At 38.9% G+C, this 140403-nt stretch overlaps 12 protein-coding genes and 2 long non-coding RNA genes across 28 annotated transcripts in view; 2 read left to right on the top strand and 12 right to left on the bottom strand.

The window, feature by feature from the left end:
- Positions 1–2112, bottom strand: part of LOC148425433 (uncharacterized) — a 2301-nt gene extending 189 nt beyond the window's left edge. The window contains exons 1-2 of the long non-coding RNA XR_015865059.1: positions 1892–2112; positions 45–114 (exon numbers count right to left, since the gene is read on the bottom strand). This is a non-coding gene — a long non-coding RNA (uncharacterized LOC148425433). The remainder of the gene's footprint in view (positions 1–44; positions 115–1891) is intronic.
- The window catches only part of LOC148425432 (oxysterol-binding protein-related protein 3-like), a 35778-nt gene extending 23785 nt beyond the window's left edge, over positions 1–11993 (top strand). The window contains exons 10-23 of one of the 3 annotated variants that reach the window (XM_088410391.1): positions 1–45; positions 956–1086; positions 2515–2616; positions 4110–4235; positions 5789–5882; positions 6184–6428; positions 7461–7598; positions 7733–7796; positions 7867–7945; positions 8025–8169; positions 9683–9824; positions 9894–10020; positions 10880–11002; positions 11233–11993. The exon at positions 1–45 is cut by the window's left edge and continues 112 nt beyond it. In XM_088410391.1, the coding sequence (XP_088266517.1) occupies positions 1–45; positions 956–1086; positions 2515–2616; positions 4110–4235; positions 5789–5882; positions 6184–6428; positions 7461–7598; positions 7733–7796; positions 7867–7945; positions 8025–8169; positions 9683–9824; positions 9894–10020; positions 10880–11002; positions 11233–11329 (1658 nt within the window). In that variant the 3' untranslated portion in view covers positions 11330–11993. Of the gene's footprint in view, positions 46–955; positions 1087–2514; positions 2617–4103; positions 4236–5788; positions 5883–6183; positions 6429–7460; positions 7599–7732; positions 7797–7866; positions 7946–8024; positions 8170–9682; positions 9825–9893; positions 10021–10879; positions 11003–11232 lie in introns of all 3 variants that reach the window. The other 2 variants (XM_088410390.1, XM_088410392.1) reach the window with 2 other exon arrangements.
- On the bottom strand, positions 5551–13361 carry LOC148425431 (uncharacterized). Of its 4 annotated transcripts, XR_015865057.1 has the most exons (4): positions 13063–13361; positions 10824–10908; positions 9934–10109; positions 9336–9813 (listed from the first exon to the last, which is right to left on the bottom strand). It is a non-coding gene; the product is annotated as an uncharacterized LOC148425431 (long non-coding RNA). The 4 variants fall into 4 exon arrangements; XR_015865056.1 differs by lacking the exons at positions 9336–9813; positions 9934–10109 and adding an exon at positions 5551–8147; XR_015865058.1 differs by lacking the exon at positions 9934–10109.
- A 1606-nt stretch (positions 13362–14967) lies between these two features.
- On the top strand, positions 14968–22081 carry LOC148425430 (gasdermin-E-like). Of its 2 annotated transcripts, none has more exons than XM_088410640.1 (10): positions 14968–15025; positions 15280–15507; positions 15701–15893; positions 16473–16644; positions 17525–17645; positions 17961–18080; positions 19293–19420; positions 19492–19669; positions 20462–20535; positions 20614–22081. In XM_088410640.1, exons 2-10 carry the CDS (start codon positions 15303–15305, stop codon positions 20848–20850), a joined length of 1428 nt encoding a protein of 475 aa, XP_088266766.1. In that variant the 5' UTR covers positions 14968–15025; positions 15280–15302; the 3' UTR covers positions 20851–22081. The 2 variants fall into 2 exon arrangements, with proteins under 2 accessions (XP_088266766.1, XP_088266767.1); XM_088410641.1 differs by lacking the exon at positions 14968–15025 and adding an exon at positions 15060–15226.
- Positions 22082–22383: 302 nt separating this feature from the next.
- Positions 22384–39459, bottom strand: LOC148425429 (protein PALS2-like). The gene is made up of 14 exons (XM_088411922.1): positions 39309–39459; positions 36181–36251; positions 35757–35882; positions 35303–35421; positions 32409–32561; positions 29886–30035; positions 29241–29468; positions 27612–27743; positions 26466–26568; positions 26331–26402; positions 26079–26240; positions 24617–24819; positions 24425–24553; positions 22384–23222 (listed from the first exon to the last, which is right to left on the bottom strand). Exons 3-14 carry the CDS (start codon positions 35785–35787, stop codon positions 23046–23048), a joined length of 1659 nt encoding a protein of 552 aa, XP_088268048.1. The 5' UTR covers positions 35788–35882; positions 36181–36251; positions 39309–39459; the 3' UTR covers positions 22384–23045.
- Positions 39460–40783: 1324 nt separating this feature from the next.
- LOC148425428 (peptide YY-like) lies at positions 40784–42641 on the bottom strand. The gene is made up of 4 exons (XM_088410434.1): positions 42533–42641; positions 42210–42387; positions 42029–42118; positions 40784–40974 (listed from the first exon to the last, which is right to left on the bottom strand). The coding sequence occupies exons 2-4, from the start codon at positions 42371–42373 to the stop codon at positions 40950–40952; spliced, it is 279 nt and encodes a 92-aa protein (XP_088266560.1). The 5' UTR covers positions 42374–42387; positions 42533–42641; the 3' UTR covers positions 40784–40949.
- A 4718-nt stretch (positions 42642–47359) lies between these two features.
- Positions 47360–49526, bottom strand: LOC148425427 (mitochondrial assembly of ribosomal large subunit protein 1-like). Its single transcript, XM_088410993.1, has 4 exons — positions 49130–49526; positions 47946–48121; positions 47774–47855; positions 47360–47664 (listed from the first exon to the last, which is right to left on the bottom strand). The coding sequence occupies exons 1-4, from the start codon at positions 49440–49442 to the stop codon at positions 47510–47512; spliced, it is 726 nt and encodes a 241-aa protein (XP_088267119.1). The 5' UTR covers positions 49443–49526; the 3' UTR covers positions 47360–47509.
- A 911-nt stretch (positions 49527–50437) lies between these two features.
- On the bottom strand, positions 50438–57931 carry LOC148425426 (sphingomyelin phosphodiesterase 5-like). Of its 2 annotated transcripts, none has more exons than XM_088410983.1 (8): positions 56869–57931; positions 53859–54981; positions 52190–52265; positions 51988–52128; positions 51817–51906; positions 51671–51734; positions 51440–51599; positions 50438–51293 (listed from the first exon to the last, which is right to left on the bottom strand). In XM_088410983.1, exons 2-8 carry the CDS (start codon positions 54903–54905, stop codon positions 51201–51203), a joined length of 1671 nt encoding a protein of 556 aa, XP_088267109.1. In that variant the 5' UTR covers positions 54906–54981; positions 56869–57931; the 3' UTR covers positions 50438–51200. The 2 variants fall into 2 exon arrangements, with proteins under 2 accessions (XP_088267109.1, XP_088267110.1); XM_088410984.1 differs by lacking the exon at positions 56869–57931 and adding an exon at positions 55540–55660.
- A 158-nt stretch (positions 57932–58089) lies between these two features.
- Positions 58090–60807, bottom strand: LOC148425425 (protein lifeguard 1-like). The gene is made up of 6 exons (XM_088410985.1): positions 60522–60807; positions 60346–60452; positions 59233–59433; positions 58945–59073; positions 58719–58862; positions 58090–58465 (listed from the first exon to the last, which is right to left on the bottom strand). The coding sequence occupies exons 1-6, from the start codon at positions 60739–60741 to the stop codon at positions 58313–58315; spliced, it is 954 nt and encodes a 317-aa protein (XP_088267111.1). The 5' UTR covers positions 60742–60807; the 3' UTR covers positions 58090–58312.
- A 1471-nt stretch (positions 60808–62278) lies between these two features.
- On the bottom strand, positions 62279–71078 carry LOC148425424 (RNA-binding protein 24-like). Its single transcript, XM_088411987.1, has 4 exons — positions 70490–71078; positions 69204–69327; positions 68695–68749; positions 62279–63788 (listed from the first exon to the last, which is right to left on the bottom strand). The coding sequence occupies exons 1-4, from the start codon at positions 70655–70657 to the stop codon at positions 63413–63415; spliced, it is 723 nt and encodes a 240-aa protein (XP_088268113.1). The 5' UTR covers positions 70658–71078; the 3' UTR covers positions 62279–63412.
- Positions 71079–72518: 1440 nt separating this feature from the next.
- Positions 72519–119105, bottom strand: LOC148425423 (kinesin-like protein KIF13A). 6 transcript variants are annotated; one of them, XM_088410181.1, is made up of 40 exons: positions 118754–119105; positions 118490–118580; positions 103358–103373; positions 100243–100303; positions 98645–98737; positions 97457–97637; positions 93642–93729; positions 92518–92652; positions 92327–92439; positions 91659–91770; positions 91372–91584; positions 91181–91291; positions 90976–91110; positions 89283–89413; positions 89003–89089; positions 88761–88936; positions 87067–87286; positions 85550–85712; positions 85326–85469; positions 85104–85253; positions 84844–85008; positions 84137–84310; positions 83791–83942; positions 83578–83710; positions 83323–83469; positions 82809–82841; positions 81459–81558; positions 80284–80410; positions 80150–80205; positions 79775–79899; positions 78599–78775; positions 78422–78514; positions 78187–78339; positions 77762–77839; positions 77610–77669; positions 77387–77468; positions 76938–77089; positions 76483–76635; positions 75022–76060; positions 72519–74319 (listed from the first exon to the last, which is right to left on the bottom strand). In XM_088410181.1, exons 1-40 carry the CDS (start codon positions 118806–118808, stop codon positions 74186–74188), a joined length of 5808 nt encoding a protein of 1935 aa, XP_088266307.1. In that variant the 5' UTR covers positions 118809–119105; the 3' UTR covers positions 72519–74185. The 6 variants fall into 6 exon arrangements, with proteins under 6 accessions (XP_088266307.1, XP_088266308.1, XP_088266305.1 ...); XM_088410182.1 differs by having other exon boundaries at positions 77771–77839; XM_088410179.1 differs by having other exon boundaries at positions 85104–85469.
- A 1536-nt stretch (positions 119106–120641) lies between these two features.
- On the bottom strand, positions 120642–122724 carry LOC148425422 (E3 ubiquitin-protein ligase NHLRC1-like). Its single transcript, XM_088410185.1, has one exon. It carries the CDS (start codon positions 122579–122581, stop codon positions 121385–121387), a length of 1197 nt encoding a protein of 398 aa, XP_088266311.1. The 5' UTR covers positions 122582–122724; the 3' UTR covers positions 120642–121384.
- A 1426-nt stretch (positions 122725–124150) lies between these two features.
- LOC148425421 (phosphatidylserine synthase 1) lies at positions 124151–134537 on the bottom strand. Its single transcript, XM_088411677.1, has 13 exons — positions 134117–134537; positions 133049–133140; positions 132712–132756; positions 132509–132633; positions 132239–132397; positions 132016–132167; positions 130761–130902; positions 129354–129466; positions 129200–129265; positions 128845–128944; positions 127622–127690; positions 126904–126970; positions 124151–125664 (listed from the first exon to the last, which is right to left on the bottom strand). Exons 1-13 carry the CDS (start codon positions 134299–134301, stop codon positions 125570–125572), a joined length of 1410 nt encoding a protein of 469 aa, XP_088267803.1. The 5' UTR covers positions 134302–134537; the 3' UTR covers positions 124151–125569.
- Positions 134538–135648: 1111 nt separating this feature from the next.
- LOC148425420 (uncharacterized) lies at positions 135649–138828 on the bottom strand. 3 transcript variants are annotated; one of them, XM_088411386.1, is made up of 7 exons: positions 138632–138828; positions 138297–138462; positions 136440–136535; positions 136291–136347; positions 136093–136203; positions 135854–135970; positions 135649–135778 (listed from the first exon to the last, which is right to left on the bottom strand). In XM_088411386.1, the coding sequence occupies exons 2-7, from the start codon at positions 138453–138455 to the stop codon at positions 135749–135751; spliced, it is 570 nt and encodes a 189-aa protein (XP_088267512.1). In that variant the 5' UTR covers positions 138456–138462; positions 138632–138828; the 3' UTR covers positions 135649–135748. The 3 variants fall into 3 exon arrangements, with proteins under 3 accessions (XP_088267512.1, XP_088267513.1, XP_088267511.1); XM_088411387.1 differs by having other exon boundaries at positions 138297–138459; XM_088411385.1 differs by having other exon boundaries at positions 138297–138828.
- Between the last annotated feature and the right edge of the window lie 1575 nt (positions 138829–140403).

The raw sequence follows: 140403 nt of genomic DNA, 5'->3' as shown, positions 1-140403 counted from the left end.
ATGCGGCTAAGCTGCAAGAGGACTTTTGCCGTGTTGCCACTAACCGTGAGTGACCCGCTCGCAGGGGCTCCTTTTTAATTAGGGCTGAAACCAGTCCTCAAGTAATTCAAGTACCTGGAGTAAAAAAAAAATTCCTGAGACATACTTGTTTGCCCGGGGGCTGCTAAATTTGCTGTTAAAGAGAAGTAAAAACAAACAAACAAATAAATAAATCATCAGCAAAGATGTGTGTGTTAGTGCCAAGCGTTATCATTTGAAAGATTGAGTTCCTTCCATTCTAGGTACTATCTGTGTTGTAAGTGTGAAAACACTGCCATCCAATGTTTACAGTTTTCACTGCAGTGCTCAATTGGCTTAAGCACTAGTCAGGGGTGTCAGCTACCCTCCATAAAAAAACGTATTTGACGAGAATAAAATTCTTATTTATTATTGTTATTACCGTTTTAAAAGATGAGAATTCTTGTCCGTGGCACTGAAAGATATGTTTTTTTGTTTTTTTTTTCATATCTGAAAACAGTACTTGATATTCGATTAGAATTTCCTGCGGGGTATCCAAATCCCAGAAATACAATGGATTACATTTTTTTGATAGCATAAAAAGCCTTAGTTTTCAGCGGTAACCCGAGGACTCTACATTATCATACAGACATTTTGTATGATCATTATAGCACGTGTAGAGCAACAAATGTAATGGATTTTGCATGTTATTGTATCTCACATCATAGTGCTTCGAGACACAGCCCTTCCTAGCTGTTAAATCAATTATCAAATGTTTTCCCTAGTTGCTACTAAGTGAAAAGTTTGCGTTCGCTCTAGCAGGAAATATTGTAGTAATTAGAAAAGTGCCCCCTTTGGGTCCTATTATTCTTCTGTCAGAGTAGCACTCATGCTAAGTCTTTGTTGTTGTGAAAAGGCTTCCAAATTGCAATCCCAGCTTGTTTCCTGCTCCCTTCAGTGCACACCACCATGAAGTCTGCCCTCGGTTCGCTCACGTTGGAGCGGGAGAGATTAAAGCAATGTGCGGACCAAGACACCTGTCCCCCAACCTCCCCGCAAGTGGTCGGTTTGAAGAACGCGCTGACGACGGTACGTGGGCTCTGGTACCGCGCGCTCACGGACGCACTTTACACTCGCCTCAAGTCTCCTTGAAGGCACCCGCCCACTTGATGACGACTCAGGGCATCGGTGTTTCCCGCTCAGGCGTTTCCCTCTCTTTCTAAAGTTAACTTTGATCGTCACACTGACACTGTGAGCACTAATAGCCTGCTGTCTGTTAGCCCCTAATGACTCAGTCTACCTACGCGACCACGCAGCGCCCAAATAATGGACCAGTGATCTTTTCCGTTGTACATTGTGGGATTCCTGTCTCCAATGATAACATTTAGAAAATGATTGCAATGCTGTCTGTGTACAACATAATGAATTTCACCGGAACGGGGCTCGGTAGAGCACTTCATGGATAATTAGTTTCTGCTTGTGAATCGGTGTTGTCGTTAAGATTAATTTATTATTCAGTGCAAAATCAGGAGGAGCACCCAATATTACTACCAACATTAGAAATTTATAATGGTAGACCACCAGTTTAGTGAGGATGATGTAACTCCTGCCTGACTCATTCAATTAATGTCATAGTGAATCAAAAAATGTCATTCTTCTTTAATTGAGTCAGTATTTCCCAACATATATTGCAAAAAAGGTCAAGCTTTTATACAAGAAATAAAACGTCACAAAAAGAGGAACGCATGTCACATGTCGACATGTTTGTCATAGACTTCTAGTAAATCAGGAGCCATTCTTGAGCTATTGCACAAATGATATATTAGTCAGAATTCTTTGTCTATCCTAGTGCATAGAATAAATTATTGTAAAAAAAACTTGTGGGTTGACTTACCCTTCTCAAAAACGTTTCCTGTTGTGTCTAATCAAACGGCTTTTCTCTGTCCAAGATTTTTACAGGAAATGAAACAAGCTGTGATCCTAATACAAGTTTTCCCCCTCCATTTTCACTTCCAATCTCAGCGGAGACTGTGACATATCTGGGTCACGTTGACGTCTCATGACTTGACGATTTTACAGGAGTCTTAAATTGAATTTGCGCAGTTCTGGGGTGTTAGCTGGTGATTTTTTTTTTTTGGTTTGACATAAAATGTGTTTTTAATCTTGTTAGTCGCAGAAGCTTTTAATGATATTTTTGATTACAGGAGGTGAAATTCTGAAATGCCATGCATTTACTTTATGCAATAGGAGATGTTATTACACACTCCATTGCATTACTGTTAGTCATTACGCATAGTTAATAAGTCATGTAACATACAGTAAATATTAATTACTTTGATATTTAACACATTCTTTGGACTACCCTAGTTTTCTCTGGTTAAAAAGGTAATAACTTCCCAAAAATGTTTAGTTTCGGACTGTAAGGAAAAATATTTGGCAACTCATTTCAAATCAAATCAGGCCGTGATTTTTAGGGTGTGTATTTAAATCACGTCTATACTGGTTATTATTTTCCAGGCTTTAGCCCAGAACTCAGAGCTGCGAGAGCGCCTCTGCAAGATTCACGCAGACTCTCACATCGTAGAACCCACACTACTCAATCTTACTGCCCCCGCGCAGGTGGGTGTGCGGGAATGCAACGAAGCCCCCCTACCCCCAATCGCCACCAGCATGATGATTATTCTGATGATTACTTCCCTCCTTATTTGCCTCCCACATCCTGAATGAGCTGTCGTGTCTTTCGTTCTCATCAGCATGCAGTCGTGTTGCCTTCCTTTTGCCCCCTCACTAATGACTGCGAGACGCCATAAAAAAAGAAGAGGACCGCATCGCGGGTCTCGGCATTGTGAATCATTTGCATGCCGCCGCGTGTTTGCTGTGATCACACGACAGGCTGGCACATAGAGGCTTTTGGCTCATCTGCTGATCGGATTTACTGTTAGCTGATCGTGCTAATTGTGTCCCAGGAAATTTGTAAAATACACACAGGGCACCCTTTGAGGATATCTCTTTGGAAAGTAGTCTGTAATTGCTTGGATGCAGCTGTTAATTCAATGTTTTTATTTTATTATTTATTAAATATTGTCATTTATTATTATTTTAGAGCATCTGAACCACTTCCAGACCGACATGTTCGATCTAGGCATGGGGCGATATCAGAACCTGATATGGTAACCTTGAGAAAAAATATCACGATATCGTGGTATCACGTTATTGAAAATATAGCTCTAAAAGATATGAATAAATAAAAAATCTGTATCCATTTTTCTATACTATATTTTGTACTTTTATTTAACAAACATTTACCATGCACAGTTATATTACAAAAAATAGATATAAATGCACAATATTTTGAGAAATTAATTATTTTAAACCAATTACCGACGATACCTCGAGTGATCACATAAAATGCTTCATAAAAGTAGCATAAACATGTTAGCCGCGGTAGTTAGCTACAGCAGCTAACTGACAAACAAACAAACCAGGAAGTGGAATGAAATGTATGAGCCACATCGAGAGCAGGCTCCCGCTGCAGGCTGCAAATTGCCCGTTAAGGCAGACGGTGCGGGAAGGGGGAAAAAAATGTTTTTGTCAGATTTGGAAGGTTTTAAATAACCGTGACTTTTAAAATCGTGACGTATTGCCATTACAGTTATTGGCCCATGCCTAGTTCAATGTCATATTTAAAATGGAGCCCCGATGCCATCTACTGGCAACTGTGCATCAGCAAGATTGTTTTCAAGATTGAAACTTAAAAATATATAAATAATATACACATCAATGGTAGTGAATGAGTTAAAATGAGGTTCATCAATATTCTGGTAGTCATTTCCTGCTGATTTCATACATAAAACAAAACAGAGGTTCGCAAAACTTCACTCTTAGCAGATGTACAGCCGGATATTAAAATGAAAAGTGCTGTGATGCGCCTCGTCATCTGCGCGCTTCATTAGTGTTATCAAGCTTGGAATACTTATTACTACGTGCACCCACCACAGTGCCATTATCGTCATAGAATGATTATACCGTGTTGTGACAAAGACTGCCGCCCACCCTCCCCTTTGTTTTTGTACAGTATTTAAACAAGCGGATGTTGTTTCTCCTAGAAACAGGAGGAGTCTGCGTCCGAAGCACGCTCTTTGGTGCATCAAGAGTCCAATGAAAGCAGAGCCGAGTCGCTTTCTGAGTTCTTTGACGCGCAGGAGGTTCTGCTGTCCAACAGTTCCTCTGAAAATGAGGTAAGTTGCAGGGGAAATTCAAAATATCAACGCCTCACACACAATAAGAATATATCACAATTTCTAATAGATTCTAGAACGTAGTCAGTATTTGGTTAGGGCCATCCTTACACACTTTACTTTTGCCGTGTGAAGTGTAATTGCATAATCACGGCACAAGGTGGTGCAGTGGTGCTCTCATTGTCAGTCTGCGGGAGTTAAACATTTTGAATTGCTGGCAACAACGTTGTTTTTTTCTAAATCACATTAATAATTAAGGTGATTTAGAAAGAAATAAGCATAATCTTTTATACCATTTTCTTCAGGTTAAATTTTTCAGATATTGGTACCCCTGCTTTTTACATGTACTGTATTGGTCAAAAATGTTTATCGTTGAAAAAAGAAAAAAAAGTAAGACTTCAAGCCACATTTTAAAACAGCCGAAGTAAGAATAACCCCAAGGTCAGGGTTTTCAAGTAGGTTAGTGTTTAGATGTAGGGATTCAAAATCGAGTTTTACTGTGGTGTTAGGGTTTTACAATAGAGGTTTTGTTTTCATGTTTCTGTACATATTAACACTAAGCAAACAACCCTAAAAAAAATCATCCAATTATTTCAGATTTTTCTCTCTGTTGTAAATTATAATGCTAAACAACTATTTGAACAAAGTATTGTCAAACTGTCAAAATAATCTGTGTGTAGTTTATATTATAATTATTATATTTTTCAATTAATCGGTTGATTAATCGGCTTTCAAAATTTCATGATGTTGAATATCAGAACTGAGCTTTACTGTCGTCCTAATCGCCGAAATCTAATAATAATTCAATAGTGTTTTCTTCGACTGTACACGTATACTGTATTGCTTTATGGCTTACTTCCAGGAATTGTAACATTTTTCACAGTAAACAAACACACAAAAATCACTAAAAATAGGACTCAAGGTAATAATGTTTCATAGGAAAATGAATGTTTTCCATTACTTACGTCCTAAAGCTAGGTATTTAAGTATTGATTACTTTAACATTTGTATTTCTGTCAATTTATGAGAGCAATCGTAGTTGTAGTAGAAGGGTCAATAAAGGCAATTAAAGTTGCATTAAGCCATGTGTATTCAACTGGCATTCAGCCTGGAGCTGCATAAGGCTGCCTGATGAAATCCGTATTACGATTAAATTGTCTAGTTTTCAGTACAATGTTTTCAAACTTATTTTGACAGTTTAATGTCACATGGTGGGACACGTTTGTAATTCACCATTTTTGTGCTGTAGGCTTTTGGAAGCTTTTTTTTCATTTCACTGTCATGAAATAAGGCTGCACTCTGACTGTACCTCGTTCTTTTTTTCCTCTTTATTGTCATGTGGCTGGTCAGACAGCAGCATGAGCGGAGGAGGTGTAAAAATGGAAGTTAATTACTTTCATCTAAAAATACACCTATATTGTAGCTCATAAGAGACATCTTCAAATATAATGTGACAGCATGTTGAAAGAAACCTGGCCTGTCTTTTATCACAGGCGTTCTTCACATTCCTCCCAGCACAATTGCTAAAAGTTTGGATTTTTTTTTTTTTTTAGGTATCAGAAGATGACTCATACATCAGCGACGTAAGTGACAACAATTCCATGGACAACTTTAACAATGAGACAGAAAATGGTCGACAAAATTCAGGTAATCTATTTGAGGAAAATTCTTGAATCAGGCATGTCCAAGGTCCAGCCAGGGGCCTAAATGCGGCCCTCGTGGCTATTTCCTCCGGCCTGCAGCGCCTTGCATAAAATTAATAATGTATGGCCTGTCCGAATTGTGGAAAATACAGTGGAAAATACGCATGTATAAATATATTTTCACTGGATTTGGGAAATATATTTTCATCAGAAGATGGCACTGGAACTGCGGTCTCGCCATAATTTATAACATAATGTCACAAGTGTTAAACACAACAGCTATGCCATGTTTTCGCTTTTGTCAGGTTCCGTAGAGAGCGGCGCCATCCTCTGCCGGCGTAGATCTCGTCTTCCTTCACCTTGCCCCAGCAGCAGCGCCATCAGCTTGTGGAACATCCTCAGGAACAACATTGGCAAAGACCTGTCCAAAGTGGCCATGCCCGTGCATCTCAACGAGCCGCTCAACACCCTGCAGAGGCTGTGCGAGGAGCTGGAGTACAGCGAGCTGCTGGATCAGGCCGCCGGCACGCAGGATCCCTTTGAGCGCATGGTGAGGGAACAGCTCGAATACATTGGACCATAGTGAACTAACTTCATCTAAGGTTAGGGCTTCAAAGTAGGGTTTTAAACTTGGGTTTGGGTTTCCAAGTAGGGTTTTAAACTAAATTAGATTTTCAAAGTAGGGATTTAATCTAGGTTTAGGGTTTCAAAGTTAGGTTTTAAACTCGGGTTTGGGTTTCAACGTAGGATTTCGAAAGGAGGTCATCACACGTTGCCACAAGGTTGCCCGACAGTGCTCTTGTTGCAAAGGACTCTTAAACGTAATTTCCATTGACATGAGCTACATCTGGAAACCTCTGGCGACTCCTGGTGACCTTGAAAAAACCCTGGAGTGCCACCTATGCGAAAATTCGCCGACTCACTTCAGATCCCTGAGCAATGAAAAGATTAATTGTTCCTTATTTCTGCCTAAAATAGTGGTTCTCAATCTTTATCAATGATGTACCCCCATGTGAAATATTTTTTCAGCCAAATACTTCCTAATCAGCGCAACACATTTTTATATGGAAAAAAAAAACAACAACAACGTAGAATGCTGTCCAATTCGTGTTTGATTTAATAAACTTTGGAGTTACATTTGTAATGGTATCTCTGGGAGTATTTTGTATAAGTGTTCTTGAAGATAGATCATTTAACATGCTTTATTTCTTGCTCGTCTGCTGGAAAATTGTGTCACTAATGACAATGCGCATTCGTATAAAACCTAACAACTTGGCATACCACATTTTGCAAAGGCGTCACTATAACACCATTTAGCAAAATGTTGCTTCATGTTCCATTTCATTTGCTCTTAAGTTGAAGAGAAAGATGTACTGCTCCTGTCACGGAACTGTATTCGTTTTAGTAGCACCTGGAGAAGTCCTGTCACTTTTAGCAGATCATCTGGCAATGTGAAGGTGGCTTAACTCTGTTCGTCATGTTAAATATGAAATACCTATCACAACTGGGCATTTCCAAATCTCCCAACTATAAACTATGTCAGCCAGTCATGACTTTTAGCATTTTTTTTGTGTGTCTCTAGGTATTCATCGCTACATTTGTAGTATCGGGTTACGCATCCAGCTACTACAGAACTGGCGGGAAACCTTTCAATCCCATCCTGGGAGAGACTTATGAATGTGACCGCCCAGATAAAGGTTTTCAGTTCATTGCAGAACAGGTATGGTTTATTGAGGACATGCTGTTTGGTTGAAATTACGGCAATTTTGTCAAGCCTGATCTTATTAAATGTGCTTGAGGTCTAAATTTGGGTTGGAGTGGAATCTTGTTTTTTAAAGCTGTTATCTTCACCAGGTCAGCCATCATCCACCAGTCTCTGCTTGCCATGCGGAGTCCCAAAATTTTATCTTCTGGCAAGGTGCGTTTGGGGAGATATATTTTTGTTTGGTTCTAAAGTTTCGATTGTAAAAGATTCGTTGATTTTACAGACGTGAGATGTAAGAACAAGTTTTGGGGGAAGTCAATGGAGATTGTTCCTGTCGGCAGCACACATGTAACTCTGCCCGGGTGAGCTTAACGCATCCAAAAGCAGCACAGCTGTCACACAGCAAATATTTTTCAATCATATTTGTTGTGACTGCTGCAGGTCTGGAGACCACTATGAGTGGAACAAGGTGACGTCGTGCATTCACAATATCCTGAGCGGGCAACGCTGGATCGAGCACTACGGCGAGATCTTCATCAGAAACACCAACAGCGAAGCCTGCCACTGCAAGATCACATTTGTTAAAGTGAGTCAAAACTCAAATAAATAAACATGTAAGTAATGGAATGTAAGTCGATAGTTCAAACAGTGTTTCTGGAATCACAGAGGGTTGATCTGGGGAAAGATGGTAAATACAGTACGGAAAATACAGTAGTCAGTCTTTTATCTACATTTAGCAGCAGCTTCCATCTTCAAAATAAACACAACAAATAATACATGGATGATAATGTAAACCGTACTAAGCTCTTATTCTGAATTTGCCTTTTGTAGCTGTAGTTGTGGAGTGGTTCATTAGAGTTCTGGCGACTCCGTTTTTATTGCAATCGCATTACGTCTCTACCAACACCAAGGTGAAAACTTGAAAAAATCCTATTAAATTGTGGATTAAAGGTGCTAAGAAACTTCTAGCCCAGTTTCATACCCCAGTACATGTCTTCGCCGCAAGCTCGAGCTAGAGTAGCACATGATGCATTCAAAAGCTGCCGGACTTTTTCAACAGATAGAAAAAAGTCCATCAATGGATTTCAACAATAACTACAAATATCTAAGCCCTGTGGGCTTTTAGAAAAGCTGACATATTGTAGATCTAGACGAGTGATGGGCTCAAATCTTTTGATGTTTTTTTATTTCAATAAATGTTCCATTTTAAAAATTAATTTGATATTTTACTTACTGCATTGGAGGACCTCATCTCAAAAAAGCATTGAACAAAATAATGTACTATCAAGTACTCTCAATCTTAACGTATATGGAATTACAGTATGCAAATGAATACGACTACACATCAGCAAATATGATGATGTTCTACCGCCAAGCAATATTGCTAGCACCAGTGCTACTGGTGCAAAAGTTAGTGTAGAGCCCCGATATAAGTTTCGTGCCGCTAAGTATATGAACGTGCTTTTGCATGCTCATTTGCATGATTCTAGCGTTTCACACATCGAATAAATCCCACTTTTGTTTGCATGTCAAGCTCTCTAGAATGCCTGTCCACGCAATTGAAAAAAAAAATTCTAGAGTGTATTTTCACGCTGTAGTAAATACTACAGAGTCTATAAATGTGCCAAAGCTATATCACATCTACCAACATATTTTTTGTTGCCATTTGTGAAATGTTTTTATTGGTACCCTTCCAAACCCAGAGCACTAAAAGCTCAAATGCTTATGATATAAATGCGAATGACTCCGTAGTGTATTCAGGCTTTTATTACTCAATGACCTTTACTCACAGTTGGTGTTTTTCCCCTGCATGCAACTAAGAAGCCGATATGATATTTTTGAGGTTTGATGTATGGAAGCCTTGGCTGAGCTGAGAAGGTTAATTGCTTTAGCTTTTCTCATTTGAAAGGTCCCCTAAAGGTAGGTTAGTCAAGGAAATAGGGTGATTTATTCATTCTCAGCTCCCATTAAATACAACAGGCACGCAATAGAAGCCATGGTAAAAGACCAAAAGAAGACATTAGCACGAGGTCTTGGATGATGGAGCGTTGAAAGTACGTAATTGCCTTCCCCATGACGAATGTTCTTCTTTGTTACAGGCTCGATGGAACTCAAGCGTGAACGAGGTGGAAGGAAGCATCACGGATCAGAAGGGGAACGTGGTCCACCGGCTCTTTGGGAAGTGGCACGAAGCGGTTTACTGCGGCGACCCGCCCTCTGCCACATGCATCTGGAGAGCAAGTATGACCATTTGCTTTTACCCAAAAGGCAATCAGTCAATATTAATGCAGGGAATGCTTGAATATGCAGATGCCATGCCGATAGATCACGAGCAGTACTACGGTTTTACCAAATTTGCCATCGAGCTGAATGAACTGGACGCCTCCCTGAAACCGCTGCTGCCACCCACTGACACCAGACTGCGTGTGGACCAAAGGTGAGGGACAAAAACACACCCCGGGAGCTTTCATTTTCCTTGTTATGTCATGGTTTGATTATATTCAAAAGACGTATCTCGAACTCCTGCTTTTAATAAAAAAGAGATCCGATTCCATTAAAACCTGCTGGAAAGGAGGCAGTTCAAATACAAGCAGGTTGGCTATTGCTAAGAAGTGCATGACTATTTTTTTTTTCTCAAGCAAGGTCATACAAACATGAACATGTTCTGCCTTATCCATCTGCTGTCTACTCTACTATCCATTTTGTAAATGCAAATAACTCAAATTGCTAACAGACAGTAGCATATCTCATCAGGTGAACTCAATTATGTGTTCTTCACAGATGCAAGTCAAAGTTGTCATCAACACATCACAAAAAATAAAAATAAAATCTGCCCCATTCACTTCTGTGCACATCTTTGAATTTTTATTTTAGCTCACATTGTGTGTTTTACAAATGAATAGTGGAAATGTAGGGCATTTTAAAATAGCACAGGAGCTTTATGCTTTGTTGACAGCTCAATCTTGAGGAAACATGAAAATGTGAATGATTAAGAGAGCTGGAACTGAGATTTGAACCCTAAACCTCATAAATCTTAGTCAAACATGTGAACCATGTGGTTCCTGTGCTACCAAAGTGAAAATAATATTTAAAATAAATAATTGCTCACACTTCTGGTGGTATTGTTTCAATGAACAGCACCCAAATGATCCACAGTAAAAAAAAATTAACGTGAGTGACCAGAGCACTTTGTATGTAAGTTAAATGTTAAAAAATACATTTTAATGCGCTTGCATTTACCAGGTGTTCTTGTCCATATTCGCATGCTAAATATGTTGGCGTTGCATTATTTTCAGACTCCTGGAGGAGGGCAAGCTCGAGGCTGCTGAGGAGCAGAAGCAAAGGATTGAACAGCTGCAGAGAGAAAGACGACGAGACCTTGAGGAGAGCAACAGCTCACATCAGCCAAAATTTTTCAGGTACCCGTGATCTCTAGCCAGAATATTTAAACTAGATCAGTGGTTTCCATCCATTTTCCAATTATGTACTCCCTATGAAATATTTTTTTCAGCAAAGTACATAAGCAATATGTTGCTTCATTTTCCAAATAATTTGCTCTTAATTTGAAATGAAACTATTACTGTTCTAGTCACTGAATTGAAAATCATTCAATCTGATTTCCTGGTTGTCTTTCTTCATTCATGCTCAGGAAATCAAAGGATGACACATGGGTGAGCAACAACACATACTGGGAGTTACGAAAGGATCCTGGCTTTGCTCACATAGATTTTCCGACGTTGTGGTGACCTGAACTGGAACACATTCGCAGCCAGAATTTCAATGGAAACATCCACAATCAGCACCAATCTTCTTTTGTATTATTGCCTTAAAAACAAGTGCTTATCTAAGTTGTGTAAACATGTTATGCACCCTGAGAATGTTGATTAAAAAAATAGAGTGAGTACAAGTTGGAGAAGTGTGAAAAGGATGACTCGTCCACCTCATTACAAGCGCCCACTCATTTTGAAGGTACTAATGAACTGGTACTGCGTTGAAAGTATTGAGTGGGACATCATCCTGCCGTTTAGACAATCTCTACCTCAGAGATACAGTAGCCTTGTTATGCCATTGAGTAACATTAACATCCAATATTTATTCTACACATGCCGTATGCCTTATTGGTTGGTGGAATTGTAATTTTTATTTGTCTGTGTTTTTGATGTTTTAAAAGTTGTATAGTTTGTAAGGTGCTCTGAAAGTGAAACATAAAACAGCGCTAATTATTTGTAATGACTGTGTTGAATCTGTGAATGATGCAGACTGGAGGAGCTGTAGCAAAAATGACCATACGCTCATTAATTTTTTTCCACCTCATCCAATGCGCCTTTTGGTTACACCTGCAATGTGGTGCCGTCCGAAGAAGCGGAGTGTTCAAACTGTGCTGCGTCAACTCAAATAAATGCTGCGATGCTTCCCTCTTGTGGACTCCTGAGTGTGCTCACGTCATTGTAAAGATCCGTTTTACTCGTCGTTCTTGGGCTGTTTAAACGTAATCCCTTGCTTGAAGGATGTGTTTTGCATCACACTAGTGCATCAAATGCCGTGAACGCTGTGTATTTGCGATACGATACGATATACTTTATTGTCCCTCTTGGGGAAATTTGTCTTGGACTCAGCAGCTGCAGCAAACATGAGATAACAAATATACAGGACAGCAAGCAATATACGCAGACAACAATTTGCTCCTCAGTATTGCACATGTATTACAAATATTGCACAAGCAGGATCCGCACATAATAAAAACTGTAATGGAGGTGTCGGAATAGCGCCCAAACTTGTGACCTCCTTGAAAGGACTGTATTTGATTGATTCAGAGGATCCTCAATCTTATCAGGTTGTCCGGCCAGAACATAAAGATGATGCACACTCTCATGCCACTCTTTATTTGTATATAATGTTCTATTTATTTATCTGGGTTGGTGTGTGTGAGGGTGTGTAGGTGTTTTCTATGTGTGATTGTTGTAATGTGATTGATTGATTGTTTGTGATTGTATGTGTGTGTGGTCTCTGCAAAGGAGAGCAGAGAACATTCACTAAACAATAACTAACATAACTAAAATTGTACAATATGTTACATCATATTCTCACATTACTCTATATTAGCATAGAATAACATAAACAATACAGGCAAACATACCGTACAATGATGGGAAGAATTAATTAAACCCAATCGTTCCAAATGTGCATTAGGTAGGAAAGGGTTAATGGAGATGAATAGGTGGGCGGTGACGTCACTCCCTTACTAGTAAGAATCACGTCGGCACACACGGCAAACGTTCGACAAATACGCACATTTGGGGATGTAACTTTGACATGAATACTAAAAGTGAAGTATGAAAAGTACGGTATATTTGCCTTTAGCAATTATACCAAACTTAAATGCAATAACAACTTAGACGTTAATGGACAAAGTGAAGCACTGCAAACGTAAACATGTATCCAAACCCACGAACAGACAACATATTCACACTGTACTTACATTCTCATGGACGCACGGAATAATGATGAAAGGAATGTGATAATCCACCGAATAATTGAAAGCAGAAAATGACTGTCCGTTACAACGATACCTGCCGACTGACCGTTGAAAGAGCAAAACAACCTATGATAATGTAAACGGAGTCCTGATTGGTAGTGGAGGAATGAAAAACAACTTGTGATTGGTTGCTAGGCGGTTGCTACGAAGATCACATGACCACAGGAGAAACATGTCCAGGCGTGAATAGTAATAACAGAACAATACAAACACGAAATCGTTAAGTATAATCAGAAACTTCTTAACAAAAACAAATGCTAAAACATATAAAACCATATTAAACATGCTAAAAGCAAGTAAAATGATCGCACTATATGCTAAAAGCACGTAAAAAGACGTGGCAAAAGCCTCCCGAATAAATCGAAATGATTGCACACACTTAAGAAAAACTATTTCACTCATCAAACGTGCAAGGGGCGGACTTACTGTACATAGTTTCCAGGGGTGACCATGACCACCCTACGTCCTGGGAAATCTTGATATCAGGGAATTTTGGGTAATTTTTACATGCATGCAATATTCTTAAGACCCCTTGAGATCTGCAACATAGTTATTAACTGCATGTTTGAGTTTACAGTATATAATAAATGCAATGATATTTCATCAAACCCAATAGAGGTAGTAGTTCTCGAAAACATTTCACACGTTGATGGGAATATTTTTGTAGTGGTTTTCATGTCACTCGTTCCCAGCGTCCAGTTTTGTTTCGCTTTGCCATTAAAGTTTAGCCAAGTGCACAGTGCAAACAATTTTATGACATCATATAAGTACTGTACAACTATTTTATGACAAAAGAGTAAATTTTTTTATTTAACAATTGTATCTAATGTGTGAGCCCTTGAGCCAGGGTATGAGAAAAAAAATAAAATATGTTCCCTGGGTTTAGTAATCTTGTACCCTCAGTTTAATACTATTGCCTGAATTTACTAATCTGTTCCCTCGCTTTACTCATCTGACTACAGCATAGGTGTTGAACTCTAGTCCTGCATGTTTTCCGGTTTTCTCTCTCCCAACATGACTGACTCAAATGATTATCTTGTTAGCCAGCTCTGCAGGAGCTTGAAAATGATCGTGATCATTTGAATCAGGAGTGATTGAGAGAGAAGGTTTGAAAATATGCAGGGTACTGCCCCTCGAGGACTGGAGTTTGACACCTATGGAAGGGGTCATGGGCAATGGGAAGCCCCCGAGTATCACATGAGTAGTTTACAAATGATAGAACATTGTGATTTTCTAGGAATTTTACTAACAATTATTCATATAAGACTACATTACATATTACACTTGATTTACATATTCACTACAGCTGTTTCTTAATTATTATGAGAACTCAATAACATGACCAGGGTCTTCACATAAACTGGTAGTAGTTCTCGATTTCAAAAAGTTTGGTGATCCCTGACCTATGGACTTCACTACAGGTTGCTATCAATCCTTCGCCCACAAGTAGCCTGCTGTAGCATTTCAAACCCAATTTTCATTTGTATATTATTTCCATTATTTTTTATTGATATTATTCATTGTTGTATCAGACATTTTGTCAACAGTACGGTATTTTTTAATTGACATAATCTTGTAACAATTCACAACAACAATCCCTTCTCAATACAACACTAAAACAACAAAACATAAAACAACAAAAATTTGTACAATCATATAATTGACAGTTCAGTTAAATTAGTAGAAATGCCCAGAATCATTTTCTCTTTCCTATTATCTACAAACTTAAGAGATTCAAAATTAAGATCAATATCAGTTTTTAAAACATGGAGTGCAATTAAAACCGTACATATTTTTGATAATTACAAAATAATTACGTAAAAACTCTCGCTGTCTGCTTCCGGAATGGGCGTGGCCTAAGTGTGTCTATTGTGACAAAAATCTTCACGTTGAGCTCTCTTTCTTGGTGAGTCTTTGCGTCCGTAGCGGCTTTTTTTTTTTTTTTGCAAAAAGTATCGTGACTGCTTCGTCGACTTAGTTTTGACCTGTTGGAAACGTTAACTTAATATGCCAATCCTTACGTTTCGTACGACTTTTGGTTTATAAAAATCTTCGTTGTTGGTAATGCTAGCTGATCGTCTTTGTCCTTATCCACAGACGATTCATTGTAAGAAATCATTCCACTTAGTGTATATTTTAACTTTTTTTTTGGCATCTAAGGAAGGACCGATCGAGCCGTCCCGATGTTTGCCACAGCTACCAGGAATTTTGTGGAGGAGGTGGACCCCGGAGGTTTGCTGATCCCGGTGAGAAGCCTCAACGATTCCATCGCACTGCTCACCGTGGTGGTGAGCCAGAAACGCTTCTGGTTCTGGCAGAAGCCCAAACATCTGCCCACTGACTTTACCCTCAATGACATCCTCGCAGGAGACACGCCCATTACGCCAGGTAAACAAACAAGCAACATGTCAAATCATGACAAATTTATCACAACAAAGAACAAGCACTGACCTAGCTCACAACTCCATAAAATTGGGTCACTTATTACCAATTTTTATTATGGTTTGGCAGCGTGTCTTTGGTTTCCAAAATGAAACTGATCGATGCTGTCAATGTAACTGACGTGAGTCTCCGCCTGCAGTTTTGACAGAGACAGACTTCATCAAATATAATGGGACGTATGGTGACAACATACAAGGGACAACGGATGCCACATTCATCCATTCCAACTTGAACGTGGAGGGAAAAGACTCTTCCAAACTCCAGTTGTCATTTGGCAGTTTGAAGAAAGACGAAGTAGATGTGCGCAACCTGCTGCGCGACTCAAAAAACAGGTAAGCTTCCCTGATTGTGTCCTCCTCAACATTGTTTCATTCAGAATCCACTGCATAAACATCAGTTAAAAAGTAAACATACAAACTGTGTATGTTAAAGGTCTCTAAACACCGTGAATGTTCTTCATCGGATCACAAACTTACACTACAAATCTCACGCGCATCTGCATTAATCATGAAAAAAAATTTAAAATTTGAATTTTGGCTTCAACACAGGATTGGATTTGAACTCCGGTCCCTGAACTGTGAGGCAGACGTGCTTAGCATTACGCCATCAAGCCGCCCTATAAAATCAGCAGAAATACTGAAATAAAAAAATTGTTTAAAATGGTTGAAAAATGTTATACAAACACTAATATATCAGAACTGTAGGGAGGACAGTAATCAAGTCAAATTTATTTGTATTGCTCTGAATCCTCACAGTCTCAATGGGGATGTAAGACATTTGCGTATACTGTAGAACATACTAGCTATGGAGGACCCTTAAATGCATTTTCAGGTAGACATTTTGGAAGAACCGTCGCTGAATAATTGTCACGATTTTATGGCACTGCATTTGACGATCAAATGTCCCACCAGGGTGCTGGACATGTCCCACTCTCTGATTCAGCAGACCAAGAAGAAGCGTCAGGTGTTCGGTGTCGTCAAGGAGCGCATCGTGACCAGCCAGCCATGTAGTGTCATCGAGGAGGTGCAGCAGACTGGACAGTGTACAGGGACGCTCAGCCTCTGCGGGCCCAAGAATCCAAAGGTCACATTGGAATGACTCACAAACACCTTTACTATTCCATTATATCTAATCTTTCCTCATGTTTTACTGCATGCGCAGGTTAGATGGTTAGAATTGCTTGTACTTCAATTTGGGCTACAACCAAAATATCCACCCATTTTTCGTTTTGTATCGGCATAATCAGATATGTTATTTGTTGTGACTAGGGGTGGAAAATTAACACCTAAATTACGATCAAGTAGTTATACTCATTGGTAAAGTGTTTTTTTTTTTTTTTTTTATGTAACTTTATGCTTTCTGTATACTGATTACAGTCATTTTAATGCATCAGGTTCTTGTGCTTGAGTTTTTGGGGGATGGAAAATCCTACATTTTAGAATTGAATCCAAAGAATATTCTTTGTTACATTTTGGCAATAATATCAACAAAATTTTACAGGTATTCACATCACTTTTTTCTTGAAAGCTGATGTATAGCTGGATTTCTTAGAAGAATTCATAAAGTTTTCCATTTTGCTTGCACAAAATTTAATTCCTCTTTGTTCTGTAGGGAATCTCACAATCACAACAGCGGGAAACAAGTATTTACACTGTAGACACAATCGACAATCACAGGGCGCTGCCCATTACTGTAATTGTTGTCAAGCCAATTTTTCATGTTGCAATTTTTCTCGAATATCATCTTTGTTTACATGGAAAAATACGGTAGTTCTTTTATCTATGATTTGCTGGCGAAGGTTACATTTTGTGCAATGCCTCTCGGGAATTTTTGTCACACAGTTAAGAATATTATGTAAAAGTTTGCATCAGCTGTTCCCACAACATTTTTCATCACTACTGTTGATCTACTTGAATCAATTTATCGGCTTTGAAAACGCCGTTGTACGCATGTGTGCGCGCAGGTGTCATTGAAAGACAACGGGAGCCTTAGCAAAGACAGCAACGTTACCATGGAGATTCCGACTAACACCACCCTGGCCTATGCCCTCGTTGACCTTGAGGTGAAGCAGGACGGTCGCTTTGGTGAGAAGATATCATTTATATGGAAAATAGGGCTTATGTTTGATTTAATTCCATAAAATTCTATTTGGGCAGTTCAATTGCAAACAGTGAAAAACCCTTGCATTGTGCTCAGAAGTTTATGAAGGCAATTGTAAATAGATTCAGAAGATCCAGAGGAAAATATTTCATGATTTTTCACTAAACTGATTATTGCTTAAAGCTAGCTAAAAATGCTTTATAAATAGTTGAGTGGAGAAAACTCAAAATGACTTAAATGGTTTATGATATTATAGTGTGTCAAGCCGCACATGTACCAAACGTACTGTATTTGCACAGAGCTGTGTCTGATGTCAAACAAGGGGGGATTCGAGGTGGATAGCCCCACACCGAGAAGTCTGGCGGGTGTGACTGGAGCTCCTCTGCAGAGTAATCCTGACGTCAGCCATCTTAGACAAGGTCCATTTTTGCCAGACTTTCACATTCTACCTCTGCATTCACATGCCACGCAGAAGTCTTGTTTCGTGCGTCCATTTACTGTTACTAGTCTGTTTCAAAGCGCTCACAATTTATGAGTCATTTCCCCCCAAATATTTGGAATTGCTTTTTTTTTTTTTAACTGATGTACTTTGAATCTTGGTAGCCATGATTCATGTGTTAAAAGGACCTCACAAGAGGTCAAAGGACCTCACAAGATCCTATCAAACTTGTGTTAAGATAACTCGACTGGGATCCTATACAAAAACGTCTCCCATACTTAATGTTTAACTTAAACATATCAATAAACACAGGCCACAAATTAATATGTATTACAATAAGAAATGCATTTTTTACTTAAATGTTTTGGATGTATTCGATGAGTCTAACATGAAAATAAATGCAAGTGAATCAATTATTATGAAAGACAGTAAATGATGCGACTTTCTTACTCAACAGTTTCACTTGTAGTTTTTTTAAGTATTCACTATGACAACTTCACAATATTCTACCAAACAAGGGTGGAGTAAAGCCAGTGAGTCATCAGAATACAACACTAATGCAAAAAATCTCTGCCTTTGTCTTTGCCTTATTCATGTTGCAATATCCAAAAATGTGGAGTGCATACAAATGCCATAAACCATTGTAGTCCCCTACCGGGAAAAAAAACAACAACAAAAAACATTTTCTTAATTCAAAAAACAAAATAGCCCTCTATAATTGTGTGCTCCCCAAAAATATAAACAGTAGTTATATAAATAAATAGAATGTAAAGATTTGAACTTTTTTTTTGGACATTGTGCTGCTCCTTCTTGTGTGTATGCCTTAACCACATATTATACAGACATTAGTATCTGGGTGAAAGTTAGCAGTAAGCCGCGGTAATATGTATAAGTTGGTCTGTCACAATCTTTTTTTTTTTTTTTTAAATCAATTGTCCTATTGATTATTTCATGGAATAATCATATCCAGTAAGGATGAAGTGAGTGGATATAATTACTCATTCTTTGTTATTGTGAGAAATACTCAATTTTTCGTCTGGAATATTTTTTCCTACTAATTGCTATGGACATTTAAAAGATGAATGTGCCAAAACTTTAAACTAGGGATTTCAATTTTTTGAGCTACCACCAAGGATTTCAACTTGGCAAGATTCAAATTGCTATAATTCTATCAATTTTATGGCATTTGCAGAATTGGAGAAGCTGCATTCTCATTTCCAGCAGCTGGCAGCTCTACCAGCCTCCAGTAGGTCTTCTCTACTCAAGAACATCACAGCACTCATGCAAGACAGAGCAGCTCTCACCGCTCTTCAGAGTGTGGTAAGATGCATCAGAAGCGTTGATTGCTTGATTTTTATGATCACTTGGGACCTCCCTCGTTTCCATGTCAGCTGGACCAGATGCTCATGGAAAAAGGCGCTAACATGGCCGAGGTTTCGGAGGCGCACAAACAAAGCATCCAGCCTGTTCTGGAAGTGCTGAAAGAGGCAGAATGCGTGTCAGCTGCACGGACGGAACACGCCATGTCGATTCTCAGTGCACTTCACCTCCTTACTAGTGCTTTGGATGGTGAGCATCACTTCCCCTTGTTTAATCTTAACCCTCTTGTTTAATCTTAACCCTTGTGCACACAATTTGGTAACTTTTTGGTAAGATTTTTATATTTATATTCCTTCAACCACTCAAATTGTTCAGTGGCATCAGTTCGATCCATACATATAATAATTTCAGGTAAATGTATTAACACCCACAAAAAAATTGAAAAGTGGTATGGTCTGTCTTTGTAGCCTGTGAAGTGATGATGATACTTTAAGATATAGCCATTAACTGGTCTCTACCGCCACCTACTGTTTTGAGGTGGAACACAAGTCAACAATGAATTTTCTGTTTGCTGACATAATTTGACCGTCTCTCAACGAAATGTTGCAAAAATCGGAGGAAAATCACTGTCATAAATCCTATTAATACTCATCTCAAAAATTGTAGTCATAATTGTTTTAAATGGTCCAAAATTTGGACAATGATTATGTTTGCACACAAAATCTCGCACGTCCAGCTGCAATCACATAGAAATGTCAGAATCTTTGCAATTTGAAATTTTACATGTTTTAATCATCTACTGGAAATTTCAGCTCCCAATTTTTTTCACATTGATTCTTAAAAAAAAAAAAAAATCAAAGGAATTTCCATAATTTGCAATATAATGCCACACAGGTTAATGTTATTATGTAATTAAATATTACTGTTAATGTGTATTTTCTCTCAACTGTTTTAACAATTGTTAATTTTTGACACCTCCAGAGTATTTTGTGTCCTTTCTCATATCTTAACTTCATGTTTTCTTCTTTACTTTCCTTCCAGAACTGACTTGTGATAGTCTCGCTGCACTGAATATCTGCAGCAATCCGGACGCCTTAAAAATCATGGAGCTTCTGGTTTGTATAGAGAATTACATCCACACTCAAATGTGCATAACCTTTTTTTCATTTCATTTTCCCTCCTATCTGTTGTAGGTACAATGCTTGTCTGGTAGCGGGCAGTCACCGGCGAGCGGCGCCGCCAACATTGCCGCTCTGCCAGAGGATGTCTTGTCTGCCATGGAACATCTGTTCGCTTCTTCTGGTGTGAGTCTGCACAGAGATGGTGACGCAGCGAGGAGCCAAATAAAGCAGCTGCAGCAAGCAGGAAATCGACCTCTCATCATGTCAATCGCTCTCAGAGGCCTTCACTCACTGGCCCGCTGTGTTTAACTTAACCCCCACTAACAATACTTTTTAATAAGAGCTTTTACTATGAAGAGCAATCAAAAAAATGTGTCGCCGCTGAAAAGCACCCAATTAGCTCATTAAAGGACTTTTAAATTGTAATAATGTGCAATTTGCTTTTAATGTGAAAAGTATGGGGAGAGAAAAAGTTCACTCAAATACAGCCATAATTTTCTTGTGTTTTTTAGAATTACAAATATTTGTGCGATTTTCGTGTTTATTTGTTCTGTGTGTTCTGTTTTTGATTTTCGGCTGTACACCAGTGGATCAGTGGTCAGGCTCCTTTCTGTTTGAGGCAAACTGTTATCAAGATATTTGTTTTCACACAGTCACATACACACACGTCTCAGATGTGTTGACAGGCCATGCCTGCTTGGAGGCACTTGCTATAGCCATAGAATAAGAAAGATCCCTCTTCCATTTTTCACTTTATTAGTTGTCTTTTTTTCTGGGTGAAAAACAACTTTTTTTTTTGTGTCGCCATTTTGTTTATGGTAAAAAAAAGCCTACCTAGAAAGCTTTTTTTTATAATATAGAAAAAAAAGGGTAAAACCATCCTACCGTTAGTTTTTGGTAAACGCGTACACATTGTCAAAAAAACAGTTTTCCACTACATGGTCCTATTTAAAAAAAAAAAAAAAAAAAAAAAATCCATTGTATGGTTATTTAACAAAAAACCCCACACCTTATTTTACGTTTTTCATGTATAATAGGGCCTTTCTTTGTATTTGTTTTTACCCATAGTTTTTTTTAAATGACTTAAATTATCGTTTTTTCCCATAAGAAAAATAAAACTTGACTTTTTCAATGCTTTGAACTGTGCAAGGTGTTTTTAGTAGATTCCTTTATATAATGCTTTATTTTTTAATGCTCTGCTGTACTGTACGTTATTACTGTGGTATTTTTTTAACCATCTTCCTGTGGCACATTTTTAACACCTTAATGTTTGTTTTTTCACTTCTGGCAGAAAAAAAATCCTCATATTTTAAGGTTGTTGTTTTTTTTAAAAGCTTTGCTATACCTGGTCGGGATTTATTGTTTTTATTTTATTGTTTTTAAAAAAAAAAAAAACTTGTTGCATCCGCAGAACACCCTCTCCATACAACCACCAAGTACAGAAAACATTGCCCAATAAAAAAGCTTCACTAAGTCATGTTTAAAGAGAAATATTGAAAGAAAATAAAGCTTAATACAAAAACAAAAAAACACCATACTATGAATGTGTTCCATGGTCTTTTTTTTCTAACTGAACATTTTCTTTTTTTTGGAGGGCTGTCACGTATTCATAGATGGTCATTTTTTTTAAACCCTGAAACAATATCAGATATTAATGTGGTTAAAACTAAGCTTCATGTTGGCACATTCAATACCTGCTATTATTCAATGTAGATCATGGAAACTGTTTTTTCTAAAGCTCAACACGCTATCCTTTTTGCTTTAGAAAAATAGTATACAACTGATACACTAAAAAAAGGAAGCTTTTTGTCTTTTTTAAAGTCTCAAAAACCAGCAGCGTAGTTCATTACAAAAAACATTTATTTAAAATTTGAAAATACATCTTATCTGAAATAAGTAAAATACGCTTTTTTTCTTCAGTAAATGTTAACGGTTTAAGTGGGATCACATCAAAAGGGACGGTTTACTGAGACACAGCACCCTGTTTAATTTAAAGGTCTAATGTAAGTCAAATTCAGCACCACAGAGCGAGAGAAACATGTCAACGGCGTTCACAGTTATGTATCTTGTGCTTGGCATACTACGGAAAATAGTTGAAGGGCACAATAAGCCTTCATTTCAACCCAATTCCAGAAATGAAGGCAGCCTCAAGAGGGGTGTTGACAACTAGCACAACCATAGTACAAATAGTGGCAAAATGAGATGACAAAAGTGTAAACACGAGGTGAGGTATCATTAAAAAGCAAGCCCTCTATTATTTTTGGCACAATAAATAGACAACTTACAAGTGTAATATTAAATATGTTTTCTATTTTTAAAAAAATCCTGACGCAACACGACACCCAATCCATTACATGATTACATTAAAAGAGTTTGCCAATAAATAAGTACACTTTCTGTGTGCTGTGACTTGCATAGTGTGCAGTGCAGTGTCTCTGTTCACATGGCAGGCGTAGCAGCTCAAAACAGCTCAGTGGCCAGTCGGATGGAAGGGGCAGCCGGGGTCAGTAGACCCAGCTGACCGGGACCCACTGCGGCTCCACAAATAGTCTCTCTACCGCCTCCTGCAGCTGCTCGAAGGCCTTGTCCAGGTTGTCGTTGTAAATGGTCAAGTCGAAGAAGTGGCTGTAGGCGCGGCGGATCCTGGCGCTCTCCTCTACCGTTTTCTTTAAGTCGTTCTCCTGTGGTGACGTGGCAGGACATACCGAGGTTAAGGTTGAAAGGAAAAACTGACGTAGTTCCCCAAATATAAGACGGCAAAAGTATGGGTGCGTCTTAAAAAAAATAAATAAATGTCACACCATTCGAGTAAGATTGACCCGTCTGCCACATAAGCAGAAATGTGCATTTTTATATTGGCCGTATTCTTACTTACAATAATTACCGTGATGGGACAAGCTGAGGGTAGACGTCAGTTGGCTTTTAGCACCCAGTGCCTATTGTAGCTAACAGCAGCTTGTGTTAGGTGAGATTGTTAAAGCATTATTGTCAAGAAAAGAAGAGAGCAGACTGAACCAACGTCCGAGCCCATCCTTGTTCACATACAGATATATTACTAAAACAGAGAGGATCAAGTAAAAGGTTTGACGTCTCCAAAGGTATTCCATTTGACTCGTTTATTAACTCTTTTTGTGCCAAGTGTTATCAGAAAAGGAAACTTCTAGAGGGCCAGTATATTTACCATTTTCACTCATTTTTCAAGGCAAACAGAATATTGTGTGCTACGTTTATGTAAATATGGGTGGCATCATAGAACGATTGATTTACATTCCTTATTTTGAATTGCATGTAGGCAAAAGCGGTGTTGTATGTGTGGAAAGACTGCCATCCAACGGTCAGTTATCACTACAGTGCTCAATTGGCTTGTATTAGGTAAGCATTAGTCAAGGGTGTCAGCTACTCTCCATAAAAAAAAACGTATTTGATGATAATGAATTAGATATTGTGTGATTACTATTTTAAAAGATAAGAATTCTTGTCCATGGCACTGAAAGAGTTAATTGTGGTCATTTTGGCGTATACACAAACAATAATAAACTTGGTTGAACACGCAACTTCTTTTTTATTCATGTAAAAAAAAAAAAAAAACTTGAGCCCCATCACAAGGAAAAGGAAAAGCAACTGATTCGAATGTATTCAATGTTACACTGGCGAGGCGTTTGCGGACCGCTTACAATGTGGGAAATCTGAAACTTACTTAACCCGCAACAAATCTATAACTTACAGATAAGAACACAAAAAAATATGAAGAATTTACATGGAGAAGATTTATTTACATAGAAAATACTAAAATTTGACCCTCAAAATTAAGGATGCGTCCTATATTTGGGGAATTGCGGTATTAGGTCAACTGGACAAAGGATGAAATTGGTATCAAACCCACAGTAAGTAGTTTGGTCGTAAGCCCGGCATCCACCACAGCTTTGTGCATAGCTCTCAAGGTGTCCAGCTCAGGCGCGGCGATGAAGACCACGAAGGGCATGAACTCAGCCGTCTTCAGCACTTTCAAAGCCTGAGCGCAATTTCAACAAAAGTCATAAAACGCGACCGGTCCACGCGGCTCACAAGCGCTCACCTGCGGGTTGACGTCGAGGATGCAGGTGCGGCCGGCCGCCACCACTTGGTGGATGGAGTCGATCCTGGTACCGTAGAGGTTGCCGTCGTACTCGCCGTGCTCCAGGAAGCGGCTGTCCTTGATGTCCCGCTCCATCTGACTCCGGCTCACGAAACAGTAGTTCTGGCCGTCTCGCTCCTCTTCTCGGGGGCTGCGCGACGTGACTGAAGTCGAGCAACAACACTAATAAAACACCAACATTCTTCCTACGGTGAGCGTGAGCGGGTGCTTATTTTCAAGGAGCTTACTCAACTGCAACGAGCAGTAAAATACATTTAAAAAAAATACATGGATAAATAAGTAGATTAAAAAAAAAGAACATCATATATACATACACACATATATATACATACACACACACACACACACACACATATATATATATATATATATATATATATATATATATATATATATATATATATATATATATACACATACATACACACACATACACACAGTATATACACAGTACACACAATGAAAAATGTTTTCAGAACGTTTCAAAACATCCGCAATACATTATTTGTAGTGAATGATATTCCATATAAAGAATATTACTATATATGAATGGAATTATTTGTATTGAATGATATTCCATTAAAAGAATATTACTATATATATATATAAATGAAATTGTTCAGTGCACCATATGGCAAAAAATACTTATATTGTAATAACAATCATATTTTACAACGGTATAACTGTTTTCACTGAAGATGTACAAATAAAAATAGCAATTACTGTTCTAGTGAACTTTTGATGTTTATTTCAACAATTTATTGGTTTCTTCCAATTGAGTTTGTAAAGGATACTTTTAATAACAAAATATTCTTAATTGTAACTGCAAAAATATTTTTAGAAATATATATAAACCGCCTTTGCCATTTATAAACTTATGAGAAATACAGTACATTTGTTTTTGAGTATATACAAAAAATATGAAAAAACAACACAAATGCATTTTTTTTCTTAATACACCATTACTTAATTTACTAAGTTTTAATCAAAAAGTGTTAATAAAATAATTTTCAAATTATGTCATGTATTGAAAATGTTGCATCATGTATCACCAAGAATTTGAAACTATTGGAGTGGTTAAAGTGATGTCACACTGTTTTAGTCATGTTTACAGTAATGTGCAGTCGTGAAAATAAAAACCACAAATTTCAAATGAATACTGGTCAAGATGAAGGTTTAAGTCCAATTGTGACAAATAGGGGCCAGCAATTATTACTCAACACTTTTCAGAGATTGATAGAAGACTCAAAAGTCCACTACCAGTAGAACTTTAACTTTAACTTTCATCTGCACATTAGTAAAATTCTATTAAAAAAAAAATCACTGAGATATAAATTGCAAAGATATAAACCCCCGGATACGACTACAGTCATAAGATTTTCCTTGGCTAAGAGTCACTCACAGGGCACAGTGCTTCCATATCGCAGAGGATTCATGACGATGAGTCTGTTTTTCAGGCTCCGCCTCCCAACCCCCTGCGCGCCAATCAGAACCAACGTTTTCCTCTGAAAGGGCGGCATTTTGGCCACCTCCTCGTAAATCTGCAGCTCGTAACGGTCAAATTCTGAAATGATTTTTTTAAAAAAAACAGAAGCAATACGTGAGATTTCTTTCTCTTGTGCGAAGGGGCATGGAAGCGACTCTTAACACGCACCTGCGTTCTTTGCAGTGACATACATCATTTTTTTCTTCTTCTTTTTCACTTTGAGATTTCCGCAGAGCATCCCTGAACGGCACGCAAACGTCATTGTTGTGGTGCTGCTTGAATGCGACGGCTACCGCCACTCACCTTTAATTGACACATCCCAGTCCTTCCTCACAAACGCTTTCCTCTTCTCCTCTAAGATCTGACTGGGGATGAGACCGGTTGCTCCGCCCACAACATGGCATGCCTACAAGAGAAAAAGAGAGCACAATGCGCAATTGTACACTGAGTAGAAACTACGAATAAAGATGTAAACTCAACAAACACTTACTAGCATTTATCACATTACTTTTGTCCCTTTTTCAATTGGAAATCATCCTAACTCCTAACATACGCATTTATTTGGGGGAGTCTATCTCCCTTGCCGCCATTGCGCTACATAGGTCTGCAAGAAAGACGCATGTAGAAAACGGTGGTGCAAACATGGTTCCAGCGGATATTTTTGGTCAATTTACTTTTAAAGTCAACAAACCCTACTCGGTCGACTTTTTTCCCCATCACACTTTGAAAATACGAACACTGTAAAGATATTTTTGTAAATGTTGATTGAATGTGTCATTACAGATACGCTGTGAAGCATTTGGTGTTTTTGCTGTCTCACACACTGAAAAGTTAACGCCACTGATGAGCTTCATGCCTCGAATATCCTCTATCACACAGGTGGCGAACTCAAGGCCTAGGTCCATAACCGGTCCGCCACATCATTTTACGTGGCCTGCCAAGTGCTGATGATGACTTTGACTTTCTGGCTAAAATGCAAAATTGTCAAGTTGTCTTCGACTTTTGCATATTTTTAGCAGCCTCTGATTTTAACACGTGTAAATGTGTGATGAACATACTTCAAATTTGTTAGTCGTAATGGCCCTCAGACAAAAACTATAACTACAATTTGGCCCGTGGTACATCCCTGTTTGGACGGCGAATGCGGGGATGTCAAACATATGGCCCACAGGCCGGTAAACTACAATAATGAATTTTTTGATTAAATGAAAAACTTCAAATGTTTTATGGTTAATAATAATGTGAATGTTTTATTATCAATAGTGATGTTGTGCTTATTATTTTGGACAGTATCAAAAATTAATAATGAATCCGAAGTTGTTGTTTTAAAGTTATATAAATAATATATAACATGATTTTATTGGTCCGGCCCACTTGGGAATAGATATTGCTCCATGCGGCCTGCGAGCTAAAACGAGTTTGACACCCCTGCTCAAGACACTAACACACCTGCCACCAGTTGGGGTCCTCCTTGTTCACAACGTGAAGGATGTCTCCCTTTGAGAAGGCAAGACCCGCCTCTTTACAGGGAATCAAGTTGTCTGAGGCTGGGTTATAGTTGAAATGAGGCTTCAGATAAACCTGGTAAGAAATGACAAGTGTACCTCAATTAGAAGAAGAAAATTAAAGAATATGAAGAGTTCAATCCTGTCAATAGTTTTTTATAGACAACAACTCTTATTATTCTTATGATTTGGATTTGTAATTAGTTTCAAGTAATATTCAAAAAGATGAAATGCACCTATCACCCTTGGAAGAAGCGACTATCGCCGCAACAACAAAACACCACTGGAAGCAATTTTCTTTTCCAGCGGTTGAAAGCGGTTTCATTAGCCGATTAGTCAACTAACGTCAATTGATGCTTCCCCAGCAAGGTCACATGGTGATATAACCCTGCATGCCGGCCCTCAGTTGCTGTGCTGTTACTGTAAGCGGAAGGGAAGGCTCCATGTCCCAGATAGTCCGTGTGCGTGTTTTATTAATAGAAGCCCCTTGGGCTCGGTTGACAGCGGTTTGGCATTTTGAGATCACACAGGTCAGAAAACGCTTCCCTCATGCTAATCGTCAACCGGTAGATACATTGCAGAGTAATCCAGAGAGCTATTCACGAGGGGATTAGGACCGAGCCCTGCGGCCTACCGTGAAAACCATGAGTAACTGATGCGCCCATCTGAAACATGTATCTTGTGACGGCCACCTGTTTTCTGGGTTTGGTCATGTGATATTCGCAAGCTGAGCCCTGAGTACATGTAATGTCATTTTAGCAAGTGCTAAAATGTTAAGTGCTAAACTGTGATATGTATTATATTATAGTGTGTTATAGTATTAACTGTAATACAAAATAATATCAAAAAATAGTTAAAGGACCAATTATTAACTTTTTATTGCTGAAAATGGCTAATTGGGCAAGTGTTCTTTTCACTAAATACCATTATTTTATCTTATGAAACCCCGCTAGCTGAATGCTTATACACAACCCAAAACGCCATAGACAGGCTAACTAGCGTTCACATTGCAGCGTTATTACTCTTTGAAATTTGAACCAAAACAGAGCAACAACACCGGCAGACAGTGGAACAATGCTCTAACACAGATATCCTTTATTCTCAAACTCAACTTATAGTGTATTACGGCATGTAATTTGGAGCCTGAGGTACCGGGCTGGCCTATGAAGAGTGAAAATGCTATAATGATCGTCATAATTTTTTTTTTTATTAATCGGCCAATTAATCAGTATTTTTTTATTGCCAAAAATGGTCATTCTTGTAAAAAAAATAAATAAATAAAAAAAAATCCAATTTTTAATTAGTATGTTTGTTAAAAATATATTACATAGACGGCATTTTAAAAATAAAAGGGAATAATGAACAATAATAATGCTTTAATTAACAATTAAAAGCTCACAACTCAAGTCACAATTGTACTATTTTCCTAGGTAGGCTAAATTGAGTTATTAGTTTTAGTTAAATATTGACGGTTCTTTTTTGCTATTAACTGGGGAAATTCAAAATATGAACATTTATAAAGTGACTCGCGAATAGGTGGAGGATTACCGTAACACAATCTTCACGGCCTCACCTGCGGAAGGGCCGGTGAGTCCTTGTAGCTGGGCAGCACCTTGAGGGTGACGCTGCCACTGCAGTCCTTGAGCAGCTCCTGCAGCTGGTGCGGGTCGCCACCCACCTGGTGGCCGTTCACCTCGCGGATGATGTCGCCCGTGTGCAGCATACCCTGGCGGTCGATGGAGCTGTCGTGCAGGATTCGCGCGATCACCATTTCCCCGCGCTCCACGCGGAAGGTCACGCCCTGAAACAAGTGCTTTGTTATCGCCCCGCCGCACGTCATAAATTACGCAGTAGCTTTGCAGTCACGCTGGTCACGCAATTGGCGAATAAAAGCAGAGGTGTGACATACAGTGGATATAAAAAGTCCAAACACCTCTGTTCAAATACCAAGCTTTTGTCATATGAAATAGAGCATGGTGAATTCTTTCACGGTTTTATATTATTTATGGAATAATCACCAAAAGGTTCAGCTTGCATTCATCAAACCATGCTTTTTTTTCTACAGGTTTAAATACCAGCTGGCGTTGCTGCACAGCCTGGCTGTAACCCTGAAAGTGCTTTTACAAATGTGTCTTGTTTTATTTTAGCATTTCAACAGACTTGTTGGTTTGGTTTTTTTTGGATAAACACTGAACTTCACAGCCCATAGCTTATTTACCAGCGGTTCTCCAGCTTTCTTCTGGATGCCAATCATCCTGATGGCGTCGGCGGGCATGAGACAACTCGCCAAGGTGGCCGAGCAGTTCACAGCAGCATTTGGTATCTCATAGCGCTTCGCGGCCACTTGGTCATGAGCCTCTATCAAAGACTGCCAAAGACAAAAGTCAATAACAGAATCCTGGATTGTTGTAGAGGTATCAATCTTCTTCAATTTACAGTAATCCCACATTATTTACAGTGGACATTGACAATTGACAGAAAGAACTACTCTTCTAAATACAACGCACTTCAAATAGTGTTATTTTCACCAAGATGCCACCTGGTGCTCCCACCAATAACAGTGCAGAAGCACAAAACCAGCTAGTGTGTGGGATCTTCAGGTTTAGGTTAAAAAAAAAAAAAAAAATCCACAAAATAATGGATAATCAATTATTAGAATATTTCTTAGTTGCAGGCCTCATTGTCCCTGCTTTTTTTTTTTTGAGCAAAGAGGGAAAAATGTCTCGTCTAAGGCCATATCGTTTAGACTTACTAGAAAAAACAAAAACAAAAAAAACAAAACAAAAAAATCCATAAATAAAAGTTAAAATTAACACAAATTTGAGGAAACAATTCAAAAATCAAATAGAAAACAGATACAAAAATAGATGGATACGATTAAACAAAAATCAGTAAATAAAACCAAGGGAGGAGGCATTCAGGTAATCCCCAATTGTGGGAGTACTCGCGGGAGTACTTTCATAGGCATCCAAGTTAATGGTGGATGCTAACCACATGAACCCAAGGAAGACCTAGGACCACCCCCTCATTGGAATAACCTTCCATGCAGATATCGTCTTCAGCGGGAAATAAAATGAGAGCAGAGCGCTTGCATTTATTGATTTATATTATGTTGCTTTTTATATATTTATTTTCATTAACTTATTTTTCCTTTTTTATGTTCACTTTTGTTTACTTAGTTTTTTATTTTGGCAGTTGTGGTGTTCCACGTATTAGATCAGTGGTTCTCAACAAATGGGGGTACGAGTACCCCTGGGGGTACTTTAAGGAACTCCAGAGGGTACTCGAGATGTTAAATGAAACAAACTAACATGCAAAAACCCTTTTAAACTAATTATTGAATGAATTAAATGTTTCAGGAAAATCTAAGTACAAAAAACAAATGTTATGTTCGGTAAGTTATTCAATTTAATCATTGTAAAAACCCAGGTTCTCCACCATACTCACCCAACTTGTCACGTGCCACCTCTCGTTACCTGTCAAGTTCATGATTTATTTTTCCGAACACATCTCTACTATGATCCCAAAAGAGGAATTGAATATTTTTCTGTGGATAATTATTTATTCATAATTATTTCTTTTTGAGAACAGGTCTAACACTTTTTGTTGATTTTATGGACAAATATTTATTAATGATTAGGTTAATGATTTATTTTTGTGACATATCTCTACTGTAATTAAAAAAGGACATTTATGTTGAATATTTTTCAGTAAACAAATATTTATTTACAATTATTTCTTTTTGAGAACAGGTCTCACGCTTTATGTTGAATATTTTTCTTTGGAAAAACATTCACTTATAATTATTTCTTTTTGAAAACAAGTCTGACACATTTTGTATGAACAAATATTAATAATTAATTGGAAAAATATGTATTTATAAATATTTCTTTTTGAGAACAGGTGTAGCACTTTATGTTGATTTATTTTTGTGGTCAATTATTTCTTAATAATTCGTTTTTTCTTTTTGATAACAGATCTCTTCTATGATTCAAAAGAGGACACGGTGTTGAATATTTTTTTTTTTTGTGGACCAAAACAAATTAAGTTTGAAAGGTTCTAAAGCTGAATAAATCAGTCACTTAAAGCATGTTTAAATCTTTTTTTTGTTTGTTTGTTTTCTTATTCCAAAATACTTTGCACTAATTAAAGAGTTAAGGCTGAAAATATATTTCACAGCGGGTACTTCACTGAAAACCACTGTACTAGATCATGCGTAAATAGTAGAACCGACACAAGATTCTTATGTCTGACGCAACATGGACTTACAACAGCAAATACAACCGTCGAATTACAGATTCTTATAATACACAATATTAAACAGTTCTGTCGGATGTTTGTCATTAGGCACATCCCTCAAAAAAAAAAATCGCTCGGCAGGGAAAGGATTGCCTATTGGTGCACGACAAGACACTAATGATTTCCACCACATACTGTAGCTATCATTTATGTCCACGGAGAAACACAGCTATATAACAAGAGCAAAATTCTTACCCCAGCAGCAACCACGTCATTGGTCGCAGACTTCAAAGTGCATCAGCAACTCAGAACATTTCCTAAGCCTGTACGTGACAATGTGTCCCTCCCCTCCACCCCAAAAACCAGGCTTGCCATTGGTCCAAGGTAGAATACCCCCCCCCCCCATCCCACACCACAGCGAATACGTGTCGGGGGAAAGAAGCGAGGGACAACACAGAATCAAGAAGCGTGATGAGGAAAGAAGAAAGAGTGGCGGAGGAACCTTGAAGTGAGGGTCCTGAAGGATTTGTGTAAGCTCAACAGTGGCGGCATCTTTTTCAGTCAGCTTGTGGAGAGAGTCAAGGATCTCGGAGACCAGCTGAACGTTATCATCTCGCACCGCTTCTAACTTGACCTCCTCGAGGCGCTCGTGAGCCTGTCATTGCCAACACAGAATCAACACATTGTTGACAACAGCCCTTCTCAAACCTTTTACATCAGTTACCAATGGGGGAAAAAAAAAAAAACACTGACCGCTCCAAGTATCACCATAATGACTGACATTCTTACTCAATCCGAAAGACATATTTTGACAATTTTATTAAGAGTTCACACATTTAATCCCTTAATGTTTTAGGCAAATGAAGTGTTTGGCAAACACTTGGCTAAAGGGGTGTTTGTTGTTTGCCGAGTGTTTGGCTAAAGGAGAGTTTCAAAATGGCTAGTAAATTATGAAGAACTTAGTAATTAATTAAAACAGTCCAGGAGTAATCCATTACTTTAGTTACTAAAAGTACTAAAGTAATTGATTATATTCGGTACTAAAGTAACCCATTACTTCATGTACTTGAGTACTAAAGTACTAAAGTAACTGACCACATTGGTCAGTTAATTGATTACTTCAGTATTTTAAGTACTAAGGCATCCTAAAAGAATTGATGACTTGATAGTAATGGATTTTTTAAAAACATTTCATTACCTAGAGTAATTGAATACTTTGATACTCAATTCATTCATTGCAAGACATTTTTAGGTACTCTGTACGCCAAACACTGGATAACATTTGAAAAAGATGTTTTCAGTACCAGGGATTGAATGACTGGAATCTTAAAAAAATATAAAACTATGACTTTGGGATTTCATGAGTTCAAATAACAAGCCAAAATAAAACACTTGTGAGTAGAAGTTTTATGATACCTTCCAACGATAATGGCCAAAATAATTTATTCAGTCTTTTTGGAAAACACAAAAAAATTAACAATTTCCCAAATTGTCTAATTATTAAAAATCTATTCATATTCATACTTTTTCATGATCTGTTCAACTAACAACACAACGACAATAATAGAGTCATGAGGAGGTATTTTAAAAAAAAAACATAATAAAAATGATTTTCCCAATCTGTCAGCATCATAAACAACTGGTCCATACACATGCCTACAACCAAGCACATCTCGCATAGATAAGGATTTTACAATATACTGTATGATTTCTGCAGTGCATTTTTGCAAGTTTCATACAGCAAATTATACATTACATTTTCGTAAAACAATCTCCTGAAATAATTGTTTAGTTGTAAAGAAAACGACAAAGACCTAAAAGACTTGTCGTTATAACCAAAACAAGAGCAAAATCCTTCGAGTACACTTGAAGACACATTGATGCTGCACACTTGCTGGTCTACCAAGAATAAAATGTTACATAACAGAGGACGGTTTCCTTATGGTAACATGCTCCATTGTTCTATGAATAGCCTGACCGTGTGGCCTCAATCTGTAGCAGAAATTTGTTACTATGCTGTTGGACTCAATGACCTCAGTTAACACATCTATTTGAGCAGTGTATTTATGTAATGATCAGATTATGTGTAAACACTCAAGTTTGAACTTTAAACAGGTAATGAAATGCATATGAAGGTATGGAAAGATATTAAAAGATGTAGGATGGATGGGGATGAATGATTTTTTTTTTCCCGTGGGACGTGAAAATTTGTCACTTTTAAAACCGCAAACAATGTAATAAATTCCCTGAAAGATTTGCATTCCAAATGGATAACAATGATGTGACTGTTTTGTGGAATGAGTCGTTGAGAATAAATGGGAAATTTTTATGGAGGGAAAAAACATGTACAATTTTTATAGTGACCTACAAGGCATGCATTTTTGGAATATATTGAAAATGTAAATCAAGTGATTTATGTGGAAGTAGATGCATGCAAAATAATAGGAATAATATCGTGTGATTGCTAAACGCCAAATAACGAGAGAATTCTTATCTCATTCAATCCCAATGACATTTATAGTTTTTTTTTTCTTTTTCAAGAGTTAGGGTAAAAGAGGATTTGAAATGGTAATGAATGAGTTAAGAGATTGTTACGCTTCTTCTCAATCTTTTATTTGGTTAATTTTGGAAAAGTTTTAAATTGAAATACTGTTAGGGTTCACAGGTGTCAAACTCAAGGCCCCAGGGGCCAGATTGTCCCTCCACATTATTTTATGTGGCCCGCGAAATGCTGATTTCACTTCAAATTTCTGGCTAAAATACCCAACTTGCAAGTTTTCTTCAACTTTAAAACATTTTTGGGGGGAAAATAATACAACCAATTTTTTGGGTTTTGAACAGTTTTTACCGGCCTCTGATTTCAAAACTAGCAAAAGTATGTGTGGAAATTGAACATTTATTTGACTTCACAGTCCACTGACGGAAACCAGAACTGCAATGTGGGCCCCGATAAAAACGTGTGTGACACCCCTGCTGTAGCGCGTCATTTAAAGGGATTGAGTGAAAGATGAAGCCTTTCCACCGCATGATTTTTTCCCCAATCAAACAAATTGAACAAGGTTAGGTTTGTTTGGCCTTAGTGGAGGTCTGCGTTCTGCTGAGTGCCATCTTACTTTGGCACTACGCTTTGTTTTTTTGCCAGTCCATTTGCCCGAGAGGACTTAAAAACGGCATGACAGTCATGGACCTCCAGTGAATTTGTTCACCTTGCAGACCATGAAGTGAAATTATTTTATTTATTTAATATACTTATGTATTGAATTATTGCTAGTCTTTATTCCAAGTAATTGGGAACATATTTAGCGGCAATACCGGTATTCTTGAGGAGTGAAGAAGCGAAGATACTTCCTGTATCACGGCATGTTAAGGAGTAACTGAAGGGCAGCTTTTTCATACCTTGGCAAGGGAGCGGACGATGCGGCTCTCCATGATGCCACGGAGGAAGATGAGGTCAATGTCTTTGGCAAGCGAGCCTGTGGGCAGGTCTTTCAGATTGTCCAGAACCTGCTGCATGGCTTCAGAGGTGAAAACGAGCGCAACGTCAGGAACACGGCAAATGAAAACACGGTGAATAAAAGAACGGAATAATGTGAGGCGGGAAATCAATAGGCCAGTCACATTGCCTAATATACTCGCACGCAGACACACAGAGAAATTCTTACACCGGCAGATCTGCTAAAACATGGACAGGAAACTCTGCTATTGTATAAAAAGGCTTACAAAATGCAGGAACTAGTCAGTGGTTTCATAATAGTATTTGTACCAAATGGATTTCAACACATACAGTAAGGACAAATCCGAAATAGGTCAGTGGACAGCAAACAGTTTTCAAAGGAAACGAGCAGTTTACCTGAGCCTGACTTTGCATTGGCCACAGTCATGTTGTGTGCTTTTCACTTCTGGGGAAGCAAAACCCTCTCCGCAAAGTCAAATTCGGTCCAAAGGCCCGCCTACAGCGACCAGAGCAACTGCAGGGCTAAAGAGAAGACGGGAAAAAGACTTCATATCATGGATAACGTTGGACACCATGACAAATAAGCACAGATATTTACTGGCATGTATCACCACAGAAGAAAAGATGACAACTGAGGCTGTTACACTAACGCAGATGGGAGAACAAGGAGTGGTATAGGATGACAAATGATGACTGCGTTTCTTAAAAACTTTGCTCACACAAATACAAACTGACCACCAAGACCTCGGAGGAGGATGGACATACAGAGATATAAACTTGTCTACCGTAAAAAAAGAAATGAAGGTGAGAATAACCTTACCCAAAAACTGTTTTCAAATCATTTGCACGGCACTCCAACATGGAGTCCAGTCTTCTACACGCATCTGGAACCTTAAATCACACAAGAGGATTAATTGAAATTTAAACAAATCAACCATTTAATAAAATTGTCACTTATGGCTATAACTGAATTTACAATTGTCCAATTCTTTTGATTTCGGTCTAGCAAAAGGAATTACTCATGAATGAAACCAGATCAAAAATAAGGGATTTTACTTTCAAAACAATGAGCAAACCACAACATGAATCCATTTCAAAAAGGCGGGTCAATCCAATTTCTGTGATAGTTTAACTGTTGTGATAACAAATAAACAATCAATAGTTAGTTGGGAGAGTAATCTTGTGAGGGAAAATGATTTTGTAATACATTTATGCAAAACAAAGTTTTATCTGTTTACTTGATAATTGATGAAATAATCAAAAGAATAATTCATTTTGAAAATATTTGTAAGTGACAGCCCTAATCTCATACACAAAGATACAATTTTATGGATATTTATATCCATCTGATATCACTGAATAAAGTGGAACTTCAAAAAAAAAAAAACATCTAGAAATGCGCTTCTTAAATTGTACAAAGCTTTCAACTAATTGCCATGTGAAAAATCTGCCTAGTGAGGTTAAAATAGATAAATAAATAATAGAGGTGCAAAAAGTAATCAATTCAAATAAAAAAAAAATGAATTGATATGAAAGAAAGTGTGCTTAATTTTACAAATCTAAGTTGATAGTTTAAGCAAGTGTCCAATGTTGTTTACGTAGATGATGCTTTGCATCCAAATGTTGAATATAGTATGATCTAAATAAAAGACAAAAGTCAAACACTTCATGATGAAATGCAAATGTACGGCACTAAAACGTTAGTAACCTGAATTGGGATTGCTCATGACAGTTGCTGTCTTCCAAGCGTTTCTGGCTGCTATTTTAATACTCTACTAAACTATAAACGGCACGTCAATAAAAGTGACATGATCAGCCCTTGCGAATATGCAACAATAGTAAATATTCAGATTGAAAGTTTGACATTTTTCTTTTTGATTCCAGGAAGACTGAATGACGTCGCAGCGGACTGCAGGACATATATTACAAGCACGCAGAAGTGTCTGGAACTTGGCTTGCCCATTCCAAAGTAAAAGGAGATCTTTATAAATGGGAAGTTAAAAGGAACTGTATCAAGTGCTACACTACTTGACAGACGTGTGACCCCCTTTGGGGAAGCAATCTCTTTTAAGGAGCCCACGACCACACATACAATACGTATGAATGATTATTTTTTTTTCTAGTGGCTACACACTGCATGTAAATAACAACAACGCCATCTGAATAGAAATGAAGATGTTAATAGGCATGTCTTTTTATAATGTTGACAGTACGACAACAAATGTAGTCAGTGTAGCAAGCTAACAAATGTCCAAATCGTTTGTTGCTGTACTGTGACTACTACATTTTTCAGGTGTCTGTGTGTTACTTGTGTATTTAATTCTGATGTCCAGATCCAGATGATCATGTGATCTGAAATCTCGCCCAGTTACAAGATCTAAAGGATTTATATTTTCTATATATTTCATCCCTTTACATTACAATAATCCCAAAATTCATTAACAACTTCATAAGATATTTCCATAGAATTTTTAAGATGAAAAAAATAGATTCGGTACAGCCATTCATTATAAACATACAAATGAGACTCCTTGCTATAAAAGCACATATACTCATAAACACGTAGCCTAGAATAATATTTAAAAGCCTATTCTTGTTTTCAACCTATTACAACAATCTTAAGATCGTGATTAATCGAGATCTTAGCATCTCACAAGGCAGACAACTGGAACAGCAGCAAGCAACATGAAGGAATATCTGTCAGCGAGCATGTATTTGGAGAAAGCCAAATACTTTTAAGCTTTGTTCACACTGCAGGCCTTAATGCTCATTTTCAGGTCACTGGCATTTCCAAATAAATGCAACCTGTATGTGACCTGTGTGTGAATGCTATACAGCCCCAAACTGTCCTACAGCACATTGAGGACATGTGACGTCACACACAGGGTGCATGCTTAATGTTAGTGTATGTACAGAAGTACCACAATGGATGGACAAATGGAGTAACTGGCGAAGTTCAAATGCCAGAATATTTGCTCAATCTTATTCAGCGCCATAAATTTTGTCATGTCATGCCATGTTTTCTGCCAGCCTAAAAATATCATATCGCTCCTAAAACACCTCAGACCACTGGATAATTTTTCACTAGGTATTTTTATGAGCAAAAGATAGTCAGGCGTTTTCTGTCGTTAGTAGGGAAATTACTTAAAAATCTTAAAGCCTTATCATATATCTTAAAGTGGGGGTATAGCAGTTTAACAGACATGTAGTTGGATGCGAAAACGTTGTAAAATAGTAATATTTGAGCGTACTTATTACACAGAATGTTTTATTTGTTTGTTTTTATAATTATTATTTGATTGAACTCAAACATTTTCGCCACAATCTCAAGACGTAGGGACGCAAGTATCGGTGCTTCTCAGAAATAAAGTTGCTATTTGTGCATTTTAAACAAAAAAAAAGTATGTGCACTTCTGCTAAAGAGCAGTCTGTCAGTTAACAAAGGTATTGGTACTTCTGCTTATAAAAGCGGTCAGTTTTAGTACATCAGCCATGCCCGAAAATAGCGGACCAGCGCGTTAAAATCTATAGTTGGGTTTTTAAATAACGTTTAGTGGCGTGACATTAACTAAAGTCGCCGCTTTTCGTTGCTTGACGGTTTGACACTTTAAACCGAATGGACCCGTTGAGTGAAATACATACAATTATTGTCATCTTTTGCGTTAGCATTGGCTAATAATTTCCGCGAACGCGTTAGCGTTGGTAGCTTACACACGTGCGCGTTTAACGCCTTTATTCGTTGCTACTGGATTAAAAAAAAATTGTCGCAGTGGATGGGAATCCGACGCGCGTCTATGTCAATTACTGCAGGGCATGCATGTATAAATGCCATGAGTTTCCATCGATAAATTGTCCATCCGAAGGTACAATGCGTGCAAGAACTATGGAGCTAGCACGAGGTTGCTAACGTAAGTCGGGTGTAACGTGCATGTAAACGCATGATATTACCTGTTTCGTTCACTGGAGTTCAGTCACGCTTGCTGAAATAATTCTGCCAAATATGTCCATTACTGACGAGTTATTGCACAATAATTAACGTTGTTTTGATGCATATCGTGCGTGTCTGCTAGCCAGGCAGCCAGGATGCTGCTGCGCCCCCTTTTTTCACTTTCACTCAACTCACACAAAAGCTTCTCTGTGGATCACATCGAATGTCGTGCAAAGTTGTGGAAGAACACTTTCAAAATGCACAAAACACTGCTTGTTTGCTCTAAGCTCCACTATTGACGACATTATTTACAATAAAGCTTTCTGGGTGTTTTTTGTTGTTGTTTTTGCTGATTTTAACTGTAATACCTCTTCTAACTTACATATAGCATAGCATTCTCCAAAAGGGATGGGCAATTGCTTTTCCTCAGGGGCCAAATGAGAAGCACAACGTTTTAAAAAGCTTTAAAGTAGGTTTTATGGTCTTAATTCCATGCAACCCTGGAACAAAAATCAACGACAAACTACTTTACTGTATATGAACGTAAAACACTAAATATGAACACATTTGGGACCATAAAAGTAAACGGGACTGATGAAATATTGAGAAAATGTATGAAAAACCATAAAGCGTTTGACACTGTTAAGATGCAGTGAAAACGCAGATGAACTAAGAACAGAAATACTGGGGTAAAATATCAAGGTCAGAGGTCAAGAAACACAGTGGCTTTTGAGGGGAAACCAACTAGTTTCAAGAGGAAACTCCTCAAGGGGAAACAAGCACTCAAAAAGTGTCTGGCAGGCAGGTTAGTTTTTTTGTAATTTTTTTCTGTCTTTAAATCTGTACTTAAATTCAAATGCATGACACATTTAAATGCATTACACATAAATATTATATCAAAATGACGTAAATAAAGACGAATATCAAACACTTCATGATGGAATGCATTGCACTAAAACGTTAAATAAAACTGGACTGTACTAAGCAGGAATTATTTCATGTACCACACTTTGAGAATCATTGACAGAAAATGTAATTATGCTTGAATATTTTGAAAAACCCCAATTTGTTCATTTCGAGCTTCGTATTTACCTTTTATTGTATATTAGAGAAACTACAGACCAAATGCATTTTTAATACGAGCAATATAATTCATTTAATCCATCGGTGAAACATGGAAAAGAAGCCAAATAAATGCATGGGGACATTAAAACCATTTAATTCACGAATTATGATAACCTACGTAAAAATGTTAATGGTATTTTCAAATTATTCATTCATACAGATGAAACGAAATTAAATAGCTGCCTACTGTAGTGGTCACTGCCCGGGAAAGGGTTAGCACGAGTAAGATAATAATCATAAATGGAAATTTAAAATGAATGCACAGATTTTGATTCACAACAGTTGTTCATATTTGTATTTTATTCCCGTCCCAATCACAAAACACAATCCATTAGTGTAGTGTAGTACCAAAAATATCACTGTACCGCAATTTGCCACTAGAGAGCACTGTTTAGTAAGGGACGCTGCATTTTCAGTATGGGCAATAGAAGACATGGATAAACATTATTTCCAACGTACATAATAAAGACAATATTTCATGCAACACAACTTGACAGTTACCCCCAAATTAAAAGCTTTAAGCAACTTCTTCTTCATCACCACATTGGCAGGTCATCATACCTACAACACAATAGAGGGACAATTCACAATACAGCACACTACATGTTGCAAAAACAATAAAAAACGTAAACCGGTTTTTCGCATCAGTTGGTAAGTAAGTTACTAATACTACTAATATGTACTGTATTACTAATACAGTTGTACAATTAAGAGGTAAAATTAACACAAGGCTATATACAACAGCAAAAATGTATACAAAGTAAAGTAAGTGCCCTCCTAGGTATTGAAATGAATAAATAGAAAAATGTAATTAAAAAAATCTTCAAATATGTTTGTGTTTTCTTATAATGAGAGACAATATTATATTCCTTCGAGGAAATCTTACTTATTCAAGTAATTTTCATTCGAGTAACATGGATGCTGAGAAATAAAATGTGTCTTCTCAAATTCAGAAGTACTGTATTGAATTTTATAAATATCATAAATATAAAAATAAAGTATAAAATGTGGTTTGCATAGCATGATCCATTCAAAGCAGGAATTGGCAACTACTGGTCCAGATATGGTCCATGAAAGCATTGATACGGCTCCATGCCCTGTAGGGTTTTTTTTCAATTTCCTTTGTTGAAAAACTCTCTATAATCTTACCGAGAATAAGCTTAATTTTGTAAGAAAAAATGATGTATTCACGGTGCCCTAGAGACCACTCAACAAGCATCTCGCAAAATCATTTGCAGAGCTTCCAATATTCCTTTTTATCTGTCTTCTTTTGCGCACAGTGCTGGGATTTTCCTTTTTTTTCTTGAGAATGTTGCTATGACGTCAGTGGATGTGTGGATGTAACCTTTTGACACAATATGATGCTAATTGCCCATAAATGACAAATTACTGGTCGAGTGAACTTTAAATATTTAATTAGTTCAATTAAAAATAAATAAATAATAGCCTCAAATATATGATAAAATGGTAAATACTCCCCTATAAAGATTGCTCAAAATTTAAGACACACCAAATGGTATAAATGGATCAAAACATACAGGCAGTAATGTTTTAACTGATAAAGACTCAAGGTATAAAGTATAACAATGTACGAGTAATTAAAAAAAAATCCTACCTGTCATAATTGGACCCAGGTATAGTCTCTGTGCTCTCTTTTAAAAACATATCAGAAAACATTGTGTCTGGAACATCTCTTTTTCCGTACCTGTGCAGGGATAAGATCCAGGCAATATGTCAATACTAATATGTCAATATGTCAAGAACAGCAATTACAACACGATGTCCACGTCACTCACCTCTGCCTCGTAATGAGGTTGATGTAGTGTCTGAGCGCCGAGTAGTATTTGGCCATTTCCTCAGGGGGTGCTCCTGCTTTGGGGCTGACAGGCTTGCGCGGATACGCATCGATGCCCGAGTGAACGCAAGCAGTCAGAAGACAGAGAAGCACAACCAGCGACATCCCAGCAGAGAATCCTGGATGGATCACATCAATCAAACAAAAACTTTACAATCATAACATTAGCAGTATTCATCCAGTATCCAGAAAGAGAGGGGGGGAAAAAAAAAGCATAATTTCTTAACCCAAAAAGCAAATAAGTGGTCATCCTGAATGACGTACGTTGGTAGAGGCTGAAAATTGTGCAGCGGGTTGACTTCCAATGTTTTCCAAGCTCTTCTGTCAGACTCCCAGCGCTCCTGGTGCTTTATACAGGGTGTGTCAAATGGAGTGGGAGTGGGAGGGCAGGGGAGGGGGCGAGTTTCACTCACTTTAACAACCCTCCTGAGATACATCCACAGCCTCATTCAATTAGTAATCTCTGCCAAAGACACCAATGTCACTATTTTGTGCCTTTATGACTAAATACATGTGTAAGACACCAAATAAAGCTGACCTTTCCCATCTTCTCACATGTTGCACATCATTTCACTTGTGAATCACTCATGAACATCAATGACGCATGAAATGTTTCATTCTTGATTTTTTTTTTTGTAAAGCAAACTTTCAGGACTTCCACAGTTCGAGATTCTTTGGTTTTATCTCATCTCGGACCAGATCAGTAATGTGCATGGTTGGTGACTCGGCTGGTCGATTCTGGAGCAACTTGACCTTTTTTTGGCTTTAAGGAACTGTGATGCGGAGGCTGAAATATGAGGACCGTCATCTTGCTGAAGAATTTGGAATAGAATGGGCAGTATTTTGCCCAATCTTTTGAATTTTACCTCAAAGGCATTCACATCAATTATCATATTAATAGAAGACATTAAGTAGCTGAAATTTCACCCAGATGGTTGACATCATATCAAAGTTGAACATGGCATGACCACTTAGTTATCACACTATCATGAAAATACTGCGAGAATGACATGGGGGAAAAAAGGACCCAAAAATTATCAAAATACGGCACAAGGGTTAATACTGGTTTGAAGTTGAAAACTTTAGATTTCACGGCATTTGCCCTTTGAGAATTACAGTGATTTCATTCAGGGGATCTACATTTTCTGCACTGACTAGTACTTGGGCAAAAAAGTTCAATCTCGTGTTAATAGTTTTATTTCATTGTTTTGAGACTTCCCCATTTCACCCCAAAAAGTTGTGATTTTAGATTTTATACTCATACTTCTTTCTTGATATTAAGCGGGCAATGTTTTTTCACACAAAAAAATACGCTAGTTTATTAATAAACCTTTCTGACGAAAGTTAGCATTTAATGAGCATGACGGTGGATGTAACTTAGCAACGCGTTTCAGTGAGCAAAATGACTGCATTCTTTTAAATGAATTTCTGACGTGTTTTTACATCAATTAGCATTTCACTCAGACAATGTGGATATGTGAGCATCACAAAATGAGAGTTTCTTCAAGGGTCAGCACATTCGGAAATGCCTAAATCACGTTCTATTTAATCTCATTTTATGAGACACCTTCATTGAGCAACACGTGGAACGTGTACAAGAATTTCATGATGACTGATTAATTCAACAGAAGCAATTTATTGCGAGTACAATCATAATCCAAATACTTTTGGACATCACAGTATCCACAATACAATAGAATAGGAAGTGTGGCTGTCCTGCAGCGTAAGTGCATTAGAGTGCAAGGAGTCCACATGTGCACCAGAGGATCAATACCTTTTGAATTACATCCCAGCAAATGTTGTGTTTTACAACATGATCAGCTCCTAAGCAGCCCGCGTCCATTAAGACATTAAACTTAAATGAATTGCACAAACACTCACAGGCTGGCGTACAATTGATTTCAATTTGCAGCCTTTAAATATTAAATAAGAAAATGAATGGGGAGACTAAATCATTATGTGCACTGCTGACAAAAAGTGTAGGGATTTTATTTTTCAGCCGTAACAATGCCGAACTGCTAACAATGGCTGATGATGATGTGTATTCACATTAAGTAGAAATGCGATCACTCTGGTCTGTTGACGAAAGCAGAGTCTGCGCTAAGACGCAAATAACAAAATTAATCCGAGCTAATAGCTAAACAAAAGCAAAGTTACATAGACATTACAGCATGCACACAAATAGACTTTGCCGACACATCAGCGAGATTTGAATGTATTGTAAACAGCAGCACAGCCACCCACACAGGAAACAACTTCAAACAGTAACTCAAGCCTTTTGTTGGCAAAAAGAGTGCACACCGCTCCAAAATCATATAAAAATGGTCAGTCCTAAAATGTTTGAGGTGGAAGTAATGGAGGTCTCAAAAGCTTTCAGGCCCTAAATGACGGGCAATTTAACACAACTACTTTGGGAGAACGAGAAGAGCATTACGGTGGATTGGTGGAACAAAGTCTTTGCAGGAAATTTGCAAAAACAACTTATAGCCCTCCCAAAAAAACAAGGACAACAGTCACACATTTGCATTCTCATATGCTATTAGAATCATACAATTAAAATAAGATTAAAGTCATCTTAGCCCAAAGAAAATAAGAGCAACAGTTGCAAATGAAACATGAGGGCAGGAGAATGTTAGTTTTGTGACTAATGTGATTTATGCAAATGAATGCAAATGATTAGGGAACTGCCATGTTCAAGTAATATATCTGAGTTTGACCATGAGCTGAATGTCTAATTAAAAAAAAAAAAAAAAAAAACACCACATAATAAAACTTTACCAACAATCGTGCTAAAAGACAAAAAATGCTTAAAAAAAAACCTGGCACACAGTTACTAATTTAACATGTTTATTGTTTATTAATGCGGCTGCAGTTTGATTTTCTTGTGTTGTTAAAAACCGTGTAGGGTGAATTGAGAGATTTGTTTCTAAATAGAGATCCAAGTATAGTATTCAACGAATCCAGCCTCCCCATTGTGGAGGAACTTGGGCGCCTTTATTCGCAGCAGTGGTTAACCAGCACAATTACACTGTGCAGTTAGCTAGCTAACTATACCGCCCCAAATGGCATCACTGCATTATTGTGTCCACTTTAGAGCGTCTCATTGTCAGACAAGAGGAAGTGCGTATCGAGGGATGTGTAATAAAACTAAAGGTGCTAGAGGAAGTTGCATTTGTTTTTCATGGTCAAAGTAGTGCTATTTGATTGACAGGAGACAGTTGGGGGTCTGGTTTAAACCCATTTATCAGACACGCCCACGGATTAATTATTTAGATGGAATTTTGAAGCCTAATTTTATGTATTTGAATCAAAGTAGGACTACACTCAGGTAAACTTGAAATAGAAAATATGTTAAATAAACGAATAAATAACCCAAGTGTGTGCTCGAAAAAGGAAGTGCATGAGGGACCCATGAGAAATCAAAATAAATAAATAAAGGATCGATACTAACTCTCTGATGGCCCTCTCCATTAGCGACTAGCTACAAACAGCAGAGACCTGTGCCATATCCTCCAATAACGTTGTCATTCATTAGTTTTTTTTCTAGATGTAATTTTTTTGGGGGGGTGGGGAATACACAAGTTACAAAGGAGACTATGAAGTTCACAAAGTTAATGAAAGAAAGGTAAAAACAAAAGGTGTTATGTGGGCTCATGTGAAACACTGGTGCTTCGAAAGTGAGAAAGCACTCAAATATACAATGTAAGTCTACATACATCAACAGCAAAACTAGATTGTTTAATTCTAACAATTTAACTCAAAGTGAGAAGTATTACTATTGTGAATTGTAAAGTGATTTTTGATGCAGCTTATATTGGAGCTGTAAAGGACTACTCACAATCAGGTGACTCGGTGGGAGCTGAACTCGTTCTGTCTGAACCAAAGTCAAGTGAGCGTACCACTACTCATTAGTGACTCACTGAGAGAGTGACAGTGTGAGCGAAAAGTTTGTCCATTTCTGCTTTAAAATCATTCCGCTGTCTTCGTAATGAGTTGTGGTGTCTTAAAGTGAAGAAACCTCATATTTCTTTCACGGCATGTAAACGCGATGGCCATTAATGGGAATGAGTGAAATTGGTAGAATGACCGCGTGGCGACCGATCACAACACTGGCCACAGCAGGCTAAAAGTTCTAGTAGAACCAAAACTTGATTGAGGAATGCTTTACCTGTTATTGTCCATCCTTTATCCACATCTTCTGTCATGCTCCGCATTGGTGTAACGCATCGTCCTGTGTGAATAAAATTCCAACCGACCGGCACAAAGTAGGGTGCTAATCACTAAAATCATTATTTGGACATTTTGCTAATGTTCTGATCCAGTGTGACTCACAGGAGGGTCAATGGAACAGAACGGTCACTTGCTAGGCCACTGATCTGTTATGCAAATCTTGAATACTAAATTAAAACATCACTTGCACATTTGGAAGTTAAATCTTTCAAAATGTCTTTTAGAACCATTTTAATGTATATAGCCACTATGTTTATGTTTAAACTGTACATATTGTTAGTTGCAATATAATAATTTTGGTGAAGACCTACTCCTGTATTTTCATGTTGGTCGTTTTTGTGGTATTTGGGAGTCAGTATTTTATTTCTGTGGCACTTCATTTTCAGTTGTGGCATTTCAGTTTCAAGAACGACTAGTTTACAAACCTTTAAACATTATCGACTCAATGCAGTGAAACGACACACCACTAAACTGTTAACTATCAATTTGTATCACTATTGTAAATAACAAAAAGTAAGAAACGTGTAGAAGCACGCTGAAAATGTTGGCAGTTAAAAAAAATTACATTAAGATGCCCAGCTTCAAAATTAAATATTTACTATGGACTATAATGATACAAAAATCCCACAATTCAATTTACACTGTTTGGTGGTAATATAATTTGATTGCTCCCCTTTGCCTAACAACATTACTGGGCAGTTCAAATGATGATTTCTATATCCAAGGAGTTTTATTGCAGTGGTACGATATACATATTATAAGCATCTATCTATGTATTAATCATCTATTACAAGAGATGATGTTTATAATGTGATGATGTCATTTTGGATCACCAAAAGCTAAATAATGGGCTAAGACTCATTTAGAAAAATATTCATTTATTTTAAACTGACATGTCATTTCTAAACAAAACGCATGCTGGCAAATGACAAATCATGTTAAAACATAAATAAACATGTCCAGAGACTTTTGCATGATACATAAAAAAAACACAGATTAGAAAGTGTTTTGTCATTTAATATCTTCTAGGTCATATATGAAGTCTTCTGGCAGCTTCTCATTGGGGATTCGGCTTAATTGCTCGTCATAGGAGCGCAGAGTCCACAATTTTTCCAGTTCATACAACTCTCTCGTCTCTGGAAGCATGAAGTGAACAACTATATTGCCTGCAGGACACAAACGACATGAGAAATTTACACCAGCAAATGCAACCCTCGAAATAACATCCATCCATTTTCCAGTACGTTATGTAAAAAAGAAGAAAATCTTACGTACCAAAATCAACGCACATCCAATCATCTGCAGACTTTCCTTCGATCTTAACATGCGCATCAGGATCTTTCCTCAAGAATTTGTACTAAAGGATGAAGTAATTATTGTTTTTTAAAAAAGAAAGAACTCTGCTTGAGGATGTCCGAATTAAATTGAGAAACTGCAGGCCACTTACTACTTTAACGGCATAAAATGCCATTGCGCGCAGGTGTCTCGGTGAAACGCCGCTGACAACGATGAAATGCTCGGTGTATTTGATGTGCTCGGGTACTTTGATAACACAGATGTCCGCGGCATTTTCCTGACGCAGGAGCGCCACAAGTACATCCAGGTTGAATGTCTCAGAGGGCCCTGCAGAATACAACAGTCATGAAAAACATCTACTGGCACTTGCTGGACATAGTCACGTGCATAAGTGAATGAAAGTATACTTAGAGGTACTAAGTGCTACATTTTTAGTTAGCCCCCTCAACGAAGATGTTGCATATTTGGAGCATTGAAATGATGATGCACTAATTATTTCACATTCATATTTTATTAGCCCTATTTCAAGATTCAAGAGTTTTATTGTCATATACATAGTAATACCACACAATGAAATTCCTGACAACCACGCATGCACCCAATTACACCTATGGACAATTTAGTGTGTTCACTACACCTTCCATGCAAATTTTTGTAATGTGGGCGGAAACCGGAGTGGCCAGACGTTTGAACTCTGGACTTTTGAATTGTGAGGCGGACGCGCTAACCACTCTCTGACCAATCGTTGCATATTCTTAGCTCATAAGACATTTTCACCAAAATATCAGATTTTTCTTGTTGCTGAAGCTTCCTTTGAGCCTCAGATGGTTAACTGTAGCTAGTTACTGATAACTATGTGTGTGTGTGTGTATTTCATTATATATATATATATATATATATATATATATATATATATATATATATATATATATATATATATATATATATATATATATATATATATATATATATATTGAAATTAGTTTTGGCGACTCAACTCTAATGGATAGGATACAATTAATGGCATGGTTATTTCAGAATGCGGTCTGAGCTGAAATAAAGGGATAGTTCAGTAAGAAATTATGAAAGGAACTCTTCTTCTTCCTGGTTCTCCAAATACATAATATCTTGAAAATAGGAAACTAGGACATTGACACCCTGCTAATTGAAGCCACTTTATGTGAATACAGTACTGTAATTACTTTCTCAACGCGACTTCAATTTCACCAATCTTTGCAATGCAGGAAATTAACATCTTTTAAAACGCCCAGCGGGATCAAATGACACCCCTCGGTGTGTATAATGAAATCAAACAGAACGTTTTAACTCACTTACTTTGACTCGGGTGACGTTTGTCATTAGAGTCGCCATCCATCTCGTGTGATTCATCCGGAATAACGTCAGCCTTCGTCAGTAAATGACTGCGGCCGACGTCCATTTCAGAAAAGCATCTTTTTGTGTAAAAATGAAGAGTAGATTTATGGTGGAGAGGCGAGCATGAGGTTGAATGTGTGGCCAAGTGTCGCGGAAAGAAATGGCAACGAAGCGGAACTTCAGCCACCAAGCAGAGTTTTGTAAAGACGCGACTATGTTCAACTAATATCCTACTCGTGCATACGAGTGGGTTAATGCACTTTAAAATATTCATTCTGTAATAGTACCTGCGCGAACACACTACATTCTACACTATCGCGTAAACACGGAAGCAAGATACGTCCTTGGATTTTGATTGGTCTGCATGTGTTCTTCGTTTGCTGTGCCATCGGGTTATGTGCACATATCGCCCTCTACTGATTGCAACCGAAAATTGATCAACAAATAAAACCTCATTTCGAAATACAGTATACCTGCTACATACCATTCAAGGTTTCAATTTTCAATAGTTAGATTTTTGGATTCAAATAATAGCACAACAATTTAACCTTTGACCATTGGAGAGATATTTAGAGGGATATTTAGGAAGCCAAGTACCACTAAATCCTTGTGAGTCACTTAATTTCGCCAAACATGTTTTGATTTCCCTTCTGGAGCCTCACACATGTGGTGAGGCTGAACGATAACAAATGCAAACATGATTTTCTGGTTGTGCTGGCTTGTGGCAACTGATAGCTTTAAATGAGATATGACATGAGAAGTGTGTCACGATGTCAGCAGTGGAATGGCAATGTAATAGGTAGAGGTGGGGCAAAAAAAAAAAACATTATAAAAAAATCATTTAATGTGATGCAGATTTTGATATAAATACGCTGAACGTGCACTGCCAAGGAGGACACAACATCACATCACATGCCAAACGCATGTGCTGCAAAGGCCAACTTGAAAAACGAACAAACAAAAAACATGGCTGTCAACACAATGGCTGTACTACACTTCTATCTTGAAGTTGGCCTTCACAATGATGATGAGTGCCAGTTAGTTTTACTCCTCCTTGCAACTCCGATTTCATCTGCAATCACATCAGATCCCTACTAGCACCAACACACAGCCATTTAAACTCAAAGAAACTGATAATTAATTACGGTCATTGTACGATACTGCACAAGGTGCATTCAAATGGAATTGGACATTTCTAACTCCAAACAGAAAAAAAGGCCATCTATTTATTAAATGGCAATAATTGAAAATGCCTAAATAGAAGAAGAATGATGGGGTGAACTTATCTTTATTTAAGTAAAATATAAAAGTAAGTAAAATGGCCCATCAAGTCACTTAGGTTTAGAATATCAAATCAAATAACAAGGCTTTCATATTCCATCCTGATGCTTGCTTGGTATGTCAATAAAACAAAGTATAGAATAGAATACTATTATTTGTCCACACCCTGTTTTTGTGGAAAAGGAGCAATCCTTACAATTCAAAATTTGATAAATGTAAAAAAATAAAATAGAAAGACACTTTGTAATCATTTGTCATTCTGTCTTGGAAAACAGACACTAATGGTAGCCGCTTTTGCTCTTGCACATCAAAAGATTAAAGCAGAAACTGTTATCCATCAAATGATTTTGAATGGAAAATCATTCTAAATCAAAAATCGATTCTGAATCAAATTGTAGACCCGAAAATATGAATCGAATCGCGAGACAGATTCCCACCCCTTGTAATAGGAGTTAATGAACAGTAATTATTTTTTAATTTTGTTGGAAGCTCTTGTAATTAAATAAACAATATGTATATAAAATGCAGAAGCCTAAATGTGCAACACAATACCTTAAATATTTAGAGGAAACCCATACTAACACCACCTGAGATATTTGAGAGTTCTAGTGCATTCGCATTATACTGTATCTCAAAATCACAATACAGTACGTAAACATAAGATTATTATGGCTACACAGCCATGTACTTTCAGTTCCTTTTGTTCCCTTTTTCTTATAATGGAATTATGTTTACAGTAGTTCTAACAAAGTCACGTGTCCATTTTGACATTCAGTCTCAAGCCCACGGGAATATGGTCAGTCAGGCCAGCCAGCTGTGTTATGAATGATACCTCTTCCACTTCCTAAAAAAAATAAATAAATAAATAAATAAAAGAAACAGCAAACAAGCACGTGATATTTGTCAACACATCATACAAAGCATATTGTTACTTCCACAGACTGGTGGACCTGGAGCGGAAAGTGAAAAATGTTAAGTGCAGCCACATACCGTTTGGCAGTGCTTGGAAATGGACTTTTCGCGGAATAGGATGTAATCAATCCTTCGTCCAATCCACGGCTGGTCGGTTTCCGGGTAAACCAATGGCGAGCCGGTGGCGGGAACAGGAGCGCAGATGTAACGCTTTCTCAGCATGTCATTGGCCAACGTTCTGCATTGACACACAAATACGTGATTTGCTTTGTTTGAGTGAAGCTGAAATTCAAGGGATGTTTACAGTACTTTTGGAGGTTTTCTGGAGTGTTTACATCCTCGTCATACAGTGTTGGCTGTTCTAGCAGCGTTCCTGGAATGCAGATATGACCTTTTATGTGATTAGATGTTCAAATGGAACCTCATGTGCTTGTCCACATGGAGCATGTACACACCAATGACCCAGGGTTTCTCTTTCCCTGGCCCTGCCCTGCAAGGGTCTCTGTATTCCTCAAAAAGATGGTGATTCTGTTCCAAGGTGTCATCTGCACAGACAGGAGAACGGGTTGATACGAGAGGGGCTGATTGGAGTGGGGAAACGGCAATTGCAGGAGTTAGAAGCACACCGGGTGAGCAGTTGTCAAAGTTGAAGTCTCCACAGAGGATATCAAAAACCACGTCCTCATCAGCCTGTCTGGTGCCTGCTTGGAAATCACCAATCCACTTGGTGACCATGTTCAGCTGCGTACAGCGGATCTCGCCTTCACCTTATTCAAAAAGGCACATGTCATTTTTTTCCCCAAGCTATTCTAAAAAAATGTCTCTTACCTTCTGGTGCATGAAGGTGAATACAGTTAAAATAACCAACCAGTTTCCTTTGCTTCTGATTTTTCCCAATCAGCACCTAGGAACATAAATTGTTTTAAAACTTCTTAGAGCATAGGACAGAGGTGTCCAAACTACTGCCCGGGGGCTATTTGTGGCATGCCATCTACAGGTTTGCGGCCCTACGACATAGAACAAAAATACATTTTAACACGGCCCACAATGCTAGTATATAAAAAAAAAGTGATAAAAGATTTGATGGTGGACAACTTTAGAAATGTGACAAAAACATCTTAATTTGCCTCATTAATTATTTGAAAGCCTTGACATAGCATTTCGTAAATACTTTTTATAGAGTATGTGTAATTGCTTGCGTGATTTATTTTTACAATGTTTAATTACTATTTTACTACAGGTCCTATGGGATGAGTGTCCAAACTTTTTCCTCTGAAGACCGCATACAGATGCAACGATGCAAAGACTACGTTATATTTTGTTATACTTGAACTTCAATAATAATAAGTTAAAGTATAACAAAATATAACTAAGCCCTTGCATCGTTGTATCTGTATGCGGTCTTCAGAGGAAAAAGTTTGGACACTCATCAAATCGGACCTGTAGTGCTTGTTTACAGACTAGACATGCGGCAAATACACAAGTGAATACACAATAGCTACTGCTTCTTATTTGTTATTACACATCATTGGTACAAGTAAATGAACAGTGTACTTCCTCAAACAATAGACACTTTAGGCATTACTTACATATTAATAGTTTTAACCTCTCTGTGAAACAAAAACAATCGGTCATGAACATAAAGCATTGTTAGTTACATTTTACAGCACCATAAGCCGTAGGTCCATTGATGTTTACTGGGACAGCAGACTTCAATTTAATGACACCCTGTACTTTTTTTTGACATTTGACTTGAACAGTGGTTGGCTTGGTTTTACTTTAGCATAACATTTTAAAGTGTAAAAACGTGACTCAATGTTGGACGCTCTCTGGAAAAGAAAAGATGAATAATGAGCTTATCTAATATTCCATGTTTTTGTAGTGAGGGCCATCTGGTGACTGCGGAGATGTAATAATACAGTATAAGGTAGTAGTCAAAAGTTTGTAATCTCTTTCTAATTGAAATTGGGTCAAGTGAGGTAATAAGTCAAGAAATTAAAACTATTCAACATAAATGTCATTTCAGACCAAAGAGCATCATCCAAAAAAAAACAAAACTGTGCTGCGCCGTCCGTGCATCATTTAATAAATTGTGGAACTACTTTTGTAGTAGTATCACTCAGCATATTTTATTCATAATATTAATATGCCCCAATTTCATTGTATACCTGCATACAATGACAATAAAGGCATGCATTGTATTATATTCTATGTATTCTATTATATTCTATACAGCAACATCCGTTTTAATTACTAATCATTGGTAACGTCATTAGTAATGACATCCATTTAAAACTTGATGAAATGAATGCTTACGTTTTCCAATGGAGTCACTGTAAAAGAATGTGTAAATGACTTGCTTCATGTTCCAATTAATTTGCTCTTAGTTTGAAAATACATCTACTGTTCCTGTCACAGCATTCAATTAGATGTGATAATAACTACAGAAACACCGTTAAAATTTCACATGCCCCAATCAGAGAAACGCTGATAGTACCTTGGCAGAAAGAAGGCCCTTGGCAGCCAGCGCGTCTTCACCTCGGCTGTTGGGAAAGCAGTGGTACTCAGCTTCCTCGATGGGGAATCGACTGGCCAGGAAGAGGCCGCTGTTGAAGAACTTAAAGGTGGAGCAGCTGCATGGGGGTTGGCAGGCATACCCCCCAATGTCATAGAGTATGTGCGCAAACAAAGGACTTAGCGCTCGGGTGAGTTTCTGTGCGGCCCTCTTATCAAATACCTCCTCTAAACAGAGAATGTCCACATGGGCGGGAAACATGGTGGACACTTCCCACGGCACGTCGCCAAGCTGCCCGAGTCCCTGAGAAAGCAAAGCGCGCGGCGCGGTCCGCTGGCCGGTTCGGCCCTGTTGGTTGGAGTTTTGGTTTGAGTTCTGCTGAATGGAAGCGATGGGTTCTTTTGTATCCTCAATGGGTACATATACCGCATTACTTCTGGAAGTTGGTCTGTCCGTAGCGCCGTATGTAGAAGCGTTGGATACGGGAAGTATGCTATTGGAAGGGCTGAGAGTACCACTGCTGCTGGGAGAGTCGATAAAGATACGGATATTGGGTCGGCCCACACCCTGAGCGATACACTCGCCAATAGCAGCGGCCCTTTTCTGGGTGTGCCCCAGGTTGTTGAAGCGAGCCAGACTGTCAGGTAAAAGACATAAATTGGCCGAGGCGAAGACGAACGACGCCTTTCCCTCCAGCTCCAAGCCTCTGTGCGTCTCACTCTGGAGCGATGCCGTCTCTCGGTGGTAGCAGAAGGGTCTACGGCATGCCTGCAGTGGGGCCCACAACAGGAAGCCCAGCAAGGCAACGGGCGCCGTCACCACAAACAGAACAAAGAAGGCGATGGAGCCGAAGAAGACCTTGAGGGGGTAGAGGTAGCATGTGTCCTGTCGTTTCCGTTCGAGGGTGGTCAACTTGCACACGGCAATGAGGCGGTCCAGAAACCAGAAACATGGCAGAATCAGCACCCATCCCGCTGCATGGGCCACTGCAGTGCACCGGTTGGGGAAAGGGGATGTCTGCAGGGCCATACCGCCAGGCCCGTTTCTAAAAACTCCAGAAGACCAAAACCAGGTGTCACCTCATTTCCTCTCTCTCCACTGGACACTAAAGTAGAAAGGAGCCACAAGTAGCACTGCATCATAATAGAATGTGGTTTTACAAGACAAGGAGCTATGTAAATACAGCTTTGACAGTTCACTGGCATTTTTGATTAAAAAAAAAAAAAAAAAGACAGCATCATTTTCAGCACAACAGATGATGGATTATGGGTTTCTATAATCCATCATCTGTTGTGCTGCTCCAAAGCAGGAAATAAGACATACATGTCTTTAGTGTAAGTAAAGATCTCTACATTCCAGGTGGCTGGTAAACTATGGACAGGTCACCAGCCATTTACAGGGCACAAAAATGACATGCAATCCCACAGGTGTTTCTATACCAAATTTGCTAAACTGAATCCCAACACCAGTAAAATTCATGAGAATAGATTTTTTTTCATATCCATATCGGTGTTTTTTAAAATGGCTAAGATGTGATACTTTACCAACATAATATTATAATGTTGCCAGTCATCACTGTTGCATATCCAGTAAGTTAAAATTGTAGCCTATTATTCATGTGATTAGATTAGTTAAACATGCATGGCAGGTGAATTGTACATACTAAATTGTCCTTAGGTGTGATTGGGCGTGTGAATGGTTGTTCGTCTCTGTGTACCCTGCGATTGGCTGGCAACCAGTTCAGGGTGTCCCCCGCCTTCTGCCCGAAGCCAGCTGAGATAGGCGCCAGTCAGCCTGCAACCCTTGTGGGGATAAGCAGCTAAAATGGATGGATGGATGAATAGTTTACTTTTTTTGTAGCTAGATAACATTTAAGGTTGTTGGGTACAGCACTGCTATCATCTGTTTGAATTTCAAAGGGAGAAGTCAGCTTTGTCCAGCTTTGTGTCCAGTGTGTGTATTAACATTGAAATCAAGGTACTACTGACAAGCTAACTGATTGGATTACCATAAGAAAAATGTGTGAATGTTTATAAAGATGTGGGAATGAAACGGTGTTACATGTGAAATATGTTAAATTTATCTTGCTTAGTCAGCACCTCAGCGCCCCTAAACGTCGGACCCCCAAGTTGGTTTAAATTCAAACCCAGAACCACCGAACTGTGAGGCCGTCTTGCCAACCATTAGGATGTGGTGCTACATATTCTACATAATCTTTTGGTTATTATTTTAGCAAGTTATGCTTTGGAATTCAGGAGAAAACCCACGCAACTACAAGTAGGAACATGCAAACACTCCACACAGAGAGGCTGGAGCAGACATTCGAACTCACACATGAAAGTGAACCAAAACACACTGAAAATCTTTGCATTGACGTGACAATTTCATTTTCAACATGCTCGTCAGAAAAATAACATAACAGGAAAATAACACGTTTTTCTTGAAAAGCACAGTCATCAATCATGCATTAATTCATCATTTTCACTGTATTGTGACATATATTTGCGGAAATACATTCTGCTTTATTTCTGGAGACTGAAACTTCCCGTACGTGTTTCCGTCACACCATTGCTTCCTTCTCCAGGTGTGGATTCGAGTCACAACTTCTGTATAAGGTAATAGGTATGCTAAGCTAACAATGTTGTATCTAAATTAAATACCGAGGGCAATGTCGTATACGTGCGTGGCCGTTTTTAACATCCCCAACACAGCCTATAGTTTGGTCAATGCATATGCATGAATGCAATTAAAAAAAAAAAAAAGTACTAACACAAACGCCGTTGGCTAGCATCAAACGGCTAACTCAAGACATTCCTACGTATTGGCATGAAACTGGGGCGGACCGTCTCAACAGCACATTGTATAGCAGAACTCTATTATTACATCCTGATGTGATTTTATCAAGTCAGGTAGTCGCGTATTCAATAATAAAATCCACGTCCTAAGAAAACGAATGAATTAATTAAGTGGTCTAATTTCGATAAACACATACCATGTCGTCAGTCCCTCATTATGGAGCAGAGTGAGCTGAACGTTGATGACGTCACATGGGCGGATTAACCCGTTTATCACGTGACCGCACCTGAGCCCACGTGATAAACATACCTGACCCGGGCACCAGCTACACTTGCACAAAACAACTCACAAATACATTATTGTCTGATTCCATCATTTAAGTGTGTGAATACAAATTATATATTTGCTATTACCACCTCAACAGACACATTTAGGGCTAATAAAACAAGCTATCTTTTATTAGTCCCACTAAATACTGGTCACTTTTTAGTTTATAAGTCACAAGCTGATAACTTACCGCATGTTGAATGCGTATGTAAAAGTGTTTATTTTTCTAATTTTAATGTGTTGCATACAATAAATCCACGATCAAACTAAAAGCTAAGAGAGCTAATTACTTAGCTAGCTAGCTAGAGACAGACAGACATATAGTAATTCAATGATCACCAAAAAAATACATGGTCGTCCAAATATCACCATAATAGCCAACAATAAAATATAGTAATGTAGTAGATAAAAAAATATAGAGTATACTGCAGAGTATAGTTGTATTTGTCACTGTGTAGGCTACTGTGATGTCATGTAGTTGAATAATTAACACTGTATATAAATATAAGAAAAACTACTTACAATATTCAAATAAACTGCACTGCGCACTTGGCTGTGCGACGCAATATGTTTGCGTTCAATGCCTATCAATAAAAAAGTGTGGCCAAACCGTGATAAGAAACGAGTTGTGGTCAAAGTACAAACTAAAATCGAAACCACACCACAATTTAAACTAAGTTTTTCAGGAACACTTAGAGGGTTGAATCTTTTCACACACAGAATAGGTGTTAAAATCTTAAGTCCATATCAAGCTTGTATTTATATTGATCAAATTGGAATACTTATGTTTGAACTCTGCCTGCATTTCACATTTTGGGGGAGATGAGAATCAATAAAATGGCTAGTGGGTTTGCGATGAACAACCCTACGGTCATTTTGCATACACATCACTTTCCCCTTGATTAACTTGATCTGGAGTAACAATGTTTGAATCCTGTAGCATTCTCTTTTAAAAGTGGTTTTTCATTTCACTGTAAATCTTCCGGGTTTAAAATTAAATTATCTGGGTTTAAGAAAACATGTATGGAAAAAATACTAATAACGGATCAAATGTATGACAAATTTCAATAGAACACATTTTTAAACCGACTGTGATTTACTTAATAAAGGTTTTAATAAGGCAAAATATTACAAACAACAAATCTACGAAGTCCTTCATAATAGTATAACCACTAACAGATATTTAAAAGGCTTAGTGAAAATAAGAGACTTTAACACAATACTTTGATCAGTGAAAACAAAGGAAATCAGGCGACAAGACCTCACTCGGCAAGAACAGCATTCGGATGTGACTTTCTCTCACGTTTTTGAGCTCAGCTGCCCCTGGCTCTTCCCAAAATAGAAAGAATGTAGAGGAAGATATTGATGATGTCCATATACAGGTTAAGTGCAGCAAAGACATATTCTTCAGGATGCAGGGACAGTTCCTTGTTGCCAAGCAGCAGCTGGGTGTCCACTGCCAAAAACTAGAACAAATGAAAGAAGTCTCTTTAAATGCATCTACAGAGGTATACAGAAATTCTCACGTACTATTCGTGTTATTGTGCCCACGTATGATAATGAGTCTATTTTTGCATTTTATTGTCAATTTTTTCAAAAGATTTTAGGGACACTGCCGTTTATTACACAGTAATATCAAGAAAACTAATATTATCGCAAACTTCTGATATCCATCACAAATCAGTAGGCAAATGAGTGTGCTTTTGCGTGAAGACTTACACAAGTGAAAAGCAAGGCTCCAAGCCCAGCATACACAATGCTCATGATCCTGTTCTGCATGATGATGCACAGCAGACCGAAGAGGATGAGGACAACCAAGCAGACAAACATCACTCCATAACAGGAAGTGAAGTCATACTTGGTCTGTGGAAGGATGACAAGCATGGCACTAAATTTACATTGTTTCTCAAACTTAATGAGTAGCACGTAAAGGGCAAGTGGCAACCTGGAGAGAAAAGATGACAACTGTGAAGCAGACCACAGCTGTGATGCCCAACGCTATTATCACTATGTCGGTTTCATGGAAGCTGGCGATCATTCCCACCATGTATGACATACTCAGGGTCAGGATTGACTGCAAACAAGAAAAAATAATTGTTAGTTTCAATACCTAACCCTACAGCCTGTCTAGAGTCATAATACTTTTATAAGCACAACCTTTACATAATTTTCATTCTAGACTCCAGATCACATTAAATAAAACAAGCACAAACAAAGAAAAAAGATGGCTTACTAATGCAATCAGGTTCCATGGATGTTTCCTACGAAGGTCTCCACAGCAGCTGATGGCGCACATGCTCACAAAGAATGTAATGTAGGACGCAATGTAGGGCCAGAAGTTCTCCCTCGCAAACAGCTTGATTTCGTCCACAAAAGTGAAAACCATCACGAAGGAGAATGTCACTGCCAGTTGAGCAGTCAGCACCAAGAAAACCTGCAGGGTGAAAGTTAAACGGAATAAAAATGATAAGTTATGGACTAACAAATATGTCACTCCAGCTTCCTCCCACACTCCAAAAAGATGCATGGCAGGTGTATTGGACATACTAAATTGTCCTTAATTGTGTGTGTGAATGGTTGTTTGTCTCTGTGTGCCCTGCAATTGGCTGGCAACCAGTTCAAGGTGTGTGTCCCCTACTGCCCGAAGTGAGCCAGGATAGGCACTAGGAGGCCAGCGGCCCTTGTGAGGATAAGTGGCTACAGAAAATGAATAGATGGATGCTTTTATTGGATTATTATTCAATCAAATAACTATATCGGTATTATAGTTACAAAGTAACCAACTGAGTAAGGTGCAGTAATATTGTTATTAAACACAGGCTAAAGAATTTACAGCATTACTGTGAGTATGGTTAGATTATCTGTCTACATGTGCTGTTGCACCAATGGTGTTAAAACACGATATATGTAGGTGCTATTATTTAGCCTGTCCATGGCATTTTGCATCGTGTGTTGGCATTATGGTAGTGAATATTAAAAGTAACCATTGTAAGCAACATATTTCTCCTTGTTTCAGATTTAGTTTAAATCTGAAAGTGAGTTGAGTTTGCTGTCATCAACTGGTGAATTTTTTTTGCTTGCAAGTCATAGTAAAAACAAACAAACAAACAAAAAACGGCTATGAAACAATTTGTATCTTGGAAAATTAGGTCAGGAGTAAGTCAAACTGACACTGTACTTTTGAGCCAGATTTGCTTTCTTGTTTTGGGGAAGGAGGTGTTATTTGAGAGATGTCTTGGCTCAAAAAAGGATATAAAACAATGGCCATTGTGCATCCAGTAATTAATAATTCAAATAATTTCATTGTTTGGCTGATTTTTTTTTTTCAGCGTACACCGCCCCCTACCTTCCGAATGAAAGCTCTTCTTATGGTTTTGTTGTCTAAACCATAACCGAAGTCGTCGTTGTCATGAAATGGTGGTGGATCCTCCTCACTGTGGCGGTAAGCATCACCTGAAGTGTCAACAAAAATACACATGTCACTGAAAGCGAAAGAAAAAAAAACACCTCAAAATTGCTTACCGCTAACGTTGTCGTGGAAGCCATAGGCAGGTGGAGAATACGGTTGCTTGTCCATACCGAAGGCTCCAGGTACACCAGGCCCAAAGGCAGCCGGCGGAGGTAGTGGAAAACCCCCGGGAGAGTCCACGACCATGTTCGGGCTTGCCGTGGTAGCGAACGACGTTTGCGGTGGCGGCAGTTCCTCATTTAGGAGAGTGTACCCAGTTTTATCAGTGGCCATTTCGGCTACAACCGATTGTGGACGTCCGGTTTGTGTTCAATAATTATACCGAATGGTTGGGAAAACACGCCCCCAACAGTGCGGTGACGTCAAGATCACGTGATTCACACATTTCTTGGCCCTGCGTTCGTCGCTCCTCCAACGATACGCGAGTTTTTGTTGCTAGATGTGGCAAGTTTTTCAAACGCTAACGTTTAACTTCTTAGATGTTAGAAAAGTCAGAAAAGCTAAACATGTAGCGTTGAGTATTGCGGGTTAATCATTGACCACTTTTTTTTTATATACAGTAGTTGCAAAATCAATATGATACACATTATAAAAACTCAGTTTTATGTAAAAAAAAAAAAAAAAATCACCACTATTGTAAGCTGCCAAACAATGACGCAGTTTTTTTAGTACACACGCTTTATCAGATGACACAGTTAACAAGTGTTATGTAAACACGGAAGTGGGTTTCTGCCTGTGCCCCCTCCTACCTTCCATTCCGCTAACGCCTGTCTGCCATTTTTCCAATCCAAAAATTGCAATTGCGGTTTGCCGATCACTCCCATCATCAACACCCCCTCCAAATAGAAAAAAACCTCCATCATCCAATTAAAAAATAAAAACAGTTAATCAACAATTTAATCGCTTGAAAATATATTTAAAGTGACATTACATAAAACAGAATTCAAATTTGACCACATGTCATCTGTTCCATACACTCCAAGATAAAAGGATGATTTTGCTGAGCTTAATTTTCTAGATAATGCCTTTTGGGAGGGAATTAAAAAACATTAAACTTGCATTTCCTGGCTAATAGCCTAACAGGGTGATATTGTCACTTTGCAATGTGGTACTTGAATGGAAAGGCATCCTAGAATGCTTTGCTCAACCATGTGCAAGTGATTTATTGCTTCAAAACATATTTAAAAAGCAACAACACACACGTCTCGTAACCCTGTTAGTCGCGAAACATCAATTTTCAGTCCACAATGGCCTGTGTCCTGCATGTTTTCCAAAGTATTACCTACGGTGAAAGGTGATGCAAACGATGACGATTACAATGACGAATTAGTATCAATCATAACTACTGTTCCGTCCATTTTAGTCGGTTGTGTTTAAAAAATATTGTCATTCAGCACTTCATTGGTAAAACATTGGACATTCCCTAAGAATCAACTAACCACCTACACTATAAATAGCAGCAAAACAATTCATACTTCCTCATTGGTGACTTTAGAAGACCTTTTTTCTTATCTAAAAAAATAAACAAATATACAATACTGCATACATGAATTCAGAGCCTATTATATATGTACATATATATTGTAGACAAATACACAGACTTGTGATCTTAATAGATTTTCCTTTATTTCCAACGTTTTTAAACACATTGTAAAACACAAGGCAAAATACCTTGCACTTGAATTTTGTCAGCTGACATTAAAAGGTTCAAGTTCCTAAGTTTCCTTATCAAAGTGGTCAAGTATATATATAAAAAAAGGTAACGTTTAAGAGTCTGAAACAAAAATGACAAATCTACACAAGTTAGTGCTACTGTTCCACACATACTTTGTTCTTTATACAAATTGTAAAATCTACAGCATGCTCTTGATACATTGTTGTGAACCTAAACAATACACAGCACAAAAATAAATGGTTTATTGTAAGCTTCCATAATAAATACATAAATAGCATAATTTAAAAGGCACATTAGGATAAGGTTAAAGAGTCATTTTTATCTTTGCTGAGCTTGCTTGATGTGCATTTCATAAGTGAGGAAGAAGAGTGCTTTTTCCCCAGTTCCAGTCTCAGCTATTTATCTCAACTGTTATGGAAAACAGATGTACAACACTCAAAGAATACTGGGTCTTCAGATTAAATTTTATGATGAGCCTAAAACATACTCTTTACCAGTGGATTACTTTTCTAAACCCAACGTTTCAGTCGTTTTTGCACAACTTACCCTTGTTAGAGTGGCAAAATTCATGAGTGTTTGACTCCTTCCTGTTGCACATTCGCAACCTGGTACTGACACTAAACTCACTGAGAACCCCATGTTATTAGCCACATGACGATGTACAATTGATCATGAGCTTTTGTCCCTCTTTGGAAAATAAAACACCATTGAACTTGTTAACAGCACAAATAAGACTGTTTCAATTGAAGATCCCCTGTCAGGGTTATAGTGCATTTCTGGTTTATCTTCAATTTTTTCCATGTCCAATGTCTCAAACCTTTTGTAAAGTGTACAAACTTAAGTGGAAACTAGAGGGGGGCTGTCTGCATAGATTCAAGACGATACAAATTGTGAAAAATGCACCATGAGCAACTCACTCATATCCATACACATTTTGGTATTCGAAGTACTGTAAAGGGGAAGACACTTGATCATAAGACACGAATGAGGTTGGGAACACTTACAGAATATTTATATACAAAAATTAGTAATGAGGTTCAGTTAGTCTGCTTTAGTTAACATTCAATCATTTTACTGATGTATAAATATTAAATAATGACAAAAATACTGTTCTAATTTGAATAAAATACAGCATTTGTTTGCACGTCCTGTGATTTTCTTCATTTTTCAAGTTAAAAGTTTGTGAGGAGAACCCTCGTACAGTAACTTTAACCCCATTTGCATGGGGCGGTGACCTCTCGAGCGCCCGTCAACTAGGCCATTTTCTTTTCACTGCATGCGATCTGTCTGCAGCTGCTGAGGCTGGTACTGGCTGAAGGCGGCGGCGGCTGCGGCGGCTCCCGGGGTGGCTGCGGCGGCAAGCGGCTGCTGAACCGTGTAGCCGTAGCCGGCTGTGGCCATGTAGCCCGCGGGGGCCGGGGAGGCCGCGTACGGATACTGCTCGTATGCGGCGGCAGCTGCTGCGGCAGCGGTGGCAGCTGCCGCCGAGTACTGAGCGTAAGCGGCTCCAGTGTAGTCTAGGTATGGCGAGGTGGCTGCTGCAGCCGCCGCGGCAGCTGTCGCCGTGGCACTTGAGGGCTGCACGTGAGGGATCACCATACTGGGTTGGACAAAGGCCTGAGGGTAGACATAGTGAGCCGGGATCCTGTAGAACACAAACATGGCTGGTGTCAAAGGTAAACCGCAGCGAGTAATCCAGGTGCCACAAATACCTCAATCCAGTCCTCAGAACACAGCAAATCCATTCATTAACAACTGGGGGGGAGAAAAAACCCTACCTCGATAAGTTAAGCAGAAAAAAAACACAAGCGCTATAAAAGCACCCAAATCTTGAAGTCAACCCGGCACCACACCCCACGACCTAGCGACAAAATGCGCGCCGACCGCATGTCACCACAACCTCAAGAAAGTGGGCATCGTTGTGCCCACGTCATCACGCCAACAGCACACGCACAGGCATGCCCACACATGTTAGGAGGTCCTTAAACACAACAAAAACAATCAACTGCAAACAAGTCCACTTCACTGCTATGGAAACTGCAAAATGTAGGGGCGGGACTAGCATCTGGAGAATTGGAACAGTTTTATTGATTGAGAAACATACAATGAACCCTTGAGGTACCGTCTTTTATTATTGATGACCAAACACGTGGAACACTTGAGTCACGGCAAACTGATTCGACAGTTAAGTGAATAGTTGTCAGGATAACAAAATATGAGATTAAGATCTATAATTAATCTAATTAATTTGATTTTAACCTCATTTAAATACATTTTACACAAAGCCTCACCCTTTTTTTTAATTTAGACAAATTGTGCTTTTGTGGCAGATCAAAAGATTGATATAAAACATAAAAGTACCTTCAGTCATTTCTCTTTCTTTAACAGATGCAGTTGTAACCATTTACCTACTGCAGTATTAGAAACAAGTCCCAAGTGCTGCCTCCAAACATTTGTTCTGATCATCTGTGCTATTTTCTTTTGTCAATCAACAAATAATTCAAACATAACATTAAAATGAATCATTGCCAATAGCCCTATACTGTCCGTCCCAGACTCGCTGAAACAAGAGGTTTTCTCGAGTAGTGTTTGGCAAAGAGCTTTGCTATGGTTTACCACATTTGCCTCTCCATTGCTATCGTTAGCTGTGGCTGCAGTTACACCTGGGCGTTTTGCATTTATGTGGCGGTCTAAACCAGAACTGCTTTGCAAAGAATGGATATCATGCTACCATTCTCAAAGGTGCTGTCAGGGCATTTTCGAAAGTTAAATGAACTCTTTATCAAACTGATGACTATCAGATGCTTTTACAATTTCCCTGCCTTCTGCCCCTGATCTTGCCCTCCCACCCTCAACATGAGCCAATCAGATTATACCAAACACAATAACAGCCAATCAGTGTCCACTTCAAGGTGTGACCGTTTTCCAACCCTCAACAGCTCAAGCATCAGAAGCCTGATGCACAAAATTGGATCTAATCATATACAAAAAGCATAGTTAGAATAATATTAGATGATTGTTATTTGACTTTGACTTTAATTAATTGCCATTAATATGTTAATCTAATTCTAATGTTCATGTGTCATGCTGTCATTTATATAGTGGCACCATAAAAATGATTATGTGGACAGTTGGAAGCCCACAAAAAAGAAAACATGAGACACATTCGAGTTAATGCTTAAGATCAGAGGTGGGCAAAGTAAGTACAGTACATATTAAGTACAGCACCAGTCAAAAGTTTAGAAACACCTCCAAATACTAACCGATTTCTAACTACTTAACTCATTCAATGTCAGCCATTTTACAACCTTCCTTCATTCTAATGTTTGAAAACAAGTAAATAAATATGTACCTAGCAATGAATTCTAGACTCTTGAAAAATATTTTAAAAATACTTCTTTGGGATTGAATGAGTTAAGAGGTCAAGAAATACAAACTATGAATTCTTGAAATGTTACTTCAGGGCATAAATATGCCATAAATCAAGGTCATAAATATTCCACACCATAAAGATGACTAAGAAAATATCGAGATGTGCAAGGCTATTATCTGGGCAAAAGGTGCAAACTAAGAAAAATCAAAATGATAAAAAAAAAAAACATGAATTTATGGAAGTATTAATGCGTAAGTATTGAGCTATAATTCAGCATTTTTTTTTTCCGTTATAAAAAAAATGGAACAGGCATGTGGCTTGGGTTGTTTCTAAAATGATGACTGGTATTGTATAGATATTTGAACTTTGGTTTTATTTATTTATTTTATCCACCTACCCCTTAGAATGCACACTGATCTGAAGTGCTGCAAGTATAGAAGCCATATCACGTGACATCACATGACATCACGCATGGATAAGATTCGACCTTAAGTGGTCTTGGTTGATTTAAAGGTGTAATTTTATAAAAAGTAAAAATTTGTGTGATATCGATGGACTCCACTGATTCCAGGAGAAGGGGACCAAGAGTAAATTTGGCTTTACGATGAACTTGTTGCCACTCATAAAATATAGTGACGAGCAGGTGTGAAGGGGTTATATCTATTCCTCATTTAAACATAGAGGCCCCACACACACCAAGCTACACATGCCAACATGATTGACAAGAGAGGCTGGAGGCAAGGCTATTTTTGCCCCCCCCTGTCATGTCTAAAGGACGTGCTGAGCTCTTTCAGTAACACATGGCAGGGCCCGCAACAACCGGGGCGACTCATCTGCGCCACTTGGCCGTCTCCGATCTCACGGGTAGTAAAAAAGATCAGATTAGCAAATAATCGTCCGATTATTCTTGGAATCGGTAAACAACAGTCATATTTATATACCTTAAAAATTGGCAGTTATTCAAAAGGAATTACATCGCAAAAGATTTATTTCTAATAGATGGCACAAAATCGCCAATTAATAATTCAGTGACTGCAAGGAGGCCACCTTGTAACGAGTTGTAACAAAGGTTCACCCAAAAAAATTGTATGTTTTGAGAGGCAACATGAGGCATTATCTTTGAATAAGTGGAACTGATCATTTTATAGGTATAGGAATGTTTTCTGTAGCATTAGTTCAATATCAGTGGCATTTATTTCGTGCTGTCATTTACAGTAATTACAAAATAGTAATTTAATGTCAGTGAGTTGTTACATTCTTTATTTTTGTCTCAAGTTGTCTGGCCAGTTATGCCTTCTAGAAGTCATGGAGGTCTTTACCTTTGCATCTCTAAAGGGCATGGCAAAAAATGTTGTGCCGTGGCAAAAAGGCTTTATTTTACAATTACATAAATATTTTTGTTGAAACTCTAAAAACAGAATGCAAGTAGTTGCAGGAGATAAGTTATTAAAATTGAAATACTGTCCCGTCTTCTGAGTGCTGCTCAGTTAGTGGTTATTTTTAAAATCAGTGTTCAGCGAACAACAACCCTGAGTGTGTAAAGTCTAACCTTAAGTGCATATTTTACATTATTCTGGGATAGCAGCTTAGTTATTGTAGCTAGAACGAAAATCTTTTTTACATATTATAACGGTAGGTGGCTTTTTTTGTATCAATTACACACTACTGCGATTTGCATCAATAAACACCGTGATGACATCGTGGGTTTACAATTTCGACTTCTGACAGACTTACTGAGCGGACTTATTCTTGCGCAATTTCTGGACAGTGATTAATGTTGATTTTCGATCACTGCGTAATTCTTGTATTGTCATTATTGTTAACTTTATTAGTACCATTGATGCCTATAGATGTCAAAAATCCCTTTTAAAAAGGCATTGACAGCTATATAACTCAAAAATCCATTGGGATTAATGAGTTAATATAAAATGATTTTTCAAAGGAATGCAAGGGGGGGTGTCACTTGTATTGGGAGTTAACAAAACCTTTTTGGCACTACTTCTGATTGACCAGTTATAAAAATCAACTATTGCCCTTGACCACAACTGTTTTAATAGTCGAGCTATTCAAGAGGAGCCTGTGCGAGCTTTGATGCATATTTTGCGGTTATTCCAGTGGAGAGCTAAATAAAGGCTCTTTGTAAGTCACCAGGACACATGGGTAATTTGCAGCATAGGACCAAAAGGCTTCCACCTGTTGTCCACAGCTGAGTGGCGATGCCTGTGCTATGCATTATTAACAGCTCTACTCCTATTTTCCATCCGAATTTGAGAGGCCGCGGAGATCATTGTAGCAGACAGCTGCTGCTTGTGAGGCGCTCGGGTCTCGTGTCACCAGCCCCAGAACATTTGTCTGTTGACCTACAGAGGTCTACAGTTGGTGGAGTTAAATTCCGCTCAGGATTGTAGGCGTACGACTGAACGCCAAGCATTGGGTTAATTGAAAGAAAATAAAAATCCCACATGCAGGCCAAATGTTTGTTTTGTTGCAAGGAATCCAATTGTGAGCTCATCAGAATCCGTGTTTTTTTTGTTTTTTCTCCATTCACAACAAAACATGATCATCTTAATGTTAACTAAAAAACTCGAAGGGAGGCGGAATAAACAGCAAGCTAGAGGACAAATTAAAGAGTCAACACCCCGTTGCAAAGTTATACCATCCTAGCAAAACTCACTCAAATCGGGAACAAAGATGAACTCCCCAGCCCCATATAGTTGTAGAAATGAGCACACAAGTTAAGCTGAACACCACATCATACTGAAAACAAGGCACACACCAATCTATGTGCTATGAAAAAAAAACATCAAAAATAAAGACACCCATGCATCTAGTCACCATTTCAGCTCGTTTGTGTATGTTTACAGGTAACACTTTAGCGCTCTGCCCAATAGTAGACTCAGCTATTCCTCAAACCACCATCTGCTATTTTAACCGTTACCGAGCCTGTCAGATCAGAGAGAGACACAGACAACATGAAGTCAATCCAGCAGTTGGCTAAGGAGGGGGAGGGGGTATGGGGGACACATGTTCAATTCCGTCACAGTCAACACCGAGAGGAGCACTCAACATATCTCACATGTCCTCATTCATCAGGGTTTAAACAGGTGATAGGCATAATAAAAATGTCATGATAAAGTGACTGTCCTGTTTTTGAGGGGGGACAGATTGAGCAACATACCCATAAGGCCTTTGGATGAAAGCTGGGTGGATCTGAGGCATGCCAAATGCAAAGCCTAGAAAGAACATAACAGGTTAAAAAAGATATCCAACAACAAGTTCCTGTAAGAAAAATAGGACATTTTCTTTTTGTGTGGTGTCTAACAAACTTCATTGCACATTGAATTTCACCTTAATGGATGTGCAAATGTGTGCAAAAATTACAATATACACTCCTCTTAAAAAAATTTAGACACACAGACAATAGAAAAGTCAGACAGGGTGCTTTCCATGAAAAAAATTGTTGTGGATGACACTTCAAAAGCTAAAGGTTCCCTTTAAAAATAAAATAAAATAAAATCTTTATTGTTGAAAGAAAAAGATTATTCTTTATTTTTACTCTATTGCGGCAGCAAATGAGTTAAGTGACACAAAATATTTGAATATTAGCCTATATACTGCATCTGTAAAACTATTCTGTCATACAACATACAAATACAAAAATAAGAGTAAACAATGAGCCCTTCTCACCAGGCTGTATGACCCTAGGCTTGGCTCCTAAGTAGGCCAGATTGACATTGGCCTTCCTGCCATCTATAATGGGGTTGGGGTCCTTGCAGGCTCGGTCAGCAGATGCCCGGTCTGCCATGGTCACCTGTGGGAAGATAATAATAGTCTAAAAAACAAAACAAAAAACAAACAAAAAAAACACTAAAGAAAACTAAAGAAGCTTAAATCCATCATCACTTAGGGATGGGACCGAATAGTTGGGGTCTTTTTGATCAAAGTGTATTCTTATAATTTTGTTTTGTTTGCTTATAATTAGTTTGACCATTTAGAATGCTGTATTGTCAGTGATCTGAAAATAAATGTCGGAAGCCACAAAGTACAAATAATCAATACTGTACTTGGATTATTTGTATTTATTTGTAATCCCTAACAAACTAATCTGCCTCCTACTGCACGCATAAACAAAATCTTGAACTTTTTTTTTTGCACTACATGATATTCTGCACTATGTTATTAGCACCATTGTCTCTGTTGTTTATTGCTATTTATTGCTCAATAATGTAGTCTGCTGCTTTGGGAAGTGAACAGAATAAGAATTTCATTGTATAGTACAACTATACATATGACAATAAATCTCTTGAATTTAGATATCTGTACTTATATTTTTCTCAACTGTACTTCCTACTCCTTATTATGAACACAGTTAAAAAAAAAGCGTGGAGTAAATAGAAAAAATTAAGATCAACCGGCATTGCATGAGTGTTGAGATTGGGGACCTGATGTGAGCATTTAAGACAATATATTTGAAGATATTCCTCGATCGTAGCCTGACATTTTTTATGACAATAACAGCTCTAAGAATGATTTAAGGGTATTTTTTTTTGTTGCCAAAACAAACAAAACAGCATTTAAAAAATAAGAAAAACAAAACACATACAGTAAGAAAGGCGCACCATATTCTTTGCTTTTTGGTATCATTGAAGAATTGAGCTCTTTTTTTAAAAAAAAAATTTCTGTGCGTTTTTTTTCTCATACCGAAATATCAATTTATATCGTCGTGTCATTTAGATTTTTTATGAACTGAAATTCAATAAAAATACGATCGTACATTTGCTAAAGATTTAAGATTCTAAATAAAATGAATCAATGACAGCTTCTTTTTTTTAACACAGATATCTGCACTTGCACTGAGTGTGAGTGCTTGTACTGTCATCAACATGTCACACATTGGAGGCAACGCTGCCGGTAGCACGTGCTCCAGGAACGTTACAAAACAAAACGCCAACTTTTTTGTAGTGATCACTTACAAATCCATAACCTCTGGACTTCCCCGTCTGTCGATCCGTGATGACCACAGCCTCTTCGATGTCCCCAAAGACCTCGAAGTATTTCCTGAGACTCGAGTCTGTTGTGTGGTAAGGGAGACCTCCAACGAAGATCTTCGTGAAGGTGGTGTCTTTTTGAGCCGAATGCATAGTTGATTGAGTTAACGGGGTTAAATGGGTTAAAAGTTAAATGGAAGGGGAAAAAATGCAATTGGGAGCTAAGGCGAGCGTCTGAGTGGCAGGAGAGCGTATGAATGTGTGGAGTGTGGCTGGGACAGGACAAGTTTGTCCTCCGGTCGCTTGAAGGGAGGAGGAGGAGGAAGAGGACACCTGTTAGTTCGTCCTCCACTTGTCAGAGTGTGTTACACGTAAATGTAACTCCACCCAAGTGGCGAGCATCACTCTAGAACTACTTCACAGCAGCTGAAGTGCGAAGAAAGTGCCCCAAAAATGAACGTGAAATGCGCTAATGTTGTTTATTACATTGTGGGTTGTTGAGGGGGTTGAAGTGAGGTGGCACTTGTGCGTTAAGCGCCCCCTGTTGGTTGGAGGTGGTCAGAGGTGTTTTCCTCTTTGGATTGGGGTGTAACAGGTGTGAGGGTTTGGAGGTGTGGTTCGAGGTGACGTCGGCGCACCTTCGTACGTTCTCTAATCTACAGGTTGCACAGACGTAATGATGACTTATGAGGTTTATTTAAGTCAGCTACAGAGGACACACACAGCCATGTTGGCCATAGTATGCCAAACCTACACATTGTAAGGAAATAAATCCATGATAATCTAAACGCAAATTACAGTAAAAATTTCCAGTGTTGTGCAGTAAAAAAAACGGTCTTGTCATACTATAATAACGAAACAAACGGCGTTAAATTTGTGAGTTGGATTTGAAAATGAGTGGTTCACTTTATTTTTTGGCAAGCTTACTTTATTTTTATTTTTTGTGAAAACTGAATTGATTTCCGAATTTTGATTTGATACAAATTAGTTTTGGTGATTGAAGCCTAATCAAATAAATACTAAAATTATCTGCAATTTGCCTCCATGTCTTTGTTTTGGATCTTAGCGTGAGCAGTCCAAACCAGCAAGACCTTTGCTGAGCACTGCACTACTGAATTAGAAACACTGTCCTACATTTATGATATAATTTATAATACAAATTCCAAATTCCTGCATAAAGGTATTTTCAGTTTGTAGTTTCTCACTGCTGCAGTATTTCTAGTAATGCGCGGTCTATATAGTTTTTTTTTTGTGTGTGTCAAGATCTATTCTTTGTGCTAGGATGCTTAGAGGCTTCAAAATCAGCAGAGTTGATTTTGAAGCCTCAAAATCAGCTGTGCTGACTGATGCAATGAATACTATTTCTCCCAAATGCGTTGTGCTCATCAACGTTACATGACTGTTTTGTGATTGCAGGTTTAAGGAGACTCATTTTTAATAGCTAAATTTAGATTCAGACAGACAGGCTTCAGACTGGCTTCTGGCCGTATCATGTTTTATATGTGTTGAGGCATGAAGATATTTGGAAAGGTCGCACAGGGAAAGCACAAGTATGGACACTAAAAATGAGTGAGTCATAGTGTAACACTGCAAGGATGACCAAATAGAATGCAGTCATTGTTGATGTTAAAGTGAGGTTTTGCTTCTACTTTTGTTTAGATGCTAGCTTGTAAGACTACTACGCAACACAAGGAAGCACAAAACAATCTTTTAAACAAGAAGAGTAAGAACATATAAATTTAGATTTTAAGTTTGAATTTGTATTAATGCAAAAATGTTGGCAAGTGAGATGGCAGTTCAACACATTGTTTAATGAAAAGCATGCTTCTAATCTAATAAAATTATTAATTGAAACTTTTTTCCAAGTATTTGGAGGTATATGGTAACTGTTTTGCATTGGGAAAAAACAATTTTGAGGTACAACACATGCTTTTCATTAAACAGTGGGTGTAGGAACATGAACTATGCTAAAAAATGTTAAAAGCAAAAATCAACAGAAAAGTCTACACAGCAGTTTGATTGTAGATGTTCTATTCTAGAACATTCTTTGTACCAATTAGAACTTTTTTGCGATACATCATAAATACAAATCTGTACATTATAATAGTGTAAATACTATTTTAGAAAAAAAAAACAATTGTATTTACATCTCCACAAAAGAGACAGCTGAAAGAATCGAGCTTCCATTTACAACTTGAACATTTACATCATAGATACATCACAACTTTGTGGTAGCTCGCCACATGTTCATACAGAACACCCTCATCCTCTCGTAATGTGACACCATTCATCACATTGTCATTCGATCCTAAATAGGACATAATGTATTATTGAGTACCTGCTAATAACATGTGGTATTGCGTATCAGTCAATCAACAAATATATTTCAATGAACAACACAATAGAAGTACAGAAAAAAAAGTTTGCACATCAGTCAAGCCAAATAAGGCTGGGTGGCATTCAAAAAGCCACTGGGCTTCATCATAAGAAACACAAAATTGTCACAGGTACACACATATTTTTTAAGGTTATGTGTCCACCTTTATGGAAGCAGGGTGATAAGGCATCCTCGTATCCAAATTCTGGATAAAGCCTATAAAATCCTCAAACCCAAGTGCTGAACACTCTACAAAATCTTCATATAGAGATGACATCATACTGCTTTCGCGTCCTCAGTCGAAAGCATGAGAACTCAACAGTTTGGTACGGGAGGCCGTCCCGATCGTCTTTTGAGTTTTTACAGTGCAAGCGTTTAAAAGAGCAAAATTTTCATGCTGGATGGCAATTGTTCCATCCACAGTGTTACAGTACTTCAACAGGATAATTCAAGAGTCACAAAGTGAAGGCAATGCAGGTTTTTCTTAATGGTCTTGAAGATATGTGGACATATTCTGTATGGACATGGCACTATATGTTACACACAAATATGCTGTATAAGCTGTGTTCTTTCACATACAGTATGTTCGAAAACATACAACTTTGTATGCTAACTTCAGGTTTTAAACATGGAAACCTTCCAGGGGAATAACTGGAATTTTAAGGAATACAGAATTTAAAATGCCATTGGATAATCATAACAGGATAATCTAAGTTAAAACAAAAAACAAAAAAAAAACATCTAAGATAGTTTTACCCTGTTGGTATCAAATAGTATATTAACTTACCTGAAAACCTGCTTAAGACAGTAAAGAGTTCACTTTTACGTTGTTCAATATTATGAAAGTTTGGATATTTTAGCCCAAATTTTTAGTTAGTGCCATCAGTTACAAAATTGCCAAATTCCTCAGTTGAACTTCCCATGGAAAGCTTCCACCTCTTTGCAATTTAACATCTAACAGCAGAACATCAGAACTCTTTGGTTGCCCCTGACATCATCAATGAAAATATCGAGGCTTATTGACAGTAGTACATTCTTAATCTTCATATCCCAGATTAAACATATGAGCCCCAGGGGATTATGATTATGACGCCATACAAAAATATGCTTAAGAAATTGAAGTGGATAATATTTCCATATGGACTCCCTGTTACGCATTTCACCTTATAAACACATCCATATGGAAAAATATGTGCATAACAAGCATGTGCATATTCAGTGATTAGCTTCATTAGAAAGTAATAGCCTAAAAAAGTCCAAATCACAATCTTGGCCAAAGAAGTCAAGCAGCGGCCCAGACTGTTTTATCTGAGGAGGGTGGTTGATTCGATGTCCATGGAGGGAGGGTCTCTGGCCAGACGAGACGGCTTCACAAAGACACCGTGGCCCGGGGGACATCGGAAGTACACTCTCCCCTGGACAGTACCGTTGTGCTTACCTGAGGAGGGGTTGCAACTATTATTTCAACAATTTTCACATCAATGAAATGACAAATGTTGACTCGATTTTTTTACTTTTTATTTTTTAGGGCTAATTTATTGCGGCTTTTATTAACTCATCGAATCCCAAATACATGTTTTTACATTTTTTTTCAAGAGTCTTGGACGTTCCATCTGTCCTTATAGATGAACTCCATAAAGACGTAAAAATATGTCTTTGGGGTTGAATGAGTATACTTTTAGCCATTTTCAGCAATAAAAAGTGATTAATTTCACAACTAAATTATCTTTCATGTACAATTAATACTTTTAATACATTTTTACTATTTGCAGTCATCTGAAAAATGACAGGCCACATTCAAGACTCGGGTAACAACCAATCACGACTCAGCTTACAAATATCACATGACCAAACCCAGAAAACAGGTAAATCACGATTGGCTGCGATTTCAGTACTTGTGATGTCATTTTCAGTCAAGTGCAAAATGTGTTTTTAAAGGTATAAATTGTGCGTGAAAATTAGTTTGGCTGCATAAAATGGCCAAATAAGCTTAGCATATATCTAAGCAATGACTATTTGAACACAAATAGCGGTGCAACACATTTAGACAGATGAACCCACCATTATGCACAGATAGGGATGAGTAAATCTTTTTATGCGATTGTGCAGTATTTCCTTTGTTAAAATTTCAATGACTCACCCACTGCTAGGTCCAGTTTGACACCAACCCAGATGCCCTTTGCAAATTCCACTCCTCCGACATAGTGGACGGTTCCTCGCCTCTTCCCCACCCACACCAGCTCCCCAGGCGCCATCCAATCAGGGAGCTGTGCTACAGGGGTGTTCTCATCCCCGCTGGAGTCACCAGAGGGCTCCGTACTGCTGGGGTTGGGGCTGGGACAGGGGCTCCCGTGGGGCACGTCTCCCTGGGCCGGTTCGCGGATCGGAGGGTCTCCTCCTCTGAGAGTCAGGGCTTTGGATAAGGTTGTAACAGTGGATGGTGACGGAGAGGTGGTAATTGAGGTTGGAGATGGGGCAATGGTGCAAATGACAGAGTTACTTGAAACAGGATATTTGTGTAAAGCAGCCGAGGCTTTGTCAGGATTGTTCATAATACTAGATACATCAGAAGAGTCGCATGGGTCACTCTTAGTCGTCTTCATTGTTGTGGCGCTCTCAACACTGCCTTGCTCCCATCCTTCTGCAAAATCACCCAAATCTTCTTCTGCAATAGTATCGTCAGCCCCTTTGAAGTCAGTGAACTCCTGACTGCAACTGAGATTGCAGTTTTCAGGCCGAGGAAAAGTTCTCTGCTCACCACATGTAACACTGATAGGTAAGAACGTAGGTGCGGTGAGCAGCTGCTGGTCTTCACTTCCAGCGGGAACACTTTTAATTTGCGCGTAGCCCTTCCCAGCATGACACCCGAGGATGTCTTGGGAATCTCTAGAGGTGCAGCTGAGATGATCGGAGCTCTCACTGGAACTGAAAGGTAGGTCGGACAGCGTGGCGTTGGAGGCGCTGTGGGAGAAGTAACCGCTGGTGCAGCTACTGGTGGTGGGACTGCGAGACACCTCCCGCCGCTCCTTCAAATCGGCGCGGCTCTCCAGGCTGGCGTTGTAGATGTCAAAGTTTGCAAAGTCTTCTGGGATATATGCCTGGAAGCCACCGTCTTGGTCTTGAAGGCTTCGGTCCTGATTGAGAGTCGCGTCCGCTGCAGTCTCCTCATCGGAGTCCTGCTGGACAATACCAGCAGACATTAGCTGAATGGAGCTTCATCCTTCATTCCAGCACTACTCTAACTGTTAATGTGGGCAGAATGTAATCATGCAACATGAAAGTGGATGGCTCGAGTCTGCTGTGGTGTTTCTTTTTAATGTATTCATTTATTTGTTTGCTGTTTGAGAGGCAGTCCCCATGTTATGTTTCATGAAATATGACAGTAAGAATTGTTGTTAATCTAATTTACTGACTTTTGCCCACACAAACACTTACATGAATTTTGTGAAGCTGTTGAAGTGAACGCTTAAAAGACAAAAGTGTTAAATAAGTTACCAACTGAAGTAGATTTAAAATGTTTTTAAAAAAATATATATATATTTCTTGCCATACCGTGCCCATGTGCCTGACTTCCACTAAGAGCAGCGTGTGTAGCACTTACAGCACCATGAGGCAGTGTGTGGCTGTGCTGTCTGCAGGTGGGGGTGGAGGTGGGGGTGGAAGGCTTGCAGTGGCCCTCGCTGCCTGCCCTGGATCTGCGCCAGGAGCAGGGAGGGGGGAGCAGTGCAGGGTTGTCCATACATGAGCGCATGCTCTGCGGATGGGTCAGAACAACAGCATAGACTTCACGCACACACACACACACATACACACATAGACAAACACATTGCATGCATGCATGCATGGAGCTGGGCAGGCCAATTACATAGTTAGTGGCATGCATTTCAATGCATTGCAGTGGAGCATGATGAAGCTATACAACCTATCATAAAAGTGTGGAAAACTTGAGTAAATTGCATGTGTGTTGATACGATGAATGACAAACATTTATGCACAGGGGTGACGATCACATTCAATGAGAATCTAACATGGGACATGCAACTCGTGTACTCTTGCCTCTTGTCCGAGCAGTGGACGGGCCTCCAGGACTTTCTTCACTTTGTTCTCCTCCTTGACAGGTAGCAGGGACTTGAGGAACTTGGATGGCTGAGGTGAAAGCAGCTTGAAGGGACTGGAGTTAAAGAATGTGGGACTCTCTGGAACTAACCCTGTGTAGAGACATTATGTGATTGCACTACCTAACGCATTCAAACCCAAAAACATATTACCTTTAAAAGAAAAAAAAAAAAAAGCCTAGAAATTCTTTACCAGATGTTTGGCTAAAGGATAGTCTATTATAGGATAGTTTAAATTGGCTGTTGAATTAAGAATTACAGTAAGTAATTATTTAAGTATAAAAGAAAAGGATTCCTTTACATACTTGATTCTGGTAGGTACTAAAAATTTATAGTAAGAGCATTTCACACATCACTATCATATTTATTCACAAATTCCCTCATGTTTACCTGGTCCGTCCTTGTTTTTGACTGGTGTGCTACAAAGAGAGCCCTCCTGAGTATTGCAGCTGTCAATGTGATCACGGTGGTCCTAGAACCCATTATAAACAGTTGCTCAGATTATCTTAAAATATAAGATCACCTCTAAAAAGCAAGAAAGACACCATAAAAGTGCATTGTTTAAAACCACTGTAGCGGTAAAACATGTGATCAACACAGTGTTAATACATACTTCGCATACTCTGCGGTCTTCGTCCTCACAGCCAGTCAGGTCTGTTTTACTGCAGGAAGACTGGAGAGAAGGGAAAATATGTTAGGCACGACGTCTCAAAACTATTAGTTCCATGTGACCCATGCTGTGTAAAGGAGTAATGAGCTCATTACATGCTGTACATTTGGGGTGCTGAGGCTTCTTCTAAGATGTCTTCCCTTCATATTGAGTGCCTCCTTCACCGTCACAGCCTGTGGAAAAATATATATTTTTAATAATAGCTCACTGTGGGGATTTTGAATTGGGGTAAGAGGGGCACTTGATAACCATATCCAGCAGGTAGCTCTGTTTAAAAGACGCCTTGATTATTTTTCTATCAAATAAAAGTCATTCTGGGGCAAATTTATGATTATGCCTGACTATTGACTTGGACAATTGATTTAAATAGATGGCTGACTATACAGTATAAATTGGTGTATTGTGATATTTTATTTAAATTAATGCTATGAGATAAAGTGATAGGTTGCTGAAATTGGCCAAAATGAAGGAATCACTATTCCAAGCATCACTGGTTTATCTGCTAGTGGCTCTACTGTACCTGTCGCAGGCGCTCCAAGCTGATGATGTTCTCAACTTGCAGAACTCCCCGAGTATATTTCTCAATATAAGTTTCTCCATCCTGAGACTCCTCGCTGTCTGCACGAGCAGCCATGAGGGCCAAAGTCTCTCTCTCCTCTGGTTCCTCTGAGGCCTGAAATCACAAAAGGAGAAAAGGGGCTTCATTCCAAAAGACGTCTTTGAAATAATTAGAATGCATAGAGAACATGTTGCACCTTTGGTATGTTGGAAACAATCTCATAGGTTACACCACAGGAGTAGAGTGAGTTTTTCAGGGACATTCTCCTTTTGAGGCTCTGTGTGAAACTCTGTTTAAAAAGAGTCAGGTTAGGTGAACCAATTAAGTCATATATGAATGCTATGAATCAAAATGCCATTCCTGGCACAAAAACCTGCTTGTTGTAGATATTGACAGCGATTCTCTTGCGAAGCACCAGCTCCATTGAGGCAGGGTGGCTAAGCTGGACCGTGGCTTTGAGGATTAGATAGATACGCTCGTGAGGAGATGTGACCCGATTGAGATGAACGGAATCATGGATGGATGAGTCCCAGGAACATACTGCTGACACCTGAAAAATTGTATGAAACATGTTTCAAAACTTGAAAAATAAACATGGGATCTGTACCTAGTACCCTTGGCTGCAGGTGGACCTAATTATTTGAATCCGCCCACACAGATTCCAAGCATACACACACGTGCACGCACACACACACACACACACACACACACACAAACACACAATATATATATATATATATATATATATATATATATATATATATATATATATATATATATATATATATATATATATATATATATAAATGGATACTGTGTAATTTTTCGCATGCACCTGTGGGAGCTCTAGGGGCATTACGGTAAATACAGCACCTCCTCCTGTCCACAGCTTTAACAGACATGGCGACCTCCGGCTCCCCATTGTGATATTATTTAATAACTAGACCTAAAATTATATTTAAAACATACTGTTGATTGTTGAGAACACATTTATTTGCAAGCTTTTAAAATTTGTGATAATTTAATAATTTTTAATGAAAAAGGGTCCAAATCTTACACAGTGCCCCTTTAAGACATTCCTCGGTATCTTTAAATTATTAGATTAAAAACTCTAAATGTTTGATGAAGATGATAAAAACGGCTATTCTGACATAAATTCTGGGAGCCCTGGAAGCACATCCAGCTTGTTCAGGGGCCCTGCAAAGGGCGGAGTCACGTTGGTTCAAATGAGGTCAAAAGGTGTCTTCCACGGAGAAAAGACTGGGGTGGGTGTAATGACATACTGTATGTCTACAGCACAGGGTACACTCTCTGCAGGGTTTTATAGTACGTATTTGGTTTGGGTCCGTAGATAGTTTATAAGTGTCATACGTGTGACGCCAGAACACTAGACAGCACACTATTAAAACGGCCAAGGAAATAGTTAAAAAAGAAAAAAACTTGAGGCTTGCCTCAAGCGACAGTCTGCTGCTATTATCAATACGAGTAGATGCGAACTGCAGTTCTATCTTTGAACACAAGAAGGCAGTAAATACATAGTAATTCTCACCTCCTCTTCACTATGCTTGATGATGGGGAGATAAAAGAACTGGCTACCATGCTCCTTGGGTAGGATCGAGTTCACGCCTGCAGCATTTGGGCCCGTCAGCTGCTCATTCACTGTCAAATTATCAGCTGATGAAACAAAACATATCTGCATTAAGATTGTAAAATACATACTCATTAAGTACATCTGCACAGCTAATCAGATTACATTCAGTACTAACCATTCAGCCATTGACCAGCTATTCATATTTAGCACATATTACCCGTACATTAAATAAGAAGCAATGAATCATATTATCTCTACCAACTTATGTTTGTTTTGTAGGCCAAATCCTGTCACTCCTTGTTGTAATTTTATTTCCAGATGTCTTTTACTCACCATTCAAATCAAGGAAGAGGACTGGGATATGAGCTTCCATTCCAGCACACGGGGTCCTACAGGAAGAAGTTATATAAATAAAAGAGCAATTGAATCTGACATGAATAAGGTGGAATAAACAACACATTGTATACCAATCAGCAGGAGCTCCTGGAATGCCACTTCCTGGTGCAGGTACTAGCACAGCGTTTCTCTCCTCGGTCAGGCCGACCCATTGTTCCACCAGGCGGGCTTCACGCTCAATGTCTTCCTCAGACTTTTCTGGATGTATAGAGACAGAAGGTGAAAGTTAACAGTAGTTCTAACATTTAGTTGCGTTCTGTTCTGTTGCGTTCTGGATCTTTTTACATTTACCTTGCATATTTATTGACTTAGTTACAAGCTGTAATGCTGCTTGGATCATGTCAATTTTTTTTACATAGTATTTACGTTGCAATCTGTTGCCATTTTTAAATGTAAGCATGATCAGGATTTACAGTACAGAGCCAAATTGTACTGTGGCTAACCAAAATATAAGACAATGGAGAGTAGAACACAAAAAGCCTTTTAGCACATGTGTTTACTTTGTCATGTTGCAACAAAGATGTCACACTATTTATGTAGTTTATACAAAAGGGTGCGCCATCCCACATCTGGGGGTAGAGAATGCGCTTCGAAGCATGTTTTTAATATATTTTCAAGTATATTCAAATGTACTTTAAACTAAGTTCAAATATACTTGCAAAATATGTACTTATGTCCATTCAGCGTTTGTTTTTTTCCAAAGGATGCCACAGGGTATGTGCATGCATACATAATATTACTTGCTTGCAAATACGTTTGAACAGTCAAACAGTCAAAAATACTGACTCAACATTGGCAGTTTCAGACTTTCATAGGTAGGTTAAGTTGTGAACTGGAAGGTTGAAGGTTCCAAACCCATCTTCCAACCATGTATATTTCATACAAGAATATTTTATTCAGTAAACTGTAGAAGATCGAAAAGGAAATTTGCCAGTAATATAAAAAAGGGAAAAAAGTGCTGCTGTGCAAATTCTACTGAAGAACATTGACAGTATTTGTACGCCATTCTATTTATTATTTATTACAAGGATATCCATTTTGAAATCATACCATAGCTGTTATGCGTGATATGGAGTGCACTAAAAAGGGTCTTTTTTAACACATTCATTGACATTAGCGGTTATAGATCCATTTTAAGTTGGCTGACTAAGAACATTAACTCGTTCACTACCATTGGAAGCTACATAAATAAAATCAATTTGAACAAAGCTGTCAGCTGAGGAGTTAATGAGCTTTTTTGACTCACCATGCTTATTTATGATCTTCTTGATTTGTTCATCGAGATACTCCCGTCGTTTGATTAAGGCCTCAGACCATCGCACTCTCACACAGTTGAGGTCTTCCTCCTAGAAAACATCAATAAGTATCAATGCAGGTTGGGCATTGTGAAGTAAACTGCATGTTGCTAGGGTTACCATAGGAAGGCAAATGTGCACCTAATGGGAGGGGCTGCATCTGCACTTTTAGCCCACCATTGTTAATACTGTATTCCATACACAATAAAAAAAAGTGCTGGAGATGACTTTCCACACCAAACATTTGTACCTAGCTAAAATGATTAAAGTTGGCTTGTAAAAACACACACACACCGTATTTTTTGGACAATAAACGGTACCAGATTATAAACTGCACCCACAATAATTTAACAGTCTATTTTTGTGATGTAAAGGCTGCACTGGACTATAAGTCACAGGTTGTAACATCTGATATTTAAGCAGATAGATGGCACATAGAGAGGTTTTTTGGATTTATTTAAAACCTCTGGTTACAACATCATCATGACTGCAACAGATCAAATATACCAGCATGTCAGAGATAAGGGCAGCACCAACATATTTACATTACACAGACACACTTAGATTATTAGAATACTGCACCAACACAACAATAACACACCTACTTGTGTTTACTGGTGGAGTGTGCCCCTCTGGTAGTGAAAAAATAGCAGTTCAAACTCAAAATCAATACTTTGCTCGCGTCTTCTTATTTCTCCCATTGTTTACGGGGAGATTGCCCCTGGAGGCTTGCAAAAAAGACATCAGCCCAGCTGCACTGGACTATAAACTGCAGGGTTCAAAGCATGACAAAAAAGTAATGGCTTATAGTCCGAAAATTGCAGTATATACCTAAACAAAATTTTCGACTCACACATTGATGCACAAATGTCGCAGCCACCTCAACATCTTGTGGCAAATTATCCATTAAAAAGTTATGAGAAACCAATTCAAAACCAAGACACATTACACCTCTGACATCCGTGTACATCTTGCATGCAAAGTGTCAGTCATGCAAAACCAGTGTTTGGATGAGCACGTTTTGTTACTGCAGTAGAGGCAAGCAATCAGCATTAGTCTGCATATGTACTCAGCGGCGGGTGGGGTTGTGTTTGACTGCCAAAGAATGGTCGCTATGATGTTATTATAGCACTGTGTGTGTTTCGTTTAATAAAGCAACTTTGCTTTTTTGGTCTTGTTTTCTTTTAGGCAGGAGAGGCACAGCCCTCTTCCTCTTCCCTCGCTGGCCCTCAAGCAAGGGGCAAGATTGCAAACACGTGACACTTCATGCTGCGGGGTGCGTTACAATAGGATGAGGGTACCTGATAACTATCCATATCGTCTTGCACCTCTCTCTGGCAGGAGAGAACACACACCGTCAGATGTTTATGTGTGTGTGTGTGTCTGTGTGTAATTATGTGGAGGGGGTTTCTATCAACTCAAAACAATTTATAGCTCATGCAACATTCCTTACAGAAATACATTTATTGAAGTGGACTGCACTTCTGTACTTGTATATTTTGAACAAAAAAAAACCCAAAACAATTCTTGTGCATTACTTCAACCATTAAAAGAGGAAGCCTAGCCTTATCTTTTTTTTTTTAATTTAATTCTTAAAGGGGAAGCCATGTAATTTTTTAGTCCACATACTGTACAGTATTGTGTAATATATGTGTAATATAATTGTGTAATATTACCATATTAACCCATATGCTAATGGGTTAGCATATGAACCTAACTGGGGTGAAATGATCACTGTTCCCAAATTCTTTTATTTTAACCTTTTTCATCATTTTAGTGTCATGTACTTATCCAGTAAAAATTGGTTTCACAGACCTGGTAGGTATCAAGGGGTCTCTGCAATTTGGAGGAACGTAGTGTCACACATCCTATGGAGACGGACAACATGGCCTCCACCAGCAGAGGCAGAGTTCCCGAATTTTGGACCGGCTTCACGGTGACCTGCAGCCTCCTCGAATGGCCCTGCGTGGACGGATCAACCTCAGTGTGGTGCTTCGAAATGCCTTTTTTTTTTTTTTTTTTTTTTAAACATAATTACACGAGTCACAATGTTTTCAGTTTTTCCCCGACCTGCCGCAGTTGGAAGACTCCTCCCGTACTGATGTCTTTTCCAGGATGCAGTTCCACAGCGGCGTAGTCTCCCTGTTCATTGAGCTCCTGGATGGAAACCCACAGCTCGATCCTGCGTGACACCTCGGTCCACCTTCGTGGAACCAGCAAAGTTAGGAATCTGTACGCATCCGTCCGTGTTTATCCATCAGCGTTAACTCAACTCGTACATACCTGTCTCGGAGCGTTTGAGTCTTGGCTTCCAGTGCGTCTAACTCCCACCGAGCATGTCCGTTCCCAGCACAGCAATGACCCCATACTTCTATTGCCAATGCTCCATCTGATATGAACTCCAGAAAGTCATCTGTCACATGTACAACATAGTCCTGAAAGTAAAAAAAAAATAAAAAATCAACAACACTGAGGCTTTACTTGATTTCACAAACAGTGCTCATGTTGATATAGCACACTTGAAGATCTCTGCCAAGGCTCAAACATTCTGCACCTGCAAAATCACTGACAAACAAGTCAGGTGAAGTAAAAAAAAAAAAAAAAAAAAAAAAAAAAAGGTATTTCTCACCTTGCAGTGGTCAAACTGGACGGTGAACTGTGCGTCTGGGCTCCGAGGGGAAGGTCTGTCCGGGCTAACCATTGGAGGGGCCACCGTGGGTTCGCCATGTTCCCAAAAGGTGTACTGACAGAAGACAAAGTTGGACAGGTTGAGGGGCAGCCCCGTCGCCTCCCTGATGCGGACCTGTAATGGGAAACGCATTCACACAGTATGAAGCCTACATACTTTGGTGCAGAGGTACTTCAATACTCAAGTATATTCAGTCGTAACTCAATGAACTTGAGCAATTGTGTCTTGAGATCAGAGTGACAAGACCAATGATTTTTTTGAAAACAGATTGAAATTAGATTCCTCAAAGTAAACACCTTTTTTCTCCTCAGATAACAGCTTTACATATCTTGATAAATTTTAAGCTTTATGATGTGGAAGATGAGCTGGAAAGGCTTTCGGTTCATAGCTCTGCATTATCAAGAGTAAATACATTGACTTTATATTATATATAATATATTATATACTATATTGACTTCTTAATGTTTTTGAGACCATTTGAAGATGTTGTCAAACTTTTGACTGGTGATGTACAGTATATACCCATTCAAAAAAATCCTGAGAAATGTTTGAACAAGCTAAAACTCCTAACTAGTAAATTGGCACTCATAAATCACGGTGTCTCTACACAAGTCATGTGGTTCTTTTTAAAAACATGTGGCCTTTACCCTGATAATGAGCCTCTTGGCCATATGGACAATTTCTCCGTTGGTGTCCAAGACCTCATAGCAGCTACTCTCACTGGAGTTCTCGGAGGAGTCGTCTCCTCCGCAAAGGCGCTCGGGTACGGCACCACTGACCCGCATCAGCTCCACATGCAGCCTGCCTGCTAACTGCATGTGCACACAAAATCACATCTCCATTAAAAAAAAACAAAACAAAACCAAAAAAAACATGTTTAAGGCTGTTAACGCTGGCATTCTCTTACCTCCCCCTGTTGGCTGATGATGGGAACAGCATATTGCAGTTTGACATCATGGAAGAGGCACTCCAGAAAAATGTTGGCCACTCCTATTAGGTTGTGGTTCTCTTGTGCGTCATAAAATGGGTCACAGTGTTTACCATTTGTCTTACTATACTGTAAACAAACACACACAAAAAAACAATTTCCATGAAAACCCTTTTTACGCTCCCGTTTTCTGTTTCTTACCACTTCCTCTGAGCCTTCCCTCCAGTCTCTATAGTGGTCTCTCATGTCCACCAGCTTGTTCTCCAGCTTCTCAATAGTCCACACCTGAGTTCCCCTCCCTTTCCTGCGCACTTGAATGGCTGGCTCACTCACTATGGCTCCACGCTGGATGAAAACAAACACCTTAGCGACACTAGGACTAGGGCACATACTTTGCATGATTGGCAGCGGTTAAGCCAGCTCACCTTGCGGTTCGCGCTGAGGTTGGCTGCAGGAATCTGAAGAGTGACCTGATAGTCGGTCAGTTTGCTCATCTCCTCTGCCAAAAAGTTGGCCTCTCGCACCAGGGTGTTGGCTTTCAGAACCTGCTCCCTGAGCCGAGAAAGACTCTGTCGGAAGAGTTCGTCCCTGATGCACACAAACACGCAAAGAGAAAACATTTATTCAAGAGGAAACAAGGAAGGCTACATTGTCTTTTACAACTAATGCAATACAAAGATGTACTCTATGTACAACACAACAATGCAAGAGAACAAGTTTAAAATCTTGTACGTCACAGCAGTACAAGTACAGATGTAGCACAGGTCAAATCGAGTCTTGACAACTGAGCTACACTTCCCATGTTTTTATCATTTTATTACCACAAAGAAAATTAACTATAATGACAATGGACCGAGAAGAAATATGCTTTTGACAGTATCACGCATACTGATAAGTTTTAATTGCTGATGCGGGTCAATCTGTTTTTTAAATGTTTCGGAAAATAGAATGTGTTGTACACGATTAGTGTGATTCAATGCCCAGTAATGCGTATGCGTGCTTCTGTATATGATTACTCCAGACATGGTGTCATAAATGATCATATTATGAGGGGTATTTATTCCAGTCGTTGTGTGGTTACATATGCATAACCATCCATCTATTGTTGAAACGAAAATAAATAACCCTGGATGTGCACTTTCACAAGGAAGCATTTTATGCGTTCTTCCTTGGCTCACCTCTCAGAATTTCTGATAAAGTTGCGTAAATATATTTGATCTTCAAGACGAAACTGCATTACTTAAAAGTCCTACTTACAAAAAACATGTCCATATCATTAAAGTCAGGTGTACATCGATGTGCACAACTGTTGCAAGTAGGATGCATGTTTGTTCTATGGAACCCAAAAAGATTCTATTAGTAGTGCTATATTGGAAACCATACATTAACTAGTTGTGTAAAAAAAACTTGTGTGGATTGGCTGTGCAGTATCTAGCAGGGGTAATATCCACAGTAGCTGACCAATAATGCCCCCAAAAAAAAAATCAAAATAGAATCAAAACAAGTCAGTGGTAAAATGTGCGAAATTGGAATTCCCCCTGGGTGCACAAGGAGGCTTTGAGATTTAATCCAACACACATGCAGCAGAATGCTGCTTGGTGGCAATGTCTCAGTTTGTGGTTTGACCTGACCAGAACCTTGAATGTGACCCAGAGCTTCACTTCACTGAAGCCTTTCCAGTGGCAACTTTTAAGAGGCGGTTATCTTCACTTCATGAGGCCAGCCGTAATTTTGCATTACTCACTAAAGACTGTCTTGCAGTATCTCAATCTTGATGATGGGATAGAACCTCGTATTATGGGATGAGAATGCATGGGAAAATCTAGCAGAGCAGAACTTGGCTGTCCTACTTAGAAATGAATTAGTATTCTGTATTGAGTAACAAGTGATGAAAATACAAACATAGCTTATACACGGTCTATTTTGTTTGTGTGCCACGAACCGTTCCTCTGTCCACAGTTGCAGCTTGCCGTGCGGTGTGTTCGTCTGGAACGCGAGGCGTTCACTGTTGCTGCGGTGGTGCTGTTGTGTTTTCTCGGGAGAAAGTTGTTGTCGAAGCGATTCCAGCTCCCGCTCGTACATCATCCTTTGCTCTTCCAGAGCTGTGCGCTTCTCTTCCAAGTACTGCTTTTCCAGAACCTGGACCACATTCTGCATGGGGTCTAGAAAAGCACATGCAGGTGTGTTAAAATGTGACATAAAACAGACTTTTATTGGGAGTAATTTAGCACACAACTGCTATGATATGAAGTAACTGATTTTTCTGATTTGCGGTTAATCAGAGGCACCTACAATAGCGGTCGATGTGAGCTTACTCCAATTTAACCGGAGTTTAAATGCGATTGGTTAATTCTGTACACAGCCACATCCCACTCTAATAAGAGTCGGGTCAAAAATGATCCAGTTATGAGTAAAAAAAAAATAAATAATAAAACTGGCCCAATATTTGGAAACATTTGACCCAACAGTCTGGGTAATTTTCTGCAAAACATCCAAATTCTTTAAGCTGTCAAATAAAACGATCCATTTTTGGGATTGTTTTGTGCAAATCAAACCATAAAGCAGGGTCAAATGGACCCAAATATTGGCTAGGACCTTCTCCCGATGCATGATTGGGTTACTTTTGACCCAATTGTTTTTTAAACGTGCATTATCAAGAAGTTTGTGCAACCATGTTATTTCAGTTGCTTATTTTTATTTCTATTTCCAAAGATATTTTAAAAACAAGTTTTGAAATGATATATCTGTCTCATTTGTTATGTCACAAAAAAATTTCAACTGGGGGGTGTAGAACTTTTAAATCCCCTATTGATTAGAAGGTGCTTTGGGGAAAAAGTAATTTAATAATTTTTTGCAGCATAATAAATTAATAGAAAAATGTTTTTTTTACCTGGTAATCTGAGCTTCTAGTATGTCTTATTTAATTTGTCTAAATTTGATCCTGTCCAATCTCCCTGTCCTTTCTCTGTTGCATTCTCAGTTGCCACCAACATAACATCTGGACCTAAATGCAATTTAAAATTCTGGCTGTCCAAAGATACAATGTGAATTGTGCTGCTACACTAGTTAGCCTATCTGAGTGAATTGTCATTTTTATTCTGGGCTTGGGGGCAAAAATATGTTCACCAAATTCAGCCAAGGGGATCACAACTTTTAAACATGATGCAACAAATAGTTTGGATCAATGTTCATGACAAAAATGTAACAATGTAAAATTAATCATGTTGGATTGTTTTAAAGTAATAAATATTTCCTACCCTTTCTCAGTGGTTAAAAAAAAACAAAAAACTATTTTCCAAAATGCAAAGGATGCAGTAAATGATTCGAGCAATTCTGTTTTGTGGCCATTTTTGTCTGTTTTAGTAAACATGGTGGGTAACTGTAATTCGAATGAACTTCAACATGCTATCAAACTTTTAATTGTGCGGTTACAAATCACTGTCAAGATAATCACCAGGACCCAAAGTTGACCCAAGACTGATGGAAAATAGAGTTCAAAAGCCCACCCCCCCAAAAAAATGCTATAAGGTGGGAGTGACTGGATCAAAGGAAGAGTTATATAGAATTTATGGTCCCCATGAGCTGGCGAGAGAAATGTAACGTAGCCTGCGAGTTGAAAACGAATGCCTTAATTACCGTTGTTTCCCAGAGTCTTCATGATGACCTCCATTTGGGCAAACTCATAGCTGTAGTCCTGCTCAGAAGATGCCTCACTGGCGGTCTCCACATCCACCTCCACAAAGCTGTCTCTAGGAGAGGCCCTCTCCAGCTCCTTCAAACGGTCCCGCCGCTTTCGTTTGGGCAAATTGATCCTGTCACAGGTTTTAAATTTTAGCTTTCAAACACTTCACATCAGGTTTGAAGTCAGTGTGGCTCACCTAAAAAAGTGGTTGTTACCCCATAAGATACGGTCTCCATGCCAGAGATGAACCAAAGAATCAATCATTGTTCCATTCACACAGGTTCTGCAGGGAAAATACACTATCAAGTAGGAATATTATCTGCATCCTTTCAGGGTACAAACTGACAGCAGTTGAACAATTGATTTGTCGGTGGAGGGGAAACATGCTTGTGATATCAAAGCAGAGGAATCAAATTCCTCGACAATGAGCTCATGTGAAGCTTCCACTAAGCAGTAGTAGTTTTACTGCAGCTCACCGGGCGTTCCCTATGGGCATCAAGGTGACATCACCATCTGGGCACAATTCCAGGACGCAGTGCAGCGGCTGGATGCCGATCCCAAACAGCTGGATGTCCTGAGAAGTGTCAGCACCGACATGCGTTCGCTCCTACACACAGGTGGAAGACATATTAAGGAGACGGTAAGTGCAAACCTGAAAGGAGTTATACTCAACTCCCTCGTATTTGGCCTAATTTGTTGTGACGAAATGAGAAAACAAGACTGTGCCTGAAAGAATAAAACTGGGGCAGAATAAGGCCAAAGTAAAAAAAAAAAAAAAAAGTGCTCACTGCGCAAGTGGGCGTTGTTAAACAAACATTTCCCTTTTCAAAGGATGTCCAACCCTGTACAAGCGAGCCCATTTCACATTAGCGTGGTCATTCCACATTGAAACGGCAGGCCTGGCCTGCAGAACCCAGACAAAAGCCTGTTGTTCTGTACGCCGAGCAGGTCGCTTCCTCGCACGCCTACAAGACTGTCTTGCAAGTTGCTTCTGCTTTTCTGAGCCACATAGGATCAGTAAAATATTACTGTTGTTTAGAATACTCTAATCACATTGAAAAGAAGATTGCCTGGCTTTTGAGGCGTTTTTGACTTTGGCTGCTGCCTTTGGAAAAAAATACTTTGCCTTCACCCACGGACTAATGCGTGGATTAGCCAAAATTCTCCACATGTGATCACACTTGTGTTTAATAACTACTATATAGAATAAATGAATAATAATCACAAAAGCTCAAATTTTGAAAGCAGACAGAAAACAAATACGGACTAAATGGTTTATAAATCTGGCTTGTGTAATATTTTCTAAGCTTTCTCAACACAGGTGTCATTTTTATACATGTTTGTTCCATCTATCTGTCCTCTAATTTCAACCGACTCAGTGCAGGGTCTCTCTTGCCCAAACATGCATTCCCAAGTCACACCTACAGGCAATTCAGTCTTTTAATTTTTAATTGTAAAGAAGTCAAAGTACCTGCAGGAAACACTTGCAATCAAGGGGACTAAAATCAAACTAAGCAGGAAGGCCTGAATTGAGATTCAAAATCTCAAACCTTACAACTGTAAGGCACAGGACTGACCATTTGGCCATCGTGCCATTCATATGTTAAACCTTCTCACTTTTATAAATAAAGGCTCCTAACAGCTCAGATAGTCAGGTGTAGGTAGGTAGGCATGAACAAAGGAAGCGAGGGAAAGAAAGAAAAAGAACAAAAGAAAAGGACAAAAGAAAGAATGGAATGAGGAAGGAAGGAAGGAAGGAAGGAAGGAAGGAAGGAAGGAAGGAAGGAAGGAAGGAAGGAAGGAAGGAAGGAAGGAAGGAAGGAAGGAAGGAAACTCTAACTAGAGGTGGCACTGACACCAAACGCTTGTGCTACTTATGACTTCCAAAAATTTCACAAGGCTATTCCTGTTTGGAAATTTTGCATGTGATCAATGAAAAGTGAATCACAGCAGTCATGCAAAGGTATGAAGCCATTGAATGTAACCATGTGATCTTTTTTTTTTGGGGGGGGGGGGGGTGAGAGCACATACACAGCATAGAGTTGGACACAAGGAATGAGACACAATAATTCCCCATGCAGATTGCTGTGACATTACTAAATTGACCTTTGAACCTCAATCTGGATGCCTTTAAGTTCAGAATGAACCGCCATCAGTAAAAACGAGTACCTTTAGATAGTAAACGAGCAGCTCATTTAAGGCAGGATCGGCATTAAGATTGACCAGGAAACACTTGTCTTCCCCAACTTTAATCCCAGATGTTTCCAGAGAGATGCCCATGCTCTCCAGTTGCTTTTGGCGCTCCTGTAAACATGATTGACTTTTTAGTGAGCAAAGTGAGTTCATTTGATGATTATATGTCATATATACACACGGTGGCAATCTCCTCAGTCTTCCGTAGCTTCTCCTCCCAGGTGACGGTCATCTCCATGATGAGTTTCTCTGATTCATGGAGCTTCTCCTCCAGCTCAGGAGCCTTCAAAGACTTTAGAGCAGATCCCATGACATGAAATTACATGAAAACAAATGTGGCCAAGCAAGCTTATGTCAGCTCCAAAATTTCACCTCCGCCTGAGACAGCTGAACTTTAAGCTTCTCCACCTCCTCGCGGAGCTCTCGGATGATGCGGGCGTTGGGGTCTTCGTTCACGACCGCGTGGTTGACGATCCTCTTGGCTCGGTCGGCGTAGCGCAGAGTTGAAAGAGTTTCTTCGTAGTTGTCTGCCGCAGGACTCACTGTGGCTATCATAGCCGTCTTGCTGTTTCCACCGAGGTTGTCCTGAAGAGAACATGCAAAGTAAGCGAGTGGGGACACCAACGTCTAACATCGCAAGTTTAACTCTGGGTACAGACCTTGAGCAACCAGGTGAGCACCGAGTCTCTGTAAGGCACAAATTTGGCCTTCCCTTTTCCTGCAGACTGATCAGCTAGTGCAGAAATCACACAACCTAATGTGGTAAGGGACCTAAAATCACAAGTTCAATTTAAATATTTCACAGTATAAAGCAGAGTGCCAGTCAAACGTTTGGAAACACATTCAAATTCAGATGCTGAAAGATCAAGAGGTTAAGAAATTGAAACTATTAAAAATGCACGGCTATGAACTTGAAATCAGCTTTTTAACATTAACGACTTAAGTATTGACTCATTCAATCTCAAAGACGCATGTTCTGTTATTAAAAGTCCAGATTCAATTTTTCAGATTCCCAGGAACCTATTTATATGTTTGCCCTTTTTTTTCTCAGTATCTGGATAAATGGATGTCTAAAAATGGGGAAAATGGGGGTTGTCTGAGTTCTTATATGAGTTGATCTACAAGTCAGAATTTTTTCTTGAAAAAAAAAAAACTTTTGGCTGCCACTATAAGTCACCAATATATTAATAAATCAAAAGTGATTGTCTTTCTCGTTAAGATACAATTTGTAATACAAGTCTTGCATTTGATCTGTGACACTATACCTAATGATGTGTCCGATTACAATGTCAGCTTTTAAACATGCAGTATTGTCAAATACACCCACTTGTTTATGTTGCTTCCTTCTTTTAGTCGCTCCCCAGCAGCGCCAGTCTTGGACACCCGTTCACTTCCCGCCAGGTCAACTAGACTCATCTTGCTCACCTTCTCCCCGGAATTCTGGTAATGAACCCGCCCACTTGTAAGGTCAAACTATTTGCGGAACACTTTTTCCTCAATGAAGTCAAAAAGACCCACCCCAGATTGCAGATCGTAGAGCGTTTGTGTGACAATAATACTGAAGACGGCATGAGATCGGCTGCTCTCCTCGTTCATGTTGGTGGCTGCCACTGTGCGAGATTTGTTGCCCTCTGACATGAGCACCTCGATGTCCTGAAGTCGAGGAAGATAAACATGAGCTGCACCTTTCAATTAACAGTATTAAAAACATAATTGTGATCAATTAATTAGTCATATTATGTGTTTTTTTTAATTGTGTTAATCAAATGTTTCATCTCTAACTTCATTCTTTCTGTAAATTTTTTATTTTGCATCGGTTTCTTGTGGTTGAGTTGTCGGGGGTTGGAAAACAAAGGTCAATTACACCATGAGGTGGACACTGATTGGCCAGCGGTCAATGTTTGGCATAACTTAATAGGCTCCTGTTGTGAGTGGGAGGGCAAGTTCAGGAGCAGATCGAAGACATCATAGTGGAAGACGATTCGAGGGTTGTCAAACCGCCGAATGGTACATTTACCTTTAAAAACATACGAGTGATATAATGCACATTCCTTGTAAGAAAAGAGCCCGCTTGCCCTTGAAGCAGCTCAAGTTTAAGTTGGTTTTAAAAGGTTTCATTTACAGCACATACCCCAAAGGACTACTGTTTTTTTAACCTTTGCTCTTCATACCTTTTAATTATTTGAAAGCAATAGCATTGAGCTGTTATAAGTTGTGCACCATAGTAGTCAGTTTGGGGATCAATACTGGCAACATTGAGACATTGCATAACTTTTACTGTTCGTACATTTGAGAACAATAACAAAAAAAATGTTTTAAAAATGCAGTTCAGCTAGGTCACGTCGTCCAGTTCAGCCGTTAATACCAAGCACACAGAAATAGGGTGGGGAAGTTTAAACTTAATTAAGGAAAGCCCCGCCAATGCTTGGCATACAATCCACCCAAAACCACACAAGTGCATTCCACATTCACATAATGTGTGTCATTAGGATTAAAACCACATTGTTAAGATTGGTGTAATTTGCCTGGAACGAATAATGTTTGATGCTGTTTGTCAAATTGGAGTGAATTTTGTTCGGTAGTACTATGTGACAGTAGCCAAACTATTCATTCGTGTGAAATACCAAGTGCACAAGACTCACCTCAAAGTTGGTCACGGCCAGCTGAGACAAACCATCCACGTATGGACCTAGGACTTTGTGTTCACGAACCTTCAGAGACTGTCGGCTCCTTAAAAGAGGGGGGAAAAAGTGAGCGAGTGACATGCCTCTAAGTGAGCGTATGTAGTCCTTTTTCATGGATTTATAGCAATTTGGGATGTTGACACCATCGATTTCACCTCAAATATGTCATTAGGCTGAAAGACAGAAACCTGTTTTTGCAATATTAAGCAAAATATGACCTCACATGTTTGGAGCTGCACACTATTTGGTGACTTGTGATGAAAAAGAGCGTCGCGGAACACACTTTAATTTTATTATTATTATTTGTTATATAGTGTTATAAGGGCGTCGCGGTACACACTTTAATGTTATTATTATTTGTTACATAATGTTACAAGAGCGCAACACTTTAATTTTATTATTATTATTTTTACCTTTTACAATAAAAGTGGCACAGAGAATTAAAAAGTACATTGTCAATATGTGATTTCAACCAGATTGTTAAAAGGGAAAGTCAACAAAAGTAATTTTAACAATATTTTCTATGCAGCCTCACTAGTTTAAACAAGGCATTCTGGTTAATATTAAGTTTGGAGACTATGAATTAAAAAGCAAAAGCCATCTGTTTTTATCCATCTCAGGGAGCGACCGTTGTGCCACTTGCTGTCGACTGAAGATGACATCACAGTGACTCAGCCAATCACAGCACAGCTTATGAATGTCCCAGATCCAAACTCAGAAAATAGGTGAATCGTGATTGGTTGTTACCTTAGCTTGAGCAACAGATAGTGACAAAATAAAAATAGGTAGATTTTACTGCTTAATTGATTTTCCACAAAAGCAATACTAGGCAGAATGCCATGTTCCTACAGGTGCGGGTGCTGAACATTTACTGTTTAAAATGTTAGGTTTTTTTTGATTGACTTACTCTTTAAAACTGGGAAACACGTACAATTGTGATTTTTTTTAATTGATAATTTCTTTTAATAAAAGCATACAAAGAGTATTTTAGCCAACTGGGAGTTGAACATCTATTGCTGGAGGAAGAAAGGAGGAATGTTACATCCAGATTCAGGATGTCATCTGGATACAATAAAATACAAACATCATACATAATAACAATGATAATAAAACTTGATATGATGAAATATGACAAGCGACCTTAGTGTCTGAACATTTGGTATATATGGGATTTTAAATGTTAGATTGAAATTGTTGCCAGATGCGCAGTCTGGAGCAGATCCGGAGGAAACTTGATTTAACATTTAGCACCTGACAGCAAAAACATTTCCGTCTTAAATGACAAGATTTGGCTGTTGTAGATGTTTTCTTTTTCAAGGGAACATCCTTGAAAAAAATTGTCATGTAAATAGAGGCTGACATGTCAAAAAACAGGCAGGAAATTGCCCACACACACAAAGAAATTAGAACCTACTGTAAAACCTTGTGAACGATCGAGATAAAATCTGGAATAGTTTAACTGTCAAGATACTTTTTGTCCTGTCTAATGTAGTTCATTTTTTAGATCAATAATGTTAAGTAAGAGCTTGCCATTGCCTAAAAAGGATTGGCTATGGCTTTTTGAAAGCATAAGCAACATGGTTCTGTTGGCCAATGCACTGAATATGGCTGAAATAACGACTCCCTCCGTTCCCCCGTGAAAACATTCATCCCATAGGAGTGCCTCATTTTTCAGTTTACAACTGAAACACCATACACAGCAACTTGTATGAAATCTACTTTTTTTTTTTATATAAAATTCCTCATGGCTGCCTGCTAATTGTTGAGGAGAAATCCAATAGCTCAGAAAGTCACCCCATCCAACTCGGTGGATTTACCTCTACTCAGGTTAGCAGTTACCAGGGGTTCTCTTTCCATTCTAGTGACCTACCGCAGTTTTTTTTTTTTTTTTTGGTCCAGTCGAACTCAAGTCAGTTTTGGCTGAACTGTCTCGTGATGACACGCACGTCCACTACAATTTCAACAGCTATTCCATCTGAAATCCATTCATTGGGGAGAATCTTAGGCAACACATGATACAGTGTTTATATTCTTAGCAAAGCTTCACATGTTTGGAATGATGACAGAGCTAATTTTAACCTGCAAAGACAAAAATGTATATTTTTCTATGCATTTTGGTTTAGTCGACATTTAGGCCCTAGGTAGATAAAAATTCACCATTTACTGTTAATTGTAAATATTTTTTTTAATGTGGATGGCAACATTTGAATGGCTTTTCTCATAAAATGCTGGTAGAGGTATTGCACAGTACAAGCCATTGCGACATCATCATGAACTAAAATTATTATTATCAGTAAGTCTGATATTTAGAAAATATAATACATTTTTAAGCTCTACTTTAAGCTTACTGTTTGCTGATTTGATCTGTTTGAGTTGTGAGTCTGAATGGCTGTCATGGTGCATAATATGATAGGCTCTTGTTATAGAAGGAAGGGCAATTTCAGTAGCAAAAGGAAGACTTCTTACTCATACGAAGGAGCTTGCTTACTACAAAAATTTAGCCTGCCACATAAATGCAAAGCACCCAGCTGCAACTGCAACTACAGCTAACATTAACCACAAATACGGCAATGTAACAAGGAGCCATAGCTCATTACATTGTGTCTTTGCATTGCGAAATTTAATTTGAAAACAGTCCGCATTTCAACAAGTCTGCCATGATCAGAAATACATGTTTTATTTTGATAGTATATTTTCTAATTATTTGGCGATTGACAAAAACATTCCTCCTGATAGTCCAAACTAAAGTTTGCAGCCAGCATTATGGACTAATCTATAATACAGCAGAGGGTAAATGGTTACAACTACAGCTGTTCAAAAAAATAAATGACTGAAATCACTTGATTTGCCACAATAACACAATGTATCTAACATGAATAAAAACCTCTGATCTAGGATTTTTATAGGTGAAATAAAAAAAGATCAATTCATTGATCTTTCGCCTTTTTTTTCTTTGAACAGCACATACATTTTTTCATGTATTCTTGTTTGCACAAACGAATGGACGCTGCCTCTATTACGCTTCAATTTTTCAACAATAGATTCCACACAATCATTAGAATTTAAAACGGTTTACTGATTATTGTGACAATACATTGCCCATCCATCCTTAGTGGGAATTAATAGCTTTAGGAAGCAGAGTCATCTTAAAAAGTGGACTTAGTCTCTGAGACACACAAGACAACAACTACCTCTAAGAGGAGCTACAGCCTTTTATCACCTTTATTTCTCTTATATGAGCTGCATTTGCGCTGCTCTCCAATTTCAAAAAGGTCAATGCCACTCAAATACCTTCATTCAAACTTAGCAAGTCTTTTTCTCCATCCTGAATGGAGACACATTTATGAGACAAGCCACAACAATGGCAGCGCCCCGAAGGCTCGCAGCGTAAATAGTAAACCAATCAACTGTGGGAAGCGGACGAGGCTTCCTACTTGGCGCCGTGGCAGCCCTGAGTCAGGCAGAGCTGCGAACAGCCAAAGTGGGAGCAGCCAGCGAGGTCAGTGCTCAGGCTCAAGTCGGAATGAATCAGGAAAAATGACACACCACAGTTTGCGCAAGCAGCTGTGTGTGTGTGTGTGTGTGTGTGTGTGTGTGTGTGTGTGTGTGTGTGTGTGTGTGTGTGTGTGTGTGTGTGTGTGTGTGTGTGTGTGTGTGTGTGTGTGTGTGTCACCGCGGCTCCAAAGCATTAGCTCACTGGCTTTATGGCGCAGATTCAGGTCACATGTGTGTTTACTATGAGAGACAAGCACAAGATCATCCATCAAACTCACCCTTTGGGATCCAATAGGTCGCGGACTTTCTCATTGTAGATTTCCATGTAAGACACTTCCACTTTAAAAGTGTGGCCCTCGTTGGCCTCTTGGTGGACCCTCTCAAACAGCGAGCAGCACAGCCGGGGGATCAAACCTGGCTGCTCCCCGTTCCCCATCATGGAAAATGACTTGCCGGAACCTACCAACGTGACAGAAATGCTTGAAAATACTGGTTATTTTTTTTTTTCCTCCAAGGATTTCTTTCCCCTTACAAGAATTTTTTTTCCCCTAACAGAAGTGACATTCAAAAAATGTTTTGCTTCATGTTCTTTTTCCCTCCTACTGCGATTAGCTTGCTTGCACATGATACAAAACAAGCTTTGAAACATCTTTTTTCCAGCAGGTTTACATCTTAAAAATATTTCCACATGAATAAAAGAAATATGTTTTGTTTTCTTATAAGAAAACAAGTGATTCCTCTAGGAAAAAAACATCCCAGCTGTCAACACATGTTTGGTATGCAAACAACACCTGATTAAATCAACATGCAGGTTATTCTCTTGCCTACATTCTCCTGAGACTCAGCCTATTCCATTAAGTCCATTGTATGACTCCAAATTATCGCAAGACAACAAAGACTATTGCATTCCACCCAAACACGAGCCATAATTGGAAACAAAATAAAAAACTATGATGTGCCCGTCTGAGCACATTAGTAGAATAGCTTGATATAAAAAAATATGGACCAAAGACCAATGTCCTCTACAGTGGACACAAATGAATAGGCTGGGTCTCAGGGGGAAGGGGATGTAAAACCGGTATTTAAAAAAAAAAAAAAAAAAACAGCACAACATCATGCAGCTGATACCAATTAAAAGTATGGAAAATACCTTCCAACTAAAATGGTCTCAGACACATTCAAGGGTCAAGACATTCAACCTCTTGATAATGCACAGCAGTGAACTGAACGTCATTCCAGGGCAAAAAGCATCATCCACATCATGCATCTGACTGATAAACTACCCTTTGAAAACTATCTTTGATGAAAATTTCTGTTTACCACATTATTCAACCAAAATGTCTTCATAATGCCAATGACTTAAGTATTAATCTAGATTTTTTTTTAAAATAAAAAAAACAAAACACATTTAATTAGAGGGTGTTTCCAAACTATTGACTGGAACCGTATTCCAATTTCATAATTACCTGTTTGTCCATAGGCAAATATGCAGGCATTATATCCCTGGAATGCATTTTCAAGTATTCCCTCTCCAAGGCACTTGAACACCACCTCTTGACCTTTTAGACAAAGAATGAGTTACCATGGAGAATAAGGTAAACAACAGCTCATCATTCTGTCCGACACATGCTTTGGTTTGCATCTTTATGTCAATGTGGCAAAATTAGAAGTTAACAAGAAATCTCAAGACAAATACAGTGAGCGATCGCTGCCTGCTCATGTTGAAACTATTTGGCTGTGCCGCACAGGCTCTAGTGCCGTGCTACTTTGAAATAGAACAGCTGTTTAATAAGCTAAATAAAGCGTCGGCTCGGCCGTTTCAGGCAGCGCCCTGAGCACTCCGATTGTCTTCTCCATGTTTGTATCTCCATCACAAAACCGAGTGGCGAGCAAAATAGCCACAACACTTACGAAAAAGCGCTTTATGCTTGCACAAACAAAGCAATTTTCTTGTGTGATTATGTCATTGGAAATGTTGCATAAAGCATTCATTTGCCATATGAATAGAAGCTAAAGATATCTGATTGAAGAATAATACCCGAGCGCACATGTAAATATAAACGCATTCTAACCACTGCCAAGGAGGTTTATTGTTCATTAGCAGAGGAGGAGTGAGCCGTATAATTTGTGCATAAATCTGGTTAAGACGTTGTCGTTTTCACTTCTTTTGTTTTCTACATGTTTTCATGTATTTGAACCTTTAGATGCACTTTTTAGAAAAAAGGCACCATTTCCACTAATTCATTTACATTTTTAAAAGGAAAAATGCAATTGATTCTCATGGCGATCGATTTTTTGGCACACCCCTCACATATGTATAATTATTAATTATCATTATGAACTTTCGTGGCAGGAAGAAATGAATGTCGACAGTAGAAAGATGCAAATTCCATTTTGACTTGGTTACCAATTAACTTTCCTTACCTAATAGAGTAAACATGAAAATAAAGACAAAAAAAAATAGTGTGACTGATTGAGTCTTTGGTATTGTCAGTCTATTTGGTCTATTTTGTCACATAGGGTTAAGGCGTGGTGTCCTTGTTTTATTTGTATTTATTTTCTTAAGTTTAAGTTGCTCAGCTACACATTGTCAGAAAGGCAAGCTCTCACTGCAAGCTGTTCTAGTTTCTTGCTGAGTTTAATTTTCCGAGTTTAATTTTCTAGTTTCTTATGCTTGCTCTGGTCGGGTTGCTCTGGTAGCGTTGATTTTTTTTTTTTTTGTAAAAAGTAGTTCAACTTGTCAATATCAGTGTACTGTCTACTTCTGGGTCCAAATTTTGCTCACGTGACAAAAACACAGTTATTTTTTTATACAATTTGCTGTTGAAAGCGAGACATTTGAAGAAATGTACTGTTATGAATGAGGTGTTGGCTTTGTTCATGAATGAGCTAAATCTAAGTTGAATAATGATTCTTCTAGTAGTGTAATGTGAAACACAGCTTGATTTCCTGTTCCTTTTTAATTGAATGCTTTCTCTCAGAGCTCATGAGCCAAATTCTTCAAGTGGAATGCAGGTTTGGAACTCTCTCGTGAGGAGTGAAGTCTTTATCACATGTGACTCACCGGCATATTTGGGAACGTCGGACTCATCCATGGACCAGAAACAGTGATCAAAGGCGAACACCTGCAAAGAAGACAGTAAAAGACTCGTCAACACCCTTTCCACAGCTTTCCAAGAAAGTACAGTCCAACACAACTTGATCCCGCTTCTTTACAAGGCACAAAATCGGGCTTATTGTGGCATGTCATGCAAGTAAATCAGCATGTCTGCAAGAGTAAGACGCGGACTAACTGAGCGTATTGTTCAAAGTGATGCTCATTAAGACGGTCTGTACAAATCGGCTATTCGCGGTTTTGTCATAGTGGCTGCGGCTAAATGAATTCATAAATCAGGGTCAGCGCTCCCCCAAGAAATTCCAGCACTAAGTGACCCTCGTCTCCAAGGAAACGGGGCCGGAGCGCTTCCCGGCGGTGCGTGCTGGCTCACAGCCCTCCGAGCTGGGTTTCACAACACAGAATTGAGTAGAAGAGACCTCTTGCTTTGTATCCCGGAGGCACCTGCATGAGCTCTGGAACACTGACACAGAGAGATGCTCTCTGGGGGGCGGGGGGCTCTTTTAGCATGCCCCATAAAAAAAGCAGCGCCTGTTACTGTAGCTTTGTATCGACACTAATTTAACTTTACTTCAACTTGACTTAGTTTGAGCCTCACAAAGATATATGGTCCATTTATACGGTGGTTTTACTTTAAAAAATATATGCATTATTTATGTTAATGTTTTATATAAAAAATTTAATTCTAGCGGCATTTACCACATAAATTAATATATATACATATATATATATGCAAACAGACATTATTTATGTAAAATATGAACATTTTAATTGTGGTGGCATTCACATAAATTAAAGCATGACTGTTAAACACAGCTGACATTGAAAAGATTAAGCTTCGGTTCGAATTTGAGCACTGTTGCAAATTGCTGCCAAAGTCTTACTAATCATGATAGGAGCGATTGGATGGGAAGTTTCGGCTTTTGCGCAGTCAGCATGAGAAGCTTAGAGGGCGGTGAATGCTCTGAAAACAAAAACTCTTCTTGTGACTTCAGTCAAGTGAGTTGGTGCCTTTGAAAGGAACAAAAAGTGCCATCATTCTCAATTAGAGCTGCTTTGCTAGCTATGGCCGAGCGGTCTCCTCTGGACTGTCTTGTTTCAGCAGCCTCTTGATTGGATAAAAGATCCTTTCAAGTCTTCACTTCAACTTCGACTTTTGCATGTGCAAAAAAGACCCCAAAAGTATAAAAATGACACACAAAACAAATCATTGGTCAAATGTTATTTGGTCTTCTGTGTTGATGTTTTTTCACCAAGCTAAATAAAACATATTTGAATTATCCAAATACCAAAATACTCAATAGCTGCAGCTCTACAGGAGAAATACAACAAGCTCTGATTTCTTTCCAATCACCTGTGTGGTGATATTTTGGTTTTGCAGTGGAAGAAAAGAATGGCAAAATATTGGAAGATAAGACAAAGACAGTTTGTCTCCTTTTATGTTTATGGTAGATTATGTCAACATTTGCACACTAGCCTGTTCCTTTTCTTTGTCTGCTTGATTAACATTTTTGAAAACTCGAACAATTATACTGGGCATTATTTTACAGTAAAATCCAGATTTTAATAAAATTTTAATACAAAAAGAAAATCCAGTGGGATGTTTCGTTTCGTGGAATTTGTGTCTCGTCCTATTCTAATAGCACAGTTTTTTGTTTGTTTTTCAAAAGAGCGTGAATTTACAGCAGTAAATAACACTCCTCTGCTCAGCCTGAACGTGGAGTCTGAAGCAGTCTAACAGCCTGTCAATATGCAGTCTTGTTCAGTCGCATATGAAAGCACTTTTGCTTCAAACTCGAACCATTGCTTGTCGTTCTACTCCGATCGCAGCAAGGTATTAGATAAAGGCGTTTTCGCAAAAACAATTCCTGATTCTTACAGGCAGTGCAGTTGTGGCTCTGAGTGAGAGAGCTGTGCAGAGATGTATATGGAGGGGCGAGCAGATGCATGAGGGATTGACAACACAGGCTGAGCATGGCCCTTTAAGATATCTTACATTGAGGGGAATCACCCGAGTAGGGTGTGGGGGTAGTGCTCAGGGCTGCGAGGACAGTTAGCGACCGCTCACCACGCTCAGATGCAATGTGTGTTGTAAAAGAAATTCACATTTGTGGCCAAAAAGAGACACATGCCTCTTTGGCCTCCGTAATACAGTTAGGAGATCAGTAGGTATGGGGAAAAAAGGTAGGCCAGGTTTTATTGAACACATTTCATGCACTTAATTGATATTCCTACAATGTCTGGGGTTTGGGTCGGCAAATTCTACTTCGCAGAACTAACTTATCGAAGGGTTTTCCTAACCCTAACCCTTGAACTAACCCTTTTAAGCAGGCAATCAAATGAGAATTGTACTGAGTCTCATTTTGTCTTTCATTTTGTCGCTGCCATCGACATGCAGGTACAGTACTTCAAAAGCATTGACAACAGTAGGAGGGCTGCCGTTAAATGTGTTAATGTCCTAAGAGCTACAACAGTGACGCCTTTACTTATCTACTTGTGTGCAACCTGTGTTCGAAATGCTATGAGTCAAGTCAGCAGACACGTGTTGGTCGAGCGACAGGGTGAATTCAGTTTACAAGCCCGAGACACCCAGTCCCCCGGGAGCTCCTGGACAAGTGTACTTGACACAAAAGGCGATCCCCGGCGTATGAACCATCCCCTAGCCCTGTCACCAGTGTAACGTCAAGGGGAAGAGGTGGGGGTGCGTTTGCAACAATGCAGCTTTGAATGCGTGCAAACACACTGGCCCAGTGTCCACGCTCATCCCGCTCTCATTGTAGAGGCTTTGTGGGTGCTCAGCACATCTTGGAGCGCTGACACATTCACACGGACATCTATCCTGCTCCTGCTGACCAACCCAGAGACTGAAACGCCCTCAATCACTGCCATTGTGCGCAGAGATGCGCAGGATGCTTCTCACATCCTCAAGGAAACTGTCTTCCGCATTCGTCTGGATCATTTTCACATGCTTGCACTGAAATGGTTTCTGTTGATGGCGTGCATCAGCTCTGTCGATTGCTCGCGGTCGTTAAAGCAATAGACAGTTGAGGCGTAGGGTACATACCTTAGATTGCTTCCTGCTGAATGACGTGTAATCCATCAACCAAGGTGGGGAACCAGCGGAAACAAAAGAAAAAGAGCCATTAGGAATGCTGAGATTTCACAACGTGCTAAAGAATTGTTCAATATTGCTGAAGCATGAATGTGTATACGCCAAATCAAAGACTTTGTTTTCAGTCTTCTGCAGCATTTTCTGAGGTTGGTCACTGCTTTGATTGGGTTTATGACTGGGCCAGTGGAGCATAAGCGAGGGAAGAGCTTTAGCATTCAATGTCCCACTGACTGTGTTGAGTAAATAGATCTTCTGCCTGTGGACTTAACAAAGAGGCCAGGTTGGGGCTCGCTGCACTCGGCATACGCAGATGCCGGAACTAAGGACAAAAGCTTTGTGCAGTATACACAGCCTCAAGTAATGTAGGATTACACTTTTATCTGGAGAGGAAATTCCCCAGAGCTGCAAAACAGGCCCAAATGTCCACCATAACTATATATACAAGTATGGTGAAATATGATGAAATTCATCAAAATAACATTAAGAGGACAACTAGCCATTAAACTTACATTCAATTTAACAGTTTCCACTCTTTTGGGACACATTCCACAAGATGTTGCAAGAGCAAGTTTGTGGGAATTTTGTGTCCATTCATCCAGAGGAACATTTGTGTGCTTAGATGTCACTCATGTTGGATGTCCTGAGACAGGACCTGGCTCTGCTCACAATCTCTGTTCTTGTTCATCTCAGCTGATATTGTTTTTAAAGGAGGATGAGGTCAGGGCTGTACAGTCCATGTTTATAAGTACATTTTAAATGTGTGAAGATAATTGCTGAAGATGAAAAACTATTCAATACTTCATTAGTAATTCTTGTTTATGAAAGATTGATGAAGATGAACAACTAATACTTCATTAGTAATTCTTGTTTATAGGGAGCCTGGCTTAAACAGGGTCCCAGCATGAGACTCCTCCCCCAATTTAAGAACTTGAGCATTTTCATTCGCATCTCATTTTTGCCCAGCCAGCATGTAGACTGGAGCTTATGATAAAGATGCTAGAAAGATTAGCATCCATATTACCCGGTCTAAGGAGTGGTGTTTGATTGTCGGTTGTGCAGGCTGTTGTTTCAGCACATTCAGAAAACACCCCGCAATGTTTGATGCAACTTGCAACTTGATTTCCCACAATTTTAAAGCTTCATTTAACATACTTGATTTTTTTTTTCATCATTTTAATTCTGACATTGTTGCTCACAACACTCTTTACTGTCTCAAATTTTGACATTTATTTACAGGATGAGACCCTTTGAGGTGATTGTCAAAAATAATTTCCAGAATTGATTCAATTGTGATTCACAGTTATATTCAATTTCATTTTTTCAATGACATTTGAATGGATATCAGCAAGAATAAGATACATACCGTACATATGCTTGCAAAGTGAATTTGTAAATAAAGTGGCAAAGGCACACTGTAAACTCATGACATTCACCACTGTGACAGTTCTCACAAATTTCAGAACATTGCTGGTTTTTGACCAACTCCCCCGCCCCCCCCAAAAATTCCAGACATCTGCCTTGAAGCTTATTGATTTCAGGGCTTCCACCATGCTGTTTTGACATGCTAGACAAGATCTGGCGTGACAAAAGACATCACAAACGCTTTCATGAGAAGAAAAAAAAAATCATTAAATGAATCGATTCACGGTTTTAATAATCAATATCGGACCATGAAAGAGAAAAGTGTTTTGATATAGATTTTTTTTCAAGTGAGCGCTGAACCGGATAGAATGGAAACGTACGTCAGAGATGTGTCTCAATACTTGTGTCCCTTTACTTGTGCATTGGCACCTGAGCTCACAGCACTGATCATCACATCCGTCCACTAAGTGCCTGCTGGCATAAAGGCAGAGGAGGTCATCACCTTGGCACGGTAACTAACACAGTTTATTAGCCAGGCTGCTTTAATGACATTGGAAACGCTACACCTGAGGGCCACTCGCATCTCTGTGAAGCATCAATAACATTTCCACATCTAACAAGTGCTGCCACACACACAAGCATTAACTCTTTGATTCAAAAAGTCATGAAATAGAATGTCACTATCTTTTTTTTTTTTTTTTGGGGGGGGGGGGGTAACACACACCCCATGTGTGCCCTGTTTTAAATTTTGATATACTATATATGCTCCAATTTTGAAGGAATTTATATGGGCACGAGGCACAAAAAAATGTGTTTTTATAAAAGAAAGCGCAATTTAGTAAAAGAAATCCAGAAATTGTTTTTAAACCAACAAAACAATATACTTGAAGGTTTTTGGTTGCAACTAGATTTTTAAAAATTAAGTTTAATATTTAACTGAAACATAATTATATTTCTTTAAAGTCTTGATTCATCTTGGCATTGATCTAAAAAGTTTAATCTAGAGGTATTTTTTTCCCCATTCTTCCAGTACTTTCCACAAATTATCTTTATTCTTAAATTTTTATTGAAGAGTTTGATTTATCTGCTTGTTTTGTTGCCAATCCCTTAAGTGTAGCTCCACCTAGTGGATGCATAATGCAACCCCAGCCACTACTGTAGCTTCTATTCTATGTGCCTTATAATGCAGTGTGCCTTATAGATAAAAACAATTTTAAAATTGGTCATTTATTGAACGTGCACTTTATAATGCGGTGCGTCTTATCGTGCAGAAAATACGGTAACAATGAATCAAATGCCAAACAAACCTACAACGATGAGAAATACTAAAGACCCAGTGCAGATGTATGACTGGAAAAAGGAGACACTGTACATGTGCTCTCGTCCCTGGCTGGCTTTTGTCTGTCCAGTATACACGGCCACATCTGGTATGCCGAGAATGTCGAGCAAGACAATAGAGCGAATTGTATCCAAGTGGATATAAATAGATCTTGATAGCGCAATTACTTCCTCACTAAAGACAAATGTGGACTTTCATTCATGACTTGTAGATTATTTAATGTGAATTTGGTCATCTTCTCAACTGCCTCTGTCACTTTAAGAGCCTCCCTAATAAATTCCAGCATGTTGGGCACCCGTTCTCCCACTCAGACTCCTGATATAATCTCTTAATCTCACCAGAAATCTAACTTCTTCTTAACAATGCCATACCTTCATGAATTTTCAATGTATAATGATCCTATCTATTAGGGGTTGAATAATAAAATGTGCCTAAGTCTTTCTGCACACAAATTAAAAGTGATACTTATAGCTGCTAAAAATGGTGCGAATGCAGCAACTCTCAACTGATTTTAATTTGCCGTGAAATCAGTCAGCCTAAATGCTAAGTGAAGTGTATTCACGGCGTTCCAGTTCCAGCCGTGGCCGCTCGGTCGCAAAGCTGCGATGGCGTAGCCTCGAGGCAATTTGATTAAAATCTAGCGTGTGTGACATGTTGAGGTTGTGGGGCTTATGTTGTGGTTCAGCACACACGGCGGGCCAAGGCTACTGGTTGTGTCTGCTTCATTGTGTGTGGTGGCTGCACACTAGCTCCCAGCCATTTGAAGATAAGACATCCGGAAAAGATATCAACATGGCTGAAAGACAGATACAGTTATACTGTAATTCACCCAACCCCCCACAAATCCCAAAGCGCCCATGTCAAGGTGATCTTATCAACCAGATCTTTAAATCTCAAACACAAAACACCTCCCCTGAGACTAAGGTTATTTTAAAAATTCTTTCACAAAGGGCTGATGTGCACAATTCGGTCTGCAGCCTCATGTGTCAGTTAGTGTATGCTCCCCAGAAAAAAAGTTATGAAGGGTGGGAGTGCCAGTAACAGCATCCCCCATGGATATGCAGGATTAAGGCCACTGGGTCATTATGTTGCCAAAAAATGTCCTCTTCTAGCTCAGCGGGAAACAAACACACAAGATTAGAGTATGCATTATCCAGCAAAACCACATTACGCAGAAAATATGAAAAAGTGCCTGGAACTTCTCAAAAAAAAAGTAGGGATGGACCAATTAATGGCTGGGCCGATTATTGAAACCAATATTTGGCATTTTGACAGATACCGGCATTTCTTTTTTTAAAAAGTCTGACAGTTGATAAATCACTTTAAACCGTGTTAACTTCAGGGAAATATTTCAACCTTTAGAAGAGAGTTTGCTAACCCTGTGAATAATCTGCACTTTTGGGTTTTATTTACAATTAAAGTAAAACAATGATAATTGACATGTAAACATTTTTTTTTAATTTTGGACAACATTTACTGGCGAAAACTCTAGGAAGCAATTTACTTGTTTAGGTTTACGTTTGATTTTTGATTACATATTGGTCTAGCTCTATGAAATAAAAATACAAGCTGAACACAAATTTTTTCTTGACTGCTCAGTTTCCGTCTGGGCCAATAATTTTTATTTTGGCGCATCCCTACTACATACAGTAGTGTGTTCACCCATCCACTTTACCTACGGCATATACTCAACTTGGGTCAAGGTTGAATTGGAGCCTGTTTGACTTTGGGCAATAGATGGCCTACCCCTGAACATGTCACCAGTTGATTGCAGGGGACATACAAGAAAAACAACTATTCACACTCACATTCTACTCTGCAGACAACTAAGTCTTAACTTGACCTAAGAAACATTTATTTTGGAATATGAGATAAATGTGGAAAATATGCAGACTTCACACAGAACTGTTGGAGTCTGGATTCAAACCCCTAACCGTAAAAAGGTATCGTAATAGCATTAAATTGGCACACCACACTTACGGCTAAAGGAGTTATCTTCTCATCTTTGGAAAACCCTTTGGAGGCCATTTTGATCAAACTATTGAATGAACCTTGAATGCCACTCCAGGATTCACTTATTCAACAACGGAGGCTTTTTTTTCAGTCAGATGGCATCCCGGTACATTATAACATAATAAATTTCCCACACAAATGTCTATTGTAATAGATTTCATTTGATTGTTATTGTACATGCAGGTACATAGTTGTGGCTCAATGTTATTTTCTTTTACAAACCCTAAGATGAAAATAGAGCGCCTACACCCACAAGTGCAGATGTGTTAGCTCCAAATATGCAAATGAAGTTATTTCGGATTTACAGTTTAACAGTCTGATGACATAATCCTGCTCAAATGGACCCCGCATGGTCACACATGCAGAAACAGTATCAGTCATACACCCACCTCAGAGAATCAAATTCTGCCTAATTGCTAAAACCCGAGCCCTCCAAACCATTTAACCCCAATTTCACCACACATAAGACTCTTTTCCCTACTCGCCTGTCAACATGCTTGACAATTACAATTCATATGCGTTTCAGAGCCAAACACAACGTTGGAAGCCCTCGCCCTCTCTGTGTGTCAGTTTTGGGTTACAGCAGACGCCGCTCCTTTAGAGTGCAGGCTTCATTTCAAATATTTCCCTTGTATGTTTAGAACGAATCTAGACGACTGCCCTCACCCACTCAAAGTAAAAGGCCACCCCGCTGCACACATGCACAGCAAAACACTGAGCTGTCTTGTTTGTTCAAAAAAGATTCCGTGAAGTAGAAAATGACTGAGACAAAGTCTTGGCCTGGCATTCAATTTTAGCATCAATACTATGAAGATATTTCAGTATAAAAGGCCACTCAGTTGGATTTGTGATTGATTTTCCATGTTTGGCATTACAGAGGGTCTGGAAATAGCAAATGTTTAATTACCCAATACCCATGTCTCTTGAAGCAACCAGCAGAGGTGCAGTTGTTTATTCAGTTGCAATGTGGTTGTAAACCAAAGAAGAACAACAATTGAGATTGAAATATGGAGTTACAGTACATCTACACGGTCCTCAGCTCTGACCTTATGCCCTAGGAGATCACTAAATTACTCATTATGACATTGGCATTCAAATAGGGGTTCAGAGATTCCCCAGAGCACCTTTAATCCCATTATAGAATAGTGTTTAAAAATAACAATAAATCAATGGACAGGCAATTTACCTCACAGTCCATTAAGCTTTATCGTGAAAAGATTAGGAACGCGGTTTTAATCCTGCAAGGTAAACTGTAACCCAAGTTTATAAAATTGCATTTATTTATAACTACACAATTCAACAGAAATTGGTATAATACATTGTATGTAAGGTCTTATGATTTAAACGATACATCAACCAATATACAATATTACAATTCTTGAAATTTTACCTTTATATGAAATTGATGTTGTTTTTTCATCTATCATAACACCAAGGAATTAATTTCCAAAACTTGGGTCATTACTGATGTTTCTAATTTTTGCATTAAAGCCTCATTATTTCCTTATTCCCCCAAACCATAAATTTGGTTTTCTTGATATTAAGGAAAAAGTGTACAGTATTTATATGAAAAAACAACTTTTATTAATTTTTTTTTCATTATTAGCTATTTTCAGCAAAAAAAACAAAACAGAAAACGGACTATTTCCATGTTGCGTTTAACAAATATTATTTGCTTTTGGCAATATCTTCTTAAGTCTACATCTGTGTATTTTTCTAAAAAAAAAAAAAAAAAAAAGATAACAAAACAACATGACTTTTTTCTAAATCCGCTCTTTTTGCCCTGATTCCGATTAGCTGAACATGTTGAGAGTCGGCTTGAATACCCATCACATGATCGGGATCTGGACATCCCCAGTGCCAATAACTGACCCTTGTGGTACTCCACAGGTAACTCTCTGAAACGCGGACACAATACCATTAACTTTTACATGTAGCTGTTGGCTTATGTAACTGGCGCCTTTTTTTTTTGCACTTGAAAGGAAACAGTGCATCATTCAGGTTTTACATGTCTATTTGGGTGCCTATGAAATATTTCTCATTTGGTCACGAACCTAGCTAACTCCTCCGTGTCTCAGCAACGGCTGTCGCTCGGCAACCGCCCCGCAAACACGGAGCCAAGACAAACGACCGGCCTTGTGAGTCAAAGTTCCGGCACGAAAGCCAAGCTCAGGCTGTCAAAAACAGCCTTGATGAGGAGCAATGCGCCGGATGCTCCCGTACGCCGCTGTTGGGGAATTTTCCTGCGCACATGCCAGCGGCACAACAGATGACGCAAGTCGGATCCAACTCAGGCATGTGTGACACTGCAGTGACAAAAGTGGGTGAGCGGTCCACGCATGCTGGAGGATGAGCCGCCCCAGAAGCATTCAATCGCTTTCACAGGCAGCTCTTCAAAGGGAAACCAAGTTCATCAATCTGTTGATTTGGATGCGACTCTTCCCCGCCAAGTGACATTTACTACTGGGACACACCCTCTTTTGACCCTTTCCACTTGTGGATGTCACGTGTTTGAATAGGTTCGGCGTGTGGCCGCTATGGACTAAAGGTCGCAAAAGCAACAGGATGGCTGAGAAACACACATCAAAACGTCATTTTATGTCTAATTGATCCATTGGCCGTTTCCACTCACTTGAGAGACAAGCAAAAGTGGTGTGTAAATTCCAGTTTAGGTTTTTTTTTTTCGTCAGCGCAAGAGAAACCACATCTGAGGCTGATGAACCACAGACGCAACAAAGATGGACGACGCCATCTTTTCTCCATTCTGGGCAGAACGAGGAAAACAAAAGGCTAGCCTCTAAACAATCAACCCTTTTCTGATTAATATGAGCAAGTCAATTTATGTGAACAGCATGTTTGCTTTAATGTATTATTACACCAGGAAGATCTCAGAGCATTTTACTCCATGGAAATGTTGATTACTGACACAGGCTGAATAAAAGAAAGACAAAGGGAACATTCCCGAGGGCAGTCACCGGACAAGGCGGTATTGTCATTTCGGTAAGCTGAACAGCTGCTTGCAGGATCATTATGCTTATAAAAAAGTAAAAAAGCATTATGTATGCTTGAAGACACTGAATTAATAAAGCCAGGATGTGGGTTTAATACAGTAGCACCTAATACAGTACCAACTCAGGAGCAAAAGAAAGATAATAGCACTAAACCTTGTACAAGTAGCTTGTTTAAAACTAAAGCGGACTAGAATAAAACTAACAGTAGACAGAAGGCGTGGGTTGATATTAGATTTTGATATGAGCAAAGATGAGCAAAGATATAACAGCATCACAGTATGAAAATTACAGCTCTATTTTCTTCCATTGAATACGATTTTTTTAAACAAAGAATTGACAATATTTAAATAATAGTGCAAAAGAAATACTTTGATATTCTTACTTTTTTAAATGTTATTAGCTAGTCACAGTGTCCAGTCATATAAGATGTTTTTAGACAAAAATCTATTTATCCTTCACTCATGCAAAGAAGTTAAAAAAAAAACAGTTTTCCATCTAATTATGCAAGCTTTAGTGATACCATATCACAAGTCCTATTATTGTCCAACTGCACCATGTGTCCGCAATGTCCACTGTGAGGCACCCTAGACTTTGATAAAAACCCTCTAAAAAATTTATTATTTTCAAAATCACATTACTTGTAACCATTAAAATAATAACAAAAACAAGTTCGCTTGACTAGTCTTAAATAAATGAGCGCTTAGGCTTGCCTTTTTGAAGTCGCATTGAGAGCCATCTTGTAAAAACACGGGAGGGCGTGCTAAGGGTCATGACTTGATTTTGATGGTCAAGTTTTGTCCGATCATCTCTCAGAAGTGGCGACATCACCGAATTCAGCGTAGCGATTGGTTTACAAACACAAAGATGTTACCTTCTCCAGCGTGACACTTTGGTCTTAAGGCATTAAGACACAAGTGTCAAAGTCCAGTCCTCGAGGGCCGGTATCCTGCATGTTTCTGATGTTGTCTTTCAAACACAACTGATTCACTTGATAAGGATCATTTTCAGTCTCCTGCAGAGTTTGAGAGTCTTGCAGACCTGCAGAGGTGATCGGTGGTAGAGCGGTTGCCTCCCAGCTGAGAAGCTGTGAGTTCGAGAGTAAAATGCTTTGAGTACCAAAGGTAGGAAAACGCTACACAAGTGAAAGTCTATTTAGCTTGCTGATCCGCTAATTGTTTGAATCAGGTGTGTTACAGCGAACAACATGAAAAACATGCAGGATACCAGCCCTCAAGGACTGGAGTTAGACACCTGTGGGATAAGAGGGCCTCCTCCTTCCTCCATGCAGGCCATGAAAGTAAAAAAAATAAAAAATAACTGCGTTGCTATCTATTTTCAGAGGCAGCTTGTTGAGTCACATCTGCAAGCAGCAGAGGAGAACACATTTTAATCCTCATTACCAGGGAGACAGTTTTAGCAGTTAGTGAAACCTTGACTTTTTAACACCTCGGTGAACCCCAAATTAATTTGATACCTACATAAAGTACCTACATACTATTTAAAAATCAGTAAATGCAGAGGATTAATAGTTTATAACTTAGCAACAAAAAATCTATTTGTCTTAATTCAGAGAATGAGGTTAAGAGTCTAATGATAATCCCTTTGTTAGAATAAAGTCATGAATACTCAACATTTTTAATATATCCCATACGGTGTGGATTATATATATATATATATATATATATATATATATATATATATATATATATATATATAAAAAAGTGAACTCTGAAGTAAAGTTTGATTCCGGCCTCCCTTTCTGTTCCCATGCCACATGGTGTCTGGTATCGTTATTACAGATGAGAAGATATACATCTCAAGAGGCAGTTTTGTAAATCTTGACAACTTTGTATTCAGTCATGTCTGCAGGCAAGTTGGAACATGACAGACTGTAATACGGGCCCCCTCCTGGAGGGGTAATTCCTTGTCGTGCCCCTCCACTCGTAGCCACCCCAGTCAGCAGCTTCAGGTGTTTCTCTGCCTTTCCACTCCCGCTAAACCCATTGTGTCGACGGAACACAAAACGCGCATTCCCATGTCAAATACGCTGCAAGCGTGCCAGCATAACAGAGATGAAAGCTGAGAAAGACTACTAGGAATTTAGGGAAACTTAACCTGCCGCCCTGGGGTCCCTTCACAATCTGCGCGGCATCGGCCGGCGACTTAGGGATCACGAGTGGCGCAAAGAATGAAGCTCAACCATCAAAGCAAATCCTCAAAATTCTCAGACCAGGCACAAGTTTGCTGATGCTGTGTGGCCCGTCTGTGGAAAACATGATTTCAAATCTTTGACGCGTCATGAGATCATCTGCATCCCAAACCAAATTCCACTTCCATAATTTTAGCAACGTAAGTCTCTCCGTTCCCACGGGAGTGGGGAAACTTCCCATGACTATGTCCCCTGCAGCCATATTTGGCACTTTAACACCAACTAAATCGGACACTTCTCCAGCACGCAGCAACAGGTGTCCTCAAAACACGGCTGCAAAAGGAAGGAGAAAAAAAAAGGCTCTTTCGCAGCTCGAGGGTCAAATTATATGCTTTTGTAAAACCGCTGTAGTCTAAACACGAGGAGCCAAATCACCAGCAGCAAGAGTACTGCGCATCAAGTCACGACACATGCAGCGTGGCCGGACAACACAATTCATTAGGATTTGGCGCACTGGACATCAGCTCGAAAGTTTTTAACTCATTCATTACCACTGAAGGCGCTTGTGACAGCTATAGAAGTCAAAAATCCATTTCAACTAGCCTGCCAGTGAATTAGCTTAGCTAGCATTCCAAATATGATCAAAATCAAAAGAAATAGGACTAACGGATCTGAAACGATCCAGTTGGCGTGAAAACCTAAATACATACAAAACTGTTACATAAGCAGCAGACATATGAAGGCAATGTGAAAACACACTTCATCTCCGCCCTCAACAATAGCAACCAGCGTCCCAATACATCTTTTGGAAATGACCAAATGCCAAATGCAAATTGTTGGTTGGTGAGATTGTGAGCGGTCACTGTAGAGACGTGCTTTGCTGTATAGCTGCTCGCCACCAACTGGTAATTGTTTAAAAATATGCAGCCAGTGTTAAAAAAAATTCTGACGCAACTTTCGCCATCTCGTTTGTTTAAGTTAAGACTGCTTCAAGTACAGCTGTCAAAATTAATTGTATATGACAACTAATCTATCAATCGACACGGATTTTAATAAATGAGTCAATGTTGAGCTATTTTTGGCTTAGAATTCTCCAAATCCTCTGATTTAAGACTCTCAACAGTATTTATCCATCGATTTTAGTAGACCTTCATGAAAACAGGTTGATTATGTTTTTGAGTTTAAACAAACTAAATGGTTTTGGAACCATATGGTTTTATTTTGTAAACCAGTTTCAAAAAAATTAGTGAGTTTAACATCAACCCATTTCTTTCAATTGAATTGAATTTTTTACGCCTTTGATGTCAGGGACATGTCAGAGTCCGGATATTAAATCCGAGTTAATATCGAGTTAATAATAAAGAATACTCAATTTAAAAAAAAAAAAAGCAACTGGTTAATCAACAGTAATATGGGAAAAAAACGTTTTATGATACATTTACATACAAAATTGTATTAAATTATTGGAAGCAATATTCTATTCTAACAAGATGCAATCCTGGCAAGCCTAGTTCAAAAAGTACTTTAGTTGTTTTAACATTTTATATTTTATAGATGTTATACTTTAGTTGCGTGTTAAGTATTGGGCTGTCACTATTGAATATTTTTATAATTGATTAGTCTATTGATTATTTTATCGATTAACCGAATATTCAGATACAATTTTATATTGCATTAAAGTGTGTTACAGAAAACTCTTTTTTCTCATTTAGAATTTAAATACCAATTGCTGTTTTATTTTATATCGTATGTGATAAAAAAAACAATTAAGCAATATTCCACCAGAGGGATTGATGTCACAAACATTTTTTTAATTGATTCAGTCACTGCTTCAGTCATCGTTTTCCCAAAGTAATGTGAAATATACTATTTTGATTAAACAAAACATGAACAATTTTTATGAAGGGCTACAGAAGTCAGAATAATTACTGTTGAGAGGTTGAAATGTAAGGATTTGATTCATTTTACATTAAACCCAGGCTTATTAATCAATTACGAAAACAGTTGTCTAATTTCATAATCAATTAGTAGATCAATTTTTCTAGGTCTAGTTACGTTGCTTATTTACAGCCATTGAGAGCTATAGACATCAAAAATCCATTTTAACTGGGCTGGCATTAAATGAGTTAACTTATTAAATGCCTTCAGTGACAGCCAATAAGTTAAAAATGCCACTATATTGCACCAATGGTTAATGAAGACATCTGTTTAATAATTTGTGACACCTATAATAGATCCGCTTAAACAAGGCACTTTAAGCAGTATTATAATGATGCCACACTTTGTTTGCTTAAATTAGGTCTGAATGTGACCCGTAATATTTTACGGCTTCCATGCATGTCTTTAAGTGTCCGTCCTCTGCTCCAGTGTGAAACGCCATCATGTTACCCGGCACCCTTGGCTCAAATTAGCTCAGCAGCAAAACCTCGAGACATTCAGCGGCTGGGTTCAAATGCGTCACAATTGCTCTGCTGAGCCGATGGCTATTGGAAACTTAACGTCAATGAGCCAACATATCGAGTTGCACGCTGATGGGAGTCGCCTATCACTTTACTTGGCGACGTTTCAAATTGCCAAATGCAATGCACAACTGACATGTTCCAACCTGGTTCGTTAGCTTTTTAGCGACGTCAAGGATTCCCAAACTCTCAGTCAAGCCCCTAAAATATTTTAACTGTTGTCAAGGGGGAAAAATATTGATTAATTTCGACATACCTGACTCAAATTTGTCACAGTAAGATGTCAAAATAATGATAGACTTATAAAGTCAGAACCAATTTTTTTCAGGGGAAAATCAAGTCAAACTCAAGCCAAACACAGAAAACGGGTGACCCAACATTCTATATTCCCAGGATCGCTCAAGTTCGGTTCACAAGAGCCCCTAGCCACCCTGTTTTGGATGTTACCCTCTCGACTGAAACGATTTAGATTGTTGTCAGGCTTCTGCGAAGCTTGCAGATAACAACAAAAACAGGCTGACTAGGGGCTCCAGAGAACAGGACTTGGGCACTCTTGCTAGGTTGTCAAAAGCAAGAAATTACAAGATTGCAAGAAACAAAGTCCTTGGGTCATTTTGACCCGGGGGGTGTTTAGTTACTCAAATGTGGCAGGAATGCATGAAATCATTACTTTGTTTTAATTAGTGTTATGTTCATTTTTCAGTAACAGCAATGATGTCTCTGGATCAATATGACCCTAGAGTATGTTCAATTATCCAAAAGTGTTCGAAACAAGTATTTGTGTGGATAATCCTACTAACACTGAGTCTTTTTTGCCCTCAGCTAAAGCATTCATATTTGTGGGTCTTTTTGACCCGTGTTAAGATTTATTAAGAAAAATGTCAAACAATGTTAAATTCCACGTACAAATCAAAATTGTGTCTGATAGCCAAGCAAAGGTATAGTGCAGTGCAGTGCAGTGCAAAAAAAAATATCATTCAAATGGGTCAGTTTGACCCACAACAACAGGAGGGTTAATTCATATTCTACAAGTGCAATATTGACCAGAATGCGTGAAGAAAATGATCTCACGAGACTCTCGATTTAGGGTGCCACAGTGGAAGAATGGTTAGCATATTAGCCTCAGAGTACAGAGTTCAATTCCAGCTCACTCTGTGTGGGGTTTGCATGTTCTCCCTATGCCAATGTGTGTTCTCTATGGGCACTCCAGCTTCCTCCCACACTTGAAAATAATATGTAGATATTTTGCTATGCACACCAGCCTGCTTCCAATTCCTCACCAATTATTATTGACAGTAACAACATCCTTTTTGGTCCCCTGTATCCCAGTATTAGCATTTTTCCTTTAATTGCATGAAATGAATGAAGATTTTCTACAGTCTTTTCCGTTTGTTCATAAAGTACCTATTTTGCATAGAACACATAGGAGGAAATAAAAAAATACAATGGAAAAGCACATATTGCATGGAAGGAAAAAACAAAATTTGTGGTTGTTCACCTTTTTTGCAAGGAGTGCAGTCAAGAACAATTAAAATGGTGCTGTAGTGTCTCATTTTGGACACGGGGCGGCACCCACGTAATGATATACATGACAAGACGTTTGAAGCTTGAAGAAGAAAGTCAGATCACGTCAAATTACTATGTGCTAACTGCTGAGCTGTAAATCAAGTAAAACTTAAAAGAAATACAAGGCTGATTGTTTATAACACTTATAGAACACTTACTAGAACACGGACTTATGCCGAATGTCTGATAACGGCGACCCGCGCTCATAGTGAATCTCTTTGGGGCGACCTGCGCTGTGTAGTAGCACGATGAAGCTAGATGCTAATGGTTATGCTGTGGCGGCCATTACGACCATGCCTCTCACCCAGCATGCAAGTTGGACTGAACCTTTGATGCTTTGAACCTTGTGGCTTCGACTTTGATGATTTGGACAATGTTGTGCAGTAGTGTGATGCGAAGAGTAAAGATGTATACTAGAACAGCAACGAGTGCTTTCTTCTTCTTGTCACATCTTGCGAATGCTATATATAATTAAAATCTTCATGTCAGATTTCTACATTGTGTCACTGAAGCAATCGGCAAACTATTTTGCTCAGGGGTAGCAACTGGTCACTTCCGCTCTTAAGTTGCAGTGCTACTCATTTTTGTGATGCTTCACAAAATAATGATGCTGCCCGAATTAAATCCACTCAAGGGCCAGATCCAGCCCGTGAGCCGTACGTTTGACACCTCTGCTCTAAATTGTCCCTAGGTGTGATTGATTGCGTGCATGGTTGTCTGTTCTTGTGTACCCTGCAATTGTATAGCAACCAGTCCAGGGCGTTCTCCGCCTACTTCCCATAGACAGCTGGGATAGGCACCAGCAAGCCAGCAACCCTAATCATCATAATCGGTTGGACTTTCCATTAAGTTACATGAGAATAAAAAAAAACTAAAACATTATGTTACACAAATATTTCTTCAAGGAAACTTCACACAAGAAATAGGACACCAAAAATACAAGTGTGTTATGTTATTGCATGCTGCAGCAAAGTTATTTGTGCACTTGCACTTGGGGTCAGACGTTTACATAACACCCCCGGAACTCCTAGGGTGCTCCAAATATTTGGTGACACTCAAACCAAGCACAGTAATCCAAACCATATAAGAGAAAACATTTTGACGGATGGACGACCGCAATTCAAATCAAATTGTGTTGGGAGTGATGCCATGTAAACAATAAGGAACATTTGGCTTTGTTTTTACCTGTTGTCTCCTTTTGCATTGGAGGGCGGCGCGTGCAGAACCGTCTGGTTGTCCTCCATATCCACCACGCATTTTGTATTCAGCTCAATTTCTGCACCAAGACGTTTGTTTTTGCAAAACAAAGCAGACGACTGGGTGTGAAAACGCGAATTGATTTGATTCCGCTCAAACTCAACAAGTCTATTAAGTGGCGCTCTTTGAAAGCGACCAGATGAAAAGTTCGCGGAATTTACCAACACACATACAACACTTAAAACGACTCACCTCTGCGGTTCATAGGGCGAACTCTCACTGCAACTTTTACCTTTGTATCCGACATTTTTTGTCCACTTTTTGCCTCTCTGCTCAGCGGGAGAAAGTCTCCGGACAAGTCCGGATTTGTAGCGAGGCAAAAGGCGACAGACCGTGAATCAAAGCGCCACTAAAGCGTCCGCTCGTCAAAAAGAAACGTCAGCAAAGCGTCCATGGTTGTCCTTTATATCCACCGGTCTTTGGTTTTTAGGTGCAAATCCACAGCTCGACTCCGCTTCCAGACAGCATCCCCACCGCCATCTTCCTCCACGCACCGTCCGGGAGCTCGACGGCTCTGCTCTGCTCTCCTCTGGCAGGCTATGGAGGCTGCACCAAAGCGCCCAAAGAGGGGCAAACCCTTTTTTTTTTTTTTTTTTTTTTTTTTCACTGTGCACCAAACCCGGGAGCTCATTGGTGGGGAGGCGGTGACAACATGTGATGTAGCGCAGTGATTTACAAGCTCCTATGAAATGATATTTTGTCACCCAAATATTGCTGGGCATCAATACCGGTGTCCAAAATGTGGCCGGTGGGCTATTCGTGGGCCCGCTGTAGTATTAGTGAAAACATTTTACTCAGACCATAATGCTCTTTGTGACAAATGAATAAACCCCAACCACAAGAAATAAAGGGACACTGTGTAGAGTTCAGCGCCATCTAGTGGTGAACTACAACTTTAGTCATTGGATGGATGGATTCATTTTCTAAACTGCTTGTCCCCACAAGTGTAGCGGGTTTTGTGGTGCCGAGACCAACTGTCTTTGGGCAGCAGGAGGACACATCCAAAACTGGTTGCCAGCCCATCAGAAGGCACACGAAACGAACGACCATTCACTCTCACAAAGGCACTCTAGGCATACCAACCATGCATATTTTGGGGAATATGTCAGACAACCCAGAGAAAAAACACAGGCACAGGAGAACATGCAAGCTCCACTCAGGTAGGATTTTTATGCAAAATAAAAATATTTTCTAGCTCAGTGGTTGTCAAATGGGGGTATGAGTACCCCTGGGGGTACTTGAAGGAACTCCAGGGGGTACTCGAGATTTTAAATAAAACAAACAAACAAAAGATACTTTAAAAATAATCATTGAATGAATGTATTGTTTTAGGAAAATATAAGTTCATGAAATGAATTCTATGTTCAGTAGGTTTGTTTTTATTTGTTTGAAAACCCAGATTCTCCCCATACTAGAATGGTAGTAAAGTAATAAGCAATAAGTACATCCTGCAGGGATTATTACTATTATTTTATTACTCAGACATTTTTTTTTTTTGGAAGGGGGAGCTGAAAAATAATTATGATCACAGAAGACCAAATAACACATTTCCATTTAATAATAAATGACCAAATTTCTTACAGTAAATATGTTTTATAATAAACTTTTCTAATTTTAACTGTAAGATTTAAGACAGGCATATTTTTTCATTGAAAAATGATGTCAGATACACAGATGACAGACACATTTAACTGGGCCTGGTATGTTCAAAAGTGATCAGTTTCACCTGCAATTGGATGTCAGCATCAAAATGTAAGGCTTCGATTTATGTCTAGTTGAACTACCTCAAGAACTATTGTGTCGTTTTAATCTCGCAAGGTCTCGTATGATATTTTGCCACGCTTCTACTGAAGTCAGGTTACGTAGGTCAGGTCGCGCCTAAAAAGAGGCAGACATATTTTGCCACCATGCTTTCAATACCTGTAGAACAATTTTGTGAACGTTTTGCAGTTCAGTTATACAATAAATAAATAAATAAATAAAACATCACCTTCATTACATCACATGAAGGCTATTGAGACAAGGCAGCCATTCTACGTGACAAAAATGTCAGTACACCACCAAACCAAAGCGTCAAAAATTCTCAATTTACCAACAAATTGACCTATTCAAAAATCTGCTCATTTTATTTGACATGAAAACAGATATACATGTAGGAAGCCATAACTTGTTCGGTTGTATGAATTGCGACAAGGGGATACAAAAGTTTATTGTACCGCTAATCGAAAAACATTTGTATGTAACTGGCAAGAAAAACAAACGTAGATGTCTCTGCCATCAATACATATAATTGTTCACTTGGGCTGATTCATAGCTTTTACATAACTTGCTTAAAAAGCGATATTCAATTAATTACAAACAGCCATTCAGCCACTTGTGCAAAACCTTTTTTTCACAACTAATGGTTGAGCTTTAAAATGACTAATTAATCAAATTAATTAGATGTTTTGTCCAATTGTATTATTTATAGAAAGATCATGTGACATTTGAAAGGTTCCCTTGCTATATCACCCTGGTTAGAAAGTCAATGGTCTTGACGAATGAAAGATAGATAGAAAGATGGATGGATGGATGGATGGATGGATAGATAGACAGATGGATGGATGGATGGATGGATGGATGGATGGATAGATAGATAGATAGTATCTATCTGTCTATCTATCCATCCATCCATCCATCCGCCCGTCCGTTCATCCAGCTATCTACCAAGCTATCTTGCTTGCTAGCCTACTAGCTATCAAGTGAGCCTGCTATCTGACTCTCTATCCTACTAGCTATTAAAGAATAACATAAAATTGCAATTTGACTACACAGCCTGGATTCTCAAGAGTAGATCTTGACTGTGTGATCTCCACCATCCACAACGATGAGAGTGTTGCTAGATGACACCAGTCCAACCGGTCTAATGAGGTGTTCTGCTACAAGAGGAGTGAGGACAGCATCACTAAGCACGCTCCCAAAAGTCCAAATCATGCCTTGAAAGGAGTCGGCCACAAGCAGGTGCCCGTTTCTGTCAAAGGTCACAGCAGACATGTTGATTGTGACTGAGGCCTTCAGGCTCAGACTTAAACTGTCTGTCTGATAGAGGATGTGGAAGTCTGGAGTGAATACTGTCAATCGGGAGTGACTTTGCCTCCTTACGGAATGTTTCTCATCGGCCACATGCTCCATCACCGCCGTGTGACCTGTCATCCTGCAGCAGGCCACGGATTTGGGATTCTCCAGGTGCGACGCGACCGCTCCCTCCTCCAGCGTGACGCCACGTTTGTAGTCCACCCTAATGCGGGACAGCGTTCCTGCCTGGACGTCCGACACTAGGACACGTCCTCCACTGTCACTGTCCACCCCCCACGGCATGGAGAATCCGGCTTTTACCGTGATCACATGAGTTCCCCTGGACGTGAACACCTTGACGGCTTTATCTCCTGCATCGGTGACCACCACGTGACCGCAGGGGGTCACCGCTACATCCACGGGGTAGCGGATCTCCTCGTTGTCGTGCCCTCTTTGCCCGAATGAGATGCGCTCCTTCCCCTGAGGAGTGAATACCACCACCCTCTTCTCACCATCGTGCGCTACAAATACAGTCCCCGAGGACTGTATCACCGCCAATCCAGATGGATTGACAAGCGTCCCCCAGCCCCCAAAAGTCAAACACAGGTGTAAGGCTTTGCCGCTCACACCCGAGGGCTCTTCTTTGTCTTCCTGTTTCTCCACCCTAGGAGAAGCAGAACTGAACGCGAGCAGCTCCTGCAGGTCACAAAGAGGCTGGCAGTGGGAGGTGGCGCCAACAGGGCACAGCTGTCGACAGAAGGGGCACTCCAGCTTCTTCAGGAGAGGGTGGGACAGGGCCCCCACGCATTCCGCGCACAGGACGTGACCGCACGACAGGTTCTGCGGCCTGCGCTGAGCGTTGAACTTCTCAAAGCAGACTTTACACTCTAGCAAGTTGACCCGGATCTCTTGCAACGTGCCCTCGGGTCTCGGAAGGCCGCCACTCCTCGAGCAGCTGTGCGCCATGGCTGCAGATGGATGTTCCTTAAGCTTTACTCGAGATGCATGAAAGAGAAAAAAATGGTTAAGGCGCTTCTAATCACGCAGAGATGAAAGGAAAAGGAGAGACACGAGAAGAGCACTGCAACATTGTTGTGCTGTGCAGTAGGCCCAAGTCACGTGACGAAAGTCAATAGATCAGTATTCTTTGCTGCCCTCTTCTGGAAACAAATGACATCAAATGCTGCTAAAGCACTCAAAAGGGCTGCTAAACTATATTTTAGCCATTTTCAACAGTAAAAAGTCCAAGTTTTGCCTACAAATGATTTGATAACCAAATGATTTGTCATATGCAATCAATAACGCATTTGAAAACACATTTTCACTTGCTGTCAACTAAAAATGACATCACTTGTACTCAGAGCTCACGTAACCAAACTCAGTTTGTAAATGTCACATGAGCAAATCCAGAAACAGCTGGGCCGGAGTGTATGTGATGTCATTTTTAGTCGACGGTAAGTAGAAAACTGTCTTAAAGGTATTAATTGCGCACAAAAAATACTTTGGCTACCAAATGTTATATAAATAATTAAAATGTTATTGGTGAAAACAGCTAAATAGGTTTAGTATACTTTTAAAATATAACCTTTGAGCACATCGTGTGACGTCATTTTCAGTAGACGGCAAGTGGAAAAACGTGTTTAAAAATGAAAAGAATTTATTACATTTTAAGGGAGTGACATTTCATTGAGCACTCCCAAAGTGGGCTAAAAAAACACCCATGTGAACAACAAAGGGAATATAAATACTGGAAATATACTAGAAATTGCCCTTAGGTGTTTTTGTGTGCCCTGTGATTGGCTGGCAACCAATTCAGTGCGTTCCCTGCCTTCTGGCCAAAGATAGCCGGGATGGGCTCCAGCATGCACTTGACCCTTGTGAATGGAAGTGGTTAAAGAAATTGATGGACGGGTTTAATGAAATACACTGGTTAAATTCCTACCTTTTATATTTTAATAACATTTTATAACTAATTTTATGTGTTAATTAACCATTTGTAAAATAAATACCAAAAGATATGAAATAATTTTTGCAAAAGTGATTTACTATCAACATGACAGGACTTCTGATAATATAAAAGGCCACAAGTGATCCCTGGAACATAACTTTCCACCAATATTTTATATGAAATGAAATATGGCGCTTCCCTGTGGAGCATAAAATACGGTTCGTTCCTTTAACTCACAGGCGGTTTCATGCGTTTCCATGCGACATAGATACTTACCACGCCTCTCAGGAGACTCCAAATTCCATGTGAATCCACTTCACAATCCCACAAGACTTTGCCCTTCGCCGCAAAGTCACATTTCCTTGCAATGCAGTGGTGACGCCGCTTGACATGAGGAAGCTATTTTAGTTTCATGATGTGCAGTGAAATTGGATCTCACACAAGTCAGTAACGCCAGTCGGCCAATTTTGTTTCTTCTTTGCTGAAGCAAAGCACCCCCTCAGGGGTCGACCAAGGTCATTTATGACTACCTTCTGTAGGCGTACTATGAAGTTAATTTAGTTGGAAGCAAGTAATGAGTCTTTACAAACATGTAAAACATTTTAATGTGGTTCAGTATTTCACAGTGATATAGGACGGCACAAGTCATTTCCCATGTAAGTGTTTTGGCAAATTACATCCAGGAAAAATCATGTACCATACATAGGAACTTTTTGTTTCATACCAGTTGCTGGTTTCAAAAATGTGATTTGTCGGGAATTTTTCATTAGAGGTGCATCACCACTTATGTATCACATTATTCCAAAAAATGTAAGTACAGGCATCAAAATACAAATGCAGTAAGTGTAAAACTTCCGTTTCCATCATGGCAGTGCGGAAGCTCTCTATGAAAACATGAGTGCAGATTCTGCTCAGACAACAATATTGACGCACAAACATCAAGACAAAATGTGCTCGTACACTTTGACAAAACTGCCGGATTGAAACAATAAAACTCGACATGAAAATATTAGTACAAAAACGAGGAAGCAAAACTTTGGCAAATACGTTGAAGTGATATTGCACACGAGTCACGTACTGCAAGAGCTGATACCGATGGCACAAAATCCAAATAAATCTTTAACAAAGCAATCAAAGGCAAATATGAAACATGCAAAGCCGCTAATAAATCTTAATACAAACTGAGGGAATTGGGAGAACATAAAGACAGGCACAAAAGGTGAATTTAAAATTTACATGGACTACAAATAAAAATGCTGCCACCATGTGTGTGTTGCTTAGATTTTGAGTGTAAAATTGCAACCATGCACGTGTAACAAGGTCATTACAAATCATGTACTCCAACAATTTACATTTTTGCCCTTCGTTACCATTGCGGTAAAAAAAAGAAAAAAAATAGCAGCCATTAATAGACACGGAGTAAAAACACCAAGAATGAATCCCAAGGTACACAGACATCATAAACGTGCAGTTCTTCAAAGCAAACCTTCTGCAAAGTGCGTTAAGCCATGTGCTGCTTTTCCAGGTCGTAAAATGCTCTCGTGTGGAAGCCCCGCCCACATTCAAGTTACAAGTTAGTTTAACGCTGCCAACGTACGTACACGGCGAAACCATTGTAAACTGACAACAGGTAACACGCTATTATTAATAAAAGATTTGAACATGTCTGTGCCATGACAGACAGAGGCTCAAATGATGAATTCGACATGGTGGCTTTAAATATGAAATGTCTGGAACGGTAACGGAGAATATAGTGCATCATAGCAGTTTTGCTTGTAAGCTAAACGGAGCATGCAGTTAATTCAAAAGATGGAAGTTATGTATTACCGTCTGTTTCACTCACACACGCATACTGTATATTTACACACTTATGCTTATCAAGAGCGTTTTGGGTGTGCTGCTCCTGCACGGGCCATTAGTCTCACCTGGAGTGCGAGGGACCCCCTTGACTTAATGCCCCCCTTAGAACATTTTGGGGTGAGTTGAGGAACTTCTTCCTGCGATTCCTACTGGCCCTCCAGCCCATTAACGGAGTTAGGTTTGTCTGAGGTTTTTGCTCTCAGTCTGATTTTTGGGCAGTCGCCTCCCACTTTAGTGTCCCCTGAAATACAGAAAGGCCTCAACATGAATACAAACATAGCAAGAGTCTAGATCCAAACGCTAACAAATTTGGATGGAGTATATATTGCTGCCCGGTATGCGCAACATAGAAGTTGTTTGAAGGTTTATTATTACCTTAATAATATATACTGGGACATATATTCGTTTTCTAAGATGCTTGGCAATATGTGTTAGCGAAAAGCTAGCTTGTGAGATGAAATGAACTATTTCAGGTTGACAATTTTCATCGTTTATTCGAGATGGGACGAGACACAAATCCCATGAGATTAAGTCTACAAGAACGAGAAGAAATGAGATTTTGTGATATAAAATAATGCCCGACATATCGTTTCCAGTTTTTCAAATTGAGCAGACTGCAAGAAAATCAACAAGCTAGCATGCAAAAGTAAACATAAACAGGGGAGTCACTTTTGTTACCGGCTAACTTTTTAGCTGCCGTTGAGCAAGTTAAAAAATGCACACAGCTTGTGTTGGCTGGGGTGGTTGAAGTATTTTTTTTGTCTGATATGGTAATATTTCACCATTTATTTCTTCAACTGGAAAATGAAAATATTTCCACACACGGTTGATTTGGAAGAAGCAAGCCCATCCTGTATTTCTCTCGTAGGGTTGCTTTCATTTAGTATTTTGGTTTGTGGATAAAAATAAAAAGCATTTTTTCTGGTTTGGTTAAAACACATTTCCATTGCATGATGAATGACCACATTTTATATAATTTTATCTTAAATTTAAACAGCTCTCTGCCCATAACATTTTAAGTGACGTCAGACCCACAGTGTATGTTCAAAAGTGATCAGTCGTAAACAGAAAGCGTGCCAGGAAGTGTGCAGTCTATAAAAATGCCTTTGAAAAGTAATCCGACTCCTCTCTGTGACTCTCGGGCGTCGCTAGCTACTGATTAATTTTTGCTAGAAGCTTCGTAAACCCTGACCAACGTTTTAATTCACACTTACGTATCTGTATATAATCTTACAGAGAATTTCTAGTGCGTAAGCAAGATTTTATTTTATCTGAATATGTGATATCCTATTGGAATTTTCTGCATAATGCACAGATTTAAAAATATTAAATAGCAAATTGTATTTACAATTTAACGTTTTAATATAGGCGTTTTACAGCATTTTTGGTATGCGTCAATTACTCGTAATTTTGGACTATGTCCCAGCTATTGCCCCCCCGAAAAAAGAAGGTTAACTGTCCATTAAACAAGTCACAGTACCTGTAGTGTCTTCTGACACATCGTCAGCAAACTCTGCGTAAAAGCTGTCCTCGCATTCTGAGAGACTCTGTGAGAGGAGAAACAGACGGCGTCGATACATAACATTCGCCTTTCAACTGCTTGCTTAGCAAAACAAAGATAATAATCTCTGCAACGGGTTAAGGCATAACAGAGGTGACATTATACATCTTAATCTTCGGACAATGGAGGAGAAGGTTCACAGCACCTACACTCGGTATTTAGTTATTGGGGTTATTATGTATTGTATCGTGGTGACTATTTCAAAAATGAGTGAAGAGGAATCCATGGTTCAACAGCGATGTGTATTATGAGGTCACACAATGACCCAGCCGTCTTGTCAATACTGTTGCGCGCACATCCTGGAGCCTTGATTCATTGTAACCACGGTGCATTTACTCAACAATCCTTCTTTTATTGAGGAGAAAACGATGTGAAATCAGGATGGCAGAAAATAATTGTTTGCGAGCGTGACGGCATGCAAGAAAATGCTTTGCAAAAACAAATGCTGTCGGCATTAGTTGTTGTTCCATTTGTTTTCACGCCCCTAAACTCGGCAGGGAAAAATTAGATGGGCCTGACGAACTAAAGAGGTTGATGTCCTGACATGGATTTTTTTCCTGCCCTTGAGAGCACCATACATTATGTCTTTTATAACGAGGCCTTTACAAAAAAACAAACCGACCTAAATAAAGCATACCTTTTCTCTTGGACCGTAGTTCTCTGCGTACGAGACCATTCCAAACAAACACAGGAATGTAATGAAGGCCTAAAACAGATCCACGTGAAATGTAATTAACAAAGTATTTCACAAGAAAACACATTTATCATAACATTCACAACATACAGTATCAAAGTAATACAAGTAAACGTTGAAATGTTATTTGCTTTTGGTTGGAATCCTTTGGCCGACTTGACTAGGGATTAGGGTTGAGCAATAAATCCGATGAATTTGATTATTTCTCATTTAAAAAAAACAAATATTTGAAAATGAGCTAAATAGTGAAATTGAGATTTTGCATAAGTGGCAGAATGCTGCCATGTACATGCGTACAATAGGCACTTAATTTAGGAAACTGAATGGGCAATGGACAGTTTAGCCATTTTAAAGAGTAAAAGGTGAATATTTTGTTTACAATTAACTCCTGTAGTACCAACCATTTTCACAAACTCTTTTAGCCAAAAACTTGAAAAAATATGAATGGGGTACTTGGGATTGATGTCTAAACTCTTAAAAAACATAAACTTACATCACAGATTGAATGAGTTAATTTGATAACTTAATTATTTTTCATGGCTGCTTATACATTTAAAAATCTTTTTTTCCCTTGCTGTTGACTGAAAATGACATGAGTGCTAAAGGCTCAGGTAACCACCAATCAATCACATGACCAACAGGTGAGCCGTGAGCAAAGGTGACTACTTTTTCACTTGACAGCAAGCAGAAAAATGTTTTTTTTAAGCTATTAATTGTAATGTATATGAAAATTAATCTTAAAATCCAAATAATTACAGAAAAAACGTTAACTTTTTACTGCTGAAAATGTCAAAATAAATGGTCTCTTTAAGCAATTTATGCACTAGTTATGAATGTTAAGTTTATTATTGAAGACTTATTTTAAATCATTAATCATTATTTTTGTCAAAATATTTTCCACAGAATTATATTTTTAATAGTTCAAAACATTTGGCGTTTATCCCTTCCATTAAAATCTATTAAAGTAGCAGTGGTCGAGCGTAATTGAAGAAAATTGAGATATTTTTTGGCCACATCACCCAGCCCAACGAGGCATACTCGTTATCTCAGCACTCACACAAAAACAGGTTTTGACATAACAACGCGTACATAAAGACGGTCGCTCGATACTGTCGTCAGCAGACCATGGCAGTTGACTATTGACACAAAAACAACGCTGATCTCACCAAACACAGCAGCCAGAGGATCACATAGAGGATCTGGGTTTTGGAAAACAAGTCCTGCCCGAATTTGATACACGCCAGCGCCTCCAGAAAGGCTATGGCCCTGGTCGAGGTGAGAGGAACACAAAGTGAAAGTTCCGAACACCTGCAGTTGACTTTAAACATACAGATCAGTGAGGTGTGATGATTTACAGGGCGGAACAACGCACTCGGAGATTTCACCAGGGTAAACCGGCTTACGGCTGTTTACAAATGTCGCTGGATCATTTCACACCGGTTAACATTTTTCAGCCTCTTGACAACACTTTGCGTTTGTTTAAACGTATGAAAGGGCCATTGTGTCGGCGGGCTGACTTACCCAAACACCCAACACTGAGTCCCAACTCTCTTACACTGGGTGTCTGTGAGGTACGCGTAATACTGCCTGAGGCAGAAACAAACAACGTCAAGAACTGGATAGATGACAATGTAGCAGATACAGTATTTCTCGCATATACACAACAATGTTTCACCTGACTGTCGGTGCTGTGATGATGCCAATGAAGAGGATCCGACACCAGCTGAGGGCGTGGCTTGCCGGAAAGACGAATATGTGCTTGAGGAAAAACGTGTTTAACTCTGTTAGCTGCAAAAGACACGCAGACAATAAATGGGTGTTAATATTCCGACACGCTACAAAATCTGTCACACTTTCAATGATGAGTCATTATTTACAATCGGGAATTTCCAACTATTGTGTAGCTGCAGAGCTCTGCGAAAGATCGTGAGGTGTGTCGTGGGAAAATATCCAGTTAATCCTATAAGTAGGGCTGTCTCTATCGAAAATTTTCAAATGATGACCCTATTGATTATTCCATCAAGTAATCCCCATATCCCCCACATGCCGTCAGTTGTTTTTGCTTATAATCTACTAAGGTTGAATGTTTGTTGAAGTGACTGTCCTCTAGATTTATTATCTTCTACTCATATGAATTTTTAGACACCAACCCTATGCTAACGGTTAGCAATCGCGCTTAACATTATTGCACTGATTACCATTTAAGGTAAAGAAACTAAGTACCATTTTTTTCTTGTATGTACCCCAGAAGCTATCTTTAGGTAAAATACATACATAAGTGTAAATAAATGTAAATGTGATCTTTTGGGTGAGGTGAACTTATTTTTCATTGTTGGCTATATTAGACTGATTAGATTATTAGAGTAAGAAGCATCTTTATAATGCACTATTTATAATTGACCAATTTTCACTTGCTATTGACAATAAAGCCAATTGAAACACATGATAATACGCTATCAGGATGGCGGAATTGAGCAAAATATTATAAAACAGTGCACCACATATAGCGTCGCTTTGTGCTAGCTCCTCTTTTTCCCACAGCAATTTAATGAGAGTGAAGGGCTGGCGCAGTGTTATTCTCTCATTTGGCCTAGAGCCTGTTGAAGTGAACCAGCTCAACTGTCCCCATGCTGAGCCGAGCGCAATCGCTCCCTCCCGGATCTATTCTTCAAGATTGGTAATTACCGTGCGGCGCCTCCACAGAGAAGAGAGCCGTGCGGCCAAGTGCACGGTGATATTGTTTCATTAGCGTGCAAAATAGCAGAGAACCCGCGGCGTGTTGCCACGGCAGACAAACGATGAAGACAAGGCAGCTTGGGTGTGATGCTGAGTAACGGCACTCAAAATCACACCCTCCTTAATTAATTGCGCCCGAGTAATCCAGCTTGGCTTTGCTTCTTTATGGGATTAGCTGCTAATGCGCAGACAGCAGGGCACCCGATGCATGAAACAAATCCGAGTGAAGCTGGTTTACGATTTCATCCACGGGGGTGGCAATTAGATCAGCTCAGATTTAGCCCGTCGAACACACAGGATGATCGCTGACTAGCCGCTGTCAAGATGGCCAAAAGGTTCGACCCACCTGCCAGATAATCATGAAGAGGTAGACGCCCATGACTCGCTGCAAGGAAGACTTAGGATCCAGCCAGCGGACGTAGGTCCAACTCGCCGGCGTGAACTGTAAAACCGCTCGCTTGATCTTCCCTGTTGTGGTGTGGATGTCCCTAGTCAGGGACACGAGGGGGAGAATGACAATAATCTACATTAGGGTGGTCAGTAATAAACAATCAATAGGCATCCCTAGTGGTGACACTTTTATGCTTAGTGTCATCTTCCAACTTTATAGTATGACTGAGAAATGTTTATTGAAAACAACCGGGCAACCTTGCTTTAGGAATGTCAATGCCTTTTAATAGTAGATATTTGCTCAAACAGTAGAGCAACAGTCAAAATAACAATATTGAAAGGCATATACTGTATATCGTTATTCTTAAAGAAAAGCGACAAAAGATTTGATCTTCTTCAATCATTATAGACAATTACGCTTATACTGTAATTCGATTCTTAATCAGAAAAATAAACCCGCCAAACATGTATTTAAACATGTCAAAATAATATATATTGATTTAAAATCAGTTATAATGCAAACATTACATTCATAGCTTGTGCAAAACTTGTTCAAAGGGGTAATCACTTAAAAGTTAATGTCTATAGTTATTTTGATAACACTTATTTTTCATATAGAATAAAACTTATTTTTCATATAGAATTAAAGCTTTTAAATACACGTTGCTACTTGCTGTCAACTAAAATCGAGATAACGTGCACAAGCTTGGGTAACGACCAATCATGACTCACCTATTGGTCATGTGACATTCACAAGCCAGGTCTTACTTGAGCTTGAAGCACATTTGAAGTCATTCTATGTCGACAATAAGTGAAAAAATGTTTTTTTAAGTATTAATTGTATATGAAAAATAAGATACCAAATTAATTAGACAAACTTTTTACTTATTACTACATAATATGGCTCAATAAGGTGGACTATCAGTTAGTACCTATTGTAAACATTTTGTAAAAACCCCATTCAGCATTCTGCACTTGAGCAAAATCTCGATTTCACAATTGAGCTAATTTTCAAATATTTGATTTTTAAAAGTGTGATATGGTAAGATTAAGGATGATTTGGCCACAGAATGACTATAGCAGTCAATGACAGTGAATGATTGAATGCAGTATTGCTAAAAATAAAAGTATTGCTACTGTTAAAGCCGAAGAAGAACCATTACAAGGGTTTGGAAAAGAACACTAGATAACTTCCAACTTCCAGGACATACTTAATACTGGCCCAGTGGTAAGTTCTCATCTCCAGAAAGTGGCACACCGTCATCCCCAGCCAGATGCCCCCACCGTTACACAAAACGATGTCCAGAATGACTTGGTCCCACCAGCACTCGGCAAAGTTAGGCAGCAGATGCATAAAGAAGAGCTGAAGGAAACACAGGTGAGAGTCGACCTCTCAGATGCAAAACCTGCCTAGAATATGACAGCGTGCAGTACCTCGGTGAGCTCCCAGGTAATACTGATGGTCCAGCAGAGGCCGTAGCTTCGGATCAGGAGGGCCTTCATGCCCCAACCCCAGAAATGGCTGAAGGCAAAGATGTCAAAATGGCTGAGAATTCGCTCCCAGGTGATGACATGGCAGTTGACTGCGTACTCCTAAAAAGGCAGCAAACATACACACCTTCAGCCAATCTGGACTGATGCTTGATTTAACTCTCAATGTTGGTCAGTTCCGCCATATTGTTACTACTGGCTTGCAATCCTCACCATGATATCTGCCTCTCTTTTGGCGTAGCGCAGGTTCGGATCAAGCCAGTACATTAACTGTTTAACCTGCTGCCAGTTCAGGAAGATGATGAAAACCAGGAAGAGGAAGTATAGCACACTCAGACCTGAACAACAAATCAGTGGCAGATGACAAAGGAAGTGGGATTGCAAAAATCTGCTTTCGTTCTGTCATCAATACTCACCAAAGACTATTCTCCATATTGCTGGATGAGGTCTAGTGAATGGACCTGCAGAGAAGGAACGAGTAGATCAAACCAGTTTTTCCGACCACTGTGCCGCAAGATCATCAGATGTGCCATGGAAAATGATCAAATTTCACATGACTGACCTGGTATCTCTGTTTATCTAGCTATGCCAGGCAGAACATTTACTAGATAGCAAAAGGTCAGATTAATCTATTCATTTATATCACACCTGTACTGTATCTGTAAATTAGGTGAATTCTAGTCCTTAAATATGTGCTTTGGAACAACAATTGTTAAAAAATGAACAAAACATGTTTTTTCATTTGGAACTCACCGTTTGGAAATGCCAAAACGCTGATAACGAGGAAGAAGGAGATCACCAGAATCAAACCAACCCAAAGGTTACTATCAGGATTTCCATCATCTCTGTAATTAAAAAAATAATCAATCAGTAAAAAAATACTTAAAAACAAAGTGTTGTGCCATTCATGTCTGATTAATTAAACTTCTGAACTACATTCGTAGGCCATCTCTAGGCCTATTTCATTCAGCAGCTCCACAAGATTAATCATGTAATATCATCTGTTTTGTTTCTGGCTCATCAGCTGTAGAATGGTATCACTACTAATGACAGTGCTCATCTGCATAAAATTTAACAAAGGAATCACGACTGCACAATTCAGCAATAAGTTGCTTCATGCTCCAGTTAATTTGTATTTAGTAAAACAGAAAAAAAAAATCTAGTTTTTCTGTCATGGCATGTAAGACATTAAATTTAATTTGATACCCGCACAAACCCTGTTAAAATCTCACATACTCCCTGAAGTGGTACTGATCAATATTGCAATTAAAAAAAATGTCAGATTTATTATAAATAAATGTTCTGGTCTTATGGGATGGGCTAATCTTGGGATTTCTAAAAACCTTTTTTGTTTTTTTTTTCAGTTTGTTTTTGGAATCCTTGTGGAAACCTTAAACAGGGTTGGTGTTTTTAAAAGATATTGGGGAAGTCATTTTTTTCCCAATGGACTCCAAGGAAAAACCCATAAAACAACCATGATTAACCGCAAACTTCTGCAAAGGACAATATGTTCCAGACAACAACAACAAAATTCTCGAGGAGCCGCGATAGAGCGGGGGAACACTGTTGTTATGTGACCGTGGATTGCTAATGGAGGAACCGGTCTGATATGTAATCTTTTCATTCCATTAAATGTTTGGTGGTCTTCAGCCTTGGTTTATAAGCACTGCCGCGTAATAAGCCTCCCAACTGGCAAGCGTTTCGTTGTCTTAGTTTGGGAGAATATGAAGCGTAACTCCGTGAAAGTGTCGGAGCATCACAGCTACTGTTAGCCACCTGCTAGCTTCTTAAGCTAACCCTCTTTCACCACAGCGCGCTTACCTCGCAAAGGCGAAATACATCAGCGAGAGCACCGTGCACGTTAACAGCGTGATGGTGTGCGGCCGGTAGAAGAACTCTATGGTTATGTCCTCGACCTGCTGCTCGTTTATCATTCGGAAATGCATTCTGTAGTTCACGTCATCCTTGCTGAGGGTATGGGACCCTCGGCTGTACACTGAGGCCATTGCAGAGCAAGAGCAGCGGTTCGCCAGCCGCTAGCCGCCTTCACCCAAACGCCACTTGGCGCGGCTAGCCAGCCACACGAACGCGAGCGCAATGCTGGGAATAAACACACATTACTACTGTGACAGGCAGCGCACGAGCGTAGAAACGCCGAGGTTGGAAAAAAAAATGCTAGTGATGAGTTTTGATTGGCGTAAACACAAGGGAGTGTCCCCGAGAAGCGGAAGAACTCATTCGCTCTCCGTCATGCGCTGGAATGATTGTTTACGACTTGACCGTTCTAGCCAACGCACAGAAACATTACAAACTCTTTCAATTACGTAACAATCATTTTATGGAGAAAACGTTTATGGGAACGTCAAAAGAAGTTTAATTGGAAACATATTATCCACGGTTACGCGCCTCGATGCTTTTTATTTGTGTTTGTCCCCCTCTAGCGGGTATTTATGGTGTTGTATGTTAAACAAACCAATGGTAGTCAAGGTATGGCCCACCAGCCACACACGGCCCGCTCCGTTCTACAACAGGGACAACCGGATATTTGCATTATCAACAGTTCTGTAATATTTATTGACGTATGTAATCCTTGATCTTTAAAAATGGACTCTTATTAATCTGCGCTTTTTATTTAATATAGCACTGTGTCTCATTTTAGACCCCCGGAATCAATTGCAGCCTGTTGAGCCTGGAAGGGTTGTCCTCCCATCCACTTCTCAAGGTTTCATATTTTTTTTTCCAGATGGCATTTCGAGTTTGTCCCTTCCCTCAGACCTTGGTTCACGGGCAGCCATTGTGTGCCATTGAAGCTTTCTGTGACTCTTTCACGGTTTGAGACCCCGCTTGAGAATTAATATATGAATAAATGTGATTCAAGGAATTTCCTCTGCTGAATTTGAATTTGGTTTTAATGTATTTAGTTGTTTGTTTGTTTTGTAAAATAAAAAAATAAATGCAATCTTTAATCTTTAAATGTGTACATTTAGTATTTTAGAGGCAAAACCAATTGATAATAATGTGCCCTATTTATCCCGGACTAGTCTAACAGTATTCTGATCAATACGAATAAAATCAATAAATTGAAAAGGTTGATATACTATATATGAATGCACATTATTGTATATTGTACGAGTACTCTAATTTAGGTAACGTGTAATATGTAAATGAATAGAAGCCAAATTTACTGCTCCTAAATCGCATAGTACAAAACAAGGGAGGTTTCTGTCAAACGCTTCATCATGCATTTTTTATGGTGAATGATAAGAATTAAAATCGATACATTCAAACAATAAGTACCAAGACAAAAAAAAAAATTACATTTTATTAAACAATAAAATATGAACAAAGAGAATATACACTCATGTGTTTAAGGGTAAACACCACTGATGTGGTAATATTATTATTAAAAAGCATTCAGTTGACCTTCTTGTATTGTGGAGTTGCATCAGCCTATTAATCCTCCTGTCTCAGCTGAACAATAGGCTGCAGGGGAAAGTGCTCATCATTAGTTTCATTTGGATGTAAAAAGAAGCCCATCAAATTTACGGCAATATATACCAGCGTGTTGAAATGTTGTCTGCACACCGCTTTACTCTGCCAGTAGATCAGAAACAAGGCAATCAGACTTTCCACTGCAAACAGGCACAAAGCCGTTGCCTTCATTCCTGTTAGCAACTGTGGAAAAGAAATACATGAGTCTTATTTTGAACCCTTCGGAAGAAGTTAAAAAAAAAAAAAAAAAAAATAATAATAATAATATATATATATATGTGTGTGTGTGTGTGTGTTGAACTCACATAGATTTTGTCTGAGGTATCCTCAAACAAGTGGAGTTCGAGTATGGCGAGACAAATTGACACAATGGACGCCAGGAAGCTGATGATGTTCAAACAGAATGACGCCTTGGTCTAGCAAGTGCAGAGAAATATAGTCAAATGCACCGAATCATAGAAAAGACAGTCAAATCACAAGCATTTTCCCCAGGGTCCACTTACGACGCGCATGCTAGGGACACGTCCTGCCGCATAGGACAGCATTCCACTGAGCACAAACTAGAACATATAAACCAAGTGGAGGACTTTCAAGTTAGCGCATATGATTTCAAATATATGGCAATAAAAGATGAGACTGAAGGGGTATTTACCACAATGCTGGGATAGATAAAGAGGATGTCAACAGGTGTCTGATAGAACATCACTCGTAGACTAGCAAGGGACAGTCCAGCGAGACCTTGTGCTGCCTATTTGAATATTTGAAGGAAGAATTAGCTGCCTTTTACAGCATATCAAAAACGCAATAGCAAAAAATCGATTCACATTAGAGTCAAGATTCTTCTTTACTATGATTCAAAATCAATCTAAAATGTCCCCTATATCCAAAGCGCACTACCAAGGAAGCGGCGACAAACATCACATCACATGCCAACAACATGCCGTGAATGTAAAATTAAAACATAAAGTAAATACACAAACGTCAATACAATTTGGCACAAGTTTGAAGCGTTAGCGCTGGCCGCTAACGACGTGGTACATCCAAATACAGATGAGCATTTCAAATTCAAAGAGAAAAAAGATTCATCTTTGCATTAAAGATTAATAACTTCAAAAGTCTTAATAATGTGGGCTCCTTATCAATCTATAAAAGCAGACATGTATCAAGAAGATGGTGTCGGAAAATTCCATAAAATAACGCACATCGTCTATGATTCTCATATTTTCATGCACTTCGATTACAATTTGAACTTTTTGGTTGCTAGGAAATGAAAGTCGAGACCTTAAGTGGTTCCATCCATCTATTTTCTGTAGCCGCTTATCCTCACTAGGGTCGCAGGCCTGCTGTTCCCTATCCCAACTCTTGGCGGGATTCACCCAGAATTGGTTGCCAGCCAATTGTAGGGCACCATTCACGCACCCAATCACACCTACGAACAATTTAGAATGTCGAATTCACCTGCCATGCATGTTTTTGGAATGTGGAAGACAGAGTGCCCGGAGAGAACCCACACAGGCTCGGGGAGAACATGCAAACTCCCCACAGGAATGCCTCAGCGAGGTGAATTTGAACCCGGGTCCCTGAACTGTGAGAAGGACGTGCTAACCACCGCTCCACCGAGTCGCCGCTACTTTAACTCGTTCAAGCCCACAATTCTCACATTTTTTTTAAGAGTCCGGACATCCAATCCCAGATACTTAAGAATCGATTTAATTCTTAAGTATCTGGAAATTCATGTCCTTAAGGCACTTAAAGGGACAGTGTGTAAGATTTAGACAGTTTGTCTCAAAAAAGGAATAAACCAACAGTATGTTTTAAATATAATCATAGGTCTAATCATTAAAATATATTACGGAGGTGGCCATGTTCATAGCTACGGACGATGATCAATGCAGTACCTGCAGCACCTCCTCTGGTCCATATTGAAAAATGGTCTAAATTTAAAATACTATCCCTTTAAGTATCAATTTAATACTTAAGTATCTGGGATTTACTGTCCAGATTCTTAAAAAACATGAAAAGACATCCCTGGCATTGAATGAGTTAAGTGGATGTTTTTTTTATAAATCCAAAAGTTAACATTTTTTAGGAAAAATAATATTTTTGTCACTACCTTGAAACTAATATCACCAACATACGCCTGGTTTTGTCAACACACATCATGTACACACATATATATATATATATATATATATATATATATATATATATATATATATATATATATGTGTGTGTGTGTGTGTATTAGGGATGTGCTTCGATATATTGATTCACCTCAAGAGGGTATGATACAGTGAGTTTTTTGCTGTCATTTTACATCCACTTGAATGAATTTGTCAGTACTGTAAATGTGCTATTTCCTTCTAAAGTAGATTTCTTTAAGACAAAGGCAATGGATACATTTGAAAGCGAAACAGCTTGATTTGCTTTGAATCAATGCAAATTCATCTGCTACTGTAAATCAAAAAAAAAAAAAAAAACTTTTTCCTGGTTCTAATCTACTACTTACCCCGAGAGGCTTTGGGAATCCATTGTAAGCGAAAACTTTGAAAGTGTCTCGAAATACACAATGAAACTCTCGGGGCATGGCATAAGCGTGCCCTTCACTGTCCTTCCCAATGGGAATATTGATGATCATGGAGTCATCGCACACAAATGTCTTCCTCATTGTCCTTCTGAAACACACACAAAAAAATGTGTTTCTGTTCATCCAATGTTTGACAAGGAAATGCTGATTCTGATTACCCGCATAGAAAACAAACAGAACTAGATGCAACCTTTGAAAAAAGTTACAAATTAAACATTGCTCTGAACGCCACTTGATATTTTGAAGCAAGAACATACCTAAAAATGCAGGATTTCCAGCCACGGAGAATGATCTCGCAGCCAAGTGTCAGCCGTGTGAGGAAGTGACAAGTGTGACCTCACAATTTCTTGCGAAGAATTCCTCTTAAGAAGGGCACTCGTTGCAGAGGCGAGCGGTAAGTAACAACCTGCATGCACGCTTTTACAGCTGGCTTATTCAACTTTCAACTCGTCAATTTTCAATTTTCGGCGGCTCTGTGCTTCGTGTTAAATGATGCGTCGGTTAAGATCAAAGATTTCATGAAATCGAGTTGGCTGTAGCTGACTTTACTGTAATGCAATTACAAAGGAGGTATTGTTCAAATATTAAAACCATGTCAGCACAATGAAGCAGTATCTAAAGAAAACCAATATCACAAGGTAAATGAGTGCTTATTTTTTACATGTACTCTATTTACAAGAAATGAGCATTCACAATAACATATTAAATCACATTGTGTAATATGATCAAATGTATCAAGTCATAGAAGTACAATATCACAGGAAAACAAGTAAAATTATTGAGAATAATTATGAAGATTATTATGTAGATGTGTGTATGTGGACAAGACAACTATCAACAACTATCTTAATAATTCTTAAGAGATCAGTAAGTTTCAGACCCTCAACAGTAATTATTCATCCTTTATGAAAGTTGTCTGATTATTTTTCTTGATAAGTAATAAGAAATTTGATTTTACTTTGGGAAAACGAAGACTGAACCAGCGACTGAATCAGTTTCAAAAGAGTAACCCTACCCTGAGTGCAACGTCATTCTCTCGTGTGTAATGTGACTTAATTATTGTTCAGTATTTTTTATTATCACTATCACTATCAATACAAAATAAACAACAATGATTGGTAAGCAAACTTTATAGCTTAAATGTTTAGTTTTATTAATCAGCAAACAATACATAACAAACAACAATAATTGGTATGTAAACTCTAAATAAGAAAGATTTATTTTGTGATAGAATTTAATGAAAATTAAAATGTTACAAGAATATTAAATTAAAAGATGAAATAATGATCACAATAATTTATTTTAATTTGAACAAAATTCGATGGTGACAACCCTAAATCATACACTGTATTTGTATGTGTAAAATGTATTTAATTTACACAATCTGTTAAACAAAATCATACAACATATTAGCAAATAGTTCAAATAAATATTGCATTATAACCATGCAAAATTGAATTAAATCAATTTAATCAAGTACAAATGTTGACGCGGTTGCAAGGGGCATATTAAAATTTAAAAAAATAATTTACTAAAGAGTAAAAAAAAAAAAAAAAAAAAAAAAAGTCCTTTTTTTCTGGACTATTTTCTTCCCCCAGAAATGTATATTGCATATTGACATTTATCAGTACAAATGCATTTTGAGCACATGAGATTTTAGCAGTGTAAATCAAACTGGAAGCTTTTCAACAAAAAGTAGCCCAGAGTTTCTAACTAACTAAATTCACAAGTCAAACCATTCATTCAAACCACTCAAAAGTCAAAGCAAAGTAAACAAACATAACACGACCACATAACACGTGACAGCAACAACGAACTGGCAGAAAGAAAGCAGATAACCAAATGCAAATAAAACAAGACAGCAAGGCTCACCTGCACATGGAGGGAGCTGATTGGTTGACGCAAAGAACAGGACTGACAAGAACAAAATTTAGAGGATACAAGACACTAACACTGAACATGGGAAACAACATAAAAACGAAATCTGATGTGAACAAAAACATGATATAGATGTGTATATATATGACAG

Source organism: Hippichthys cyanospilos, chromosome 3 (assembly GCF_059441005.1).
Source record: "Hippichthys cyanospilos isolate Australia breed blue-spotted pipefish chromosome 3, RoL_Hcya_1.0, whole genome shotgun sequence".
Taxonomy (NCBI): Eukaryota; Metazoa; Chordata; class Actinopteri; order Syngnathiformes; family Syngnathidae; genus Hippichthys; species Hippichthys cyanospilos.
This window is presented reverse-complemented; position numbering and strand designations above follow the sequence as displayed.

Coding starts and splice junctions, on each gene's coding strand:
- LOC148425430 (XM_088410640.1), top strand. CDS start 15,303: ATGTTTGCCACAGCTACCAGGAATTTTGTGGAGGAGGTGGACCCCGGA. Junction 19,421..19,491: donor TCACCGCTCTTCAGAGTGTG/GTAAGATGCATC, acceptor TTTCCATGTCAG/CTGGACCAGATGCTCATGGA. Junction 20,536..20,613: donor TAAAAATCATGGAGCTTCTG/GTTTGTATAGAG, acceptor TATCTGTTGTAG/GTACAATGCTTGTCTGGTAG.
- LOC148425429 (XM_088411922.1), bottom strand. CDS start 35,787: ATGACTGTGGCCAATGCAAAGTCAGGCTCAG. Junction 29,469..29,885: donor AGAAAGCTGGAGAACCGCTG/GTAAATAAGCTA, acceptor CACTTGTTTCAG/GGCGTGACCTTCCGCGTGGA. Junction 26,403..26,465: donor CTGGGATGTGTCAATTAAAG/GTGAGTGGCGGT, acceptor CGTGCCGTTCAG/GGATGCTCTGCGGAAATCTC.
- LOC148425428 (XM_088410434.1), bottom strand. CDS start 42,373: ATGTCGCTGGTTGTGCTTCTCTGTCTTCTGACTGCTTGCGTTCACTCG. Junction 42,119..42,209: donor AACCTCATTACGAGGCAGAG/GTGAGTGACGTG, acceptor ATCCCTGCACAG/GTACGGAAAAAGAGATGTTC. Junction 40,975..42,028: donor CCTGGGTCCAATTATGACAG/GTAGGATTTTTT, acceptor ATTGTGTTGTAG/GTATGATGACCTGCCAATGT.
- LOC148425427 (XM_088410993.1), bottom strand. CDS start 49,442: ATGAATATTTTAAAGTGCATTAACCCACTCGTATGCACGAGTAGGATA. Junction 48,122..49,129: donor CAAACGTCACCCGAGTCAAA/GTAAGTGAGTTA, acceptor TGTATTCTGCAG/GGCCCTCTGAGACATTCAAC. Junction 47,665..47,773: donor TTGGATGTGCGTTGATTTTG/GTACGTAAGATT, acceptor TGTGTCCTGCAG/GCAATATAGTTGTTCACTTC.
- LOC148425426 (XM_088410983.1), bottom strand. CDS start 54,905: ATGGCCCTGCAGACATCCCCTTTCCCCAACCGGTGCACTGCAGTGGCC. Junction 51,735..51,816: donor AGAGAAACCCTGGGTCATTG/GTGTGTACATGC, acceptor TCTGCATTCCAG/GAACGCTGCTAGAACAGCCA. Junction 51,294..51,439: donor TTTCCAAGCACTGCCAAACG/GTATGTGGCTGC, acceptor TATTTTTTTTAG/GAAGTGGAAGAGGTATCATT.
- LOC148425425 (XM_088410985.1), bottom strand. CDS start 60,741: ATGGCCACTGATAAAACTGGGTACACTCTCCTAAATGAGGAACTGCCG. Junction 60,453..60,521: donor CTTCCACGACAACGTTAGCG/GTAAGCAATTTT, acceptor TTGACACTTCAG/GTGATGCTTACCGCCACAGT. Junction 59,074..59,232: donor CATGGAACCTGATTGCATTA/GTAAGCCATCTT, acceptor TCTTGTTTGCAG/TCAATCCTGACCCTGAGTAT.
- LOC148425424 (XM_088411987.1), bottom strand. CDS start 70,657: ATGCATTCGGCTCAAAAAGACACCACCTTCACGAAGATCTTCGTTGGA. Junction 68,750..69,203: donor GCCTAGGGTCATACAGCCTG/GTGAGAAGGGCT, acceptor TGTTCTTTCTAG/GCTTTGCATTTGGCATGCCT. Junction 63,789..68,694: donor TTCATCCAAAGGCCTTATGG/GTATGTTGCTCA, acceptor TGTGTTCTACAG/GATCCCGGCTCACTATGTCT.
- LOC148425423 (XM_088410179.1), bottom strand. CDS start 118,808: ATGTCGGATACAAAGGTAAAAGTTGCAGTGAGAGTTCGCCCTATGAAC. Junction 97,638..98,644: donor ATTTGCCTATGGACAAACAG/GTAATTATGAAA, acceptor TCACGTTGGTAG/GTTCCGGCAAGTCATTTTCC. Junction 77,469..77,609: donor AAGACCGCAGAGTATGCGAA/GTATGTATTAAC, acceptor AATGGGTTCTAG/GACCACCGTGATCACATTGA.
- LOC148425422 (XM_088410185.1), bottom strand. CDS start 122,581: ATGGCGCACAGCTGCTCGAGGAGTGGCGGCCTTCCGAGACCCGAGGGC.
- LOC148425421 (XM_088411677.1), bottom strand. CDS start 134,301: ATGGCCTCAGTGTACAGCCGAGGGTCCCATACCCTCAGCAAGGATGAC. Junction 130,903..132,015: donor TACCACTGGGCCAGTATTAA/GTATGTCCTGGA, acceptor GTCCCTGACTAG/GGACATCCACACCACAACAG. Junction 128,945..129,199: donor ACTCAGTGTTGGGTGTTTGG/GTAAGTCAGCCC, acceptor CACCTCGACCAG/GGCCATAGCCTTTCTGGAGG.
- LOC148425420 (XM_088411385.1), bottom strand. CDS start 138,629: ATGTTCTTGCTTCAAAATATCAAGTGGCGTTCAGAGCAATGTTTAATT. Junction 136,204..136,290: donor GTGTCCCTAGCATGCGCGTC/GTAAGTGGACCC, acceptor TGCACTTGCTAG/ACCAAGGCGTCATTCTGTTT. Junction 135,971..136,092: donor ATACCTCAGACAAAATCTAT/GTGAGTTCAACA, acceptor TCTTTTCCACAG/TTGCTAACAGGAATGAAGGC.